The sequence below is a fragment of the Lepisma saccharinum genome, chromosome 4 (assembly GCF_977018435.1).
Source record: "Lepisma saccharinum chromosome 4, izLepSacc3.1, whole genome shotgun sequence".
Taxonomy (NCBI): Eukaryota; Metazoa; Arthropoda; class Insecta; order Zygentoma; family Lepismatidae; genus Lepisma; species Lepisma saccharinum.
This window is the reverse complement of record NC_139232.1, coordinates 103,075,991-103,191,541: the sequence shown is the minus strand read 5'-3', so window position 1 is coordinate 103,191,541 and position 115,551 is coordinate 103,075,991. Positions and strand designations below refer to the sequence as shown.

Genomic DNA, 115,551 nt, shown 5'->3' with positions numbered 1-115,551 from the left:
GGTAACATCGCTCTCCCCGTTACAACTTTTTTTTTATTGGCTTGTTTGTGTATTATTGTACAACTTCTATCCAGTAACGGCGCTGATCAACCCCCCCCCCCCCACACACGTTTTACAGTACGATTGGCATCATGCTGTGTATCACACGTTCATTTGTTTCGTCACGCCAGGATCTTTCGGTGTCTTGTGACTCCGAAATACCCGATGTCAGTCGAAGAGAATTTAACTGATCACTGATTCGTTGTTTCCCAGCCGCCGGTTGGGTTGGGTCATAAACGCTCCACACCAGTCCGTGCGCTCCGTGCGCGAGCACCTGCCAGGATGGTTCGTTCTTCGCTGCATACCTGACGTGAGAGCAGCGGAATACGTGTTCCGTGAGATTCCGGGAACGGAGCAAGTGAGTAATAGGACAAGAACTGTGTTAGTGGTTTTGTTTAATGAAAAGTAAAAGTAGAGATGTGATTCTAGGAAATACCAAACTGATAAGCTTTGCGTCTGGCTCGCAAAGCCCAGTGCAATAACCTTAACGTCTACTAAATCTCGGCAATACAGATTCCGACAAATGGAAGATATGTTTATTTGAAGCTAGTTCGACTGCGAACGATGACGAAATTGCTTGAACAATACCCCGATGATATAAACTTCAACTACGATAATTGGATGTTAGTGAAAGTAACATTTAGCGACGGAGGAAGGTTATAAAATTCATTCACGTATTCCATTTACTAGTGGAAGTGGATAATATGTAAGTGAGTAAAAACACTGCGAGTACGACACTGTAGATGTTACCGATGGAACGTAGAGCACAAAATTCTGATACCTAGTGCACAGTGGTGTATGCTTGGCAAAAATGTCCCTGAAGAAGCCTATTCCATCCATGTGACTGTCTGTATTATAAGGCTTACGTGTTCTATTCTGGTCAGACCTCTACGTGTGAGGTTTGTGGTTCGAATGGACATTTAAGATCTACCTGCCAACGGCGAAAACCGACTGTACTGCATGTACCAACACGGGTAAATAGAACTTACAGTGTTGCCGTTTTGAACAAATTGATGAATGACGGGAATGCAGAGGAAACAGCAGACAACCGAACAACCAGAAGACGCATCTACCAGAGATACAACGACAAGGAACATGAACAACAAGAAAACACACCAGAGATAGAAAAAAATACATGAGAACCACAATTCAGTATGATAACCAACAACAACAACCACAGTTAGTAAAGGGAAGCAGGGAAGCAGGGAAACAACATCACCACCTTCACGCCCTCCCGCAGCAAGCCGACCCACCTACCAATTCCCAAAATGAGAAAAGGGAATCTGAAGAAGACAGAGACTTGTTCTCAAACTACGAGAGCGACACCAACAACAACTTAAAAGAAAACCGAAACACAAATTAGAGGAAAAGCAAATTCAGTATCTAAACGACGTTCCACCAGAAAATGGGAAACTACTACCAGAACAGTGCTTCCAAATTCAGTCTAACTCCTCAGGAAGTCGTCACAGTGTTAACCAACACCGGTACTGGAAGTCAGGAAAGTGGTACATGTAAACGACAACCAGTGTAACAAATAATTATTGCGAATATAAACAACATAAAGTGTATACTAATTCTAATTTGGTTAGTTGTAGTGTTAAATAGAATAATAGAAACGCAAATAATACGAGTGGCAAACATAAGTATAAATAAAATGCAAAGTGAAACAAGGTATCTCCGTAGATTTCTTCAAAACTCAAGTAATGATGTAGCACTATTGCAGGAAGTCGGTAGAAAGTGCTTTGATTGCCATCACATACACAACCTGTGTTCAATAAATTCGGTGAAAGATTGAATGAATGATTTCATGATTTATTTGCAGGAAAGGTGGTACATGTATGCAGGAATACAGCTTATTGTCCTTCAAAATAATCACCTCCAATGGTAATGCACTTCTGATAACGCGTGTAGAGGTCTCGCATACGTTGGGTGAAGGCAGCCTGAGGGATGTGGTTGAGTTAAGCGTTCACATTGCGTTGGATGTCGGCAATGTCCAAAAACCGTTATTCTTTTAAGGGTTTCTTTAAGCGAGGGAAAAGAAAATAATCGGCAGGGGCCAGATCTGGTGAATAAGAGGGGTGATGGAGTACAACAACCTCCTTACGTGCCAGGAACTGCTGCACGATTATGGCGGTATGGAGACGTGCGTTATTTTGCAGCAAATACCAGGATCAATTTTCGGTATACTGGTAGCGCACACGTCTGATTATCTTCAGGAGGCGATCCAAAATGTTCACGTATGTGGCCGCATTAAATGTCGTGCCTTCTGGCAGGTATTCTTTATGAATAATCTCTCCAGCATCAAAAAGGTAATCAGCATTGTCTTGATGCGCGACTTTTCGCACCTAACCATTTTGAAATTCGGTGACCCTGACGGAAGCGCTAGTCTCTCGTACACTCGTAATTCATTCACCGTATTTATTGAACAAAGGTTGAATATCGAGTATAATAATTACACTCCCATTAGCACAGGAAACACAGCAATTTTAGTACGTAAAGGATTAGCCTTCATCCTAGTTTAAAATGACCCTAATGGAAGAATAGGGTCCTTGTCAATAGTTAACATCTATGATTCTTCAGAGTCACGATACCGAAGAGAGAGGCGTAATTTTTATGTGCAAGACGTACCGCTCCTATGAAAGGGGCGAGCCTCAGCAAGCGGGATGGCTGATGGCGAACGGCCATCAGATATAGTGGTTAGCTGCGAATAAGGCAATACCAAATAAGCAGTCCCGGACCAAGGCGGCAGTGCTAACACGGTCTAGGTGGGGAGGTTGGTTTGTGGCAGGACCATGCTCATTCAAACCCAGAAAAGCCCATTGACAGCACTGTCACATGGTGAGGAAGTGCCGCCATTAAATAAGCACTGCCCCTGCTGCCTTGCAGGGAGGGGAGGGATCCCCAAAGGCTAAGGGAAGGATACCCTGACAAAAAAAAGGGTGGGGCAGACTCAAAAGGCATGGTAAAGCCAACTGTCCTAGGCGAGTATACCCTAAATAAATCCACATTGCGTTTCGCCAATCCCCCACGAAAGGGTATTAACAAATTCAGAGAGAAAACAGGAGCCTCGGAATGGACAGATCAACACAACAACGACCGGACTGGAAAAGGAAAACGAGAATGGGAAGATGGAACATTAAAACTATATTAGGAGAAGAATTTGATTTAGTACAGGAAATAAAGATACTTAAGATAGACGTAATGGGAATTAGTGAAGTAAGGAAGGAAGGATGGCACACAAGACTTGAGGAGGGATATACCTTGAGACTGTCAGGTGTTGGACAGGGCAGAAGAGCAAAAGAAGGGGTAGGAATTGTAACAAATCAGCAATATGACACAAAGGTCAGTGGCTGGGAACCAGTAAACTCAAGAATAATTGTAGTTTAATTTGATATAGAATATAAAATATCATATATCCAAGTATACGCACCAACAGAAGATGCCTCTGTGCTTGATAAGGAAGAATTTGATGTACAACTCCAGAGGACAGTAGATATAGAAGTAATGGAGTAATGTAATGATAGTGGGAGACTTAAATGCAAGAACAGGTAAAGATAAGAAGGTAGCCCATGATAATATGGGAAACTACGGGGGAGAAAAGACATTGAATGAGAATGGCAAGAGATTAGTGGAGTTTTGTGTAGAAATCAGTTGCTTCCTAGAAACTCCTTCTTCTCACATAAAGAGGCACATAAAATAACCTTCCAGGTTAAAGAAAGAAATGCTAAAAGCACAATAGACTACATAATATATGCCAGTAGTATTAGGATTAACATAATGGATGTTATAGTTATAAGAGGTGCTGAACTGGGTACAGACCATAGATTACTAATAGTGGACACACGCTTCACGACACCAGAACCCAGAATGAAAAAATGCCAAAGAATTAAGATAAATGAACTACAGAAAAAAGAGAAGAAGGAAGAGTATAAAGAATAGGTAACAGCCAGACTGACAGAAGGATCAGATGTAGATCAACTTGAAATAGAATAAATATGGAAGAGAATTAAAAAGGCAGTTATAAAAGCTGCCGAAGAAGAAGAAAAATAGTAGATACGAGAAAAAATAAAACATCTTGGTGGAATGAAGAAGCAGCTTTCCGTCCTAAAATCCAAACACAAGATCATTCATATATATACTATAAGAACGATTATGGAAAAAAGAATTGCCAAGTACAAGGACACATATCTAGCATTTGTAGATTTAAAAGCTGCTTTTGATTCAGTCCCTAGAAAATATGTATGGGAAGCATTGGAGGCAAAGAAAGTACCAGTAAAATTATTGAATGTAATAAAAACTGCAAATAATAATCCTGTAGGAACAACCAGAGTAGGTGGCGAACACCCAGGTGAATTTGACATTGAAAAAGGCATAACACAAGGAGACAGCCTCAGTCGAATCCTATTTAACGTCTTTTTAGACGAACTTGCTAAAATATGCAAACGACAAACTTATAGAACGAATACAGGTATGTGGAGATTAAGGCCAGTATATATCCAAGCATTATTATAAGTGATGATATCGTACTGATATCTGATACACCTGAGAGGATTCAGCAAGCAGTGGAAGAATGGTATGAAGAACTTAAAGGGAAATGCATGAAAATGAATATAGAAAAGTGTAAGATCATGCGGGTGACTAAAGAGGACAAGGAAAGTGAAGCCCTGAATATAATATGCCAAGTGAAAAAACTAGAGAAAGTAGAAAGATATGAACACTTAGGAACTATCATAAGTAGCAGTGGGAAAATTAACCAAGAGATAATGAATAAGACAAAGAAGGCAGCATCAGCATATTATGAAATGAGTACTACTTTAGTGGGAAAAAGAGAGATGAGTACAAAAAAAATGCAATTCTACAACTCAATTGTAATTCCTATCATGGGCTATGGCACAGAGAGATTAGCACTCCAATATAAACATCTAACAAAGAAGTGTCCCCTCAGATTTCCATGAAACTTGGCAGGTGTATAGAGGGGCCCAAAAGACGAAATACGTGTTGTTTTTTTGTTTCTGCTAAAAAACTGTTTTAGGGGCAAAACCTCCCCTTTAATGTCAAGATAAGAACAAATTGAAGTGGGGTTCTGACCCCTGTGTCCCCCACAGATTTCCATGAAACTTGGCAGGTGTATAGAGGGGCCCAAAGGAAGAAATATGTGTTCTTCTGTTTCGGCTAAAACTGTTTTAGGGGGCAAAAGCCCCCTCAAATGTCAAGATGCGGACAAATTGAAGTACGCATCTGACCCCTGTGTCCCCCTCCGATATCCATGAAACTTGACAGGTGTATAGAGGAGCCCAAAGGAAGAAATGCGTGTTTTTTTGTTTCGTTTAAAAAACTGTTTTAGGGGGCAAAACCTCTCCTCAAATGTCAAGATGAGAACAAATTGAAGTGGGGATCTGACCCCTGTGTCCCCCACAGATTTGCATGAAACTTGGCAGGTGTATAGATGGGCCCAAAGGAAGAAATACGTGTTCTTTTGTTTCGGCTAAAAACTGTTTTAGGGGGCAACGCCTACCCCCAAATGTCAAGATGCGGACAAATTGAAGTGGCGATCTGACCCCGAAACCACGTAAATCTGGCATAGGAAGAACACGCTCATATAATTGGAACACACACAGCACAGAACTGTAGGATTACCTGTACCAAACGCAGTATAATTGTAGAGATTATAGACACAGTTGTTCCCAGATAGGGATGGAGCAGGGTAACGGAGCATCAACATAGCCGCACACGGGAACCATAACCCTATCAAGCATGACCTAGATATCATATAGGTGATATCCATAGCCAAGGACACAAGATGATAGTTCCACAGATGAATACACAGCATGTATAAAACATTTATTACCATCAGAAAGTAACACGAAACAACGTTATGGTAACCGATCTGCCAACACAAAGTAAAGACAAGCACCCATGCATCACATTGAAAACCGCCCCCATTGTTGCTTCCACGGTGTCGATGTACATACTCGTGACAGTAATGGTACTCCTTAAAAAATGATTTAAACATAATGTTCGGTTACACCATGCACATCTGAATACTGCACTGCACCACAAACATCACAAATCGGATTACTGTCACCCCCAAAACAGAATGCCACCGGATTCTCAAATGGAGGTGGCCTTTTGGGAAGATACCTACTCTTATACCGTGCGTATTGGAAGACGTGTCGAAACCGGGTGACCTTTCGGGAAACGATGTGATGTGCTTCCTTGAATTTCCAAAGCCAAAACCGAGGAACGTCCAATTCAGCTTTAGCTTGCAGAGCCCATCTCCGAATATCTATATCATGAATTGGAACCTGTGCTTGCACGGCATCACTAAAATTTTCTAAAACATATTTCGAAACCTGACACAGCTTTTCTTTCCGTGTTCCTCCTGCACCTACCTGCTCTTCCCATCTTCGTAGTTGCCGTGTTGAGGTAACCTTCTTACACTGATTTTGCACGCTGGTCAGAGACAAACGTCGTTTCTGTCCAATCCTCCAAAAGTCAACTGCTCTTCGTTTATATCCAATGGATACAGTATGTGGTGGACAATGGTCGGTATAGTCTTCTTCCGTGTCATCATATGTATCTTCCAAAGCGTGTCCATACGTATCGTCTTGCTGGTCAAAGTCCAAGGAAGTAGCAAATTCAACGATGTACGCAAGATCTTCGGTACATCTTTCAATGACGTCCTTCACAATGTCTGCGACATATTTCTCCTCTGCTGTTAAAGGAGATGGGCTACTGGCATTAAATGCCTGTATTAAAAGTGTGACCACATTCACTACATTCAACATGGTACCTCCATACAGAACGATTGTCCTTATTTTCTTCTGTGAGCTTTTATATACGGGGTCACACATACGGAATTTGGATTAATGATGTCTCATCATACATAACATCCCACTACAGCACACCTGATAATTGTGTTTAACTGTGGCCTTCTGGCACCATTTCACGTTTCTTTACTCTTATCTCCTCTGCTTGTGAGGTATGTCCTGACAGACTGCCCATAGGTCGTCGTGGTGGGTGCGTTGCATATTATTTGTGTCAAGCATGTATCGTGTGTCATGTCACACTGTATGCTCTCGCGTGGCTTATTTGCCTTTCTTCGTCTCGTCAGTGATAGCTGTGTTTCCCTGTGACATGCACTTCATATCTCAAATGTTCCACTTGTGTATCTGCCAGATTTTTAGCCGAAACAAAAAAAAACACGTATTTCTTCCTTTGGGCCCCTCTATACACCTGCAATGTTTCATGAAAATCGGTGGGGGACACAGGGATCAGATCCCCACTTCAATTTGTCCTCATCTTGACATTAAAGGGGAGGTTTTGCCCCCTAAAACCGCTTTTTAGCCGAAACAAAATAACACGTATTTCTTTCTTTGGGACCCTCTATACACCTGCCAAGTTTCATGGAAATCGGAGGGGGACACTTAGATAACCTCCCTTGTAAGTAAATTTCAAGCAATACAGATGAAATATCTCATAAGAACAGTGGGGAAAACTCGAAGAGACAGAATATGAAATGAATGAATAAGAGAATAGGTAAAACAAAATAAGACAATGACTGAAGTAGTAGAAGAACGCCAACTGAAGTGGTATTGACATGTAAATAGAATGAAGTGATGCAAGTGATGGAGATGAGGATTGGGGGTAGAGTAGGAAGAGGCTGGCCAAGAAATACAATGGAAGATAGAATAGAAAAGATAGGACTAAAATATGGAAAAATTAAGAACGAAATGACAGAATGAGTCGAGACCGGACGGAGTGGATGAGATGGACAGAACGAGGTACCCGACGCATAACAGCATAAGGGAAAGGAAGAGAAGAAGACGTGCCGCAATGCATTGCAGGGAGTGGCGGCTCCTTGTACGTACATTGCAGAGGACTTCAGTTGTGTTCTCTTTCACTCAGATAAAACACCTGTACAACTTTTAACTAACTCTTAAGAACTTAGTCCGCGAATTAAAGGTCAAGGATGTGTGGAAAGAAAAACAAGGAAATGCACCAGTGTATACATACGTTACCGCAAGTAGTGTTTCATGACTAGACAGGGGGTATATTTCCAACGCGTTGAATCAACAATTACGTCAGTTAGGCTATTACCTGAAGCCTTCAGTGATCTTAAGGCTTTTATTACCACTATGAGATCCCCAATACCGATAATAAGATTTGGAAGGGGCTATTGAAAGATGAACACATCGCAGTTAACAGATGAAGCAGTTTAAATAAGTTTCGAACAGCACTGGGCAAAATGGATCAAACGTCCGTTATACGAGGAAACATCCACCGGTGTGGGGACGAAATTTTCAAGCCGAATGTTAAACAGTTTTGTCAACAATATTCTTGGGACAAACTAGGAGATCGGTATAACAAGTGCAATTTCTACTGCGCAGTATTACACGAAATGTATGACTAACAGCAATTAGATCGTGAAACGCAAGAAATTAAAAGTAAAAGCACAACTACTTTTGTTATAGGCAACAAAAGTGGACGAAATACGAATTCGCAGTACGCTCCCAAACCTAGGTACAGATGAAAAAATAACTTCATTCACAAACGAAGTTATATCACTGATATGTATGATCCACAAGGTGCTTTACACAATAAAGGGAAGAATATTCAACAGATAGCATACAACTATTTAGAAACTAAATACTTTCGCGAGTATGTATCAAGACACATAATGCATACACTTAGTCGACCACACCGGCCTTACATCCAGACGAAATACCCGACTTCGAAAAACCACATACCAAAGAGGAACTGCATAAAGCGGTAATGCAGGGAGCACACGTATCAGCCCCCGGAGAAGATGGCATCGCAACAAGTGCATACAAAATATTATGGGGCGACACACTAACTACATGGGTTAACACAGAATGAAGAAGAATAGGAAAGAATCTTACAGAACAAAAGACACAGTTATTTTAATACCAAAGAGTTGCTATTACGGACTCATGAAAGATTACCGACCGATAACGTTATTAATACAGATCATAGCATACTAACCAAATAGATTATAACTACTACTGAACAAGTTAGGAACGCCTTACCAATATGTGGTAGTAGGAACTAAAAATATAGATAATTTACTGAATTTATTGCGAGACACAATATAACAATGCATGACAAGCATCTCGGCAAATACCTCGTTTCAGGCATTCGACAGAGTGGGATACGACTATTTACTAGAACTGTTAAAACATATGGGGTCCCAAGGAAACATGTATGAAAACATCATAACTTTAGTAACAAGTATAGATTTAAAAGTTAAAATCAATGGTTTCATGTCACCCAAATGTGCGGTTAATAGAGAACTTCCTCAAGGCAGCCCCTTAAGCCTTCACTTTTCATAATGGCATTGACCTCATTTCTACAGCATTGTCACAAGGCCGTTAACTCTGATAACCCAGGGGCACATTTTACGATCGGTGCATACATCGACGATGTTACAGTACACCCTGCGCAGATATAACAGTAGGAGTTGTTTTTTTCCCAGCAGAAAATAAGTTGACAATGCTGCGCACACCGAGGCATTTGTGATAAGACGCTTGAGAAGATTTCTAAGCCGCGCGTCAGGCTAAGTTTGCAGCAGGTTTTATGTATCAATCCGCGGTAGAACTGAGCTCAGAATCTTCCGTGCCAGTCTTTCCTCAACCGCCGAGCTGCTTACATCGCAGACACTGATAAAATCCACAGTATTGCCAACCGCACAACACATCAAAACCCGCATGCATGTCAAGTGGAATGTATTCTTGCTTCTCTTTGTCTCCTGAAACATACAATTTTAAAAGTACTTTCTGCGCATATATTATTTAATAAATGTGTCATTAATATAAGAGCGAAATAACTTCTAAATATGAGAGCATGTGTGTATATTTCGAGCACACAAAACGAAAAATAAAAGGAGATAAAAGTAAACAACAATAGGCCCCTCTTGAATTTAATGACAAATTATTGTTTTTGGTTTAGAAAGAAATACATTTATGAAAAACGTGGTTGCTTCGTCCGCAATACATCCGTTCCTGTACGACACACGCAATTCAATTTATACCACCAAAAAAGCATGATTTGTTATTGGTGATATATACAATCAGGTGAATTGTCTGTCGCTATTACTCTGGTTTCAATTTATGAATCAATCACTTCACTAAACCAGGATTCAAATCTTGGTCTGTCCATTTCTTGCTGATAATCACCCTTCCCTTTCTTTGCGCGGAACAGTAAATATCCACCTTCAACAAAGCTTTCATTGCCGCCAGTGGGTGAAACAATAAGCCTCCCCCTTCCCCTCATCGTCGGTTTCTTCAGCCCTGGCGGTGGTTTTGCATGGTGGTATCCTTCCATGTTTTATTCCCCCTTCCCCCACCCACCGAATTGAAGGACGTCTCGTCCAAATAATAAACATGTTTCTTCTCACTGCGATATCTTTTAATACCGCGGAGATTCTTTTGTCGTCAAAACAACAAACAATCGTTTCCTCTTGCTAAACTCAAACCGTAAATCATTCAACACCCGTGATACAATTCGTGCGCACATTCACCTCACGCCCTGTTTTACTTTGATCTTGTTGCCGCAAGGAGGATTATGCATTTAAAACAACTTGCTTGACTTTGAAGAGCATTTCCCTTCGGATGAAGCCCAAAATAACATTCGGGTAAAACCGCGCGCTGAACAGGAGATTCAGCCATTCTCGCCGCTCTACAATAAACATAGGGTTAAAATAGTGGGATGTGCAACACTGGTATCACCGATACCACGCGTTCTGCAACGCATTCAGTCTCGCTCGACTCGCTCTAAAGTTTCAGTGTCTCTTCAACGCAATACACATTGCAGTTGGCGAATCTGCGGTTCTAAGTTCGTCTGCACAGTGATTGCAACCAATTAAGTCCATACCTGCTAATGGATGTATTATTTTGTCTGTATATTACAAATTAAATAACTGTTTTCTTGCGAGTATGCAGTTATGTCTGAATAGAACCCGTCTCAGTGGAACTATATTCTTGCGCGCACGTTTGGATCTACATGTGCGAAAACCTGCTGCAAGGTTGACTTGACGCTTGGCTTAGCAAACTTTTCTCAACGCACAACTTCAGTACTGAAGTTCATGCTACCCGTTGATTGGCAACTTTCGGGAGCATGTTGTCTGTCTACACAGATCTCCCCAAATGCGTGTTTGAAAATGATCTTGTGTTCACGTTTTTTTCTTTCAACGTAGTTCTGACTTGCAGTAATCTTAACAATATTTTTTTGTTCTAATTTTGCCTTGCTTTTACCATGACACGTTTATAATTTATCGCAACTGTGAGGATGGATGATAATTAGATTACAATTATAAAGAAACACTCAACAGATAGAACTCCATGCCGAAGGACTCCAACTCTGAAGCAAAAGCAGGGAAGTTTAGTCACATCGTCCTATCTCTCGGCCACAAGTTAGCTTATAATTACTTGTAATTGCTAAGGAGTATTTTATCTTATATTTGCGTATTTGGTATTAGATCCAAAATTTGTTCTGCGGGGACATTGCCCTTTTTGTTTGACGGGAGTTAGGGAGAAGGACATCTCATTCATATCCAAGACACAATCATAGCTTACAATTGAAGTGTGACGTGCTAAACACTACATACGGAGATCAGTTGGACATGGCAATTGTGATATGCAAGCTTCATTTTTCATTATATTTAAATTGCATCGTAATTGATAATCTTGAAACAACGCCAAATGGTTGATGATTTACGCAAATTCACAATGATTAAGCTATACTAGACCTACATTTTTTAAATGCTAATTCTGGGTGATGGAATTTGTGCCTCAACAGGAAATGAAAATATAGAATACTCATTCACTACCCAGTGACAGCTATCTCTAAATAAGTTAAACTTGAAATCAAGAGGTAACATTCGTATTCATTATAAGAGAGAGTGGTAGAAAGCGTAGTAGGTAACAAAATATGTAAGCAAGATGTGCAATTATCTACTTATATGAATCTATGTATGGGAAAATTGTCGACCTCCGTGGAGGTGTGGTTAGCACAGCGTGATACGACGACAGGGATTCCGGGTTCGGATACCGGGCATTGTTTTTATTTTATGTGAGTGTGCTTCTATCATATCATCACTCATCTTCATCGTCGTGATTACTCAAAAGTGGCAGAAAAGCGACACTAAATAACAAAAGTAAAAATCTATGTGAAAATTTAAAGCTCCTTTCAACACGTCTATTATCCGCAGATCCTACAACAATGCAACTTAGGATCAGCAATTTTGAAGAAGTAATTTTTTTCAAGTCCACTTTGTGCACAGATAGGCAAATCAGGACGAGATCTACAGTTTAAAGTGGAAACCAAACCAGTATGTGCTAGCACAATTTGATTTTAAACATATTTCGCATACTAAATGGAATTAATTATCACCACAGACGGAAAATTAGTTTAAGGGAAAATCGAAAAATACGAGGAATATCTATCGCTTATAGAATAAGAAGCATTTCATATCACTGTCCTGTCACAATCTATTGTTCGCTATTGACTGAATAAACAATAATGCTTCAAACTCAGAAGAAGACACCGAAGGTTCTATTTCTGTTATTTCACGTCATTCTTCTACCACTCTCGGTTAATCGCGATGATAAAGATTAAAGAAGTGATAGATGGAAGTGGGATGAAGACAATGACACATCCATATTTTCTGGCCCAGATTCTAACCCCAGATATTCGACTTCGGAGCGCGTGCACTAACCAATTAGCAAGGGGGTTGGCTTTTTCGTGTTTGCCAGTTCACCAAATTAATCTATTCGTCATTCAGCATCCAGAGGTAGAAAAGCAACGTAAAAGAACGAAAACAGAAAGAAAGAAGGAAAGAAAAAAAAACATTTACTTATCATCACTCAGCAATTTCATGGTGACCAAATTCACACACCCACCTCTTATGGCATTCGATTTGCAGAATATCCTTGAGGACCAAAGATCGCTTTGTTCCTGGTTCAACTCGAGGCAATTCCGGTGGCTTATCAACGCTGCCTTGGAGCTTACAGGGTTTCTAACCCACTTCGCCATAGAGCTTACTAATACATTTGATGTTCCTTACAATGCCAACAGGAGTAAAAACTTTAGCAAAGCGTGTACATCAATGTGAAATCGAATCTGGAACTTTAGAAATACCACTAAAACATGCTACTGACCTTTACGAAAACGCCTAGAACAAACCATACATATGCAAATTTACAATAGTAGATAAAATTAAAATACTAGGAGTATATTTTACAAACGAAACGAAGAAAGGTATACAACTTAGTTACGACACAGTATATCAAAATATAAACTATGCCATTCATAATTTATTCTACGACTCTTCAATCTGTGGACGAGAGTTTAAATCGCAAACGTATGTATGTTATCCAAATTATTTCATGTCGCTCAAATATAGCCATGCGATGCCCGCAACATACCACGAATGAAGAAAAGATTAAACCGTTTCTTATGGACAGGGGAAGTTTTCAGAATGAACCAAAAGACCCTCAGTCTACATCCCCTGCACAGGGTGATGGAACTAGTCGATACAGGATTAAAAACTAGAGCATTGTTTAACAACCGCATATATCTGATTCAAAAGAACAGAAAACGCAGCAAGTATGACATTTTAGGAACATGTCAGACACATTCGCTCGAGGCATCCGTGAAGCAAGTGAAATTACCACCCTCTTGAAAAGTGTGTACAGAAGCTCTACTATAATACATACATCGACTCGTACAACAGACTGATTTTACCCACCTAACAGTGCGCAAATTATGCAACAAATACAGCTAAAAAGAAGTTGCATGAGTCGCACATAGTACAGAAATATCCCCAATAAAACTGGCAAATAGCCACTACTGATCGTCAGCTGTCGTGACTAAGATAACATCAGCAACAGGAGAGAATGCCATTGAAACTTCCTGTTTGCTCCACGATACCTCCTTGGTCATTCTATACGGTGCATTGGAGCACATGAAAAAATAATATTTTCAACAGCGGCAGGCGATATGAATATGAAAGCCAAGTTCTAAGAACGAGATAGAAAGAAATTGATAACACTCTGTCTAGCAATTGACGACCTTTGTGTGCGTATTTCACAATGAGACAATGATGAGACTGGAAAGGGAAGTCTTAAGTATGGTAGGTATAGTTATAGATTGGTTTATAAAAACGCACTCTGCTACTTAGTAATCCTGCAGTCTGGTTGATCTGGTTCGGACTATCAACATTGATCACAAAGAGGGAGAGTCGAGGCAAGATACAGGTAAGTTGAACACGAGTCTTTCTTGATCAGATCTAAATCCTCAGTGCTGAAACTTAGGTCGCAGCTTCATATAAATTGCAATTTTGCAATAAGCACTTAACTTCTGTAGATCCTTTTGTGTACGATTAATCGGTATTATACTGGGTGTTCCATTTACAACGCAACCCGGAGTTGGTGATAGTACAACTGTTGAACCGGAAATGGTACACATATAATGCTTATACCAAATTGAAGCCTTGTTCATGTATATATTTTTAAACCGGGGAAAAATGATTGGATTACATTAGTGTCTACGCAGTGTTGCCAGATGTAACAGAAAGTGTACATGAATTTTTTTGCAAAGCATGAAGAATGGCACATAACCCACATGTACGGACATGCCGTCAGTAATTTTCAGTTTGGTTAGGTGGATTAGCTCGGCATCTATGGCAGTGAAAAAATAAATGTTAATTTCTACTGATAGCCAATCGGATGAGGCGTCTTTAAGGGTGACTAGGAAAATCATTGTTTTTAGAAATTAAGACTGTGCATTGGTAACACTGCTGGTGTTTCAGTGCCACAAAAGGTGTGTTTCAAAACTGTATACATCATGCAATTACTGAAAACAATAAGAAAGAAACTTGGAAATTTTCATGAAAATAGTGTTACTTACATGCACCTGGCAACCATGCGATGCATCAGGAATGGAACACGACTGGCCTTTCATCTGTTTCTTTCCAAGTGGGGGAAAAGTGGCGAAGCGTCCTATGAGGCCAGGAGGCCGGGCCTACCCACAAGATTCTCTTTTAAAGGTGTCTTTACTTATTTCGTCAAAACATACGTAATGCAATGCCAAAGTTTGGAATTTCCATTTATGATAATTACAAAGAAATTCTAACCCTGTCCAGAATACGAACATGAGGCGCATTTGCTGGGGCCTCTTCTCTTCACATTCTGTCATACGGTCGTATATGCGAGAAGCGTAATCTTACGAGTATTGTACGTATGCTTATAACGTGCTCTTGAGGCCGGCCTCACGGTGTTACTCACTAGGACGAATAGATAGAATATCAGCAACACTCCATTTCCGTCAGGGTTGGAAATTTGTTGTATACCAGCATTTTATATAAACATTAGCCTGTTTTGATGCAGAGAGATTTTTATTTAATTATATATTCTCCATACTTTGTACGAAACTTAGGTTTTCCTTCCTTTCATCGACAAGAGTAAGTGAAATTGAAAATTACGGAGTACTATAACAAGAGAAAAGGGCTCTGATAGTACAATGCAAGGGAAGACTTTTTTTGGGTTTAGGACAAAGAGTGCTATGTATGGGATTATTCCGGTTCAAGTCTGGCGGAACAGGCCAGTGTTGTCACATTGGATTTTGGCAGAAAAGATCTGAATCGCGCTTAAAAATTGAGATTCTATTTCTCGCAAGCAACTATATTTATTATAACCTGTTTATATGTTATATAGTAACCTGTCGTGTTGCCATCATAGTAGGGTCCCAAACAATGATCCTGTGTTTTATTATCACGTAAAGATGTCCACTTACGCGAGGGGCAGAACAAACTACAATGCGACGTTTTGCATTCACACTGAATGAGAGAGGCCACCTTTACCTTTGTTTTATCTTGAAAGCTTCCGCCCCGTAGTGGTCATCCTAGACAACAAGTAACAATGGTGTTTTCCTCGGTGCGAAGAAGTCTTGCTCCAAAAACTAAGTTGGGAACAGTAGTTCGTACCAAACTGACAGTCACTGGAAGTCCTGTCATCTGATCACGGAACATACCGACCCGAAAATTATGGGGTTCTTCTTCCCCTTTCACCTCAATTGCAAAATAAATAAATACATTTAGAAAAAAAAAGGTGATGAAGTATTGACAACAGAGTTCGACCACTATTCGTTCGATTTTCGCGATGTCTGATGATTGGTAGTTCTTTCTAGAGATGTGTGCATACATCACTCAGGGGTTTAAAAAAAACGGAAATGAACGAAAATCTAGATCGATGTAATCTGGTGAGCGGGAGTAATCGTACTGATGGCCGGTAACAACACTTTTGAAAAACGTCACGCGCAAAGTAGAGAAGCTGCTTGGACACACATTGAACCACTCTCCATGACATATTCCCCCCGCCCACCATCTTGTACAAATTCAAGCAACTAATGGATATTATCACATTTTTGTGCCTACCCTGCTAGCAACTCTACCCTTCCCCACTGGCGGAAAATGTAATCTCATCGCATGGTAGCCAGGTGCATGCAAGTTTCTTTTCTATTGTTTTCAGTAATTGCATGATGTATACAGTTTCGAAGCACACCCTTTGTGGCACTGAAACACCAGCAGTGTTGCCAATGCACAGTCTTAATTTCTAAAAACAACTGTTTTTATTAGTCACCCTTAAACACGCCTCATCCGATTGGCTATCAGTAGAAATTAACATTTATTTTTTCACTGCCATAGATGCCAAGCTAATCCACCTAACCAAACTGAAAATTTCCCACAGCATGTTCGTACATGTGTGTTATGTGCCATTTTACATGAGTTGTAAAATATTATATTTACACTTCCCATTACATCTGACAACACTGCGTGGACACTAATGTAACCCAATCATTGTTCCCCGGTTTGAAAATATACACATGAACAAGGCTTCAATTTGGTATAAGGATTATATGTGTACTACTTCCGGTTCAAAAGTTGTACTATCCCCAACTCCAGGTTGTCTTGTACATGGAACACCCTGTATAATTATGTAAAGACTATGTTCGACAAGCAGTCTGGCACCTGACGTGAGGGGCTAACACATACACATACAACTATTTATAACTATACTATTTACAAGAGCCAAGGAAATTTGATAAATCCTCAATGAACATTCTAACTTAAATAATAAATACAGGGTGTCCCACTACCTTTCGAACCCGAAAAAAAACGTTATAATTTCGGAACAAACATACATAGGAAAATGAAATTTACCATACATGTACCTGTTTCATGCTGAAAAGATGATCGTCACAGCAGTTGCTGCAAGTGCCTTCCCTGGACGTCCAGACATGTTTGTACACGGCGTTCCATATTGTGAAAAGTCCGATGTAGAGTCTCCGGTGTGATCTCGTGAATCGCATTCTAAATGTTGTATCCCAACTCTTGCAGTGATCGTGGTTTGTTTCTGTAGACACAACCTTTAAGGAAATCCCATAAAAAGAAATCCGGAGATGTTGGCGGCCACAATCCTTTGGAGATGATTCTGTCACCAAAAAAGAACTCAATTTCTGCCATGAACACGTTGGAAGTATGGCATGTCGCTCCGTCTTGTTGGAAATAACCGTGACGCAGTTCTTCATCGTCCAGCTGATTCACAAATGCACTGAAGATGTGTAATAAACTTGTGTGTTTACTGTATCTTCAAAGGAGATGAGTCCAATGATACGCTGTCGGTAAATTGCACACCAAAGTCCCACCTACAAGGGATGAAGTAGAGTCTCGTGGTACACATGCGGATTTTCGGCGGACCACACCTGGTTATTCAGCGAGTTCACATACCCGGAGATATAGAACCAAGCTTTATCGGTGAACCAAGTATAGACTAGGATTCCTGGATTGTCATGCAGCAAAGCTTGCAACCAACGACAATACGTCACGCGCTTTTCCCAATCTGTAGCCTTCAACTCCTGGACGACTGTAACGCGATAGGGATACAGCTTGGCTCTTTTGGCGGCTCTTTGCACAGTTAACTTTGACATCCCTGCCTCCTCTGATAATCGACGCAGGCTCTTCTTAGAATACTGCAAAATACGTTGCCGCACATTCTGTATTGTCTCCTCGGACATCCGTGGATGCGCACCTCCATGTCCTGTAAGCAACGTTCCTGTTGTTTCCAACTTGTGCACCAAATGATTTATTGAAGATTTCGATTGTCCTTTACGGCAAAATTTACGTTGAACGGTCCGGTACGATCCCGATATCCAATATTTTTTTACAATGAACACGCGTTCTGGTACGATGTACCGATCCATCCTCGCGATGCAGGGACTAGCGTCACACTTACTCACACGCACCACGCCAAGCATCATTTCCCCTGGCGTCACCTACCGTCTTTCTTTTGACGCGCGCGCTTATGTTCAACCATCCCTCGTGTTCAGTATGAAACAAGGTACATGTATTGTGAATTTAATTTTCCTATGTATGTTTGTTCGGAAATTATAACGATTTTTTCTGCTTCGAAAGCTAGTGGGACACCCGTTATATGGTAGCATTTATATCGTGGGAATCCCTGTCGCATTACAGGTATTTCAATATAATAGAAGAGCTTTATAATTTCATTATAGATAAGATATCGGTATTTCAGAAGCATCACTGCAATTTCTTGCACATTCTGGCAATATTCGTGCTTCGGAGTAATATACTTTTTTTTAACAAGCCACAAATTTGTTCCGATGCAAACACTGACATAATGTACATTTATTCACCTGCAACGGTTTGGTGATTGCATAATTTATGAGTATTTCTCACGGAAATTTAGTTCGAGTTGAAATGTTTTATGCCTTAAATTGGTAAACAAACCAACAACGTCATAAAGCACGTTTACAAACAGACGAACTAATCGCTAAAATTCATATTGTAATACGATCGTAATTTAGGTGTTTAAGTTCATAGCTTTTCTGATTCAATACTTGATTTGATTTTCACAATATTTAATATTTTATTTGTGAGTGTCCCTTCATCATTGTTATCATATAATTCCTCATCTTCATTTTCGCGAATAGAAAGGTGGCAGAATAGCAAATTGAAATTAACAAAAGCTATCAATCAATGAATCAAAGTGAAATTTGAAACAAACGTTATTCCTTCAAACAAATTCATTTTATGTCTAATCGTTATGGCCAATCGATATTTCCAAAGTGGCGCACATTTTTCAAAATGTATTTGTTCTCCAACTTCGATGTTTGGCGATATTTTTCAGGGAGGTTCTAGAGAATATATTAAAGCAAAAATTAGTTTTTCAAAAAATATATCCGTCTCAAGCCGTATGAAGGAGTAACTCTCGTATAATAAACGTGCTTTGTTAACTCAGTCAGATTTTCTACGTAAACCCATCTTAAAGGTCCTTCTCATATTTGTGCATACAATTAGTAACGACGTTCTATTGTTTTAACTATTTAGTGTATATTCACATTTCCTCATTTTTAACTCTAATTTTGCTATCATGACAAATAGCTTTCAACCACGAAATCAACGCTCAGGTTGTAGAAAGTGCAATCAGTTTACAGGAAATGCCGTCGCAACGATGAAGTCGCTTCCGCATGTAAAAGGAGAACTAATGTGTTATGTGACCGGAAATGATTCATGTTGCCAAGAACATCTTCCATATTGCTTTTCTGTACAATTCACAAATGCACATTGTCATTATACTTCCTATTTGCTTGACCGGAACTGTAGGCGATGATGACGCAATCATTATGAAAGAACGGAAGGTGACATGCATCACGGTGTGCATGTAAATATTCGATTTACTCGAAAATTGGATTCTTTTTTAAAAAAAATCTGAAGGACTCCCAAGTGAATCAAGCCAAAAAGTTTGTTTTTCGTCCACTATATGCTCAACTGGGATAAACGAAATTGGAGCAACAGTTTAAAGGAGCATCCGAAATTCTCTACGATGTGACTGACTGATCCCTGTGATTAAAAGGTGACAACGTTACACAATATAAGAGATAGATTTTTTTCATTTTTCATATTTAGCGTCGCATTCCGGTTCTTATTGGCTAATCCCGTCGATGGGGATGAATGGTGAATAGGTGGCATTAATGAAGCAACATTTACCCGTGCTAAAGCCGAGACTGAAACACAGGATCTTCTGTGACGATTACGTGAGTCAACCACTCAACCCTCCCGTCCACCTATGTGGCTTTCGGGACATGTGTGTGCATTTGCTTGGATACATAAATCTGTTATGAAACTATGAAGTGCATTTTGGTCCATTTCGATCGTTTGTAGATATTTATTGTGCTAATTTTTAGCTAAATAGGTGAACATTTATGCGATTACCCCATATCGCATGACTCGCCCCGTCTAAATACTGATCAAAATGTTCACGTAGTCAACGTTGGTAATTCAATGTATTATAGCCACCCCGATTGCGTAGTGATAACATCGTCGGCTTGTAATCAAGGAGTCCCTGGTTCGATACACGGTGGAGGCACAAAGTGGTTTGGATTGCACTTTAAACCGTAGGCACATTCCAGAATACCTTTCTGTGCATACATTGGGCTTCATCACAAACTAAAACAAAATTTATATTTTGGCCTAGAAAACCTAATGCATCCCTAAGTTCTCAATGTTAATATCTTTCATCTTGTGTACAGTCACGGACACTGCCGGGTTGTAACGATTCCATTGAAAGTCAATATATTGGGCTGGCTATACACGGCAACATTCGCGGAATGGGTGTGACTTGTTGTCTTTGATCTAATCAAGCCTGAATTGTTCGTGTTTTTGCAGATCATCAGCCAACGCTTCACACCGAAGTCTATCGCCGGTGTAAGAAGATGAAGACTGGACACATGGCGTGGACCAGCAAGACTTTGTTGACGTTATTGTTTCTTGCTATTGGATATTTTCAACAATCCCAGGAAACCATTGTTGAGGAGGCAGAACATCTGCACAGAATGAGAAGAGTCAACAACTACAAAAACGTGGAAACTGATTGAGAAAAGTCTCTTCTGGATGGATCCACATTTGACCAATGGATAGACGGCCTGACAACGGAGGCATGGTCGGATGATATCAAGCTCCACGAAAAATCGATTAGTGTGCGCTCTGTTGCAATGCCGGAAGTAAGCAGATGTGGTCAATTAATTTATTTGTTGCCATAATAGTAATGTGCAGTGGCGTGCAAGAATTTCGCAAGGAGTATTACGTATACTGTTTTAAATAGTCAGTACGCGTTTTTGCTTCTATTCCTGCTTTTAAAATTCGTTTCTTTTATAGTCCTGTCCCGTCTCGTCCCGTGGGCAACACTAATAGTTTTGGAACAAGGGCCGTTCCAAAATGGGGTGGGCTAACTTCACGGTTTTCATATTTTCCACAAAACCACCGAAATTCAGCCCATCGTTAGTCCTACGTTAGTGCTGTTTTCTGCCGTAAAGAGTTTCGTTAGTGCCGCTATAGTTTTGGAACAAGGGCCGTTCCAAAATAGGGCGGGTAACTTCACGGTTTTCGAATTTTCCACAAGACAACCGAAATTTTGCCCATTGTTAGTGCTACGTTAGTGCTGCCTTCTATCGTAAAGAGTTTCGTTAGTGCTGCTATATTTTTCGTACAAGGGCCGTTCCAAAATGAAGCAGGTTAACTGCACGGTTTTCGAATTTTCCCCAAGACAAGCGAAATTTTGCCAATCATTAGTGTTACGTTAGTGCTGTTTTCTGCCGTAAAGAGTTTCATTAGTGCTGCTATAGTTTTGGAGCAAGTGCCCTTCCAAAATTAAACGAGCTAAATTCACGGTTTTCAAATTTTCCACAAAACCACCGAAATTCTACCAACCGTTAGTGTTACGTTAGTGCTGTTTTCTGCCGTAAAGAGTTTCGTTAGTGCTGCTATATTTTTAAACAAGGACCGTTCCAAAATGGGACGAACTAACTTCACGGTTTTAAAATTTTGCTTAAAACCACCGAAATACTGCCAGTCGTTAATGCTATGTTAGTGCTGTTTTCTGCCGTAAAGAGTTTCGTTAGTACTGCTATATTTTTGGAACAAGGGCCGTTCCAAAATTGGACGAGCTAAATTCACGGTTTTCAAATTTTCCACAAAACCACCGAACTTCTACCAACCGTTAGTGTTACGTTATTGCTGTTTTCTGCCGTAAAGAGTTACGTTAGTGCTGCTATATTTTTTAAACAAGGACCGTTCCAAAATGAGACGAGCTAACTTCACGGTTTTAAAATTTTGCTTAAAACCACCGAAATACTGCCAATCGTTAGTTCTACGTTAGTGCTGTTAGTGCTAACGATTGGCAGAATTTCGGTGGTTTTAAGTAAAATTTGAAAACCGTGAAGTTAGCTCGTCCCATTTTGGAACGGCCCTTGTTCCAAAAATATAGCAGCACTAACGAAATTCTTTACAGCAGAAAACAGCACTAACGTAGCACTAACGATGGACAAAATTACGTTATTTTTCAAGACAAGTGGCGAGCTAAGTTCACGGACCTGAACAAATTGCTATGATTTATATTTCAATTCAATCTTAATTTTGGTGTTTCAGTCCATATTTTTCCTCGAAAATTACAAAATTATCTTCAAGTAAAAGCACTTACAAGATGTACCGATAAAAAGAACGTTGTGTAAGACCACCTACAAAAAAATAAGAAAACTATATTCCGTGTCGGAGGCCTTTCCAGGGCCAGTGCAACGAGTTCATTGCCCTTGTAGAAACTGAGATTTGTGGTTTCGAGCCTCGGTACTATTATTATTATTTTGACAGTGTACTCCGCGTTCATGTAGCTCCTAAATTGTCCTCATGATGATAACACTAAAATTTACATTTCCACATGGATTCAAAAACACGTAACCACTCGTTCCTAAGGACAGAGCTACGTGGGAATTGTTAAGAGAAAACGTTTGTTTGGAAAAACCAAACAATAGTTTCTAATGATCAAATATTTGTTTAAAAAGGCAACAATCACATTATTGTTCACCAAAATTAATTTATTTTAGTAACGGTGTATATTTGTTCACAGTTGAATAATAATGTGGTCAAATCTACTAGATTTAGCAAAAAGGCTGTTTTTTTGTTGTTGTTGTTTATACTCACTAAGAAGCCTAACCGAACAGGAATAGACAAATTAGGGCAGGAGACAGAAAAAAACTGTTTGAAAGCTTATCTTTCTTTTAACCTATATTCCTTGGAACTAGTAGCGGCTTCTGCCTTTTCGCACATTCGCACATGCACACCCAAATAAATCTGTAAGGCAAAACATTATTATTATCTTATTTATTGAACTCTATTTCCTTTGAAACATCAAGTTTTCTCACGCCGCTCCACCAAGAGAGATATTGAAGAAGTCTGCGATCAGTGATATCAACCCGCGTCGATCGAGTCGCGCTTGAACGCAATGTTAGTTTCGCAACCTATGACGCTGTTCAAGCAGTCGCGTAGAGGACACTGATTGGGTCTTTTGGCTTGAGTGCCGTGTGAGGGGAGGTTGCATCATTTAGGAAAGCCATGAACGTAGCGATCGGCGTGCGAGTAAATGTAGTGTTGCAAACCCATTCCATTAGAGATCGTGTGACAGAGTCAAGCCAACCCATACATCATTGCCTTTTGAGGTTTTTTTTTTTTTTAAAGGGAAATTTCAATGGTATATTGTCCCTCCGAATTGTGTCCCGTGCATGATAGGGGAAGACAAAGGGGAAGGTGAGGAGGACAACAGAAAGCGGGACGGGTGTTTTAAACATTCCTGATATTGCCTTTGCTTAGTGCATCTTAGCCAAGATAAACGGTCTCTGTGGCGCAGTAGCCGAATTATCAACCCAAGCGAAGGGAGCGTACATCAATCAGCCAGCTGTTTTGCATTGTGTGTTTCTGTTACTGAGTTGCAAAATTGTTTAGCGCTGTCAAAATCTCGTACCGGTTTCAGTGCAAACTGTTTGATTTCATGAAGAATAGGGAAACTGTAAATAGCGAAAGCGGAGACTTAATATTTAATGTTCTTGAATTTTAGGAGGGAAGTTAGCTACAAAGTCCGTAGCAGCTGCAGCAACATATGTATACGGCGGAAGGGAAGGAAACATTCTGAAGTACGAAGCAGGGCAGTGTGAACTGAGTGAGTACTGTAATGTTTTTAAAGATTTATTATTCTCTTGATTTCGCTTGATTTGCTTGGTTCGATCAGTCTGTCATTAAAAATAAACAACAGCGAGATAGATTACAATTGATTTCCTCCATGTGGTAGTTAGTTCGTTTCCTTTGGTGTAAGTCAATGTTATTATTCTCCTTGTTCATTAATATCAGCGGAGCGGAGGAAGAAGTTTTACGAAATATATTTTGCAAATCGACAATAGTATTGATATTGTAGATTGGTATTTCTATGTAGTGAGTGATTTTGTAAGATTTTCGAATGCTGAATTACATATTGCACAATAACATCGCTCTTCTCGTGATTGGCTGGATAATTTCCGAAATATTTGAAATTTGTAAAAAATCCCTTTTAAAAAATCATGAAATATAACTCTATCATATCCTCATTTTCAGTGAAAGTTGATCAAAACTTGGGTTACCAATATATTAAGCATCAATATGTGCTCAAGAACGGGTGCGAGTATTTGACAGGGGTGTTATAACACTTCTGGACGCGTGACTAAAGTGCACACCCATAGAGCCAGACCACGGGTCGCCACTGCCTGATACCAATTCAACGAAGTAGGTTGTAGGTGAGTCCACGTTGCACCGTGAAACCAACTACACGCACTAGTGCAGAGAGAGTCCAAAAGTGAAGCGAAATAGACGGAGCTACTGATCAACAGCTGTCGTGACTAAGATAAAATCAGCAACAGGGGAAAAATATACCATTCTAACTTCCTGTTTGCTTCACGATACATCCTTGGTCATTCCACAATGTAGTACGGTGAAGCACATAAATAAATAATAATAATAAAAAAATAATGCTCACTATCAACAGCAGCACAGGATATGAAAACTATAAAAGTTACGTGGTATGAACGTGATAGAAAAGAATGTTGGCACTCAACACTATTGACGACCTTTGTGTGGATATCTTACAATGTGATAATGATGGGATTGGAAAGGGGGAGGGGTGCTTAAGAACGATAGGAAAAGCTAAGGATAGGATTATAAAAGGCCTTCTGCTACTAGGCAATCCTGCAGTCTGGTTGATCTGGTTCAGACCATCAACATTGATCACAAAGAGGGAGAGTCGAGGGAGGATAGAGGTAAATTGAACACAAGTTTTTCTTGATCAGGTCTAAATCCTCAATGCTGAAACTTATGAATCCTGAATGCATGTTAAATATGCTGCAGTGCTTGCCAGTTTGCAATGAGCACTTAACCTCTGTAAGTCCTTTATGACTATGATTAATATTTATTTTATAATTTTGTTTAGCTTCTGTTCGACCAACGTTACGGGCTTAATGTTGAAGTAATCAAGCTCAAGAGGGGCTAACACACGCACACATATTATTATTATGGTAACAGTAGTATAAGCCGGAGACACATCAAACTCGTTTATTTTCAAATAAAAATTATTGCTACTTACCTCGTATGCATACCGGAACATTTTTCAAGCTGGGGATCACTTTTTTTTTCATGAAAAAAGCGTTATTTTTAACATTATAATCCTTTATTGGTCGTTGCTAAGTCGGCGGGCAAATCTTGACTCATGTTGTCTGTCGTCAGCTGATGTGCAGTGTTTCCAAACCTATGAACCAATAAATGCCGCACAAACTATTCACAAAAGGTTTTTAAGCGAAAATTGAGGCTAGACTCTACTTTACGTCCTTATCTGCATGGTGATTGCTTCTTTGCGTTCGCGGTGCGCGATCGTGGTGCGGCACCCGGAATCTCTTCGGGTAAGTACCTTTTTCTTTTTACAATTTCTGTTCACGATAGCCCCACTATCCATTCATGGGGTCGAGGTATGCCTACAAGGTTAGGTTAGGCCTGTTAGGTTAGGTTCCATTAGCACTCATTTCACCCCTAAATATGTGCTTCATCATCTAAAAAAGTCTAACCTTAAATTGGAAAAAATAATACCCGCTCAGACGTCATCTTGTAAAACTGGTGGCTACACTGACAGGGAGTTACATGATCAAACGCACGGAACATTTGATTCACGTAGTCGACGGTAATGGCGGCACGAGCTATCGTACAACAATGACGAAAAATACCTTACTTACAGGCCAAATAAGTTGTACGATTCGAAAGAACAATTTCCCTGGCTTCAGAAAGTCCTCAAGAATGCAATTCCGTAAGTACTTTCTCGTCTTTTCTCCTGTAAATTTTAAGAAATCCGTCTCCGGCTTATACTATCGTTACCATTATTATTTACAACTTAATTATTTACCCTCAATAAACAATTTAACTTAAATGATAAAACTATTTCTCTTGTAGTCTACGGTTGTTACAAGCATAAAAACATGTGCTTTTGTTGTGACGTTTAAATAACATCTTTATTCATCTTAAATAGTAATAAAACAGACTGCTTGCTTCACAGTTAATTTGCTACATTCCAACAATGTAACATTAACAATATTCATTGTGTAACTGATCCTTTCTTAAAGACTTCCTTATTATTTTATCAAATATGTAGTGCTTTAGTATCTGGCACGACGCAAGAGACATTCTGTTTTGATTGCTGGCTCTTAGGAACAGACGAACAAATTTCCATAATTTATATTGTAATACGATCGCAATTTAAGTATTTCTGTCCATAGTTTTTCTGATACATTACGAAAATTTAACTACAAGAAATAGCACTTAGAGGATGTACCTAGAAAACAAAACTGTGGCCTGAGACCACCTGCAAGGAGAGAAGAAAACTGTATTCAGTTTCACAAGCTTTTCTCCTGTTCTAACAACGTGGTTTGTTGTCTCGACTCTCGCGAAGTATCTTTTTCGGATGTTGTCTTCATCAATGTCATCTCATCGTCGCGATTAGCAAATTCAAACAGAATAGCAACGCTAAATAACGAAAAATACACCAAAAATATCAATTTTTGCTCTTTTTCTGACATTTTCACAGTGTACTCCGTGCCACCATTGCATTCAAGTAGCTTCTCAATTGTCCTCATGTCGCCAACTCTGACATTTACATCTCCACTTGGAATCAAAGACGTAAACACTCGTTCCAAAGGGCGGAGCTATATACATAGGAATTCTTCTTAACGTATCACTGTTAAGCCTTGTTTCCATGTTAAAAAAAACAACTTAATATGCTGACCGAAGCAAACTTTTATAGTATAAAAAATATACATAAAAACGTAACGTAAATTCGTATTGTGTTGATTCGTCTGAAGAAGACCCTGTTAGAGGGTGGAAACGTTACGTTTCTATGTGTATTTTTTATACTATAAAAGTTTGCTTTGGTCAGCATTTTTAGGTTTTATTTACAAAACATATAGTTTCTAATGTACGTACAAACAATTGTTTAAATAGGCAATAAACATATTATTGTTCACCAGGACTAATTTGAATTGGTAATCGTGATATTTGTTCATAGGTACCAAAATAAGCTGGTCATATTTAATATATTTAGCAAAAGGCTACCAAATTCTTATTTAGGCTTACCAAGAAAATTAACCAAACGTGTTTTGTAAACTCCGTCAGGTTATCTGCGTAAGCCTATCTGGAAGGTCCTCCTCAATCGGTTTCTTTGTCCATACAATAATTAACGACTCTCTATTGTTCATTAATTATTTATATTTACATTCCCTCCTTTTTAACTTTAATTTTGCTATCCTCACTAATGTAATGTCTTTTTGATCACAATATCAACGCTCAGATTGAAGAAAGTGCAATCCGTTTTCATTCAGGAAGTGCCATTCAAAAAAAGGTATGTAAAAGGACAACTAATGTGTTATATGACCGGAAATAATATATGTTGCCAAGGACATCTTCCATATTTCTTTTCTGAACCGTTCGCAAATGCACATTGTCATTATACTTCCTTTGCTTGACCGGAACTGTAGGCGATGATGACGCAATCATTATGAAAGAACGGAAGGTGACATGCATCACGGTGTGCATGTAAGTATTCGATTTACTTGAAAATTGGATTCTTTGTTCAAAAAATCTGAAGGACGTAAGGGTAACATAAGCGAAAAAGTTTGTTTTTCGTCCACTATATGCTCAGCTGGGATAAACAAAATTGTACCAATAGTTTAAAGGGGCACCCGAAATTCTGTACGATGTGCCTGCCTGATCCCTGTGATTAAAATGTGACAACGTTACACAATAAAAGATATATTTTTTTATTTGAATTTTTCATATTTAGCGTCGCATTCCGGTTCCTATTGGCTAACCCCGTCGATGAGGATGAAAGGTGAATAGGTCGCACTGATGAAGCAACATTTACCGTGCCAAAGCAGAGACTGGAACACAGGATGTTCTGTGACGATTACGTAGGTCGACCACTCAACCCTCTCGTCCACCTGTGTGGCTTTCGTGACGTGTGTGCGCACATCTGTTGTGAAACCATGAAGTGCATTTTGGTCCATTTCGATCGTTGGTTGAGAGTTATTGTGCTAATTTCTAGCTAAGAAGGTGAAAATTTATGCGATTGAGTCATATTGCATGACCCTGCCCATCTTAAAACTGATCGAAGTGTTCACATAGTCAACGTTGGTAATTGTATGATTTATAGCCACCCCGATTACGTAGTGCTAACATCATCGACTTGTTATCAAGGAGTTCCTGGTTCAGTCACATAGTGGTTTGGATACCACTTTAAACCGTAGATCCAGTCCCGATTAGCCCTTCTGTGCATAAAGAGGACTTAGAAACAAACTATAACAAACATATAATTTAGACTTTGGGCTAGAAAACACAATGCATCCCTAAATTCTGAATGCTAAAAATCTTCCATCTTGTATACAATGTGTGTGCGTTCTTGGGGAAAGGGGGGTTATACAAGGTAACTTTCTCGGAATGTGTGTGACCTGTGATCCTTAAAGTAACCAAGCTTGTATTGTTCTTGTTCTTGTAGATCATCAGCCAACGCTAGTGAACATTGCCTCCAAGAGCGTTTACAGCAAAGCCTTTCGCCGGTGAAAGAACATGAAGACTGGACACATGACGTGGACCAGCAAGGCTTTGTTGCCGTTATTGTTTCTTGCAATTTGCAATTTCAAACAATCCCAGGAAAGCTTTGTTGAGGAGGCGGAACCTCTGCACAGAATGAGAAGAGTCAGCAACTATAAAATCGTGGACACTGATTGGGAAAAGTCTCTTCTGGATGGATCCACAGCTGACCAATGGATAGACGGCCTGACCACGGAGGAATGGTCGGATGATATCAAGCTCCACAAAAAATCAATTAGTGTGCGCTCTGCTGGAATGCCGGGGGTGAGCAGATGTGGTCAATAAATTTATTTATTTTCATGGTAGTAATGTGCAGTAGTGTGCGTAAGGTTTTCGAAGGGAGTATTACGTATACTATTTGAAGTAGCCAAAACTCGGTTATGCCTCTTTTCCTGCTTTTCAAGTTCATTTTTTCACACTCTTGCCGTTGTATCTACCGGTGTCCAATTACAGCGCGGAATGGTTACTTTGACAAAATCCCGTTTCTCTGCTGGCTGCTTTGGGGAGGAGATTTTTAAAGTTTCCGCTTCTTGCCCAAGTAAGAATAGTTATTTTTATCAATTCGGTAAATAATCACAGAGATCATCAATACACATCAAAAATTTTTGCAAGCTATTGCACAACTATCTTTTATCCATATTCTTTTTACATCGTGCAAAAATTATTAAAACTTAGTCAATTTTCCCCTTACTGAACGTTCATGCACAGCATGATAATCAAATTTAATATTTTAAAAAATATCTACACAGCACAGCAGAGTTAATTGGCAACGTAAGATTCATGTATCTCTCTATTTTTGTACAAAATTACGTAAGTTAAAATCTCGTTTGCATAACTTTCTGTATACTTTGTAGTTGCTAATTTGTTTTTACCATATGTGAGTTTCTGTTTGTGCCTTCCCAATTGCATTGTTGTCTTGTATTAAAGGGTACCAGATTTGATCCTCAGCGCAGACATATTACTTAAAGATTCAATTTCATCTTAAAACTGTTGGCTCAATCCCGATTAGACTATCTGAGCATAAAATGATCTTAAAATGAACGTTCACATGTGATGTATAAAATGAATTAGATGTTAATATTAAACTAATATAATTTTCGTGAGAATTTAAAACTTTACTATTAATAATATGTGTGTGAAACTACTTGTGCATATACCCCATTTAATACTTGAGATCGATATGCTACTACAAGGGAGATTCAGATCCCAAAGTAACTTATAATTGGGAGTGGATAATAGCAGGATTTTGATTTAATAATATAAAAGAATGAGGGGCCTCCCTGATGGCATAAAATAATGTCACCTTGTAATCAAGGAGGTCCCTAATGGAGGCACAGTGGTTCAGGCCCCATTTTAAGTTATAGGTCAAATCCCAATAAGTGGAGGCACATAGTGGTTCGGATCCCACATTATATTGTAGGCCCAGTCTCGATTGGCGTTACTGTGCTTAAAGTAAACTTAAAACACCAAAACAATCAATCAATTTAACCAATCCCAATTACCATATCGGAGCATACAGTCAACTTGAAGAAACACAATTTTTACTGCGAGAAAATCATTTTTTTTAAATACGCTTTGCTATTTGCGGCCAATCAATTTAGTTTCTGAGTCAGTTTTAGGGCCACCGTGCTCTAGGATAGTGTTTCCAAACTACCGGGCTAGGTCCAGTATCGGGCCACAAAAGTTCATTAGATCCAGTGGTTGTTATCTATTTTAAACTCTATTTTATATTTGTCAACAATACTAGACATATACCATGTGTCATTTTATTTATTAATATTTAATTTCAAGGATGCACATTAATGTATAAAGTTTAAAAAATAGAAAGGGGTAAAATTTTTGACAAGGGATTGACTATTATGAAATAAATTTACCTCGCTGTGGTCTTTCAACGATTGACAACCACATTAGATGGCCAAAATGTGTCAAGACTTGCACAGCTTTAATTTATTTCTGTACTGTAAAAAGACACTCATATCTAAATTAAAATACAACTTTCAACATGGAATTCATAACCCGACACAAGCATTAGTTTCAAAAATGCCGAATAATTCGAATAGAAATGTTAATTTCCTATTTCAGTAGATTTATTAAATACATCTTTGTAGTACGTACATAAACACTCGCATAACTAGAGTAGTTTTGTATGTATTTAGTAAATATAATATAATTGCATGATATAATTTTCATTGTTTGATTTGACTAATGAATATGAAGGAAAAAAGAAGAAGAAAAATAGTGCTACATCTTTTAACACGATTATCAAATGCATCCTCTATGATACTCTTTATTCTCTAACTATATCTAAAATAGAAAATCTGCTTGACAATTGTATTTAGCATAAAATATTTGTATTCTGGCTTTCAAGTGCTTCATGTATAATTTGACGTAATAGCTGGTAAACCTGTTCACGGAGGAACATGAAGAGTGCAGCCAAGTAATGTATTTTCATTAACTTGAAACACTTTATGGAAAGATGCTCAACCAACAAAACAAACTCTGCTTTCTCTTCAAAAGAGCGGGTTTTTCGACCATTTCGAAATCTATTTCTATACATGTTAACAATAAGAATCTTAGGGATTGTAGTGCACGTTTACCCAATAGGGTCTATGTGTGATTTTATTGTTTTGCAGTATTCTTGCATGTTGTTTGTGCGCAGTGTTTTTGTTTTTTTTGTGGTATTGTATAATTTTGCGTTGAATCATAGTATATTGGAAAATTGTATACATATACTAACTCGATATTCTTTCAAACAGGATGATCCCATATTCAAATTAAAATTGAGATTTGTGCTTTTTTTGCTTTTTGCTAACGGACGTGAGGACGAATATTCCTATATAAGGTCATATCATGGTACAGTATTTTTACATTAATTATTCTTTCTTTTTATTTATTTATTTATATATATATATATATATATATATATATATATATATATATATATATATATATATATATATATATATATACGAGATTGATGTGTAACTTGGGACCTAACTTTGGAGGTCAGATTCGAACATTGAGTTTAACTTTTGGGGCAGAATCAAAGAGTTTTGAACCCCATAAAAATATCATCTAGGACTATTTAAATATACTGTTACATTTGCGAAATCGTAAATATTACTGGTTTCTTTGATACTAAGGTTCCAGAATGTTAACAAAAGTACCAATAACTTATACATTTTTATAAACCTGAAAATTTGGGGGCAAGTTCCCTCTTGCCCCAACCAAGTTACGCCTATATGTAAACTTTCGAGATTTATGTTTGGATGTTCCTATTTCAGCACATCACGATCAATTTTCAACTTGTATATCAAACTAGTAAAAACTGCCAAACTTGCGAACCAGCACTGGTTGGAATATTCATTTATTTATTTATTTATTTGGGTTTAAATAAAAAAACACAAGTATTATTCTAATGTAATTTGTAAATATTTTGCTTAAATGTTGTGGATAAAATATCTACACGTCTTTAGGTTTGGAATCCTTAGATTATCATAATTATTTCAAATGAGTAAAAAAGTTTGGTACTATTATAGTATAAGAGAAACACCTATAAATCATATATTTCGCACTTTTTTACATTGCTAACGTACTATTTTGGAATGTGGGACATTTCCTAAGGTGAAATAATGCATTTCTAACTAAGATAATGTATATTTCTTACATTTACGAGTACTTACTGTTACTTGTTATTTCGATTCTGCGTACGCTATGCACAGGGGAAGACTTTACCTTTTTTACCTTTTACCTATAAATCATATATTTCGCACTTTTTTACATTACTAACGTACTATTCTGCATTGCGGAACGTTTCCTAAGTGAAATAATGAATTTCTAACGAAAATAATGTATATTTCTTACATTAACGAGTACTCACTGTTTTTCCTTATTTCCCACAAACCATCCACTGGTAGCCCCCAAAACCATTGATGTTAGCTAAAAAATACACGATAGCCTCACGAACCATCACGGGGACGAGGTATGCCTACTAGGTTAGGTTAGGCCTGTTAGGTTAGGTTCCATTAGCACTCCTTTCGTTCAATTTAGTATATACGGACAAAATCGGCTTGTAGCAGCAGCAATATCGCGTATTGTGCTCTCGTGCAGAAAGCAATAGCGCTAGATTCACGAACTTCCATAAAGATACAGAAAATGATTTCCGTAAGTACTTTCTCCTGTAAATTTGAAGAAATCCGGTTCCCTTATAGTATAATGTTACCAAAAGTTTAATACAAGAAAGTTAACAGTGAAATCTGCAAAAGTATTGCGATTGATTTAAACGCCTTGATGGAGAATTCACGACTTAGAGGGAATCTAATAGAGGCGGCTCAAGGGCCGGGTAACTCGGGTGACAGCCCGGGGCGCCACCCTCGGGGGCACCGAAAGGAACGTCCCGCTTGAGTAGCGCCAAAACTTCATGTCTGATTACGTAAGCGTAGCTATGTATTTTTTTAAGAAGTTTAGACACGAATTAATTGAAGTTACTGCTGCATAATACAATAATTATACTGCCAAATCATGTAGCAATTTAAGAATCACAGACAAAAAAGGAATATCGAATGTGCGGGGCAAGTACGTTGAAGAGCTCTACCAGAAAGAGAATCGCCCAGACAGTCTGAATGTAGAAAATGAAGACGAGATGATGATGAGAAAGGATACTATATCCTGAATGAAGAATTTGAGCAAGCACTCAAAGAAATGAGGAATGGGAAAGCAACGGGCAATGATGAAATTCCTGTTGAACTTATCAAATGCCTGGGAGATGGAAAAAGAGAAATACTGCACTTATGCAATGAAATCTATGAGGAAGGGGATCGGCCACAAGATTTCGCGGAGACTGTTTTGGTACCTCTGCAGAAGAAAAGCAATGCCAGGAAATGTTCTGAGTACAGGACAATCAGCTTGATATCTCATTCGGCAAAAATTCTTCTAAGAATTCTGAACAGACGCCTATACTCGAAGGTCAGTGGCGAGTTAGAGGAAGAACAGTTTGGTTTCAGGAAAGGAAGAGGTACAAGGGATGCAATTGGTTTACTGAGGACCATTGGGGAAAGATATTTAGAGAAAGGAAAGGAGGTGTTTGTAGTATTTGTAGACCTGGAGAAAGCCTTTGATAGAGTGAATTGGGTTAAACTTTTAGAAATTCTGAAGAAAATTGGTGTAGATTGGAAAGGGAGAAGACTTCTAAGGAACTTATACATGAATCAACGAGTTAAAGTGAGAACAGGAGACGAAATGACAGAAGGCTGTGAAATTGGAAGAGGAGTACGACAAGGATGCTGCCTATCGCCTACTTTGTTTAATATCTATTTAGAAGATATAGTGAAAACTTGTTTCCAGGGCACAGGAGGTGTCAAATTGGGAGGAAGAAGAATAAACTGCATAAGATTTGCTGATGACATGGCATTATTCGCTGAGGATGAAATAACCGTAAATAGTATGTTAGAAGAGTTAAACAGCAGCTGTGAGCAGTATGGGATGAAGATTAATGTAAAGAAGACAAAGGCAATGGTTATAGGACGGAAACCAAGGAATATTAATGTGAGAGCAAACAGTGAAAGAATCCAGCAAGTGGATAGCTTCAAGTACCTCGGATGCACTATAAGCAGTGACATGAGCTGCAACCAAGAAGTGAAAATGAGAATCGCAATAGCAAAAGAAGCTTTCAATAGAAGAAAAAATGTTTTTTGTGGACCCATGGACATAGGTCTAAGGAAGAGATTAGTGAAATGTTTTGTATGGAGTGTAGCACTATATGGTGCAGAAACCTGGACGTTGAGAAGAAATGAAGAGAAACGACTCGAAGCTTTTGAAATGTGGACATGGCGAAAAATGGAGCGTGTAAAATAGACGGACAAGGTAAGAAACGAAGCTGGAGACCAATACTGGAGACCATCAAGAAGAGGAAAGAAACTGGTTAGGACACTGTCTAAGAAGAAACTGCCTGCTAAGAGATGCCTTGGAGGGAATGGTTGAAGGAAGAAAAGTCCGTGGAAGAAAGAGATATCAGCTTATGGATGATATTAAATTAACTGGGTCGTATGCTATTACGAAGCGTAAGGCAGAGAACAGGGAAAGCTGGAGATTGCAGTGAAAAACCTGCCAATTAGGCAGAAAACAATGAATGAATGAATGTACGAATTAATCACATACCTAAAATGAACCTCTTTTGAATGGTAACACGTGAGATATTATAAAAATAACGGTATTTTTAATCATTAAAACCATAAATTTATAAAATATTTATAAATAGGGAGCCAGGGTTGAAAGTTCGGGATGGAACAGTGGAAAGGAAGGGGCGCGAAGAAAACCATCTCACACGGGTGAAAATTCAGTCTAGATGTAAAGTTCATACCAAGGTGACCATTTAATTTCTTTGTGCTTAAATAATTAAGAATCGTATCTTTTTTTACAGATGATTGGATTAGATCAATGTTCAATGAAACAGTTTCTCCGGCTAACTACCAGAAGACGTTGAGTAAATTGGCGAGTGAGAGGTAAGTATTCAGACAGTTTCTTATGTGTTTGTGTGTGTTTATCTATTGACGCACGAGAAAAGCACATTATTACTGGTTGACTGGGTGGTGTGTTCGTCCCTAATACCCCCCCTTGGTGCCGTTTCTCTCTCTCTCTCGTCATCTTCGTGTGTGTGTTTCGAAATGTTTGTCAAAGTTTAAGAACATTTTATGCACAAATAAGGTAATCCGGACTGAACGTACAGTTTCAAGTGTCTCTACCGAGGTCGAATGTGGGACCCCTTGATTTGTTGGTGTTCCAATACCTTTCATTCTGCTTGTGCATTTCTCACCCTCTCTGTGTCCTTAAGCTCACTAGATTCTCACTCACTTTCTCCTTATTCTCTTCTTTCTGTTTGTTTCCTTGTTGCTTTCTGCTTTTCTCCCTTCTTTTCTTTCACTCTTTCTCTCTCTCTCTCTATTTTTCTTTGTGGGTGTTTTATCTTTCCTGTCCATGTCTCTGTTCTTCTGTTTATCAATTCATTTTCTTTTATTCCATCTTTCCACACCTCTTTCTTCATCTTCTTATCTCTCTCTCCTTCTATTCCTACTTTATCCTTCATTTTGTGTGTCTCTGTGCTTCTTCTCCAGCAAAATAATGTATTAACGTGCTTTCCTTGTTGGATAACTTTCTGCAGCTGTCATCCACTAGTCTCTCTGAAGTAGTATTGTTAGTTTCAGATGTCGCTACACGGTGTGACCATTGTTTACTTCATTATTGTTATATTTTTGAGGAGTCTTGAGTGATTTCTTAGCTTCAAACTTCAAGAGAGGGAAGATCCTCTCTTGCAATGGTGCTTGACAATCGACTACACCCTCCTCCTGAATTAACATGTTCAATCTCTCGATCTTTCTTTCTCTGCTTCCCTTTCTCACTTTCCTTCTTTTTCTCTTCCTCGCTCTCTTTCTATGTGTTAATTTTTCTGTTTTCCCCTCTTTCCTTCTACCTATTTTTCTTCCTCTCTTTGTTTCTCTCCCTGTCTTTGTATTTATTTCTCTCCCTCTTTCTTTCATCTTCTCTCTATCTTTTTCTCTTTTTCCTTTCTCTGCCTTTATTTTTCTCCCTCTTCCTTCTATTTGTCTCACTCTCTCGCCGTCTATCTCTCTTTTTCTTATTTTATCTTTATCTACCTCTTTTCCCCTTCTCTCGTTTTCTCTCTCTCTCTCTCTCTCTCTCTCTCTCTCTCTCTCTCTCTCTCTCTCTCTCTCTCGTCTTTCTATTTGCGAATATGTCTAAGCTGCTATTCCTCTGCTTATATATCTTCCTCTCATCCACTCTTTCTCTCTCATCATCTCTGTTTCCATCTCGTTCCTCAGTTTGTCTGTGTTACATTTTTCTCTCTGCATGCCTCTGTCTCTTGAGGGTTAGAATCAGGAGACCATTTGGGAAAGCGCTCTTGCAATCAAACTCTCCTTTGAAGGATGTGTGTTCTGTGTGTTGGTATGTGTACGGGATAATACATTTCATCCAATCATTGTCTACCGTCCCTCATATGTTTGCTATACCGACCTAAAACAAAGCAAATGCGTATTCGCTCTCTGACACACTCAAAAGCACCCCAATCCCCCCCACACACACACTATCACCAGTGGGTGCTAACTCGGGAGAATTTCTGTCCCCAGGCAGGCGGAGCTTACGCTGGCATGGATCCGCTGCGTCTGACGCTTATGTTTGCCGCGGTTGGAAGAGAAGCAAGAAAATCTACTCCCGTGGTTGCTCCAACAATGCCTTACGGAAGGTGTAACAAAACAGGTTTCATATCAAATGTGTTAAATAACTATTGAGTTCACAAACAATGTGGTTTAATGTTGGATATTACTTCAATTAGAAGCAGCGAAGTTAAAGATAAAAGAGGAATGTCTGGCAACCCTAGATCCGACAGCACCCACAAAGCTGGGTGCGTGCATCCCAGTTTCCTGTAATGTTAAAACATACGCGTAATACTTTGCGTTGTGATTTACAGATTTTTTTTACCTTTTTCTTTCATTGAGTTGCCTGATATGTTTCTCAAAATGTGCGCATATATCGTGATCATGATAATGAGTAATATTCTGGAATGTAATTATTTGCATTTGGAAATTCTGCCCTACTTATTACCTTCAAATGATTTTTTTAGTGAAATAATAATAATAATAATAATAATGAAAATATGATATTCGGCGGAATAAAAGGTAATTATGCTATATAGCCCGAACACCTCTCACTCGTTTATTTCGTTCGTTTTAGCATTGATACTTACATATTCTGCATTGCGGAAGATTCTGTGAGGTGAAGTTATGCCTTTTCCTTAAAATAGTGTCAACTTTTCATATTACAAGTCATTATTTGTCCTTGTTCCGCTTGGGTAACAGACAATATGGCGTGCACTCGTCATGGATCATCGGGCAACGTGCTTGTGTTTTGTCGATTTGGAGTGGGTATGCAGTGTTTCAACCTTCTTAACCGAAAATTACCTACTTTCGTGTTCATTATGTCATCACAAAACATTGACGGATAGCCCCAATAAACCATTCACGATAGCCCCACAAAGCATTGACGGATAGCCCCAAAAACCATTCACGATAGCCCCAAAAACCATTCACGATAGCCCCACGGACCATTTCCGGCAAGTTTAGGTTAGATTGGGTTAGGTTAGGTAAGCATAGTTAAAAAAAGAAAAAAATCCTCGTAAGAAAAAGGCACGTTTGGAAACACTGACGAGACTGTGTGACTTTCGACGCTCGCGCCATCTGCAGGCACATAATGGAAACAACGGTAAAATGTCGCTTTACAGAAAATGCAAGTTCCTTACATAAAAAGTTATTATTTCTTGTTCTGCAGCATTCTATGGTGAAGTGTTCAGTTTCCGCGAAAGAAAATACCTCGAATAACTTCGACAATGCAACAGAAACTGATTTCAGTAAGTAGTTTCTCCTGTAAACTTGAAGAAATCCGTTCGGGCTATATCGCATATTTACCGAATAAAATCTACACCTTATTGCAAAGTATGATTGAATGAGTGGCGCAACCACAGTGGGGTCAGTGCGCATTTTCCCTTTACCCTTGGATTCAAATAAATTATCTGGAGAACAGGTAATGTGTAACTATGAAGTAAGAAGTAGGACTAACAAAAAATCTAAGAGTAGCCTCACGAAAGACGATATTCAAGATGGAATAACTTTTATGGAAATCTGATGCCGAATATTGACTGTCGTCTTGAAATCATACGACTGTCTCGTTCATAGGACTAAGCGCAACTTGATTTGCACCAGTCACTGAACGAAGGAAATCTCATACAGGAAAAAGCTTCGTATTTCATACAAGCATTTTGATCTTTCTCTTCATCGTATTAATTATATATGACATCTTCTATTTCTTATATAATTTCTACGTGTGTGGTAGTTTCATATGTGCGTATTTCATTTTCTGGTAGGCAATTCCTGATTCTGCTTTTAAATATAATTGTTTATGAACGCTTACTGATTTTTATCCGCTATTACGGATACTGGCACTCGTCCTCCCAAAGGCATCCACAGGGAGGGCAAAAAAGGGTGAATTCACCCGTCAAATTCAAAATTTACGCTAAGAAGTCGGTCTAAATTATCAATTCTTATCTAAAATTTGGTAATTTGTTTTTGCTCGCTATGCTCGTGCCTTTTATGTTTGTAAGAACCACTAGTATTTGCACAATGTTAAAAGTGAATAATATTTTGGAAGTGTTCAAGACCTGTTAAATTGATATTGTTTTCGATTTAAAAAAATCAAAAATATATATACTAACAATTTTGTAGCTCATTATGACTACAACAGAATTTCTACATGTTACAATGAAAATATTGTTCCTTATTAAAATAATCTTTACCAATTTTCAAAAATAGATTTTAAAATTTCCTTACTTGTTTCTCTCGCAATGCGGATGTTTTTGTGAACTAGTTCCACTAATAATGATAATAAAACACTAACAACAATGTTAATAATAATAATAATAATAGTTCTTTAAGATTTCGTGTTGAATTACAAATTCCATGGCATCTTCCACACCCGGCAACAACTTCAGGACGCATCCTCGACACGTCATCTTGTAGCAGCAGCAATAGCGCGTATTGTGCTCTCGTGCAGAAAGCAAATGGCGGCAGCAGCAATAGCGCGTCGGAAAATGATTTTCGTAGAAAACCACATGCATTCGCATTAAAATGGATCAAAACTACATTCCCGAACATCAACAACGCTACAGAAAATGATTTGAGTAAGTTCTTTCGCCTGTAAATTTGAAGAAATCCGTCTCCGGTATAGTAAAGTTTTACCAATAATAGTAATTGCAATGCAAATAATAATGTATGTGCATATGCACCAAGCCGCGAAAGCACAATTAGGGAACGTGAGTACAGAGTCCCACACATTCTCAATCTCGGCCATTTTGGAGGTGGGGGTATGCTATGGGGAATCATCGCATTAAAATTTTTGGTTACATAAACCAAGAGTTTCCTGGTGCCGTGTCGCAGATCCTCTGGTTTTATTTGGTCGATCCCAGCTGCCCGACATATCTTCATCTTAGAGAAGACGGCTGCAACTTGCCGTGGTGTAATTAGCGTAAGGAAATCTTCGGTGGATGCTCCGAGAAGAAATCCTCAGCCCAGTTTTCCACTTGTTCTATGATATCATTATCATAAGGCCGTGCGTTTGGAGACATCTGTTGTTCGTATAGAAATGCAAATTCTTCAACCTGCTGGTCCGTTTGGAATGAAAGTCCATTTGCCGTATGGAGAACAGGTGTTCGTTGTCTCCTTTTCTTCCCTTCCAAGGATTGAGCTATACCCCAAAATTTAGTAGATTTGTCCGCTATGTCTTGGAGGATGTTGTCCCATTTGTGCACTGTCTCTCGTAACAGATGACGTCGAACCTGTCGTTGGGATTTGTTCCAGAGACGTTTGTAAAGCGGATTCCTTGTGAGTTGTAATTTGTGTCCGGCCCATCTTTTGACACGGATAATAAGCCGTCGGTGTAGATCTTCCCTTGCAAGCGGTGTATCAATCATGCGCATAGTGGTGGCAGCTCTTTGTCTCTGTGATGTGGACGATGATGACGTGGACCGCCTTCTCTATGTCTGCTACAGTATTGAGGTGATCATGCAGATCTATTCTAGCATTTAGTTCTTGTCTATATATATCCCAGTTTACAGTAGATTCCCTTCAAAGTGGAGGGATTCGTTGCAACAGGTTGTGTTGTACCCCAAAGCAAACTGGGTCGTGGTCCGAGTTCATGGCACTGACAACATTGGGCGCTACTGAGAGTTGTAAACCTTTGGTGAGAATAACATCTAGTACATCAGGTAAACCGCTATTCTTAGGGAAATGCGTCGGTTCCGTTGGTGCTTGAATTTGGAAGTTTGAGGTTCCCAAAAGTCGTAACAACTGTGTTCCTGCATTGTTGGGATGCTGGGAGTTCCAATGTCTATGCTTAGCGTTTAGATCTCCGGCTAAGAGCACTTTATTTCCAAGTTGGAAAATTTGTCTGAAATCAGCATCCACTTTCCTTGAGGGCGGTTTGATATAACCGATGGCCGTAATGAAAGAAGAGCCGGGAGCATAAATTTAACAGAGGTTGCTTCCAATGCTTGAAGATTGTTAATAGCTATCTGTGTGGATGGTACGTCGGATTTGACTAGTATTAGTAATCCTCCTCTCACACCTGTTGGTCTGTCCTGTCTGTATTGTGTGTAGTTTGGGAATTGTATCTGCAGTTTGTGGTTTAGGTGTGTCTCGCAAATTAGCATTATATCTATTTGCCGTTCTTGTAGGAAAAGTCTGAGAAGCATTCTTTGCTCCCAGAGTCCGTCGGCGTTCCATGTTGCCATGGTTATTTGTCTTCTGAGCAGCGTGGAATAATTTATCGCCATGAAGAAGCATTTCCATCAATACCTCTACAGCGGCAGTGAGCTTACCTGGCCCGTCAGGTGCTGCAGCCACCTTCCTAAGGCCTTTTCTGATGATGGGAACGAATTTCTGGATGAAGTCACTCTTCACGAAATTAATAATAGAGGAGATGTCGTCCGACATGGCTGACTTTTGCACTGGTCGTGCAGGAGTGCCTTCCTTCCGCCTGTGCACCATCTCTTCCTTTTGTTGAGAGTTTCTTCCTGGATAGCCTGGAGGCTGTCTTGAGGATTGAGTTATGTTTCCTCTGTGTTCCTGTACTACTGAAGAGAATTTCTGGTTGTTCTTGACTGATGATGGACCAGAAGAAGTCTGTCCTGCAGGTGTGGTGTCCGCGTTCCCCTGCTCCTTCCTTACACATCCCTGAATTGTCTTGTGTTCCCTCTGTGGAAGTGGTGGCATCTGGGAAGGGTAGAACTGTGTCCGGGCTCTCTGGGTGAGGGGACGGTCTGAGGCTGGGGTGGGTTTGTGCCCACTGCCTGACTGCGATCTTGTTGAATTTGCTGCGTTTCTTGCAGCCTTCATGGCTTTTATCACGGGGCATCCCTGATACTGCTGGATGGTCCGTGCCTTTCTTATGACATTGCATAGACAGATGTTGCTCCGCGCACTTAACACACCGCGGTGTAGCTCTACATGTTTCGGAAGAGTGCCCCAGCCTCTGACATCTGTAGCAATGGAGGAGCACTCTTGTCCTGTATGGTTCTACAGAAATGCTGTAGTATCCAATGAATTCCAAGGTGGAGAACTCCTTCCACCTTCCTTCTCTGGCGAGTACCACAAGAAACATTGGGATAGGTATTCGTTTCCCTTTGTTTTGGCCTCGTCCTCGTCTGGTGAGGATGTTTATTCGCTTCACAACGAATCCCATGTTGGTTAACTCGGCTTGTAGTTCGGGGATGGGCGTGCATGTTGATAGTCCTCGGATGACTCCCTTGATGGGGCGTTCTTGTCTAGTCAAAACGACGGCCATATCGATGTGTTGTTCCTCGCAGAAGGTTTTCACTCTTTCCAGGTCTTCTTGACTTTTGCACTGGATCTTGATGCAAGCCGCAGTGTGCTTGACCATCGGCTTATCCTTCAGATGCTGCACCAGGTTTGCTATAGTGGTGTATTTGTTCTGTACGTCGTACAGGAAGGCCACAGCTGCCTTAGTAATTCCTGGCTGTACTTGGTACTTGCACTACCCGAAGCATGTGGGAGGGAAGGTGGGTTAATTGCACTACTCGAAACGTGTGGTGGAGGAGGTGGATTAGGTACATTAGTAATCTGGCCAATATACATATCTATTACTTCATTGTCAGTGTCAATAAGACGGAAGTCATTATCGTCTGCCCAGTTGGTGGGGGAGGTAGTTTCTTACGTCTGGTATAGTTCTTGGGAAGTTGGAACCCGTCAGTTGTGGGGGATTGTGTCATCGTCGATGTCTGATGAGAAATCGCTACTTACAGTTGTTATTGCTCGCTTCAGAGACACTGGCGGTGCTTCCTTCATCTCAACTTCCGTTGATGAAGCGTTGGATACTTCGTAGAACGGAGGAGGAGTTGCTTTCGGACCTTCTGAAGCCGATTGATTACCATGCTTTGTAGCACTATTTAATATCTTATCGCTCTTCTCTTCACTTTTCTCGGTTTTCTTTGGCTTCATGGTTTTCCGATGAGCTGGTTTTGCAAACCGTCAACGAATACACTTGGCCGTGAGAAGTTCGGGGAAAGTCTCGATAAGTTAGGGTGACGTTATATGTATCTGATGTGGGAGGGGTCCGGTGTAGCTGGCGGGCAAATCAACGCCAAGAGTTTTCACCATTCAGCGCAGCAGTCAACAGTACTCTCGACATTGTGTCACCGAGCCATCACCATCAGCGACGCAGAGCACCTTCAAGAGGAAATAAGACACCTACGCACAGCCTTCAGACAGAATGGATACAGTGAAGGCATTATCAACAATACGCTAAAGAAAGTAACACACAAGAACAACCAACGAACAAACCCGGATCCACCTGATGACCAAGAAGACAAGAAGATAGCCATCGTCCCATACACCGGTAACCTCTATGCAGTAATCAGCCGCATTCTTTCAAAACACAACATCAAGACGATCCACAATCCGCCATCGAAAGTCAGAAGCAGACTTCGAAACCCCAAAGACGACCTAGACAGAAGACACCGAGGGTTTACCGTATCGCCTGTGCCTGCGGTAACGCCTACATTGGACAAACGGAGAGGACAATCGAACAGCGCTGCAAAGAACACGCCAGCTACATAAGGAATTTCCATCTCGAAAAATCAGAGTTAGCAGAACATTCAATCCAGGAGGGCCATAGAATTGATTTCACAACCACCGAGTTCATCAATAAATCATCAAATTACTGGGACCGTCTCATCAAAGAAGCAATAGCCATACACGGGGATAAGGACAACCTCAACAGGGACACAGACTCGAACTGAACCCAGCCTGGTTAGCGATAGTAGACTTGGAGCGTGGACGTCGAGAAACGCCACCTGATTGGCCCGCCACCTACACTGGACCCCTCCTACACCAAATACATATAAAGTCACCCTGACTTATCTCTGCAAAGAACTTCTCACGGCTGAGTGCATTCGCTGACGGTTTATGAAACCTGTTCATCGGAACATCATGAAGCCAAAGAAAAGTGAAAAGAAGAGCGACAAATTATCAGATAGTGCTACAAAGCATGGAAACCAAACGGCACCAGAAGGTCCGGAAGAAACTCCTCCTCCGTTCGACGAGGCATCTAAAGCTGCATCGACGGAAGTTGAGATGAGGGAAGCACCGGCAGCGTCCTTGAAGCGAGCTATGTCAATTGTAAGTAGCGATTTCACTTCAGACACTGACGATGACAATATCCATCCAACTGACGGGTTTCAACTTCCCAAAAAGTTCACGAGATGCAAGAAACTACCTCCCCCTACCAACTGGGCAGAAGACATTGACTACTGACACATTGACACTGACGCTATTGATATGTCTAGTAGCCAGAGTACAAATGTAGGTAGTGTAGCTATCCCACCTCTCTCACCACACGTTTCGGGTAGTGCAATCAACCCTCCTTCCCTCCCACATGCTTCGGGTAGTGCAAGAAACCCTCCTTCCCTACCCCATGCTTCGGGTAGTGGAAGTAACCCGCCTCGCCCACCAGGAATCAGTAAGGCAGCTGTGGCCTTCTTGTATGATGTGCAAAACAAATATGCCACAATAGCAAACCTGGTGCAACATCTCAAGGACAAGCCAATTGTCAAGCACACAGCGGCTTTCATCAAGATACTGTGCAAAAGCCAAGATGATTTGGAACGAGTGAAAACCTTCTGCGAGGAGCAACAAATCGACATGGCCTTTGGCATGACACGACAAAAACGCCCCATCAAGGCAGTCATCAGAGGTTTGTCAATATGTACGGCCATCCCCGAGCTACAAGCCGAGATTACCAACATGAGATTCGTCGTCAAACGAATAAACATCCTCACCAAACGAGGACGAGGGAAAAACAAGGAAAAGAATACCTATCCCACTCTTTTTAGTAGTTCTTGCCAGAAAAGGAAGGTGGAAGGAGTTCTCCACCTTGAAATTTATAGGGTACTACAGTATCTCTGTAGAACCTTACAGAACAAGAGTGCTTCTCCAGTGTTACAGATGCCAGAGGCTGGGACACTCTTCTGAAACATGTAGAGCCACACCGCGATGTGTTAAATGCGCGGAGAAACATCTGTCTACACAATGCCAGAAGAAAGGCACGGACCATCCAGCAGTTTGTGCACTTAGTGCAGGGGAGCACCCAGCCAGTTATCGGGGATGCCCCGTGATCAAAGCCATAACGGCTGCAAGAAACACTGCAAATTCACAGTCAGGAAATGTGCGCAAACCCACTCCAAACGCAGTCCGTCTCCTCACCCAGAGAGCCCGGACTCAGTTCAACCCTGCACAGAGGCCAGCACTTCCACAGAGGGAACACGAGATGATACATGGATGTACAAGGAAAGAACAGGGGAACGCGGACGCTACGCCTGCAGGACAAACTCCTTCTGGTTCATCTTTAGCCAAGAACAAACAGAAGTTCTCCGCAATAGTTCAGGAACGTAGACAGCCTCCAGGCTATTCAGGAGGAAGAAACTCTGAACAAAGGGAAGAGATGGTGCACAGGCGCAAGGAGGGCACTCCTGCACGACCAGTGCAGAAGTCAGCCATGTCGGACGACATCTCATCCATTATCAAATTCGTGAAGAGTGATTTCATTCAAAAATATGTTCCTATCATCAGGGAAAGCCTTAGGAAGGTGGCTCCAGCACCTGATGGGCCGGGTAAGCTCACTGGCGCTGTTGAGGTATTGTTGGAAATGCTTCTTCATGGCGATAAATGACTCCACGACGCTACTCAGAAGACAAATAACCATGGCAACATGGAACGCCGACGGACTCTGGGAGCAAAGACTGCTTCTCAGGTTCTTTCTTCAAAAACAACAAATAGATGTTATGCTAATTTGCGAAACGCACTTGAAAAACAAAATGCAGATCAATTTTCCAAACTACACCCAGTACAGGCAGGACAGATTAACAGGTGTGAAAGATGGATTACTGATCATAGTTAAATCCGACATACCATCTACACAAATAGCTATCAATAACCTTCAGGCACTAGAAGCAATCTCTGTCGAAATTAATGCTCCCGGCTCCACATTCATTGCGGCAATCGGATACATCAAACCGCCCGCAAGAATAGTGGATGCTGATTTCAGAGAAATTTACCTACTTGGGAACAAAGTGCTCCTTGCCGCAGATCTAAATGCCAAGCATGGACACTGGCACTCACGGCATCCTAACGTCGAAGGAACGCAGTTGTTAAGACTTTTGGTACTGCTTTACTATACCTGAGACACCTACCAATGATTTATTTCGCAATTTTTTACATTGCTAACGTACTATTCTGCATTGCGGAACATTTCTTTAGGTGAAATAATGAATTTCTAACGAAAATAATGTATATTTTATACATTAACGAGTACTTACTGTTGCCCCAAAAACCATTGACGTTAGCCCAAAAATTCACGATAGCCTCACGAACCATCACGGGGACGAGGTATGCCTACTAGGTTAGGTTAGGCCTGTTAGGTTAGGTTTCATTAGCACTCCTTTCGTTCAATTTAGCATATACGGACAACATCGGCTTGTAGCAGCAGCAATATCGCGTATTGTGCTCTCCTGCAGAAAGCAAATGGCGGCAGCAGCAATAGCGCGTCGGAAATCGATTTTCGTAGAAAACCACATGCATTCGCATTAAAATGGATCAAAACTACATTCCCGAACATCAACAACGCTACAGAAAATGATTTGCGTAAGTACTTTCTCCTGTAAATTTGAAGAAATCCGTCTCTGGTATAGTAAAGTGTTACCAGACTTTTGTGAACCTTAAATTTCCAAATTGAAGTTCCAATAGAAGCGACACACTTCCCCAGGAATGGCGGTCTACCCGATGTCTTAGATGTTATCCTCACCAAGGGCTTGCAGCTCTCAGTAGCTTTCTTTGTTGTTAGCGCAATGAACTCAGACCACGAGCCAGTTTGTTTTAAAGTACAGCACAATCTCTTGCAACGTATCCCTCAATCTTGAAGGGAATCTGATGTTAAGTGGGACATATACAGAGAGCAATTAAATGCTCGAATAGATCTGCACGATCACATCAACACTGTGGCAGAAATTGAGAAGGCGGTTCACACCATCACCGTCCACGTCACAGAGGTAAAGAGAGCTGCCACCACCATGCGCACCATAGATACACCGGCTGCAAGGGAAGATTTACACCTACGGCTTCTCATCCGTGTGAAAAGATGGGCCCGACACAAGTTCAAATTATCGAGAAATCCGCTGTATAAACGCCTCTGGAACAGATCCCAGCGACAGGTTCGTAGGCATCTGTTAAGAGGAACAGTGCACAAATGGGACAACATCCTTCAAAATCTAGAGGACAAACCCACCAGATTCTGGGGTCTAGCTCAATCTTTGCAAGGAAAGAGGAAGAGACAACGAACACCAGTCCTACATACAGCAGCTGGACTTTCATTCCAACCGGACCAGCAGGTTGGAGAATTTGCCATATTATATGAACAACAGATGTCCCCTAACGCATGGCCATATAATGATGACATGATTGAACAAGAGCAAAACTGGGCTGAGGATTTCTTCTCGGAGCATCCACCGCCGATTGCTCCCATGCTAATTACACCACGGCACGTTGCAGAGGTTTTCTCCAAGATAAAGGTACGTCGGGTAGCTGGAATCGATAAAATAAAACCAGAGGATCTGCGACACGACACCAGGAAACTCTTGGTTTATGCAACCAGAATTTTCAACGCCATGATACGACACAGCTACTTCCCACAACAATGGAAAGTGACTGAAGTAGTTCCCATCCTCAAGGCAGGGAAAAGTCCGATCTTCCCAGTAAACCACAGGCCAATCAGCCTTCTCAATCACCTGGGGAAAGCTTTTGAGCATCTCTTCTTGCAGAGATTGCAAAGTTTCACGCAAGAAGACCGATTACTGCCTGATTTTCAACATGGCTTTCGACCTGGCCACAGTACAGAAACTTGGCTTTTGAGAGTTGTGGACTTAGTGACAGTAAATTTCAACCGGAAGGCATCCACACTAGGAGTCTTCCTAGACATTGAAAAGGCTTTTGATCGTGTTTGGCATGAGGGGTTGTTATACAAGCTACACCGCCTCGGGTTTCCGAATTCCGACATACAGCTGCTGCACTCATTTTTCCACAATCGGCAATTGATTGTAAGATTCAACGGAGAAAAATCCACGGCGAGGTCAATTAAGGCAGGTGTGCCCCAGGGATCTCTCTTATCACCACTATTATACGCTCTGTATACATATGATATGCCAGCTCCGCCATCAGTCATGGTAGTAGCTGTTTATGCTGATGACACTGCAATCCTTGCGTCGAGCATACAAGCTCAGTATGCCGAGACATATATGCAGCGCTACCTCCAGCTATACGAAGATTGGACCACCAAGTGGAGGATTAAAGTTAACTCGGAGAAGAGTTCGGCAGTCCTTTTCATTAAGAAATTTGAGAGGTTCCACCCACAATTACGTCCCCACCGGTGGAATATTCCATTGCAAACTTTTGCCAAATACCTAGGAGTTCTACATCCTGGACACAGCCAATAAAGGGTCGCAACGAATAGGCAATTTATAGAGTCCATTCAAAAACCAGATGCTACCTTTAAGTACCAGAGTTTCTATCTTCAAAATTGTGATCCGCTCCATGCTTCCGTACGCGTGCCCAGTCTAAGGTCACGCAGCTCCTATACAGACTATACAGCGTTCAAAACAGAGCCCTAAGAGTCATCGCTGGAGTTGATAGATTCACAACGAATGTTAAACTACATGATGATTTGGAGATAGAAAGATTGTTTGAAGTCATGCAACGTACGAGGACTAAAGTTTGGGCTTCTCTTCCTCAACACTTCAACCCCACCATACACCTCATAGGACAAGTTCAACCAGCACGACGTGTCCACAAAATGCCTAGGATACAATAAATTATGACCCGCCGACCCTCCGAAAATTCGATAATGACCCGCACTACCCTCCGGAATTTCAATCATAAACTTTGATTCCAACCTTAACTAGCCAATCACCACCGACTCACCATATTTCTTCGCCTCATCGGCAACACACTATACACGATCTCTTTACCACTGTACCACACCTAAAAGCTCTACGACAGTTGTAGAGCATGACATTATGACATTAGACATTTACAATTTAAACAGACATGCAAAAGAAGAGACAAAAGACAAAATGACATATACTGAGGCATAGTCCTACAAGACTGAAGCTCTAAAATATACAAAACCGCCATGATAAGACTGGACTGGACTCTCTGCACTTCAATCAGTTCGTATGAACTTTTCAGCCTGATCATTACCAGTGCGTAGTTAGAGATCGGCTAGTTCATTGAACTCTCCAGCCTAATTATTGCCTATTTTTGTGGGAGCAGGAAAAGGATTATTATCCATTTTGCCTTGACTCATCTCACTCAACAGGTCGCTAGGTGCCGTGGCTAGCCGCGAGGTGATAGCTTCCTGGAAATGAGGCCTTGCTCGAAAAGGTTTATTATCTCTGCACTCCATTCCTGCATGATTAGGCCAATATTCATGTACGGTTCAACGGCATGGTTTATTGGGAACAAGGGAAATATCAAACTGATACAAAAATATCAAAACCGGATATTAAGATACATTCTCAATCTCCCATGGCGAACGAGAATGACTCCCATCCACGAGAAACACAAGTTGTCAAAGATAAATGAATTCAACCTCAAAATAACAATGAAATTCTATGAGAAAAGATGTAAGATTGATAACTCTTTAGTCAGAAACCTCGGCTCGTATCCTCGTGCGAGATACAAACACAGGAGACCTCTGAACGTTCTTTGGGACAACGACATACAAAGCTAATAATAAAGAAAATAAAACCGACGTGTGGGACGGACAGGAGGCGACCGTCTGGAGTGTTCCTGAACTGTTCCTGGATGGTGCACTTCCGCACATGATGGGGGGTAAAGCCCCCCAATTCCCAGGTTCTAGTGAGATCAGGGTTCCGGCAGTCCACTTCCCTAGGTTCCGCAATTAATTACTTTAATTTAATTCAAATTAATTCAAATTCGACTCATTAAATTAAACCAGAAACACAGACTTATGAATCATAAAGGTGAGGAGGCTTCGGGTGCGAAACATAGCCCGGTATATGACACGGGCCTTGGATTGTGTACTCTCGCACATGATGGGGGGAAGTTGAGCCCCACACATCCCCAGGTGACCTGGAGCACTAGGCGGCCCGACAGCTGAAAGCCAACTGATTAATAAAAAGAACGACACATTTCCCAACAGGGGCACAGGCCCAACGCATACTTCGTTTCCCAGTGTCTCACCATTTTTGTGGTCCTTAGATGGACCTTCTTACCTTCTTTTCACATCCACAAGAAGGAACTAGGTATGCATGAGTAGATCCTACTAACAATAGAATTGATGGGCCGCAAGGGCAAAATACCCAAAAACCTTCCTTTCCTTATCCCTCCCGCCGCTTGCGTTTTTTCCCCTCCCTTTCAACGTGAGGGTTTTTCACACATCAGAATCTAAATGAAGCTAATGCAATTCACACGCAGCAGAGGTTTTTGCTGGCTCGCCAGTTTTTATCCTCTGAGCTTCGCTTCTCTTTCTCTTCTAGTTTTTTCAACATCTTTTCTAATTTCGACACTTGGTAAAAGTCTCTTTAACAAGACTATAAACCAGGAAGCATGAAATCCGATATCCTGTAGGAAGTTAGCTACTAGTGCATGTCTGCATGAATGGAGGTCTACTCAAAGGGGCCACCACATCCAGCGCTAGACCTGGATTTGACTCTCCGAGAAGGGCTATCCCTCCGGCTGCAACCAAACCCGGGCGCTTTAATTAGCCTTACGAGGCAAAGTTAAGACACCAGACGATCCTTTTCATTTACTTAAGTGTTGAAAATTGTCACTAAATTTAACAATACGGCTGAAATGTGATTTGTTTGAAAGTATCTACAAGATGTGACGTTATGTTTGTATAATTCAGTCCATGCATTTTGGGGATCCCTAACAAAAGTATAGTTGATGTAGTCGTCGGCCTCTGCTGGTGTACATATTGCAGAATGCAGAATGACTGATGCATTTTTAACGTAGTGCTTGCGGAAGGCAATAAAAAATAGTGCAGGAAAATACGATTGGGTGTTTGAATTATTGTTTGAGATTTCGAACAAGATCTTTTATTGTTGTTATACTGATCCTTAACACATATTTTTATAATGTATTTAACAATTTAAAAGGCGGTATTGTTAATCGAGTGTTAAAATTGTGCGGTGGAAAAAAGGACACCTCGTGTCATGGATGACAGAGACATGGCTTGTTTTTATCGTTGTGAAGGAATTACTTCAGGATTTTGTGTGACCCAGCCATGGTCTTACTTTGTTCATATAACAGCCCAACCTAGGTGATGTGCTGATCGTGCGGGAAGAAAAATTTGGACTAAGGAGAACGGCGTATGTACGTTTTACGCAAGAAACTTCCGGCTGCAGATTTGTTGTTTCTGCAAATGCATTGCCCAAGTTAAGGTATGACGTGTTATGGTCTTAAGACATAGGGAAGCATTACGTTCGCACGACGTCGAGAAAATACATATCCAATGTGACTAAGTTTGGATAATCGATAAGCTGATATCCTTCCAATACAGCATATCTTATATTAATAATAATAGAAGTATTCGCTTCGCGCCAATTGAAAAGGAGTCGACGCCATATTGCATTCTGGTGTCAGCTGATATAGAAGATAGAAAAGGCACCATATATTGTACAAGCTAGCATCGCAGCGTTGAGAAGTTGTGAGGAGAAAGTTCAATTGCTGCTTACATTTTCCTAATACGTATTACTTTATCGCAAGATTACCTTTGAATATACACGACAATATAAGACGGTAGTGTATCAATACTAATTTATGGAACGGTTTGTTGAAATTTTGATCAGCATTTAAAATTGACTCATTTGTAATACAACGAGCATATCTAAAGGGCTTTTGAAAGTTTTAATCTGGTACATGTGTATATTGAGTTGAAAGTAATGTTCACCTTACTGTGAAAGGGGTGATTCATTAACAAAGCACATTCTTGTTGTTGTGTTTCTAAAACATCAGGTTCGTAGGACAAAATACCTTCCTTCGTAAGGATTAGGCCTATACCTTTCGAGTAACTTCGAAGAAATTAATGTGTCTAGAACTTACAGATTCAACCTGTCATACTAAGGTGGTGATGTTCGAATTCATTAATATAATAAACGTCATGTTTTAAATTGGAATTTGTTCAAATTTATCCACTTACTTACGAAGGTCACTGCAAGTTTTATTTCATGTGTCTTAATAACAATCCTTCTCTTTCAGGTCATGGAATTTCCCTGTGCATAACAAACATGCGTGTTTAATTTAGATTAAAGTAATCACAATCAAACGTCCTTTGGCTGCAAATAAGTGAAGTGCCTTATATCCGAGGGTTGACCATGAAGTAACAGGAAGGGTAACAAAAATGAAATAAATATGGGTAGGATACATTTATCCTCATCTTAAATATGGGAAGCGGAAAAATTTGTTCATTATCTTTCTTTTGTTTGTTGAGTCTGAAGACCTGTGAACCTGCAAACTGTGCATCGTGCGTTACTGGACGGGAGTTACATTACCATTACAATTTGGGGTGGATAACTTTGCAATTTTTTTAGTTATTATTTTTATTTATTTTGGAAGTCACGAGTATGGATTTTTGTAACTTGGTTGGTTTGGGGACCACTGCGCCTGGGGCGTACCGTCATAACACACACTTTGTTACTCTGTACTAGATATTGTTCGTGTCTGCTTACTGGCTTACGTTACTCTCTCTCTCTTTCTCTCTCTCTCTCTCTCTCTCTCTCTCTCTCTCTCTCTCTCTCTCTCTCTCTCTCTCTCTCTCTCTCTCTCTCTCTCTCTCTCTCTACTATTTGCCTTTCTGCCACAAACGCACGCACACAAAAAGTGAGAGAAGAGAGCGTGAGTTGAACTTTCAGAGATCGCAAATGGATTCATGTCAGAAGTAATAATTATAAATTATTCATCCCAGGAAATACCGCAGGAAATACTTCTGGAAAACTTTTGATGAGCTTTGCCATGACGACGGATCACTGCCTGCTAGCATATCGCTCCCTGATGTAGCAGCCACATGGAAAAAATTCACCAGAGTTCCTCTTGTCACCATTAACAGGAACTACGAGAACAACACAGCAACTCTCAGTCAGGTACTAATATTTATAAAAAGAAAAATATACTTACATATATTAAGGCTGATTATCTGATGCCGATGTATTAAAGGTATCGGTTGGATTTAATTCACCGATACTTTGGCGGTGTTTTGATGGATGGTTCAAAACTGCGCGCGATACTTTTGCAGAGTCTAATTATCCTGAAAGTTAAGTAAAATTCGAAGTTTCAATTGATTTTGTATCACTCATACCAGGGTGAAACTCATTCGTTGACACACAGAAAATACTAGAGCAATTCGGGAAAAAAACTCCGTTTACGCACGGGCGAGAAATAGCCGGGGATAACGACGTCAGTTCTGTGGCGCTGTGCGCAGTAGTTCAGTAGGCAGTGAGCAGTGGAAGGAGAAGGTTGTTTTGTAGTTGATTCGTCCGCTATAACGATTGAAAATGAAAACTCTAGTAGAAAATCCCGCCAAGTGTGATGTGCGTGCAGTTATACGATTTCTCTGTGCAAAAGAACTTTCGGCAGCTGCGATTCATCGCGAACTGTGTAGTGTTTACGGACCAAACGTGATAAGTGATGGTGTCGTACGTGAATGGTGTCGCATGTTTAAAGATGGACCAACTGACGTACACGATGCGGTAAGAAGTGGGTGCCCATCTGTAGTCAGCAATGAACTCGTGCAGGAAATTGACAAAATTGTCCGTGAAGTCCGTCGGTCCACGATATCTGAACTTTCTGTTCGCTTTCCCAAAATTTTATCGGACTGTTTTGTATGAGGTGGTGACAGAAAAGTTGGGATACCACAAGTTCTGTGCTCGTTGGGTTCGAAAACTCCTTTGTGCGGAGCACAAAAAACACCGAATGGGTTCTGCTTTGGACTTTCTCTCGCCTTATGCCGATTAAGGAGATCAATTTCTTTACAGAACTGTGACCGGCGATGAGACCACCGTTGGACGCACTCTGGAACTGTTGGAGCAGTTCCGTTTGGGTGTTTTTGATCATCCACCCTTTAGCCCAGATTTGGCACCGAGCGACTACCACCTCTTCAGACACATGAAACAATGGCTTGCATCGCACTGCTTCGACAATGACAATGAGCTTCACCATGCTGTTAGAGGGTGGCTTCGCTCCAAGGGGGAAGATTTTTTGCAGTAGGAATTTCAAACTTTGTAAAACATTATGACAAGTGCCTCAATTTGAATAGTGATTATGTCGAAAAGTAATGTAATGTTGTACTTTTCTAATGTGTATAATAAAAGTTCTGTATCTACGAGTGTCTGTCATTGATAACCAAACGGCGTTTTTTTTTCGAATTGCCCTCGTAATTGTAAAAAATCCTGCCTAAAAACACTTCTCACGAACTTCATGTCTTTTGCTCATTGCTATGGTTACCTACTGATACTGATATTATTACAAAGCTAGGTATGTGCTTACTTGATAGATATATTAGGGTAAATCACAAGTTTCACTTCAAGCAACTATGGCACAAGACTAATCAATAACACTGGATTGGATATCTCTGACGAGTACAAAATTTCCAAGCATCGATATCGTTGGGAATTGTAAGAGTATCGGTCTGGGTTCATGGTGGTATCGGCTTAGCCCTAACATACATAATGTATATAAACAAACACATTGCCCTCTAAATGTAAACCGATGTCTTTTTTAGTACTTTCCTCTTCTCTCCGAAAGATGTTCGGGTGTTTCCGTAGAGCATGACAGAAATTAATTTGGTAGGAATTAATTACCTTGCTAATTCGGAGCACCAGATATATTTCAGGTGATCATTAAAAAGCGGATGGGGGAGAGAAAATTACTTAATTACCTTATTAGTAATCGATTTGAAACACTGATGCTTTTCGAAAAAGGTTACCAGATGATTATGGGAATATTGACATATTCATTCATTTATTGTTTTCTGCCTAGGGGCAAGTCTTTCCTTGCAACCTCCATCCTGTTCGAGCTTTAGCCTTTCGCTGTGTAGCATCGTAAGTATTCATTTATTTTGACGTCGTCAGTCATTTTGTATCTTCTTCATCCTCGCATTTTCTTCCCATTGACCATTTCTTCAATAGCATCCCTTGGGATAAGTTTCCTTTCATCCAATGGCCCAATCATTTTTTTCTCTTCGTGATTATCTCCAGCATTAAACTCTTTTCTAAAACTTTTTGAAGCACTGTTTCATTTCTCACTTTTTCTGTACATTTCAGCCATTTCATTTGTCTCCATAGCCGCGTATTCTCACTTGTTCTCAGTCGTACCATATAGAGCTACACTCTATACAAAGCATTTCATTAGTAATTTCCTCAGATCTTTGTTCATATATCCAAATAAAATATTTTTCTTTCTATTGAATGGCTTCCTTCGCCATTGCTACTCTCACTTTTATTTCTTGACTGCATTTCATATCAATGCTTATGATGCATCCAAGATATTTAAAACTGTCTACTTGTTCGATTCTCTCGCCTCTGACGCTCACTTTTGCCTTTCTCGGTTTTCTTCCGATCACTATTGCTTACGTCTTCTTCATATTATTATTATCCCGAACTGTTCACAGAGGGTATTCATTTTTGCTTGCATGGCATTTATGGTCCATTCATTTTCTGCTAAAAATAATAGGGATTTAAACATAGCATAAGTTAATAAATTTTAAAAAAATGGTATGTAATCTGCAAATCTTATACAATATATTGTCCTTCCTCCTACTGCTACCCCTCCCTTGCTATGGAAACAGTTTTTAACTATTTCTTCTAAATAGATGTTGAATAATGTAGGGGAAAGACAGCAGCCTTGTCGTGCCCCTCTTCCAATTTCACTTCCTTGTTTCATTTCTTCCATTCTCACTTTTACACGTTGTCTCATATATAGGTTGCAGATTTGATTTGATTTGATTTAGTTTATTTTACTTCGCGTTTTGTGCCTCTTGGCTAATTTGCGAAGATGGGGATGAGTGATGAAATGATGAAATTGATGAATGGACATTCACAAACAACCAAGCCCGACCGGGATTCGAACCCGGGACCCTTGGCGTCGCAGCGCGATGTGCTAACCACTCGGCCACAGGGTCGGGCATAGGTTGCAGATAAGCCTCCTTTTCTTCCAATCTACCCCAGTATTCTTCAGGATCCCTGAGAGCTTGGTCCAATTCACTCTATTAAAGGCTTTCTCCAAGCCGACAAAGGCTACAAACATTTCCATACCTTTTTCCAGGTATCTTTCTCCAAATTTTCTAAGAGGTCCTACGGCGTCTCTTGTACCTCTTCCCTTTCTAAAACCAAACTGTTCTTCCTCTAACTCTCTGTGTATTTTAGAGGGTAGTCTCCTACTTAAAATTCTCAAAAGAACTTTTCCTCATTGTGATATTAAACTGATTGTCATATATTCAGAACATTTCTTGGGGTTACTTCTCTTCTTCAAAGGTACTAACATTGTTTTCATGAAATCTTCTGGCCATATACCTTTACCATAAATTTCATTGCATAAATGTAGCATTTCTTTCTTTCCTTCACCCACATTTTTTATGAGTTCCACAGGAATTTGGTCACTTCCTGCTGCTTTTCTGTTCCTCAGTTCTTTGAGTTGTAATGATAGAATAAGTACATGGTCCTTTTTTAATACTTTTTATCCATTTTTAGTATTTAATACCAATGTAACTCCTTTTTTCATGCAGTTTTAAAACAGTGTACTAGAGGCTTGGTCTATGTGACTGAAAGCAGGGTTGTGGAAGGTGGTTAATTTTATATTTTTCCCTTTAGGTCATTAAGGGGTGGAAATTTCCAGTTTACCGGTCATTCTTCTGAGGGCCTATATAAAGGATCCTGCGGAATAGCGGGGAATGGCATTCTTAAGTTTTTGGGCTAGAGTAGAGACCTTGAAAGGTTCTCTCAGTGGCGGCATATGGTGCTTGTGGCTAGCTAGCTTCATGCCTGGCGGCCGATAATGTATTGACGGTCCACGTATTTATTCTGAATAGTTTGGCGACAGGCCAACGTTCAGATACTGGAAGATATTATTATTGTTTTTAAAGAATCTTATTTTGGAGCCACTGAAAGACTCCACTCCTTTATTACCTCATATAGAATATTTAATTAATTGGATCATGTAATTTTTATGTGGCTGTTATTCCTTTTGTATTTTTTTTAAATATATTTAATCCACAAAATAAACAGTCCCCTACATTATTGTAAATGAACGTTTGGGTATCATTGAGAAAAAGGAACTGAGGATTTCCCTAATATCCATGGCCAAGAAAATGTATCTATAACAATATTTGTATGATAGTTATTCTTTGTATGTAAGCCCGATTGAACCGTTTTTTTTTTTTTAGTTTTTGATTATGAATTCAATCTATTAGCCTGGGGAAGTAACGAAAGCACGTAAAAGGTCCAGCCAAGGCAGGAAGGAAATAAACCATTACAGACTGCCAGTTCAAATTCTTCCATCATGGTGGGTAGCCCTTTTTTGTCCTCCTTCATTTTCTAGGCATAAAGTATCTGGTCAGCTCCCTTTCCCGTAAAAATCTTTTACATACTCTTTCCATGTTCTCAGTATTTCTTGTTTGTAGATAATTTCGTTTCCACTCTCAGCTGCTATCATTCAAATAGCTTCCCACTTATTTTTGTAAAGTCCAGGCATTGAATTTCCCGGTACACCAAGTCATGTATCCCTCTTTTTCTAGTTCTTCCATTTCTTCGCAATGTTTGTTTCATCCATTTCTCTTTCCCCTTTTCTGTTTCCCTTCTTACCTGATTATTCAGTTCTCTGTATTTTCTTCTTCCTTGCTGTGCATGAATGTTTTTCCAACTTTTCCTATCTTACATTTTCTCGAGCATACTTTCTGTGATCCATAGTCTCTTGTATTTCGTTCTTTCCGTGTACCCTATGGTGTCTTTGACAGTTATGTTAAGGCAAACTTTTATTCCTTCCCAGATCGTGTCACTGTTTTAAAAAATACTTCTCACTTCAACTACATTTCCCTTAAATTCTGTTTCAAATCTTTTCCTTTCTGTTTCATCCTTTAGTTTCTCGAAATTAGGTTTCTTTATTTTCTGTCCTCTTTTTATCTTCTTCAAACAAAACTTTATTTCTCTCACTACTAGTATATGGTCTGAATTTATGTCAGATTTTGAATTTTTGAGGCAGTCTCCAAATCTCTCTTGTACCAGGATGTAGTCTGTTGGATATCTTCAGCTGTCCTTTGGGATGCCCATGTGAATCTTCTTCTCCTATGCTGTTGGAAGAGAGAGTTGTCGACAATGAGTGAGTTACTCTTGCTGAAGTTGACCAGCAATTCACCTCTCTCGTTTCTGTCCCTTAATCCATATCTTCCTATTCTGTTTCCCTCCTTCGCCTTCTCTTACTACTGCATTCCAATCCCCCATTACGATAATGTATGCTCTCTTCCTTTATTTTTCCATTATGCCTTTTATCTTGTCGTAGGTTTCTTCTACTTTCTCGTCCGGCAAATCGGTATGTGGCATGTCGACTTGCATAAGCACTAGGTCTTTCTTCTTTCCCTTCAGATGTACCATAATTATCCCGTCGTCGACATAACGTACTGACATTACTTTATCTCTTACACGTGGTCCAAGTGCAATGCCAATGCCATGAATTCCTTGGGAGTCTCTTCCCGAGTGAAACATTGACATATTGTGAAATGTAAATATTAACGAACCCTCTGGTATCTCCAAACCCCGGAAGTTGATTAACGCAGCAACATATATCTCTTTCTAGCGCCGACTTCCTGGCGGAGTGGTTAACACAGCGCGATACAACGCAGGGTTCGAATACCGTCTTGAACATGGGTGTTCTTTGTGAGTGTATCATTTTAAATTAATTTCATCATGCCATCAATCATCCTCATCTTTGCGATTAGCGAGAAGTGGTAGCAAGGCGAAGTAAAACAGACCAAATCAAGCAATATCTCCCTCTTTCCTCAGTTTACAACGTTTTATGTTCTATGTGCGACTGTTATATTGTCTAGAGTGTAGACTTAAGAATAGAAATGAAATCATATGGAATATTCTCATACGTTAATTACAGAAAGTCTACATTAAAATGAAAGGTGAAGAAACAAATGAGGACGTGCTGTGGACTATTCCCATCCCCTACACAACGCAAGACGAGCTTCAGTTCGTTGATATGAGAGCTAAGATCTTCCTACAAGAGAAGGAAGGAGTGCTGACTGGGCTTCCAGATAGAAACAAATTTATCCTTGCCAATCCCGAGTATGTAGGTGAGTTTTGTACCACGTATCAATTCCCACCTCCCCCTCGGTGTCAGCTTTTGTCTAAGCCAGCATCTTGTTTATTACATTAACTGGCATCACAAATATTATTGTTTAATACAACATAAATATTTTCTTTACATCCTCTTTTTACAAATGTCTTCCGTAACTGTCGCGGAAGACTATCGACAATGTTCCCTAATTAACAATACAAACATAAATACAAGGAATGCAATACAACACAAGCATTACAATACAAAACACTACAAGATGGTCAATTAGACCATTGGTTCTGAGTAGCCAGGTAATCTCTATGGCGGACGTGGAGGGTGTACTCTCTGAATTCGAGGAAGAGTTTGTTCTATTTGTCTAACTAATGGGTTGGGATGCGTGCCCAGCTTGGTCCATAATGTTTCTCGAACATGCCTCAGAATAGTTATAATCATGGGTTGTTCTAGATCCTCGTACATTTGTAGAGTTCTCGTAGCTCTAGGGTAGTGACAAATTACACGAAGAGCTCTATTTTGTACATGTTGAATTTTCTTAAGATGACTTTGGGCAGCTTGAATCCAGGATGGGCCAGCATATATCAGTATCGGTCTCACCATTATATTATATAGGTGTAGTCTAGTTTCTAATGTTAATGCCGGTTATCTAAGCATTGGAGTGATGTATACCACTCTCTGCTTGGCTCGTTTGCAGATATTCACAATGTGAGATCCAAAGGTTAATCTCGAGTCGATGCTTACTCCCAGGTATGTGACTTTATTTACAGCAGGGATATGTTTTCCAAGAATATGGAGGTTAGCCTTCCCTTTGGCACCATCTACCTCTATTGTTATGGCCTTACTTTTCTCTGCATTTAATTTTATGTTCCATTTGGTAGTCCATTTTCCAAATATTGGAAGATACCTTTTCATTCTAACTTCACAAGTTGATAATTTCTTATCATACACAAAAAATGCAGTGTCATCAGAATACGTGGCCATGATGCCTTCAGATATTTGCGGAAGATCTGCCGTGTAGAGAGCGTACAACATGGGAGAAAAAGCTGATCCTTGTGGTACACCTGCAGCTATTGCATGTGCCTGAGATTTTCTACCTTGAACACTGGCCATGAAGGATCTGTTGGTAAGGTAATCTAGTATTAATTTCGTGTAGCACTGTGGAAACGGTAGTTGTTGTAATTTATGGATTAATCCAATGTGCCAAACACGATCAAAGGCTTTTGCACGTCTAGAAATATTCCCAGAACATGATGTTTGCGGTTGTTATGCACTGCTGCATAATCAATTACTCTTAAGAGCTGTTCAGTAGTGCTGTGGTTCGCTCTGAATCCAAATTGATGATCAGGAATTAGATGGTGGTCGTCAATGATGGTGTTGAATCTTTAACAGATGATTCTCTCTAAGATTTTGATGATGTGCCACAGGAGACTTATTGGTCTGTAGTTATTTGTGTCGTTCGGATTTTTTCCCTGTTCGGGAATAGCGATGAGAGAGAGAAAAAGTCTTTTCTGGTAATGTTCTTCAAAGCTTCAACTGGCACTCCATCCGATCCTGTTGCCGACGAGGATTTTAATTTTTAAATTGTGAGTCCAATATTGTGCATCTAATATTGGGGTCATTTGCTGTAGTTGGCGGTAGCTATTGAAGACTTCCTGTTCAATCTCTAGATCGTGGAGATCTTCATTTATTTGAAAATGGCTCTTAAAATGAGTTGCCAAAAGTTCCGTTTGCTCCTCCGGGGCTAAGACAGGTCCATCTGCTGTAAGAACGGCGTAGTATTTGTTTTCTCCCGGCCATTCAGAGGTCTTGCCAATTTCCAGAATGTTTTGTACTTTATCTGCAATGATCGAAGTTTGCATTCCAACAGGATTGGTTGATTTGGTGTTTTAAGGCCACTTTATGCACAGTAAGGCTAATCGGGACTGAACCTACAGTTTTAAAGTGAGATCCGAACCACTATGTGCCTCCAACATCTCAACAGGAGATTATGTCTCTAACGAGATATTAATAGCTTTGATATTTCTTTCCATTCGTATAAATGGATTGGTGCACAGGTACGTTGCCACCGTCGTCTGACCCATCTAGTTATACAGAGAAGTATTGGGAGTACTGGTGATGATGGTCTTTGTATCTCTGGAGTGTTGGGTGTTATAGTGGCATGCCGATATGTTGCTGCAATTATCTCCGAAATATGCTGGACTGCGAGATCGATAGCTGCAGGGTAGTCCATTTGTTGGTGAAGGTTTAACTTGTTATGTGTCTCTTGCCTGTAAATATTCCAGTCTGTCAGGGTTGATTGTAAGGAGTGGAATCTGTGACAATATATGCCCTGAGCCACAGCAGTAAAAACTGAAAGTTGGTCTGAGACTAGGTCAGTTTCCACATATGGAGTACTGGATAGACCTACTCCCTTGATTAACAGGATATCCAATACGTCTGGGAGGCCTCTTCCTCGTGGGTACAAGGGAGTTCCAATTCGGATGATTAGCATTTAGGTCTCCTCCCACTATCACATGAGTTCCTAAAGCATTCAACAGTAAGATGTCTATCGTGGTAGCTTGCGAGTGATATGCTGCAACCAATATTATGTTTCGTTCCGCTGTATGTACACTAATCCCTATGGCTTCTTTAGAAGAGAAGGTAGGTAGTGCCACTTGCGCCACGTTCAGTCCTTGTCTTGTTAGAATGAGTAAACCTCCCCTTTGGCTACCAATTCTATCTTCCCGAAATATTCGATATTGAGGGATTTTCCATTTAATATGTGGTTTCAGGTGTGTTTCGTTAATCAAAATTATGTTTACTTGGCTATTTTGCAGAAGGTGAAAGAATTCTGGAGTTTGTTTATCCAAACCATCTGCATTATAAATCATAAGATTTATCTGTCTTAGGATCTTTCTTCGACTAAAAACATCCATCAGACTGCATCTCCATCAGTAATTGGATGATGACACTAATGACAGACATTCCCGTCGTTGCTTGAGAGTTAAGTTGTAGTCCTCTGGACAGGTGTTGCCAGATTTTGGAAGCATTTGAAGTATGCACCAGTGAAACAGAAAGTAAAATTCGTGTGGGTATTAATATGTCTGAAAAATTTACAATTCATGATGGGTTAAAACAAGGAGATGCATTATCTCCATTGCTCTTTAATTTTGCCTTAGAATATGCTGTTAGGAAGGTAAAACAAACTAAAGAAGGACTAAAATTAAATGGTGTGACTCAGTTGTTAGCATATGCAGATGATGTAGACTTACTGGGGGATGATGTGAATACAATTAAGAATAATGCTAAAATATTTTTCAAAACTGCTAAAGAGCTAGGTTTGGAAGTTAACAAAGAGAAAACTAAATATATGCTTACAGGCCGAAACCAAGTGTTAGGTAATAATCAAAATCTAATTATTGATAACAACTCGTTTGAACCAGTTTCCAAATTCAAATACTTAGGAGTAATATTAACAAATGAAAATTATATTAAAGAGGAAATAAAAAGTAGGCTTAATTCAGGAAATGCATGTTACTTCTCTCTTCATAAACTTTTGTCTTCTCGTTTAATATCTAAGAAACTAAAAGTTAAAATATACAAAACAGTAATTTTGCCTGTAGTATTATATGGATGTGAAACTTGGTCCCTTACATTGAAAGAGGAACATAAATTGAGAGTATTTGAAAATAAGATCCTTAGGAAAATCTTTGGACCTAAAAGGGATGAGGAGACAGGTGAGTGGAGAAGGTTACATAATTTAGAACTACATAATTTGTATTCATGTCCAGATATTATTAGAATAATTAAATCAAGAAGACTTAGGTGGGCAGTCCATGTGGCACGAATGGGAGAGGAACGAGGAGTTTACAGGATTCTTGTTGGGAAACCTGATGGTAAGAGACCTGTAGGAAGGCCAAGACGAAGATGGAGGGACAACGTTGAGATGGACCTAAGGGAAATCGGTAGGGATGGAAAAGAGTATATAGAACTTGCTCGAAATAGGGAAACATGGAAGGCCTGTGTTGCTGCAGCCATGAACCTTCGGGTTTAAGAAGGCTAGAGAGTTAGTTAGTTAGTTATTTGAAGGTGGAACATGTGAATGCCTTCTACCTCTAGGGTGTGGATCTGCTTGAGCGGCATACGACTGAGGCTGCGATGTTGTTGCAGATGCCGTAGGTCCATGTTGATTGTAGGTTGGAGTCGTAGTTGCTTGTATAGATGTAATCGCTGGGCGTGGCGTTGGATTAACTGCAGGCATCGTGACTTGGCGCTTTTGTTGAAGTATCTCAGCAAATATTCTACTTCCACGATAGTTAGCGTGGTGATCTCCTCCGCAGTAGACACACGTTGGAGGTTCTTCATCTTACAGCCCACATTCCGAAGCTTTGTGTGCCCTTGAACGTTTGACACACCTGCGGGTGGTAAAACATAGCTTTTGTGTGTGGGCCAGTCGTTGACAATTATGGCTCTGTATTACAAGGGGAGGTCTGTATGAAACCACGTCTATCCTGTATATACCAAGTTATTCCAGCTGGTATATTTCCGCTACGTCGGCCGATCTTTTTAGTGATACCAAGTATAATGGGATCTTTTTCCTTCTGGTGCTGTTAGGTTCTCGCTGTGTCATTTGCTTAACTGTAATTGCTTCAGATCCCTCCATCATCAGTTGACTCATGATGTTTTTCGGCTCTAAGTCTATTGGCAGTAGTTTGAAGAAAACTTTTAATGGTCGTTCTTGTCTATCCGTAGCAATAGCATATTTGACCTGCTGAAATTCTAGAGCCGCTCGAAAGCGTGCGAATTCACTATTGCTTGTGTATTGAAATCGTATACTGTCCGCCGTGACACGTATTCTTGGATTCAGTTTAAGTGCATTTATGAAGTTACTCGCGAAATTGTGCGAAGCAAGTTGCTGGTAAACATATGAGTGGAGGCCGTTCAACTGTCCTCCTTTTAGTCGGAGTTCGTGGCTGCTATGGTATTTGTGAGGCACCCTCACCATCTTCATTTATGAGTCTTCTTTATTACTTTCCGCGTTAGGAAGGGTTTCAAATATATTGGAAATCGAGACCGGTCGTACTGCACCATCTTCCGAGGAAGAGCTAAAAAACTATTCTGCGGGAATCCACAAGCTAGAATACATCGCTATCTACTAATGGAGTTTTCGTCGATGCAGGGTTGTTCTCGCTTTGACCGATCAAAAAGATAGGCGCTGTCTTCTTTCTGGACATCTTTCTGACGTAATGTACGTATTTTAGAGTCCGATTCCTTTCGGATGGTTCCGGTTGAACTCGATCTACTTCCTGCTGCAGTCGAAGTTAGATCTACTGTTTTCCATCGTTTTCCGGGGTAGCCCGAGTATCGACAATATCAGTATCGGAGTCTCCGAGACGAAATCGTGCCGGGCGAGAGGTGTCCAAACTCTAATCGGTGGTGTGCATAGCATTTGAGCTCGCTGCGTTCTGATTTGTTGTTAGACCGGGCCTATCAGCAAGTTGGGCTAGTGGTCTTCTTCCATTTTTACGTCCCGAGGTCACCTGTTGGGTGACTTGGCTCGTCCCTGTTTGCACTGGAGCTTCGTTAACAGCGTTGCATCGAAGCGATTCTTCTGTACAAGGGACAACCCTTGTAGTTAGAAGTGTGTGGACTAGAACAATTGGCGCAATACGCTGGTACTTGCAGGGAACGTCGAGGACATCTGTCGATTCGATGTTCGCCGGCACATTTCACGCAGCGAGGTTTGGCTTCGCAGAAAATCTGCCCAAGGCCAAACCGCTAACATTTATGGCATTGTAATATATCTTGTGGTCGGAATTCTCAACCCTAATCGTGAAATCGAGTAGGGAGTCCAATTGGAATATTTCTGGGGCAGGACGATCTCTGAACCCAGGTCGAGGATCAGTACGATGTAGGTTTACAAAGAGGAGCGGGTAGAAGTGACGTTGTTTCTCCCAATATGCAGTTTCTGTCGAAATCTTCTTAGGCAAAGTGAATTGTCTTGAACGAAGACGTCTATCTTCTGTTACAAAAAAGCGAAGTTACTGAAGAGCTTTGTAAATATCCCCAGTGGAGTAGTCCGTAAGAATGTATCGAATTATCAGCTTTAGTGATTGGTGGGCAGTGGATCCTAAGGCGAACTGCACATTCTGTTCAATGCGGCAATCTAGTAGCGCTTGCCAAATTATACTTCTTACGTCCTTAGTCAAACAAGAAACTTTCCAGCAATTTCCTTTGTAAGAAAAGATAAAATCTCGTCGAACCAGAAAACGTATTTTCTCTGCAATAGTCCCTCAATTGGCGGTGTAGATCAAGATTGGTGCTGGTTTCTCCCAGCGTCGAACATAAACCGAAGGCGAGTCATCAAGTCAAGAAACTTTTGTCGAGCGTGTCGAGCCTCGTGGCGACGACGTGGTGGTTTCGAACGATTCCCGGCGTCTCTTCTCCTTAGACATGGAGTCCGCCGAAGAACGACCGTTCCTTCCGGAACGTGGCGCAGGGAGTGAATTCGCTTCCATGTGTAATAAGTATCTTGTATGTGAGGAGGTGTTTCTTCCGTACATTCTCAGCGTGCCAATTAAACTTATGCTTTAAAGTGGGATTTTGATAAGAAACCAATTATCTTTTCAGAGCAGTAAATGAACCAAGTTATCATTTTTAGTACTACGTAGCAATTCCAAAAATGGCTCTAGAGAAAAACATTAAAAATAATCACTAACTACAAAGTAAACCATTCATCTTCTCACCTATTTTCATAGTAATCAGTGGTCCAATGCATCATCTGAATTTTAATATTTCGTTCATTGAAGAAATTAATAGTTAAATATCGCGTTGCACAAGCGACTTGAGCCGACCTCTGTGAAGGATTGGTTATCACAGCGGTCATGGGTGGTCCTTCTGAGTGTCGAATTTCATCATATCGTTACTCATCCTCGTCAACATTACAACAACGTTCTTGCAACTTCGACTTGACCTTCACGTATATTATTTACTATTAGGTTTCAAAACAAGGATGCTGAACAGGTGAGTTTCATGTGACGTCAGGGTCCGCACAACCGGCATGTTTGCGTAAGCAAGAAAATGTGAAATAACGTGAGCTTCTGTTTGAAACACCGAAAACTTCATAATGTACTTACCATGGTAAAAATGTTTCAAATCTCCCGCTTGAATTCCGTATATTTAAAAGAACTGGCCTCCATCAAGGATGCTCGAAGTCCCAATTCAGCAGAATGTGACGTAGGTGAATCACACCTATATACTTTTTATGAACTACACGCATATTAACATGCCCTAACTATAGCTACAATGGAGTTTTTCCTTTTAAGTATGTACTGAATCTTTTCTTGTTTTTACACCATTGTCTGAAAACTTCCAGGCTTTTACTACGTTAACTACGACACCGACAACTGGGACCTGATCACCCGGTACTTGAACAGCGACAACTTCAAGAACATCCCCGCCTTAACTCGTGCGCAGCTGATCCACCATACTGCCTACCTGTACAAGTCAGGCGAACTGTCCTACGCCCACCACCTTCGCCTGCAGCTCTTTCTTAGGAGGGACCTGGACACCGCAGAGCCATGGTTAATGAAATTCAAGACCATCTATGAGCCATCCCTTATTGGTACAGATGCATGGGAGAAATACAAGGTATTATTTTGATTATCATTATAGAACTGGTGAACGTAAAGGTAAAATACAAAGTCATTGTTGTTTGTTTTATTGTTTTACTACGGATAAAGAATGGAGCTGACAATAGTAATTCAGATGCGAATTGAATGCTAAATTCTCTCAAGGTTTTTTGTACACACCTCACAAATGCTCTGTGTGTCCACCTTTGCTGATGTGCCAGCTAACCGAAACTGGTTCTCGTCGCACATGCTTCGTTATCCTGCAAATTTTCCGTAATTTCTATATTTATATCAAAATCCGCTAATTCGGAGGAAACAAGTGCCTGAAATAACAATAACCATAAGTTAGACGTGCAATTTTTATTTTGTAGTTTGTCAGTACAACAATGTTCAATATGCGTAAATGACCCTTTGGAAATGTAAGACCGCATGATCAATAATTAAGCAGAAAGATGTTCTAGCTCCAGCTTTCAGCGCTATATTTGCACCTGGGGATGAAAATTTTAACAATTTATTTTTCTTGAGAATTGCGAGGTGACTCCACTATCACTAACTCAGAGGTTTCAGCAAGGAACAATGGAAATTTCCGAAATGAAATGAACTGCAATGATATTAGTTTAATTCAAGAATGTTATACAGTAACTCATGTTACTAATGGAAGCCCTGCGAGAACATTAAACAATGAAAGCGGGGAAATGCGTTTCAATTCGCCCTGTCAAAGTATGCTTGTAATTATGATCCTTACCTATTTCGTGTTAAATCTTGTCTCGGTGATTTTAATGAAGTTAAATATTTAGACGTTGGTAAAGATGAAGTTTTACCTGTCGCATTCTTGATGGAGTGGTTTGACTCAGAGCCTGAGTGGACTGTTACATATAATGGAACTCCTGCACCTTTACTTGAAGCACCAGAAATACAGGGAAGAATTTGTGACAATATAAATGATGTCGTCTAGATCCCTGTTGCTTAGACCAATTGTATGATAAATAAAAGTCATTGGGTACAACTCCGAACAGTGACAACATCAGTTCTTACACTTTTCTGGTCACAATAATCATAACATATTCATGCATCTTTTAGTCGATGTTCCTACAATCCATGTAACCAAATCCTGTCGTCATGATAACCATGCAGAATAAGTTTCTCTTACCATTACATTATATACTGAATATATCAGTGACTTGTTTCTTAAATGTTTAATTGACACAGGTAGTCAATGTAATTTGTTGGATAATAAGGTTTGGATCACTTTAAGTTCTTTACTACCAAATATAAAGCTGGAACCAATGGAAGGAATTCAGTTGGTTTGTATGGCGGGTGAACAGCGTGTAAAAGTGGTAGGATTTAAATATGCTATTATGCAATTAGGTAATGAATTTGTCCACGTAGGTTTATTTGTGGTTACACAATTACACGCCTATTTGATCTTGAGAGCACAAGTTCAAGTGCAATAATTAATTATCGTATGTCTACTGTTGAACTCATTAATTGAAGTGGTAAGGAAGTACCATGTCCTTTTGTTTCGAGCTCCACAAATAATTATAATTCTTGTATTTCTTGGATCTTGTACAATTTTGGCGTTTGAATCTTCTCAGTGGATGATTCTGTTTATGTAGCTTCATATGAAGGGTTACGGCAACGAATATTGTGATGCTCGAGTAGCTGATAACTTATATATTTTATTGCTCAAACATCAAAATGTGTCTTTAATTGCATATATTATTTTGCTTCGAGGACTGTATAATATTGGACACTTAAACTGAATGTTAACAAACATGTGCAAGTGTAAAAATGTAGTTCAAAATTGAAGACCCCGGTACAAGAACCAGACAGCTCCAAATTATAAAAGTTTTCAGGAGACACGAAAAACTGAATAAAAGAATGAAATTTCGAGGAAGTAAGGGGTATTCCCGTGCAATAGCTAGAAGCAACAGTAACATACATATTGAAGTGTGCGATCTCGATAGCAACTGCTGCACGCCGCCGAGTGACCGAACACTGAACTATAGCCGCTGCAAAAACCAGACTGCTCCAGGACCTGTCTGCGATGATGCGCCGGCAGAAGCACGCCAGACAACTCCTTTTCCATTCCTACTACGCAACAAATCTGTGGAGCTGTCTGATTCTTGCACCAGCAGATAGAGCATTTGTTTCATAATAGATTACAGAAAGAAAAAAAACATTTTGACCAAAAAGTGGGGCTGTCTGGTTATTGCACCGGGGTCTTCAATTGATCTTTATTCTTTGAAAGATTTGTTATAGTATTAAATGTTGTTTTGATTTGATTTTTTTAAATTTGATTTAGTTTATTTTACTTCGCGTTTTGTGCATCTTGGCTGATTTGCGAATATGGGGATGAGTGATGAAATGATGAAATTGATGAATAGACATTCACAAACAACCAAGCCCGACCGGGATTCGAACCCGGGACCCTTAGGGTCGCAGCGCGATGTGCTAAGCACTTTTTTTTATTACATTTTGCAATTTATTACATTACATTTGCAATTTACATTTCAACTCATTGGGCAAGTAAACATTACAGTAAGAAAATTAGCATACAATCTATTTCTTTTACAGTCAGGTATCTTGTGGTATTCTTGATGGAGGTAATTTACAAATTGTATATTAAAATCTGGTTGCCGATATGTTGATAGGAAATAGGCATAGTGTCCCAGGAGCCATTGTACACATTTACGTTTTGTTTATGGGTAATATTCAAAAGCTGGATATAAAAGAATATCTACAGAGATGTTATACACTGATGTTCGACAAATAGTACTCACAAGTTTCCTTATATAAAGCCATGATGTTTCTATTATTTGGCATTCACTCAGTCTATGGACTAAACTATCAGATACATTACATTTGGCACACATTGGCGTATTTATTAATTTAAGATCATAGAGTCTCTCTTCAGTGATTAATTTTTGGTGGACAATTATGTACCATGCTGATCGGATTCGTGATGTAAGATGGTGAGCCTGAATATTATTCCATATTTCTCTCCACTTCATTCTGGGATTTTGCTCAATAATTTTACATGTTGGTTGTTCTAATTTACATAGTCTGCGATATATTTCCGATGTCACTGGTATTGTTAATATCGGAGATTGTAATAGGGCATAACTAATATCCACTATTGTTGACTTAAAATACCATAAAGTGTCTACCAGTCTAGTAATATCAATAGGAGCCTCTAGTGAAATATAGTCCAAAGCGCTTCTCAAAACTTTACTTGTGAGGCTGAGTGGATGCTGAATCAATGTCTGCGTGTCAGCTTGAATACGTAAGGCCTGGCATTTGAGTTCTATATTCACAAGATTCATTCCTCCCTCGGCAAAAAGCAAACAAAGTAATACATGTTTCACCCTCAATATCTGACCATTCCAAATAAACCAATTTACTGCACTCTTAAGTTTATTTATATCTAACTTTCGTAGTGGGAGGATTTTTGCCATGTACCATACCTTTGACAGTGCATAGACATGTACAAAGGTCACCCTTGACTGTAAACTAAGGCTGCGAAATTTATTTGTTTGTAATATCGCTTTAACCCCAGTTAATACTCTATCATAATTTAATTGGATCATACTTTGGATACAGTGCGTATATATTATACCTAGTATACGTATCATTTGTACAACCTTAAAATTACCTCGCTGCGAGTGAGAATGAACCAAATTTAAATTCAAAATTGACGATTTTTCTTGGTTTATTTTTAATCCCGATCATTTTCCAAATTTCTGTAATACTTGACATGTTTCATCAATATCAGACTGTTCATTTATTAATACAGTAACATCGTCAGCATACGCTAACACCTTAATGGTAATAGAGTGTATGTTAATTCCTTGAACTTTTCGGCCTATTTCAGACAGAATGGGTCTCAGTGCAATACAAAACGCTAACATCGACAAAGGATCTCCTTGCCTTACACCTTTATAAATATAGAGTTCTTTTGTCAGAAAACCATTTATTTGAATTTTTGCTGTTGCATGACTATAAAGACTTTTAAATACTGAAAGAAAATGTCCACGTATACCGTAGCCCTGCAAAACGTTAAATAGATATTCATGATTTATCGAGTCAAAAGCACGTTCAAAGTCTAATGCTAATATAGCATTTTCAGAGTTTTTGTTCTGTAGTCTATAACATGTAATTATTTCACGCATCGTTTGTAAAACATTTGTGATTTTCTTATTTAAACCAAAAACATATTGATCCTCTCCTACTAATTTGTACATAAGGCATAAGTCTACCAAGCATACATCGCGCCAATATTTTATAATCCGTACAAAGGAGGGTGATGGGTCTATAATGACCAGCTTCGCTTGGTTTTGGACATTTTGGGATTAGAATTATAATACCCGTATTGGAAGATTTACCCATTTGATACTTGCTAAACGCTGCATTTATCCAATCCGTTATTGTTTGACCCATCAATTTCCAAAAGGTTTGATAAAACTTATTGGGTATCCCATCCCAACCAGGAGCTGAAAATGATTGCCCTACCTTAACCGCTCGAAACATTTCCTCACTTGTATATTCTTTGTTTAAGTTTTCACTTTCTTCATCTGTAAAAACCTCTGACTCGGATGCCAATTCATCCATTAAAGCTCCATTATGTGACGCTGGTTGGGAATATTGTTGCTCAAAATAATTATAAATGCAATTACGTATTTCAGGGGCTGAATTGATCTTTGTTCCCCCATTATCAAATATTTCACTAATACATTGTCTTTTAGCATTTTTTCTTTCATGAATTACATGGCTGATAGAGGCGACCTCATCGTTGTCAAAATGAGGAAGTCTACTACGAATTTTGACCCCTTGACGCCTTTCTGCAGTCATTTTTAACAATACAGCTTGTATACGTTTGACTTCAGTTTGCACTTTTTTTCCCGTCTGTTGCTTGCTGAATTTGTTCACGCAATACCCTGTAGTAAAAATTATATTTATTTGTCCACTCTCTCGACCGTTCCTTACAGTAACTGATACAAAATCTTTTTATACCCGGTTTGAGAATCTCCTCCCACCAGCGGATTATATCTATCCTCCTCAGACGGTGTGTTATCCATCTCGACCAATGGTCATTAAATGCTTGTTGGAAATTTTTCTCATTAAGAATTGAAGCATTTAATTTCCAACAACCGTACCCTCTCGGGACTATTGGAATGTCCACATTTATCATCATAATGACAGCACTGTGATCTGAAAAACATGTAGGTGTTATACTGATGGACTTTACGTTCTGACGTAATGTGGGTGTGACATAAAATCTATCCAAACGGGATGCACAATTGTCACGTATATACGTGAAACCACTCTGCCCAAAACATTTGTCACTCCAGACATCTGTGAAGTTAAAGCCAGTTACTAATTTTTGCAATGAATTCGACGTGTTAAATCCAGGTCTTTGATCCTGCGGATACAATACACAATTGAAATCTCCCCCACATATTATGTGTTCTCTCCTACCCTGCATTTCAACAGCAACTTCCTGCGCAAAAAACTCATCCCTTTGTTTTCTACACTGTGACCCGGATGGAGCATATATGTTATATATCCATACATTTGCAACTTTTGCTGATATGATTCTATTATTAGGATGACATACCACATTTGTGAGGGGAACCGTATTACGTGTTAACAAAGCTGTTCCTGTCGATTGGAAATTTGCATTATTATGAACTCTTATCGTTGGGGAAAAATTGAAATTCAGTTGTCCACATTCTTGGAGAAAGACAATATCTAATGATGCTTGTATAATAAAGTCCTCTAACGCCGCCTGTTTTGTAAGGGATTTTATTTTGTTTATATTTATTGTAGCAAAACGAAGGGTCGTCATCATAAATACTATGAACAAAATTTTTGGGATTGGGTATTCCCAATACTTATACTTCCACCTTTGCCCCATCTAAGAGTAATAGTTCTTACACTATTTTTATATGCCCCTAATGTTATACACCAAAAATTAACAAACACACTAACAATATTTTTTTAGTAGGGGGGAGGAAATACCCCTTCCCTTTGTATAGCTTAATCCATAAATATCTACCACCACACAATACAATATCATTAGCTTTCTGACAGTCCATATAAAAATATTCATTCCAAATAATACTATTTTCTAATCTTAAAGTGATTACCTGTATCCAGTATTCACAAACTTTCATGGCCTATCGGACTTGGATCAATAACCATGTCTTGGACATTTGTTTTTACATGTCGCAATGATCGTCTTTTCGTCCGATTGCTGCCTGACGCTTTCCTTATACTCTTTGGTCGTTTTTGTGAGCCGGAAACCGAACGACCCGTACTACTTTGGACACTTCCACTTTCACTATCCTGTTCAGCTTCTTGTCTGAAATCCTTTTGCTTGGTCTGATTCTGCTTCCTCTCCTTGTTGCTCCGTAGCACTTCATCACTCGATTCCTCTTGCACTTTAGTTATGTCTTCTTGTCGTCTTAGTGGTCCACCCTTCTTCTGCTCCATAGGATCCAGGGACATTTCTTCACTTTGTCGCGTAAGTTGAACATTTAACACAGGTTCTTTTGGTTGATCTTGCATATTTTCTTCAGTTCCTTCCTTGGTCAAAGTTTGTTGATCATTCTTGTGAATATTTTTCTCTTCCTGTATATGTTTTTCCTGTTGAAGCCCTTCTATCACAGTCAGTTGTGCTGATTCTTGACTCACATTTATATCTTCGTGTGTAGATGTAGACGGTGCAATTGCTTCTCTATAGGACCGAACTGCACGACCCATGACTTTGAACACTGTTGGTTTCCGTAAGGTACAATTAAACCGCATGTGATTACTACTACCACACCATTCACAAGTCGGGATTTGACCATTATATACTACATGTGCCGTATATTGGCCTATTTTCACAAAGGAGGGAATTGGCTTCTTAATTGCCATCAAAACCTGACGCACCCCATTATACACTTTGTATCTAAATTTGTCACTCCAAGTTTCTGCTTTCAATTCATCGATTGTCCCATATTCACTCAGTTTTTCACGAATTTGTCGTTCTGGCACATCCAAAGGAAGATTAAACACTCGAACCGGCTTCAAAATTCGATTCTTTTCTCATTTTTCCCGGACGCACTAATTTCAAAAATACACATTTAATCGTCGTGGGAATTTGTATGGCTGCAATTTCATCCACACTCAGTTTGAATTTATCATGAATAAATTCATGTACTTCCAAAGAACTAGGTTTCAAAGTTCCCGTTTCAAAACTGATTTGTATCGTATTTTCGCGATCCATTCTATATTTTACTTTTGTCCAATTCTTCACTAGCACAGTTCAACAGCACACCCTCTCCCACACGTACGTACCGATATCGCGCTGAACTTTCACTTTTCCTCAAAGCACAGAGCTCGTACAGCACGACCTACCTGTTCCGCGCTAGGCGCGAGACTTGACCACTCGGCCACAGGGTCGGTCAAATGTTGTTTTGAATGTTAACAAATTGATTATTATGTCATTGTTTGATGTGTATAATTAAGAACTTGTATCATTGAGGTTAACCACAGTACGATGCCTATATTTTATTGAGCTCAGCAGTGGAGGTTATTATGACATTTTTTTATAACATTCACAATATAAATGTATTAACGATAAAAATCTTTGGTAAGAAGAAGGATATTTCACCATCACTGTTAGTTCGGAAATGTATTATGGGATATGGTGTAGTATACAAAACTCGTAATTTGATATCTGTGTTTCATTTATAACAAGAATTTATATATTTTGTGCTTATTGCTAATTTAAAACCTAGCATCAAAATGCTGCATTGTCTAAAATAATGTTTGGGTGTCCCTTACAGAACTACCACATTTACCTCACAAACCCAGCCTATCAGGAACTGGGAGAAGAGGACCAGGAAGGGGATTCCCCATCAAGGAAGGAGGCGAGGAGATATGTACGAACAATAAGGGTATTATGCGGGGCCAGCGAGCAGGTTGCAAAGTACAGGCAGGAAGTCCAGAAGTGGATGGAGTCGGAGAACCCGGACAAAGAGGTGCCGGTGAGGTGAGTACTTTTGCTCTATCCCCCGATACGGACTGTAGGAATAGAAAGTATGACTAATTTCTTTTATGAAGTGAGGCTAGATATGAACAATTAGGTTAATATTCTTTGACCTTGTACTAGATTTTACGTCTTCGGCTCTGTTTGTGAACATTATGTTTTAACTTAAAGTAGAGGAAACGATCGGGAAAAAATGGCCTAACCTGGAAATAATTGCAACACAAATGTTTTTTTTTGTGCCAGATTGTGCGGAATGGTGTAGTGAATAATACATGAAAAATTCACCATCCAAATGTTTGTAGAAATCCACCACCTTGGAAAATAGCTGCAAAAATTCACCTTGAAAAATGTAATACCTAGAGAGCGATGCATTGTACACAAAAAGTGAAGTAATCCAAAAAGAAAGAGCAGAAAAGTTAATAAATTATGTTTTTTGCTAGCTAAAGCTACCATAAATCTTAATTAAATTAGAAAGATTCATATATTTTCTTTTATTTTTAGAATTAGCGTAAAAGTTGGTCTCTAACACATAAAACAACAAATATGTAAGAAACTAAGTATTTTACGTCCAAAAATCACTCTACAAAATTTATATCTTATGAACTGCTCTAGAGATTGCTTTTTGTTTTGTGCTTTTAATGTCAAGGGTTGAGGAGATATGTAGTTTAAAGCAGAGTCATGTGTTTCTATATATTTTACTTGTTCCATTTCATATGATATTGCTGAGAACATAATACAGTACATTGTTTTCTGGAGTGTCTCGTTCACTTGCGTTTGTTACGTGTTGCTTTTGTTGCTTAAAAATATATGCACACAGTAGCAGCGATTAGGTGTCTGAACTGAGCGAGGGAGTTAGGAGAAAGGCATGGACTGTTTACTTTCTATATAGCCTACTGCAATTAGAAAGAATCGTATTGTAAATGGAATTCGGGCAGATGATTTTGGGTCAAATCCACTGGCAGGCTACCTTAGCATTAAGAGACCAGCGCGGGGACAAAAAGTGTCTTTCGCTCGCAGAATTTTTCCTTTGTTGCTAAAAAAAAAACCTGTATTTTTCGTAAGTATATTGGTCTCCTAAATTATATTATATATATTTTTTATACATTGTGTGTAAAAAGATTGAAAAATCGGATGTTGTCAAATGACGTCACTGTGAGTGAAGGGAGCTCATCGTTTTGTACTCCTTCTACATATGAATACCATTCATGCACATAATGTTTGCTTAGTGCCCGTGGTACACTGCATTATATAATAATATATAGGTAACAAATTATTAGAAATTGTATGAAGTAGGTTTCTTGCGGATATTAGTAATGCATGATAAACTATATCATCTTTACAGGATTACTGTTCTACTGGTTTGGATGAATATAACATTCTTTCCTCATTATTTCGCATGGCAATCTATAAAACAATTATTTTTCTTGTTAAAACATAGTCCATCACATTGTGAACACTGAATCCTGCATTACCATAAACAATCCTCCATTGTACAGTGTGCCTCTCAACCATGTGAAGGTTCTGCCATATGTTGGAACTTATCGTAACACACATATTTCTTTCGCGTCACTATTCTTGGGACTCGTACATTATTCTTAGTTGTTGCCCTCTGGAACTAAATCCTCATCTTCTATATTATGTGACTTGGGCGTCCCATTTTCACAAGACTACCCTGTTTCGTATTTGGATGAATGATTTGGTGTTTTAAGTCCACTTTATGCACAGGACTGGGCCTACAGTTTAAAGTGGGATCCGAACCACTTGTGCCTCCACCAGGTATCTAGCCCGGAACCACTTGATTGCAAGGCGGCGACGCTACCACTGCGCCATCGGGGAGGCCTATGTGTTTCCTATTATCGTTCCTCATAATTAGAGCTTCTGAAATGTCTCGTCTGAAGTTCAACGGATCATTTATTTCTTTTGAAGATTCTCTCCCATGTAGCAAATCTCTCTCTCATATTCCAGCTACTTATATATAATTTAGGTTCCCTTATTCCAACTGCAAATCACTAAGTCAACCAAATGAAATATTACTTCCAAGCTCCACATTCGTGACTTGAAAAATATTCTTTACCAAGTATAAAGGGAAGTCCATTTTGTCAATACCTCCCATTAAGGCGCTCTACTCCCTTGTCATCCATGCTGTGTGAATAAATCACTGGCTGTTACTCAGTTCTCATGGCAATCACATCACGTCAAAATTTGACATCCTTAGAGCCTGGTAATTCCTTACCTTCATAAATGGTAAAATATAACAGCTAATGAAAATTAGAAACAGATATGAATAGCATTCACAAACGCCACGTCCCTCCCCTCACGCACACACGCCTGCGCGCGCAAGCACGCACACAAACACATGCAAACAGTGACTTGCCCAAGAGTTTCATAGTTCTTCATACGTTTTAGTTCCTTTTAATTATTTCTTTTTAAAGAAATTTTGAATCAAAAGGGGAGGTTTCAACCCCTAGCACCAATCTCTGGGTACGACACTACATACATTGGGGTAAAAAATAACTTAAAATACACAAAAAGAACCACTGACCTTGAGTTGTGTACATTTACGTGTCCCAAATATTTTGTAACAATATTAGCTCACGAACTCATTGCTTTATAATTTTAACACACAACTCACAATGTTGGCAAATTACGACAAGAGATTTTTAAAAAATCTAGCTGCCCCAAAAGACATGAATTTCACAAAATCATATGTGGTCACATTAAACTGAACATTAACAAATATTAGTCACATGCTCTATCTGTAAAAAAATATTTCTTACTCATAATAACAAATAAAAGTTTACTCACGAGCGTGGAACAATGATCTGATCGTGCCACACACCTCAGGAATGACATCTTGAAGTCTCCAATTATGTTCGTCTTACAACGCCACAAACGGAAATATCGAAAAACCACAAGTTGTCAATTGCCCGATTCGTGATAGAAAGGAGTCGAATCAACGGAAAGACTTCTGAGCACGTTCTAACATTGACTTGGCAAATGACGACGCGGTCTGCGAAAGGAGTATGGAGAGAGGAGGAACTACTCCCTATGCCCCCACGCCAAATCACCGCCACTGTCAATACATTTAACTAATATGATACGGTAAAATACAGTTTTAAACCCATCACTTTGCTTTCGAGTCCATTGCAGATACCTGGTGCTAACATGCTACACCCTCACCACCTGACTGCCCGGCATTGCAGTGCAGTCGGGATTGGCAGACCACATCGAATGCAACAACATCAGTTTTCCCAAAAGTGTGTTTAATATTTTGGATTTGTGCAATGTAAGTAGATCGGATATTAAGTTGACCAAAGAACATGATATATAACATTTTTATACTCTTTACTCTTTCACTTCCTTTAACGTCGCATCCTATCACCAGTGTCATTCTCACTGTTCATAGATTGGATAGCACATGAAATTAAAATGGACCAGGATTCAATCCCATGTATAGGAGTGCAAAGTATACCAGTCCTTATGTATGCAGACGACATAGTCATCTTGTCCGAGACAATAGAGGGTTTACAAAGGGCCATAGATAGCATATATGAGGGGTGAAACAAATATAAAATGAATGTAAACATTTAAAAAAATCGTTGCTTTCAAAAATGACTACATATGTAGCAGACAGGAGACATGAACATGCGATGGAGAGGAGACGGACGAGCATATTCTACTGAACTGTCTTCTACACGTGACCTAAGGGACAAATAGATGAAAAACTTAACATGGAGGGAGGTGATAGATGTGGTAGACGACAGAATAAAGATAAAAGAAGTGGGACAGTAAGAGAAGTGAAAGATTGAAACAGAGTACAGACATAAAGAGACTGAAATTCAAATGAACCGGACACATAACTTTATTTGCATGTGCAATATTTGGATTGTTAAACTATACTTATTATGTTTAATTTTTTGTATCTGATCAACTACTAGGAGTTATTTGTATACTAACGTAACGAGGGGAATATTAATACACGATTTTGAGGGAAGAGAAAGTGTGTGTAAAGTAAAATTTATGTAGTGCTTACACCTCGCACAAGGAAAATGTAAATATATACTAAAGTACAAAGTCGCGTTTCTACCGTTCGGTTAGTCGCGACGATGAGTGAAGATATAATGGATAAAATGGGACGTGCATGTCATTTTATATATTCCCACTTGGCCCCCCTCTCATCATGATGCTTCACACTGGCCACTCCTGCATGGAGGCTTGCCTGCGTGTTAACGCTGTCCTCGATTATTCTCGGTAATTTACAACGTTGATTTGTCACATTAAGTAAGACGATTCTTACATCTGCACCACTCAAAATGGCTTCTGTGTGGTTACCTTTCTTCAACATCATTGTTCTTCACAAACTTTCGGAAGCCTTAATACACCGTCTCTTACATTAGCGACTACTTCTGAATTGAGTCGGCCAGCGATTATTGAACGTATCTCAGAAATATGTTAATTTGCAATGCACTTTGCTTCTTCAAGTAGCGTGAAGAGTGCCGTATAAACTATGAGATGACTCCTTGTGTCTCTGGCTTTGGCCTTTCCGGTTTGATTTGATATGTTTTAGTTCATATTACGTCGTTTCTATGTCAATTTTGGCTATCCGCGAACACGAGGACTGATGATGATATGGTGAGATGGATGAAGGGACAATATGGTCGACATCACGAGTCCCACAGAGGATTATACTGACTGTGAGTCCAGATGTCAGAGCCTCGGTAGTCTTCAAAATGCAGTGCAAGGTGCACTACTTGGAAGTGAGGGCTTCTTCCGGTGATCATTGATTATCATAGGTGTAACAGTATTAACTTAGTAAATGATCTCAAGGATTTGTTGAAGGCCTGAACCTGTCATTAGATAAGCAACACATCACAGGAAACTGATCTTGATATGAAGACCACCCAGAGTAGTAGGAAAGTATATAGGATGAGCACCACTTACAAGTGTAGAAAAGGAGACGCTATTTGATTGAACAATCCGATTTGCCCATACTTAAAACAATGGCAAGAGGGGCTTATACCCCAATTCTTCAGGTGTGATATGCTCTGAATTTTTAAGAATTTTGAATTCTAGTGTAGAAAAGGAGAAGCCTCTCAGACAGATTTGCCTATACTTAAAACAAAGGCAAAAAAGGCTTATACCCCAATTCTTCAGGTGTGATATGCTCTGAAGAAGTGTAGAAAAGATGAAGCCCCTTAGACAGATTTGCCTATACTTAAAACAATAGCAAGTTCCCATATCATCTTATTGTTCACAGTGTATTTTTCTGTCAAAATCCCAAGAATCTTGAATCCCCCCCCCCTCAGACAGATTCGGCCATGTGTGTAAAAGCTATATCTGTGTGATTGTTGTTTATAAACTTGTCAAAAATATGGCTTTTTTGTATGAAAACATGCAATCCTGAATACAATTCTGGTTTTGTCTTGTTCTGTTAATATAAACACAAGTGAGACTTACAGAATATTTATTGCACAGTTCAAAATCCAATTTTGAATTGTATTTAGTTGATATAGAGATGAGGTTTTAAACCTGGTGAAGTGTGTTGTACATCAGCATAATAGAGCAAAACTATCACCAAAACCTAGTTACTGCTGTTGTTTGGGTATAAAAGCACCAGCTCAGCCACTAACTGCTGAACCCAACTGATATTTTGTATAGAATTTTGATTTGAACCCCAAGAAATTTTATATAATAAACAACAACAAAAATGCCAAAACAAAAATATTGCAATCAGTGTAATAAAAATATATCTAGTTCTCATTGGTCTAGGCACCGGCATATTTGTGACTCTAAGAAATGCAGAATAGCTACTAAATTGTGCCCAAGATGCCATAAAATATTAAGCAAGGCATATTACAAATGGCATAAGTGTAATTCTTATGTACAGTCATCAACATTGCCCTCACAACCATCTACATCTGGTCTGAAAAGGAAGCATGAAGCACCTGTTAATGCTGGACCGGCAAAAACAGCCACGCTATGAACCACCTATCCATAGCAGTTTTAATGGCCAATTAAGGGATTATCGGTTTGTATCAGAGCCAAGATGTGGTATTAAGAATTTTTTGAACATTATAAATCCTGATGTGCAGGCAATTCTAAATGCACAAAATTGCTCTTATAAGCTGTCCCTCAAATTGTTTACACAATATAAGAAACCAAATGGCACAAAATTTACACAGCCCCACATAACAGAAACTGTACCTGTATATTCAAATGCAAATTCAGACAAAATAATAAGCAGTTTGATAGAACAATTGAATATTAAACACTCTGAATTTGCGGCAAAAGAGTCTGGATGGAGCCTATGCGGATCTCCACACAAGTTATATGTTAATATTTCTGAATTCAGCCCATTACAAGGATCTACATATTTGCCATTACCTGCCAATATTAAAAACAAAAGAGCCGTGGTTAATATTGAAAATAATGATAATAAATGCTTTTTGTGGTGTATTTTAGCTGCTTTGTTTCCAGTTTCAAGAAATCCTCAGAGAATAAATTATTACAAACAACATGAGCACGATTTTGATGAGGCAATGGAGGGTTTAGAATATCCAATGTCTGTTCAGAATATTGATAAATTTGAAAAAAAGGCCCGGGATATTAATGGCAAACAATTATCTATTAATGTATTTACTTGTTCCACTGGCCGTGGAAATTGCTTGATAGCACCTCTCAGAATCAGTACATTTGATGATGATTCTGCTGTTCCGATTGATCTGCTCTTAATTGAAGGGGATGGCACATATCATTACACTCTGATACATAATCTTGAAGCTTTATTAAGAAAGCAAATAGACAAATCCAATACAATATTCAAGTTGTGCAGAAGATGTTTAACTGTATTTGATGGTAAAAAATAATAAAAGGGGTTTGTAAAGTGAATGCAGAAATTGCTAAAAACAAGTTAATTGAGCATCTGAAATACTGTGGCAACTATAAACCTGTTCATATGGTGATGCCAATGCCAAGTGAAAATGCCAAATTCAAAAAGTTTGAAGCCTTGTCGGAACACCCAGCATATATAGTCTGTGATTTTGAATCAAATCTCAAACCTCTTGCATTCTGCAATCCAGATCCTGAAGAATCTTCAATTACACCATACCAGCTACATGAACCTTCCAGCTTTTGTTATGTAATTGTACAGGATGGTGTAGCTAGTGAACCATACTTATACTTGGGACCAGATGCCATCAAAAAATTTGCACATAGAATAGAAAATGAGTGCTATGACATAGCATCTAATATCTTATTAAAATCAAAACCCATGTTGCCTTTAACAGAGAAACAGATTGAAGATTTGAACAAAGCAAAAAATGCCCATTATGTGATTCTGAATTTTCAGATACAAAAATCAAGGTAAAACACCATTCTCATACAGATGGTAAATTCAAAATGGCCCTGTGTAATAGCTGTAATATTAAGATCCAGAGACCAAAATTTGTCCCTATATTTTGCCATGGAGCATCCAATTATGATTTCCATCATCTGATCAGATATGAGGCGTTTGACAAGCAGAATTTAAATATTTTAGCTGAAAATGATGAGAAATATATTGCTATTAGCAAAATAATTAAAGTTAATGGTGTTCCTATTCACTTAAGATTTCTTGATTCTTACAGAATTTTATCTGCTAGCCTGGCTACACTGGCCACTCAATTATCTGATGATCAATTGAAAATCACATGTACCATGTTTCCAAATCAGGACCTGAAATTAATTAGGCGGAAGGGTGTATATCCATATGATTATGTTATAGATTTTTCTAAATTTGATGAGTGTTTTTTGCCACCACAAGAAGAGTTTTACAGCAAAATCAGAGGATCTGGAATCACTGATGATGATTATCACCATGCCCAATTGATGTGGAACAATTTAAAATGCCAGACATTTGGTGATTATCACATGGCATATTTAAAACTTGATGTGACCCTCTTAGCTGATATATTGCAGGCATTCAGAAAATCTTCTATGCAAAATTATAGACTGGATCCAATATATTTTTACAGTGCCCCGGGCCTAGCATGGTCTGCAATGTTTTTAAATACTAAAATGCATTTGGATCTGATCCAAGATCAAGATATGTGTCTGTTTATGGAGCAATGTATAAGAGGGGGCATGGTGCAATGCTCTCAGAGATATGCCGGAGCAAATAACAAATATATTCCTGATTATGATCCTGCACGGCCATCAAATTATATACTGTATGTAGATGCAAACAGCCTGTATGGTTATGCCATGATGAAAAAATTGCCACATGCAGGGCTTGAATGGGTTGAAGATTTCAATATTGAAGATCTTCAGGACTTTGATGACAGTAACTATGGCCTCTTCTTAGAGGTTGATCTGACAATTCCTGATGATTTACACAACAAATTTTCTGATCTGCCCCCAATTCCCGAGGTTCAGTGCTCACCTGGCTCTAAACAGAAGAAATTGATGATGACACTGGAGCCAAAACAGGGTTATGTCATATATTACAAAAACCTCCAGTTCCTGATGCATCATGGTGTCCAAGTGACCAAACTTGGCAAAGTTTTGAGGTTCAGGCACTTAAAATGGTTGAAGCCTTATATTAATACAAACACAGAGCTTCGAACATCTGCAAAAAGCCAATTTGATAAGGCCTTGTTTAAATTGATGGTCAATTCTGTGTATGGCAAAACTATTGAAAATGTCAGAAAACATACCGATGTTAAAATAATTACTGACCCCAGCCTGAGCAAAAAATTGGTTGCAAAGCCTAATTTCAATTATAGAAGAATTTATGATGAAAATATGGCACTTTTCAACATGAAAAAACAAAGATTAAGTTTGATAAACCTATTTATGTAGGGGCTGTGATATTGGAATTGGCCAAATTACACATGTTAAAATTGTATTATAATGTGTTGAAGCCTTTTTATGGTGATAGTGTAAAACTGATGTACATGGACACTGATAGTTTTGTTCTTGATATTAAAACAGAAGATGTTTATAAAGATATGTCACAGCCTGCATTGCTTGAATATTTTGATACCAGTGAACATACAAAGATTCAACCCCACAACAAAAAGGTGCCAGGCAAGTTAAAAGATGAGACACTTGGTTATGTTATTGTGGCATTTGCTGGGTTAAGGGCCAAGATGTACAGTTTTGAAACATGTAGTGGTGTTGTTGCCAAAAAGGCCAAGGGCATTGGCAAAGTAACTGTGGAAAAAGAGCTTGAATTTGAAGATTATAAAAATTGCCTCAAATCATGTAGCACCATCAGAACATCAGAATCCAGAATTCAGAGTGAAGATCACTTATTGACTACAAATATTGTAAGAAAAGTGGCTCTGGACCCACATGATGATAAGAGATGTATTTTATCATGTGGCATACATACTCTACCATGGGGTCATTGTGATTTGAAAAGTGGGAATCAATGCCCAAACACAGAGCATGATTTGAAATAAATAAACATGCCTATGAACTTATTTGGGTTCAAAAAACGGGCTATTATGGAGCTGCCAACACCACAACCCTCTCCTGATATAATATCTAAACTGAGTGGTTTATTAATTATTCATCTGAACAGCATACTTACAGATGTTGATGATGAAACAGGCAAAATATTGTACATATTTAACAATAATTTAAATCATTACCAATTACCTGTAGGTGGGCAATTGCAATTTATTACAACTCCTGAGGGTGATGTTAAAATTTCAGTAGGGAGAAATATTTACAGAATTAAGCACTCAAACATGATTTCTGGCACTGTTTATACTGTTTCTGCTGGTGACTGCTTATATATTGAAGTCCCGGGATCCTATGATAAGCTTATACCCTTTTTTATAGAATTAAGAATCAGATATTCAATAATAAATAACCACTAAAACAAAAATGCCTAATGATATATTTGGCCATACAAGGCATGAAGATCACAGTGATGAGATTTTGATGCTTGATGTCAGAGTCAAGAAATTAAGAAGTGATTTACAAGCTTTACAAACTACACTCAATGCCAGTCTTCAATTAGAAATTACAAATTTGCAATCACAATGCATGGACCCTCTTCTTAAAATTGATTCTGAACTCAAATTGTTGCTTCAGAAATATACTGATTTGGCCACATTAGATAATTTTCAAAGTTTAGAAGAAGCTGTAGCAGCTCTTCAAGCCAAATTTAAGACCCAGGCCACCAACTCTGAGCAATTGAAACAACAATTGGAAGAGCAGATAAATAATGTCCAGGCACAGCTCCAAACAAATGTCAAAAGCATAAAATCACAAGAAGATTTTGATCTAGTGATTTCCAATCTAAAGGAACAGATTCAGTCACTCCAAATACCTAATCTGGACCCTCTGAACAATGCCATAGCCGAGGTTAAAGAAAAAATTGAGACACTTGAAAATTTTATGAACAACTTGCCATCTTCTGATGCTTTGAATGCAATAACTCGGAGTGTAGCAAATATTAAGCTGCAACTTGAAACATATGAAGATTTTGGAAAAATTCAAAGTACTTTAACCCATCTTGAAGGTACAATAGCAGCAGTGCAAAGAGATTTGGCAAATGTACTAGAATCCCGATTGCCTGGGATTGTAGATACCCTTGTTAGTGTCCAGCAACAAATCACAAAACTTGAAAACCTCAACACTGAATCTGAACTATCTCATTTTCATCACTTGATTGATGATATCCAAACAAAGCTTGAAATTTTACAACAATCAACACCCACTCAGGCAGATATAGCCCTGCTCCAAGATGCTATGCAAAATGTGGCTGATGCTTCTGAATTAAACAATGTAAAATTGGCACTTGAATTTTTGCAAAATACAGTATCAAATCTGCCTACATCACAGGAACTTAAAAATATTAAGAGAGCAGTGAATCGCATATTGAAATCAGAAGATATCAAGAATATCCAGGCTAAGATCAAACAACTCACTCAGACAGTTGCCACTCTTCCAACTAATCAACATATTAATGAACTGCATGCCCTGTTTGAGGATATCAGAAGACAGGTCCATGATCTTACTGCTCAAAATTCAAAATTGGCAGTTGTTGAAAATTTACAGCAAATTGTAGCCAATATCAAGCAACAGCTAGGGACCATGGAATCCAATCAAGCAAATGCTCTGTCTGTTTTTGCCACCCAGCTACAAGAGATTGTGCAACAATACAAGAAACTTGTTGTGGACATAAAAATCAAGCCAGGCCATGATGATGTTGTTAGGACCATCAATGAGCACCTTGAATCTGTAACAAGCAGATTGCTCACAGCAGAAAAGGAAATAACAGGCATAATCGAGAATCCAAAACATTCAGTAATTCTTGAATTGTACAGCATCCCCAACAAAGAATATGATTCTCCATTTACACCAGGTGGCAAAATATATATGCTGTCCCCTGCACAATTTTATTACCAATTTTTTGTTGGGGGCACATTGAGACCAATCAAGATCAAATATTGGCTGCAACCACAGGCACACCACTACCTCCACCTTATCAATAACAAATTCTGACAACAAAGTGAAAATCACCAGTGTAGAATTGGAGGATTTTACAGACCCCAATACATTAGAAACAGCATATGTTGAAGATGATGGCTCTCTGGAATTTAAAATACAAATAGGGGACAAATTATATTTAGAAAATCCTGCAGTATCAGCTGCTCAACACCCCATAGTTGCAATATTCTTGTTTACATATTATGTCTAGACAAATTATTGTTGATGAATTACACAGACAAGCCAGACATAATTTTAAGAGACTCCCAGTAGTCACAAAGGGCATAGATGATTTATGGCAGAGCGACTTGATTGAAATGGCAAGTGGACAGCTGAAAAACTTAGACAAAATCAACAAGGGCTACAAGTATCTACTCACTGTAATAGACACATTTTCAAAATTTGCCTGGGCTGTGCCACTCAAATCCAAGACTGGAAAATGTGTTACAGAAGCCATCAGAACAATCATCAATCAGAGTGGAAGATCACCGCGCTATTTGCAAACAGATAATGGCAAGAATTTTATAATTCAATGTTTCAACAATTTATTAAAAGCCAGGCAATACAACATTATTCGAGTTACAGTGACCTCAAGGCCTCAATTGTAGAGAGATTCAACAGAACCCTAAAAAATCTTATGTATAAACAATTTACACTTCAAGGTAATTATAAATGGATTAATATTCTTCCAGAACTTCTACATAAATATAACAACTCGGTCCATTCCACAATCAACATGAAACCCTCTGAACTAACTTCATCTGATGAGCAAAAATTGATCAGCACTGTTTATTATCCTAAATATCAGCCAACAACAAGAAAGGCCAAATACAAGGTGGGTGATCAAGTAAGAATCAGCAAATATACGCACTTATTCAAAAGAGGCTTTACAAGAAACTGGAGCACTGAATTATTTACAGTGGTTCAAGTTAAACCTGGGACCCTTAACACATATATAATAAAGGATCACCGAGGAGAAATTCTCAAAGGCAGGTTTTATGAAGAAGAGCTCAGCAAAACTAAACAGCCTGACACATATCTCATAGAAAAAATCATCCGCAGAAAAGGCAACAAGTTATTTGTCAAATGGCTAGGACTCCCAGAACACAGCTGGATCGATTCAAACAAAATAATAATATGAACACCTGGGATGTTATAAAGAGGCTGCCAGAACCTGAACAGCAGAATAAGAGAAATGGAAAATTGCTGCCTGATAATATTAGGTGTCTTATTGTTGGGCCATCTGCTTGTGGTAAAACTACAATAATGGTTGATAATTTTTTATTGGCACCCAACTGGTTAGACTGGAAAAACAGGCACTTGTATATCTTCTCTAAGAGCTTGGAACAATTAAAATATCAACAGCTGATGAAGCTATATGATGGATTGGATATAGCCACTTTTGAACCAGATGTTAAGCCACTCCATGAATGTCTCGATAATTCTGTTGTTGTGTTTGATTACATTATACTGGATAATCAAAACATGGTTAGAAATTTCTTTACACAGGGCCGGCACAAAAACATTGATTGCTTCTACCTGGCACAGACTTTTTCAAAAATACCCAAGCAGCTGATCCGAGACAACAGCAATTTTATATGTGTGTTTCATCAAGACCATACCAACCTCAAACACATACATGGTGAATATGTAGGTGGGGACTTGAGCTACAATGATTTTTCTAAGTTTTGCAGTAGGTGCTGGAACCAGGACAGTTATGGGTTTGTCACAATTGATATGACAAGAACACCTAATACTGGTAAATATAGAAATAAAATTAACAATTTTCTAGATATTGAAACATAAATAAATAACCATGAAAAGGCCAATCACTGATGATCTTAAATTAAGAGATTATCTTGTAAAAAGATTTAAGGGATGGAAATCAGAGAACCGAGGAATTTATGAAAAACACAAACAAACAGAACAGACTATAATTGATGCTATTGGTGAATTAGGTAAGAATATCAAAGCTGTAACAGAGCAAAATCAAAATTTGATCACAGAGCTTGTACCTGTAGCTGCAAGAAACATATTAGATTATCCATTCACCCCACTTTCCAGTATTCATACACCTAGTCCTATTGCTCCTAGAAGAATTGAAGCTACTCAGGATCCTATTGAATTGGGTCTTCTTGCTCAAAAATATTTAACCACACCTAAAGACAACAAAGATGAGGTGTTTGGCTTTTATGCTGACACAGAGCTTGATGGTAGCATCATACATAGAATTGGCAATTTCAGAGTAACATTTATGGGAGATGATCTGATTGTATATTCAGAATCTCGTCTTGGAGAAAAAGGTGCTTTTGTTAAGTACCCCGGCACACCTGGGTTGTGGGAACTGATGACTAGAAAGAGACCTGGCAGCTATACAGATCAAGATTATGAATATTACAAAGAAATATTAATAAAATCAGATGCTCTATACCAGAACAATGATCCCACACAAAAAAGAGTCAAGTCGAGCAGTGGAACAAAATACAACAATTTAATCAAGCCCATATGGTCACAGATCAAGACTGGCAGTGGAATCAAACAATACAACACCCTGCCTAAAGAATTTGTGTGGGTTGATGATGTCAGGAAACTTGTAGATAGGTTATTGGTGATAGCTGGGGAGGAAAATGCTGGGAACCACAATTTTTACAATGAAAAGGTTGGAATTATGGACATGATAAGCACAAAATTGTCTAATTTTATAGTGAATGACACTAAGGGGATTGGATATCTTATAAAAATTATTAATACTCTACCACCTAAATTTTGGAATATTTCTGAGGGCCGGGGCTTGGTTAATGATATTATAAACAAGCTGCCATTTGAATTACATATTCCAGGCTATCTGTATTGTGGTCCCGGTACAAAATTGGACCATAGATTAAACAGAGGTGATCCTGGTGTTAATCCCCTAGATGCTGCTTGTAGAGACCATGACATAGCATACAACACACATTCTGATCTTGACAAGAGACATGTTGCAGACAAGAAATTAGAAGAGGCTGCATTTGGTAGATTTGTAAGCAAAGATGCTTCTTTAAGTGAAAAAATAGCAGCATTGGGGACCACCATAGCTATGAACACCAAACAAAAATTGGGGTGGGGGCTGTGAATATGTATATAATAAACCTACAATGAAGGCCAAGGGTGTTATGTATCAAATACCTTATGCAGGTCTCAAATCTCTTAAAACTATTGACAGCCTTTTGACTAAAAAGCAGCGCAAGAAAAAAAATTCTTGTCTTGCAAAGGGACATGGTATGAAATTGTTGCTTAGCACCCCCCAATTAAAAAAATTACAGCAATCGAGAAAAAAATCACATGTGGGGGGATTTATATTTACCATCCCGGCCATCTTAGCTGCTCTCGGGGCTGTGGGGAGCTTGGCTGGGGGATCAGCTGCCATAGCAAAAACAGTAATAGATGCCAAGAAAAATAGGGCAGAATTAGATGAGCAGAGGCGCCATAACCTGGCCATTGAGAAACAAGGCAAAGGTGTTAAGAGAGCCATGAATAATTTTAAAAAAAACAAGAGCCGCTTACAAACCAAGATATTGAAGCTTTAATCAAGCCACTGGGCATCAAACATTTTAGAGGTGTGTACATGTCTGATTCTTTACCAGAACAACCACTCAACAAAGAGTGTGGCATTGTTAATTTGGATAAGTGCAAAAATCAGGGAACTCACTGGATCTGCTATCTTAAATATTTAAAAAATGAGGCATTTGTGTTTGATTCATTTGGAGGTGTTCCACCTGAAAATTTAGTAAAATATCTAAAATCAGCTAATCTTTATTACAATAATGCCCGTGTTCAAAATTTCAAAGATGTTAATTGTGGACATTTGTGTTTATCTGTTCTTAGATATATGTCTCAAATAAATAAACCATCAACTGAAAATTTTCAAAAGGCCTTGTGGTATTTAAAACATCATGGGGGTATTCCATCTCACCAGCCAAAATTCAATATTAAAACTCAAATTACATGATGACATAGTATATCCCAAAACAATAGCTCTCAGAGCATTTTATGCCATGTACTTGATCCACAATATTACACACCACAACAACAAAATTGCAGTTGGGGATGAAAAAATTGTCATCACTCCAGGGCAGTATAATCTGTCCACTCTAAATGCTCAATTACCCAGAGGTGTAGTATTAAGTCAAAATTCTGTCACTCACAGAGTAGAGATTGTATCTGCTACAGAAACAGTGGATCTGGGTACTATAGGAGAGCTGTTAGGCTTTGAGAACAACACAAAACTTGAACCAGGCATCAAACACACTGCTATGAATATACCTAAATTCTTAGCCATAGAGACTCTGAATATTCACTGGAATGTGGCTGAGGGTATGATCACCAAATCAAATGGCATAGGCACTCACAAACAAACTGGGATCATTGCAACATTCAAACCTAACTCTGAATTTATGGAGCCCATCATCTACAATCCATCCCCAACATTATATTTTCCTGTGTGTCATAATAGAATAGATTATATTGAATTGATGGTCACTAATGAAAAAGAAGAATTAGTTGATTTTGCTGGAGCCACAACAACTGCAATCATATAAATTAATATTTAAATAAAAATACATACAAGAAAAAAATGGAAAATATTGAGAGTTATGAGCTACAATCATTCCCCCCAAACAGGAGGACATTTGCAAATTTAAATCAACCCAACACAGAGATTGAGGTTGATCTTGATGTAGGGGATGGCTTTATACACCCCCACAGAGCAGATCTATACATCAAATTTGATGTTGTAAAGCTCGATGGTACAGATTATCCGGCAAATTCAAATATAAGATTGGTAGATAATTTTGTGCCACATCTGTTCTCTGAAATTGAGATCAGAAAGCATGGCGTTGTTATAAACAGAGTGGATTATCCCGGTATTACCTCCACAGCTTTGGCCACACTAAAATTATCCAAAACCGAGGCTTCTTACTACAAAATAGGTGGATTTGAGGCTGGTGATAAGATATTATCTAAAAACCACACAGTGCTGTTCCCCATGCGCCTATTGCCAGGATTCTTCTCAGATTACAAAGATATTATGTGGAAGGGTGGTTTAAGAATCACATTTAGAAGAGCTGCAAATGATAATAATGCTTTGATGAGGTACAGCACATTAAACTCTACAGGGGAAGCTCTGCCTAATACCCTACCTGATGAGGGCAAATGCATTATTCAGACTATGGAGCTAAGAATCCCTGTTGTTGAATATGAGGCCAGTTATGCTCTTAAATACAAAGCTGATATAATAAAAAATCCACAGGTTCCTTTACAATTTTATACATATCAATGTGTACAGAAGCCTGCAACTGGTACATATTATGAGTTTGATGCTACAAATTCATTCTCCAGCATACAATATGACATGCCGGATTTTGTAGTGGTACTGTTTCAGACTGGAAGACACAATAATCAGGAAAAAAATTCAAGTAAATTTGATAACTGCAACATCAAGAACATATATCTTAAAAATGGCAGAAATGAGGTCTTTCCTAGAGAAAATTACAATTTAGACATGTCCAAGGATGATTTCCTCAAATTATATGAGGCATTTTCGGCATTCAAACGGGTCACTACTGGCAATACTGACATGTATTACACACCAGATGAATTCAAAGCACAGAGACCCATGTTTGTAATCAACACTTCAAAAAGGAAACAAGTTGTGGTTAATGACAGGACAAACATTAAAATTATCTGTGAATTCCATGAGGCATTACCTGATGACACCATATGTAGTGTTATTCTCATAGGTGAAAAATCATATGTTTATGATGTAAGAAATGAGAGGGTCACAGAGCAATTCTAGAAGATATTTGCTCTATTATCCTGTTGTACAACACACAAACCTCAACTGTATATCAGCTAGCAGTGAATATCTTATGTGTGGGCATATTATTTTGTTGTATGTATTTCAATCTTACACATTTTATTAGGACTCAAACCCGAGCCCCTGATTACAATGCAGCAATATTAACACTTCTCCATATGGAATATATCCACATTTTACTGGGTTCTGAGACCCTAATACAGACAAAATTGGATTTTGAACTGTCATAATATTCTCTAAGTCTTGCCTAGGCTCGTATTATCAGAATGAGAATTGGTTTCAGCATGAAAGGCAGTTCATTGCTACTGTGTCAGAAAAAATGTATTTTTATCTCAATAATCTTTGTTACACTTTCCCCTGTCGCACAGAAAAATTAATGGCCTCTTCTAGCTGTGTAGATTATATCTCTTGCGTGCCGGCAAGGCATGCAAACAAAACATTAGTCTTTTGATAGATTATTGTCAATTCATGCAAGCAATTAATTATGCTTGCCCGCTCTTCTCATATTGTATTGAGCGGGGGGTTATAAAACATGAGAAAATAAGGAAACTGAGAAATTCAGTTTTTGTACAATATAAAATAATTTTGCTCTTTTTATGCTGTTGTATAACACTTTTTACCAGGTTTCAGATCTCAGAACCCAATAGCTATGAGCTTTATATCAATTCAAGATTCCTGGGATTTTGACAGAAAAACACACTATAAACAATAAGATGATATGGGAACTTTGCATAGTCTTAAGTATAGGCAAATCTGTCTGAGAGGCTTCTCTTTTTCTACACTAGAATTCAAAATTCTTAAAAATTCAGAGCATATCACACCTGAAGAATTGGGGTATAAGCCCCTCTTGCCATTGTTTTAAGTATGGGCAAATCGGATTGTTCAATCAAATAGCCTCTCCTTTTCTACACTTGTAAGTGGTGCTCATCCTATATACTTTCCTACTACTACCCAGCCTTAATATGGGCTGCTTCAGATGACTATCTGAGTTCTCTTTGGCTACCATATACTGTGCGTTCAGATATATTGGTTGATCAAATGTGATGATATTTGTGTGATTTACCTCTTTGAGTGCTCACAAATATAGTGCAATGTGTATTGAATGCATATATGGAAGTGAAGAAATCGGTGGTTTCCCTGGATGATCACATTTTTCGATTATTTGCCGCAGGACCTGCTACAGATAGACTTGTGTTGTGTGGTCCATATATGTTTGTGATTGTCCATTCATCCATCTTTACCTTCGTGATGAATCAAAAGTTGCAGAAAAACGACGTAATATAAACTAAAACAGATCAAATAAATTCGAAAAAGCCTTAGCCAGAGGCACAAGGGATCATTTCATTGTATATGAAGCACTCTTCAAGCTACTTGAAGCAGCAAAGTGCATGTTGCAAAAGAACATACATATTTCTGAGATACGTTCAATAATAATCGTTGGCCTGTTAAATTCAGAAGTAGACGCTATAGCAATACATTAGCATGCTCGATATTCTTCCGAATTTCATCAAAGCCGAGCGTATTGGGATGTGGAGTTTACATCTTCAACCAGTTATGCATATGTTCTCCTTTTTCTGCATCAGGGGCAACACCTGTGCTACAAGTGGACGTCTGTATGTACAGGAAATGATTAAATTTAACATGTTAGCACCAGGTATCTACGAAAAATTCTGCAATGGATTCTATGGCAAACTGACTAATTAAAAACTCTAACATAATAGTTCAATGATGCTGCGATTAGACGTGGGGGCATGGGGAGCAGTCCCCCCCCCCATACACACTTTTCGTCCACTTACTATGGTATCTTAATGCTAAACCTTGCCTTCCAGTGCATTTCACCCAAAATCATCTGCCTGAATTCCTTTTTCAATACGATTCCTTCTAATTGTAGTAGACTATAAAGAAAGTAAACTGTCCATGCTCTTTTCTCCTCTATTTTCAGTTCAGACACCTAATCGCTGCTACTGTGTGTAGACATTTTTAAGCAGCAAAAGCAAGACGTAACAAACGCAAGTGAACGAAACACTGCAGAAAACAATGTATTATGTTCTCAGCAATATCATAAGAATGGAAAATATCGGGAAACACATGACTGTATTTTAAACTACATATCTCCTCAACCCTTGACACTGAAAGCACAAAACAAAAAGCAACCTATAGAGGAAATCATAAGCTATGAATTTTGTTCAGTGATTTTTGGACGTGCATTACATAGTTTCTTACATATTTGCTGTTTTTTTTGTGTCAGAAACCAACTTTTACGCTAATTTTAAAAATGAAAGAAAATATTTGAATCTTTGTGGTAGCTCTATCAAACAAAAAACACAATTTAGCACATTTTCTGCTTTTTCATTTTGGTTATATTTACATTTTGTGTACAATGCACCGTTTTCGATATATTACATTTTTTTAGTTTCCAAGGTAAATCTTTGCCGCCATTTTCTAAGATGGTGAATTTTCCCCAAACATTTGGATGATGGATACTTCATGTATTATTCACTACACCATTCCGCACAATCTGGCACAAAAAAATAAATTGTGTTGCAATTATGTCCGGGTGAAATCGTTTATTTCCTCTACTATTAATAATGTATGTAGAGGTAGTAAATGTGTAATTACCATTTTTATGCTTCGTTTTAAAAGTTGTTCAAAGACAAAGATGGTATTCGGCGGTCATTTTGTGGGAGATTGTATTTACCACGTTTGTTTCTCTCGATCTCCTTTGCTTTCTTCATTATTTCAGGGAGAGGCCTTAGTCCCATCGCCCCCTTGCGTCTAGAAATTATCATTAATGAAATAATTAGCATCAATTGCCATCACCCTTGTTTCTTAATTGAACTTAATTTTGCATATGCTTTGTTCACAGTGATAGTGAAAATGAGTGATATACTAAAGTGGTATGTGGTTTACAAACAATAGCATGATATTATTCAATACATTTAAATATTAATCGCACCGTCTATAGCATAGTAGTTTCACTTTTCTTCCAATGTCGATTACGGTTTCTGTTTTCTTCCCCTAGCATCTCTATCAGTGCTCTTTGCGGCATTTCAAATTTTGCATCAAGGGAAGAGTGGGACTTCCTGTTCGAGAGGTATCTCAACCTGCCTAGCTCTTACGACTCTGACAACAGAGACCACTTCCTTCGGGCGCTGGCTACCTGTGTTAATGAAGATTATAAGGTTCAAAGGTGAGTAATGGATTTAACTCTGCATAACTCGCTGAAGATTTTAACTTAAGCCCGATTTAGACAGAAGCCTTTCCTTTAGCATATATGCTTTCAAAAATCTTATAACATTTTTTATGACAGACAATGCTTTACACAATAGCCTTTCATGTAACATTTCCGCTTGCAAATGCGATGCGAAGCGTGCAGAAAACATTGGATACTCTTCAGTACGAAAGGCATACGAGTTACGCGGTATTCACTTAATAACTAATAAATGTAAAGACGAAGAGATGTAATTTATAAGAGGAATGATTATTTAATTTACGAGATACCGTGTAAACAAAGTTAAACCCTTCATATTTTCTTTTGACGTTGAGTAACCATAAATTTCACCTATATATTGAGATATTTCTGCCAGTGCCCGGTGATTACAATTGAAAAGAAATATGTATTCTTCTGTACGTGTACTGCTAAAATGTACATATTTAAGCAACCCCATTGATTTGTACTTAAAATGATTACGTATTAAATGTTTCTCCACTCGGTTGTATAGTTATTGGCTTTCAAAAATGTGAAGTGATCCATTGTCTTCGGCATATCTTTCGGCCGCCATTACATCTAAACTCGTGACCTAGAACTCGCATTCTGATTGGTTATGCTACACCAAATGCTAAGAAAATTAGAACCGATTCTATCTATGAAAATGTCATGGAATATGCTATGGCAACAAAATTATATAAGATTTCACATTACACGGTAGAATTAAGAAAATGTTAAGAAAAATGCCAAGGAAAATGCCTTCGTCTAGAGCGGGACTAGGGTTATTACAAATCAAGAAGTTACGAGGTAATTCATGATCTCCATTGGTGCATTTAGCAAGAGAAGCACGAGTAAATGTTATTGAAAGTAATTATATAGTTATATCCCAACAAACAAAATAAAATATTTGAACATCATAAGATAGAATCCTCTTTACTGTCGGATTAAAAATGATTGATACTCGAGTTTGGACTCAAATTAGAAATTAACCAGTAGACCTACATAAAAACGAGTTAGAGTAAAATTTAGCTTATTCAATTATGCGTTAATCTATGCTTACCAAATTTATTTCAAGGATGCCTTGCTTCTATTTGTAATCGTCGTGAGAACAATAAATGTTTTTTTAAGTGTTGCAAATGATCGCTCTCTTTGAAATTCTATAAATAAAAAACGGGTGGTCCAATCGGTGTGCAATTCTAGTACGGTGCAGGCAGAAACGTTTTTGACATAATTCTTAATCTTCAGACTTTCAAAATTTGTCTTGTTCTTATCAGTCTTTCAAACACCTATTTTTCAGTATTGTATAGTCCTACAAGTAAAATATTGGTCTTGTCTTAAAGCTCTTTGCATCTGTTTTAAAAATCCATTATCATTGTCAATTCATACTTGCGAAACCGATTTTATACAAACACCGCACAAAGCTATGACTTTTTTAACCGTGGAAACTGTGGGCTCTCACTGCGAGTCTGTGCGTACGGTGTTACCGTTAATGTCATTCAAGTCCAAACACGAATCTTAGCATTTTATTCTCAAAAGCTTTGTTCCTCTTTTAATACAAGGCATTCTGTGTGTTAAAACACTCGAACAATATTGTAGTAATATATGAATTTGCTTATTTTTGTGAATTTTTATCTGAAATATTTCATATTAGACGAGAGGAGAACATTATGAATAGGAAATTAGCTTGCATTACCTGAATAAAGTGAACTTCAGAAAATAAAAGTAATTGAAACAAGACATTATCAATAAATAAGTCTGAGGGAAAAGTTAAACTGTTGGTTTAAAACACTTAGTTACTTTTACAACCTTCGAAGCCAAGAGACCTCAATCCCTAGGAGGAAATCCATAACTTCATGACATATTGATGGTTGTTTTTCCATATAATTGGGTCGTTTGCTGTAATTCAATGCTAGTAAATCCAATGAAAGGAGCTAATATGACTTCATAAATAAGCAATCTAAACTTTGTTTTAATTTTTGCAGAGTACTGGACCACATATTGGCCAAAAAAGAAGGAATTTCCATCGATCAAGCTAGAAGGGTGTTTTTTAAATATAATGTGAATTCTTTCTGTATAAACAAGATGCTGAATCATCTCATTTGCAATCTTAACGGATGGAAATCACTGTAAGTAATAGTTAAATATTTACAGATTTTCTTGATGCATTAAAGTGCTTGTAGATTAATATTTTTCTCAGGTGAAGCAACTGCTGAAACATGATTACTACTTTTGAATCACCCTGTATCTTTCCTATTTCTAAATATTTCCTTTATGCAAATATTTGTTTTGATAATCTGTTTTCAAATCCGTTTTCGAAACAGAAGTCCCTTTCCTTTCCCTGCACTTTTTGGCTCTCTCTGCTTTCACGCATCTAGTTGATTACACGTTACAAGGTGCGACACCAACTGGTCTAATTCGTGGATTTGGTATCAAGTAGTGCATCTTGAGTCTGCGCCGTTTGCACTACGTTCTAAAGCGGTGTAGTGTGTGGTGTATGGTCACGTGGTGCGTGATAACTAATCAAATGAACATTTAAGGCAGCAGGCAGGGATTTGTTGAATCTTGTGAACTTGAACACAGCTATTCGCTTACTTTGTTGAATGTCATTTCCTTGCACCAGCCTGACACCTGGATACACCAGCACTACACTTAGTGTCAAAAAATGCAGCGAACTACACACGGACAGATGAAGCTCTGGCTTTCATTCAATTGTTTTTCACTCATTTTAAACAGTTTTTACTTCCTTATCAAGTTTTCGAGAAAGAGTGCAAATTAAGTAAAGTAACTATCGTACAATTTTTTTAAGGTAGATTTTGGGAACCGTTATCGACGGCTATGACAGCCGCAAGCGACTCGCTTTCATCGCAAGAGGGACGCAAAGGTGATGAGGTGACACCCCAGATAAATGATGGAACACTAACACAAGCAAAGGGGCTCGCCTTTGTGAAAAAAGAACAACACTTAAACATTTGATATTAACACTTCAGGGACGACTGCTCTGGCAGGGTTGTAAGAAGAATAGAAAGGGGAATAAAAGAATGTTCGTTTACCTGTAGATCTAGATGTGACGAAACGGTCCCTGAAATGACACTTCAATAGCGTACCACTCCCCTTTATACTATTTACGTATCAATTAATAATCAGCCCATAACGTGGAGGCAAGAAATGTTAACGCGATAAATTTCTGAGTACAACTGGGGCTGAGAAATGATTCTTCGAGCTATTTATGGTGGATTCGAATTTCGATCGTTAACACCGTTGGCGAGTCCTCGTCTGTCGCAAACGGCGCTTTTAGTATAAATCTGCGTTTATTTACTTTTGTTTCAGACGTTTTTGTGTCAGCGGATTTTTCATCCGCTGAAGATTGCCGGTGTGTGGTTGTAAGCAGCTTTTTCCAGCTTCTTGGAACGGGCCCCTTTATCAAGTGATTATACTATCGACTTATGATGCCAGCGGTCCCAGATTCGAGTCATGTCTTTGGCATGATACGCTATTACCAGAATGGAGTAGTTACAATAGATTCACAATGGTTTGAATTGTTTTGGATAGGGAAATAACGTAGATAAGATAACCTTTTTGTGTGTCTAGCTACCAAAAAAGAAATTCTCTGAACGAGAGTATCTTCTGCTCATCAAAATTTTTGGAAGGGTTGCAATGGGTACAATTCGGGTTGAAAGATAGATATAGGGGGATACAGTAAGTAAGTAAGTTATTTTTCAGAGAAAAATTACTATCATGGGGGTGTTCAAAATAGATCAGAAGTAATACAAGATAAAAGTTACCTTATGTTGGACAGCGGCGGCAATTGGGTTCAAAAACTGGGGTTGCAAAGACAGTATATTTCCCTTTGTAGCTAAGGTTTAGCATAGTGCGGCGACAAAAGTGACGAAAAGTGGGGAGGGGGCAAATGCCTTTCTCGCCCAACTAATCGCCGCCACTGATGTTTCAGTGTGTGACCAAAAACATTTTTTTAAAGAAATCATTGATATCCAATTGAGCGTTAGGCACAGAAATACACAGGTGCAAAACAAACAAACATTCAAATCGTACAAACAGTCCGTGTCGAGTTCACTGCACTTTTTGACACTAGGTGTAGTGCAGGTGTATCAAGGTGTCACACCCAGCCATTGTTTAAGATATTGTTTATATAATTGATTTCAATCTGTGTTACTAGTTAAATAAGACAATCTAATATCTTCTCTGAGTAGGTTTTCAATGCGGAGCTCCATTTTGGGATATATATTCTTGAATTCCACGGTCTGTTCGTTCCACTATTCATATAAATGCTCATAATTGTAATATATGGAGAGGAAAAACAACTAGAGCTATAAAACAAAACACCGAATGTCTTCTGGACATTAATTTTCGAGTACTCACAGGACGAACCACTACAAAGTTCTGCCTTGTGCTTATACTTTTTGTTTTTGTTATTGTGTATGTCATATAATTGTTGAAATCATCGAGACGATAAGGAAATGAAGATAGGATAAACACAATGATATATAGATCCCAGATCAGGTTTCGAACCTGGAACCTCTATCTTCGATTTACTATTTTCGCATGGTATTTTAAAATAAGAGAGCATACACGGATAATGGTAACATTTGACCAAAGTACGAGAGGAACGGATTATATTCTCTCCCCGAACAAAGAAATCTATAACTACGTAGCTTGGTACATTCGTACAGCGTGTTGCGAAAGTCATGTGACTCTAATTTTGATCGCTTATTACATAAAAACTGTTAAATATATTTGCACCTTCTTTCTGTTGCTAAGTTTCGTTTTTGAGATACTTTTAAAAAACTATTGGTTTCCAGTTCAATCAATACAATAAATTTTAGAAATGAATTATTGGTTCAGGTTAGTGATTTTTCTCCAAATGATTCTATTGTGGTATTTTTTCTGTAACTTTATATTTGTTTTGCACATTACATACATACACACATACACACACACACACACACACACACACACACACACACACACACTCACATATAGTGCGTTCATTTTAGCCCTGTAGCCAAAATAACTCGTGGCTGCAGACAGCGCGGCATTTTCGACCCGTGACGTCCCGCATATTTTTACGCTCATATCTTTAGCATGCATATTTATCTTGCTTAACAAGTACTAACCTGTGTTATAAGAGCTGTTCAAAGTGGTGGCCAACAACATTCACTCATTCTCGGCATCTTTTGATGAAATTTTGATTGACGTATTTCTTCTCTTTGAAAGTTGTATTCTTGCCATTGTTAACCCGGCAGGGCGCTCGCTGGGTAAAAAATACCCAGAAGAAATTTTCTTCTCAAGTCCGAATTTTAATTATTTTAAAGCACGTCAATTTCCTAATTTCATTAAATTTGAACATTATTTTTTCATTACGCGAAGATAAAGTTGAGAAAAAATGAGAAAGAAAAGACAGTCAGAAGAGCGTCTTCTGCCATTACATAAGGACGCGCCCTTGGTAAAAAGAGAACAGATGAAAAATTACTTCTTAAGTCCGAATTTTAATTATCTTAAGGCATGTAATTAGTAGTACCTTCATTGATTAATATAACTTTATTAATTTTTAACATTTGAATTGAATCACACATTTGATAAGCCGAGGAAAAATTAACACGTTGGAATATCAAACTGAAACATATAACCGCGGTTTGTGTGAAATTTACCCAAGCAGTGTTTCAACAGCACTGAGAGCGGAACTAAGGAACAAACTATTATTTTTTGTGGGGAACCCTAAAAAATAGCGTCTATAGAAAGAATCCCCACAGTATAGATAAGCTGAAAGATAATATACGAATGGGCCTCCCCGATGGCGCAGTGGTAGGGTCGTCGCCTTGCAACCATGGGGTCCCGCGATCGATACCCGGTGGAGGCACATAGTGGTTCGGATTCCACTTTAAACTGTAGGTCCAGTCCGAATTAGCCTTACCGTGCACAATGTGGACTTAAAATACCAAATCAATCAATCAACAATATACGAACAGAACTTGCAAGAATTACTGAAGAGAAATTTTTGCATGTCAATCAAAAGATGTTAAGAAGACTGTGTGAATGTCGTTGGCCACCACTTTGAACAGCTCTTATAACACAGGTTAATACTCTTTATGCAATATATATGTGCATGCTAAAGATTTGTGCGTAAAAAATAAGTGGGACGTCACTGGTAAAAGATGCCGTCATCCGCTACATGCCGCGCAATCTCCAGTCACGCTCTGCCCAGAGCTAAAGTGAACTCACTGATGCGTGTTATTCTTTGCCAGGGATGCTGACCACCCTACATTGTGGATAGAATTCTTTACATCTTCCCTTGCACGTATCAATACAGAGGAATATCTGCAGAAGGTATGATTTTTTTGTTTCTTTTTCTTTTAGATTAATGATACATTCTCTCCATTTGTTTGTCATTGAACCCTTCCCTACCCAGATACCAGAGTAAGCTTGCTTCAAGCTTCAAGCAAGCTTTTCATGTAAGACGAACAAGCTTGCTCTACGCTTACAACAGACTTGAATCAAGCCAACTAGTTACCACGTGTCAATCAAGCTTGTCACAGAAAGCTGCACACGAAACAAGTTTCATCATGTTTACATCAAGCTTACCGTATTCAACTGGCTTTGACTATCTACAATTAAGCTAACCCAAGCTTGCCACAAGCTTTCGTGCTATCTGGGTATATTCGTCGTTTTGCTTTCGAAGCATTAGGTGTACGGTAAGTGCAGTGCCGTGGCGTGACTTTTAAAAAGTGTTACCGGCTATCAATCAGTACGACAATTATGCCTGCTAGACGTTATTACACCCCCCCCCCCCCCTTTTCGGTAAAGAAAACATGTCGTCGAGCTAGATATTTGTTTATTTCGTTCTTGTTTTGCAATCAGCACAGTGATTTAGCCACAAACACTCCTAGAAAGAACTACCACTCACGAGACAGTTAACACAAAAATCCAATGAATAGTGGTAGACCTTTGTCTCCGTTTCTTTGAAATGAGCTGCGAAGGGGAAGAAGAAGAACCACACTTTTCTCGGGTCAGTTTGACGTTTGTGTGGTGAGCACTGAGCAGACGACAGAACTTCACTCCTTTGTGGAAAGGAAGCCCAGCTAACTGTTGCCAACTTAGTATTTTGGAGCAAGGTTTGTCCAAATTACGAATCACACCAAGGAATTATATTTTCGTCTATTACCTAACTCGTCTCAGTTGTAGTTCAATCCAGCCTTGGCTTTGCAGTCTACCTCTAGTTGCTTCACAGAAATTGTATTCCTATTTTAGGATGGATTTAGCTCTTTTCTGCCAATCCGATGTGACAACACTGGCTGCCCCGGTAGGTCTGACCGGCAACAGGGCCCCTTAACTGGCATATGAATAACCCCATAAAGTCCTTCCCCGCTCTTTCCTTGCATTGGCGGCCTCTTCTCCCTTGTTGCCTCTTCAGGGTAGCGGAACGGCCTCCCTCTTCGCTTATGTCGGCTGCAGAAAAAATGTCCTAGGCAATATCTACTCGATGCGAACGGTGTTCATTAACGTATTTAACAATGTTGTCATTTTATTGAAACAAATTTTTAATTCTTTACATTTTTCTGTTACCTGCGGTAACACCGGCTACATACACGCCACGCCTCTGGGTAAGTGCCATAAGTGATTCTAGTTTACCTAATAGTTAAGAAAAGCATGTTGTAAGAATGGTGGCATAACATTTCAGGATTATATACTTCACCTGGAGAATGATCAGCCAAGTTGATAGTAAGGTTTTAGTATGAGTTTATTTTTAAGTCCACTTTTTGCAGAGAAAGGCTAATCGAGGCTGGACCTACAGTTTAAAGTGGAATGCAAATCACTATGTGCCTTCACAAACCCTTGATTACAAGGCGTTGCCACTACGTAATTCGGAGATGCCCTATTGGTTTCAAGAAAGTCTCGAAGTAATATGGACTGGTTAAAGTTACAGTGGTGTAAGTCACTTTGTTAAAAAGAAGAAACAGTCTGACTCACAGAATTTTGCTGATCAACACAACAGCTGTTTCCTTTATTACAAGACCTTAAACTGTCATCCGTTGCCAGTTGAATGAATCTCTGATTTAGTTCACGTTCTCTGTTAACAGATTAACTTATCTCGATTTGGTTTCTATGTCTAAGTGCTTTTTTTTAAAAAAAAAAAAAAAAAAAAAAGTGACTTGCACCACTGTAACTTTAACCAGTCCATATGTTGATGTCATATATTTTCTTCCCATCCACCATTTAAAATTAACTGCACAGCAAAATATACCATGGAGTATTTTATTTTCAGTAATTCAGTCTGTGGAGCCATGTTTGATTGCGATGTGCTACATTATGGTTACAGTCCTCATTCGAACACCAGTCCGGTATCTTTGACATAGCTCGAAAGGAAACCGTATGGACGACAGCACCTGTTTTTCTGAGAAGCGCTGTTGTAACTTTTACTTCTAGTGTTAGACATCCACTCATTCACTGCGACGTTATACTCTCAAGGCCTCCGCATTGTATAAAAAAAATAGCACAACACAATAAACCTAGCAAAGATCACGCATCCGCAACTTCACTCTAAGAAATCTCTAAGGAAACTGTATTGGCAACATCTCGTTCACTCCACGTGGACAGTTCCTAAAACGAACGCTATTGGTGGGAAAGCTTTGAGGGGAGGGTATTCTGGGCTCCACGTGTATTTAACATATGGTTGTCAGAGGGATGCTGATCTATCTGAACTTACTTTGAAGTAAAGTGGCGTTCCAATGAGTACTGGGACTTTATTAGCGAGAGAAGTGAACATGCTCTCCTTATCCTAGAATAGATGTAAATGCAATTTGCATGCATCAACAATTTTAGCAACAATCTTGCGAAATTGTAAGAATGAGGAAATTTCTAATTTGTGTTTTTAGAATTATTATTTTTATGTTGTTATTTTCACTCAGAAGTAAAATTGCATTTATAATTTCTTTGCGATCGAAACGCTGTCTCCTTGTAATGTACGTGTACAGTTTTCGATCCCCTTGGAGGCACCTTTCGCAGTGGCTCGGATCCCACTTCAGTCCTGATCAGCCTATCTGAGCATAAAATGGACTTAGAACAAACTTTGAAATGGAACAGGAAGAAATAAATTGTTAATTGTTCCTGTATCAGTGATGAATTCACGAGGTGGACCCGGCGGAGGGATAAAAAAAAGTCCCCACTTCCCGAAAATTTTCAATAACGTGGCAGAGCATTCGGACAGTAGATAAGAAATTTGGTAACCATGTCTTCTTTATCTTTCTTTCGTCCACTTTAACGTAGAACCAACTTTTCCTGGCTTTTTCGTCACATACGATTTATAGTTAAAAGTCAAAAGAAATAATAAATTTAAGTATAGTTCGCTTTGCTAACTAGTTGCACGTGCAGGGATGGTGTAATGTGAAATTCAATTACTGTAGCGAATCTCAACTTCTTGCAGATTTTCAACGGTTAGCCAATCAACAATTTGCTGTGAAATGGTTTGACGTTCTTGTGCAGTCTTATGAAATTTAAACTTAATTTAATTTCATGTGAGAAGTAAGGCGAATTTTGAAATATTAGTGTTGTTTTTATTGGTGTTACAATTCGATGTCCCTGACATTCCCTCCCCTCGAAGTTTGGTATCCTTCCCCTGGAGGAAGTTTCTGGATTCAAGACTGTCTGGAATCATGGTAATGATAGGGAATTGAATCACGGCGAGGCTAGTGGCTCACAGTAGGAATGTTTTCATTCCCACCAAAATCGGAGCAAATCATATTATCATAAGAAGTATCTTTGGTATTCCTATTTTTGGGGGCGCCCAGCCTAAGACGGGGTTATCTTGTGTATAATAGATAAGTTCCAGTTCCTAATTAGACCTTACTTTATCTGCAGGCGAAGAAATTTTACGACGATCACAAAGGAGAATTTGGTTCTAAGAAAGAAGAGATTGTCAAACAGCTGTCAAGAGCCGAGGTGAGAGTTCAATGGACAGAAGAGAACGCCGGTGTAATAAAGGACGTTTTGGAAGAAATTAACAAGCAATTTGAGGACGAAAGCCTATGAGTTCTTTCCTACGAATTCTTCCACAGTATTTTGGTTCATGTGACAACAATCAAAGCTTGACATTAAGTCAACAACATTCAAGACATTTATCTATTGTTGACTTTTTATATTGTAGTATAATCTTGCACAGAGCACCGACTACTGTCATTAATTGTATCATTATATCAACTGGTACATAATACAGTCACAGTTTGTACGCAACAGTGTTATTATTGTACTTGTGTGTACTTAACCATTTGGACTTCGTTGTATATTTTTGTATTAGTTTTTCACCCTCTGAACCGCAGTGGTCTAGTCGGTACAGCGTCTGGTTGCCACTCGGGAGACCTAGGTTCGATTCGCAGGATCTAAAGTCGGAACTTCTCCGATCTTGTTCCAACGTCAAGTGGCTCAGGGGCTCACACAGCCTGAAATCAATCGGTATCTGTGGGCAACCTTTGCAGGTAAAGGCGGTTGGACCGTGGTGCTGATCATATCACCTCCAAAATGGCCGAGGTTAAGAATGTGTGGCGCCTTATCCCCACATCCTCTAAATTAGCCTTAATGGCACGGGTATTTTTTTCTCTTACTCCCTCCACTACTTTTTGCACCCGCAGAATGGTCTTAATAGCCCCGTCTAGTTCGCTGCACTTTTGGCAATAGTGCAGGTGTATCCTGTTGTCAAGAGGGTGCAAAAATGACGTTGAGCTAAGAAGACGAATAGAGGTGTTCAAGTTCAGAGCAATCTACAAATGTCTGTCTGCTGCTTTAAACGTTTATTTGAGTAGTTACCATGCACCACGTAACCATACACTACACCGCTGCAGAACGTAGTGCAAACGGCGCAGACACCAAATGCACTGCCTGACACCAATTCAACGAAGTACGTTGTAGTTGAGTCCACGTTGCACCGTGAAACCAACTGCACGCACGAGTGCAGAGAGAGTCAAAAAGTGCAGCGAAATAGACGGAGCTACTGATCATCAGCTGTCGTGACTAAGAAAACATCAGCAACAGGGGAAAAAATGCCATTCTAACTTCCTGTTTGCTTTTTTTTTTTTCATTTCCCAGAAATCAGAGTAAATCACTTTACCATAATAATGATATCTGATATTACTATTATTGATGGGTGCAGCCTAATGCTAATAGATATGTTCCAGTTTCAAAATAGACCTTACTTTGTCTGCAGGCGGAGACATTTTACGACGATCACAAAGGAGAATTTGGTAATTTTGAAAAACAAGTTGCCAAACTGGTTTCCAAATTCAAGGTGAGGGCTCAATGGACAGAAAAGGAGACCCCTGTAATAAACAATGTTTTGGAAGAAATCAATAAATAATTCGAGGGCGAAAACATATGATTTTTTTCATATGAATTCTTCCATAGTATTCTGATTCGTGTAAAATAAGAATCAGAGTTTGACAATGCGTGAACAGCATTCAAGATATTTACCTATTGTTAACGTTTTTATATCGTAGTACCAACTACTGTCATAATTGTATCGTTATATCAACTGGTACATAATATAATCACAGTTTGCGTGTTTTTATTGTACTCGTGTGTAATTAACCATTTGGATCTTGTTATGTATTTTTGTATTACTATCTCTCCCTCTGTCTCTTGCTTCTGTTACGAAAACGTGACGTCAACATATCACACATAAAGACCAAACTTTTCAAACTTAACCCCCATGGAAAATTTTGTACTATGGGATTCATGAGTATTAATTACCTTGCAAATTGTCTACCACAATGTTCGTGTACTTTATTTGACCTAATGAGACCTTAAAGAATTAAAAGAAAACTCAAACCAAGCTGTTGACAACTTCTGCACCAGTATCCAAAAAAAATCCATCGCTTAAAAACACATAATATGTAAGAGACAAATTAATGAAAATAGTCGTGGACAATTTGTACGGTAATACTCGTGGATTCCACTGAGAGTCAGGTGAAATTAACGTTGTTTTGAAATCATTAGAGCAAATTCCAATATATGTGCTTCTTACACTGAAAGACAACATAAATATTAGCAGAAATCAAGGAACAATATGCAATACCGAGCTAAAAGGTAAAAATTGCCAAACTTTTCCGATGGCGGCGCCACCCCTGTTGAGTCCCTAAATAATTTCGTTCGTCATTGGGTTTCCCTAAGCTTTTCATTGGAGCGCGACTTGATGGCGTTATTGTCTACGAAGGTAAGACTTTCTTGTGTAAATCGTTAATTAAAATGGGTTTAGTATAATTTTAAGATTATGTAGCAAGTCATAAGTTTCCGAAAATTACATTCTCCTTAAATTAAGAATTAATACATGATAGCGCAACAGCAGGGAAGCTCAAACGGGCAAAATATATCATTTTGGTCGTCCGTAGCTGCCACGAGTCATTAATACAAAAATTAAGATTTTTACACTTCGCAATATGTCTTTTTTCTGGTTGCGCGTATGTGTAATTCAACGGCGGGAGTTGGAATCGGAGAAAGCACGAGAAACTCCCAAAATTATAAAATTATATATAGGATATTAAGTGCGTAAGCACATGATACTTATTATTATAATAATTATTATTTTCGATAAATGTGTATATATAAAACAGAGGACCATATTTACTAGTCATGCGGGAAAGTATGATATCAAGTAAAAAGAAGAGTCTGTGATTTTTTAAAAAAAAGCTATAAAAATAAATGTACAGTCGCGCGGAATTATTATGTATTGTTCCTTACCGGATTCACAATAAAGAAGGACTTAAATTGTGAATATTGCAAGTGACGTAAACAAGAGCTGTGCAAATTTTAAGGCTTTTTTGAGTTCCGATATCTTTTCTGTTGTTGACGATCGTCTTTTCAAAAATCTTATTTTTACGGCACTGATTATTCAACTATCGTGTTCAGACACAATTTCTGAGGTTAAGATGAAATTAAACTTGAAATTTAATGTTATAACAGCACCTTCAGCATCAAATTCCCCATGTATTTAAATGTGAGAACAATTGCCCATCAAAAGCTTGGGGACACAACAGGGGTGCTGCCACCTACAATACTTTGCTTTGACCAGTCCCATTGCACAGTGGCGTGCGGTGACATTTAGACTAGGGTACGCAAGAGAAATACGTAAGTTAAATCCTTAGTGGATAATTTACCAAACTTTGAAATAGTGGCTGTATCAAATGCATTCATATGCACACAAAAAGAAAAAAAAGATTTCTACCGCATTTTTTGGTATGTTAAAGGAAGTAGAATTTAAGCTTCCTTTATGCACACTAAAGATGATTGAAGTTAGTTGAATTGAAATGGGATCTAATTCAGATTTTTTTTATATAAAAATATAACCTTGAAACGCTACCGGAGAGATTCAGATGTAATACGAGAAAACATTTGTATGATATTTTATATACTTGCTTCGCAAATATATTCTCAAAAAACGTGCAGCCCAACAATTCAACCTTGATTAGTTTCTTCATGCAGCGCGATGCACATTGAACGGGAACGAAAGGACAGACAAATGTTTAAATAAGTAATATCTTAATTAAGGGTTGAGGAAGAAATACACACATAAGGAAGTTTTTTCCTGAAAATGCCTAACATACTGCTTACCATCCTTCGTAACTCCTGCCTGAGACAAGTCCTCCAATTCAGGAACAGGCCTCCCATTTCGGATTATTTCCACTTTATTTTCATAACTATATGACGAAAAACCCCTCTCCAGAATGTCATCAACAACTCCCGATTCCATATTATTTCTATTTCACCTCTTCACCGCACTGACAAAACAATAATAAGAACGAAACACTGCAAATTTCACACGCAAGACGGAAGAAACAAAAAACGTCAACCTCTCGCGGTAACAAGTGTCTCCTTCCTCGAAATAGCCAGTCACATTTGTAGATGAATGGATCAGGGTTGTCAGTCGACGAGATATTTTGTAGAATGAAGAAATTAAGGAGACTCGTAGAAAATGCATCAGAATAGAATGGTATTAATCCCAACACACTTCAAAAGCTCAAATAAACGTTGGGCAGGGTTAGAAGTCCTGAGGGGGAAGGGAGGGATTTCCCCCCACCAATAATCTTGGCCTCAAAAATCCCCACACCAAAATTTCCCGGGCGGGAGAGTTTTTGTTATAACAATGAAAGATGAAGGATAATATTGAAAACATACACTACCTCTTCAAGAGATCTTTAACAGATCTACACCAATAGCAAAATATGCACAATAGAAGTAAAACAGGAATGCAAGACAAATATAAATATTATGTTAATTGAAAAACTATTGCATAATAAAACGATTCCAACTATTTTTGTAATTTATTGACATCTTTAACCCGTTAGTAAATGAATTAGTTTGCTACTTTATAAATATCTCATGTATATAAAAGTAACAAATTGATTTCTTTGTATGTATTTATTAATAATGCACTTTTAAATATTTAGAAATTCATTATTTTTTTATATTGAATGACATTATAAATATGTATATCATAATTATATTATGTGTATATGTAATATATGCGCGCGTGTGTGTAGATTGAGATATCCCCCCCCCCCCACCACCAATATGATTTTGCACCCTTATGTTGGGCAGAATGTAACGTCCATTTACATAACTTTGTAACGTAAGGGAGCGGGGGTACATTCGAATCCCATAGTAAGCAATGTGTTTGTTTTTTTCTTTCGTTCATTTATATCGTCAGGTCAACAGTCAACACCCATCCTTATCATAAGCTGAAATGCAAAGTGACACGAATACAATTTTGATCTCTAGAATGAGAAAGACAGATACTGAGAATGGTGTGAAACATGCAAATTGTCCATATAATTTCCCTCTGACACATTGACATGACAACGCCGAAAAAGGTTTCAGGTAAAACGCAATGCTCAGTCGATCACTCCAATTCCCTCACCTCCCGATAAACATTTTCTTGCCTTCCGCTCCGATTTCTATGTCAGTAATCAATTTTTATAACGCATTTTTATTGCAACCAAAGCACAGGGATTAATTTATCTAAGCGTGTCTGTCTGTTAGTAAACTAAACATTAGAGAAAAAATATATGTTGACTACTACCAACACTGCAGACGCTGCCAAAATCTTAGGTACCCTGGCTTCTTAGAACCATGTGCTTTGAACAGGAAAATGCACCGTGGGATGAGCGCGGGAAGACCCAAACATATGGTGGGGGTTGATCGGAGCCAATGGGGATTGCCCTCCGAATTTCTAGGGTACCCAACAGAGGCAGCAGCTTTTGCTCGTGGAAATCGGCAGAAGCCACAGTGGATGGGGTGGGTGCGGGCAACACCGAAGGCACAATCGGGATCATTCGGGCAGACGTTCGGGACTGCCTGGAGGGCCAGGCTACTCGCGCAAGGCAGCAGCGTTCTCGGACGGAAGATAGAATTTTCTGGCAGTGGAAGGGGTTTCGGAGAGACGATAGTTGAATTTTCATGCTCCGAGAAGGTGTGGAAAATTATTATTTTTTCTTACGTTGTTGTGGGTACGCAGTGCGTACCTTGAGTACCCAGAATGCACGCCGCTGCCATTGCATTACAAGCTGATCAAATTATATGAAACTTGAAGTTGAATCACTTCGTTTCCGCATGAGTTGGTAGCACTGATTACGATTCAGTTGGTAGTGATAGATTCGGATTCGCTGTTGTCGTCTGTAGACTCAGAGGGGGCCACTCCGCGACTTGCACGTTATTGGCTAGAGCTTGTGACGTCACCAAGCGGACACGAGCGGAAGAAAGCTATGCGTAGAATGTAGCAGATGGCCCATGAAACGCTGTGTTTTCATGCATCTTTTGATATTATACACCAAAGCTGTTAATTTAATTTGACAACAAGAGATCAAATACGCGATAGAAGAATACACCTATTCGAAACAATGCATAGTTTATTTTTCAGACATTATTATGCGTGATATCTTGTCCCTGTAGGCTGTAGTCCACTGCCGGCTTTTCTTTCCAGCTAACCTATTGCATTTACTTTAAATATCTAATTCTAAGGAAAGTTCTTGGCTGGGCATATTCTGATATGAATTTTTACTGAATGTCCTGGAATTTCCCTTTAATATTTTTACGATACTTTTCAGATTCTCCAGTTGATCGCCAGGATGAGGATAAATTTGTTTTTGTTATTTAGCGTCTTCTTTCACTTTTGGCTAATCGCGACGAACAGGATGAGTGATGATTAGCAGGCACGTATCCAGAGGGGGCTTAGGGGGCTCGAGCCCCCCCGAAAGTTTTAGGTTTACACTAGATAAAATGAGGTTTTTGGTTTCTTGTGGTGTGAAAAAAAATAATGTGACAATAATTTAAGGAGAGAAATAATTATCGAGGCAAGACGGAGAATATTTTATACCCCTGTTATTGTTAGTAGCACGTATCGAAGGTGGGCATGAGGTGGCTCGAGCCCCCCTCAGGAAATTTTTCAATTTACACAAGATAAAATTAGATTTTTGGCGTCTTGAATAATGTGATTTATAAATCTGAGAGGAATAATTATCGAGACAAGACGGAGACTGTTCTATAACCCTATTATTGTTAATAGCACGCATCCAAGGTGGGAATCAGGAGGCTCGAGCCCCCTTCAGGAAATTTTTCTGTTTGCACTAGATAAAATTAGGATTTTGGTTTCTTGAATAATGTGATGATAATTTGGGAGAAATAATTATCAAGACAAGACGGAGAATGTTATATAACCCTGTTATTGTTAATAGCACGTATCTAAGGTGGGGTTGAGGTGGCTCGAGCCACCCCCAGAATTTTTTTTATTTTTTAGTAGATAAAATTAGGTTTTTGGCTTTTTGAATAATGTGACGATGATTTAAGGAGATAGACAATTATCGAGGCAAGACGGAGAATGTTCTATAACCATGTTGTTCATAATATTGCACGTAAACTTTTCTTGCGCTTTCGGTGTTGTCGCAGCGCACTTGAGCACTATGTAGAGACTTGTCAGCTTTTGGAAGCTGCACAAGAAAGGTAGCGCCCACACGTAGGGCGATTCGTTGTAATTTCTAATCTCTGGAAGGCGGGAGAGGGTACGTTCTTGAATGAGAGAAGGAGTCCACTACTGGCAATATTAACGAATCGTTTTATCTGAGGAACGTTCTAGAATATAATGAGGATATAAATACGCGAATTCAATTTTTCGATTAGTGATCAGTCAGCGTCCTCTGGTTGCTTTATAAGATATAGTGATTCGGAAAATGAAGACATTGACGACTGCAGAACTTCCGGGACCTCAGTGTAATGCTAGTTCGGGTCGAGGGCTGAAGAGATCAAGCCCCCCCTCTCTAAAGTGAATATTTCAGCAGTACCGGATATTGGAGTGGTTTATTAAAACAGAAATAAGCTGCATAGATCAACTGAAAATCAAAGTTTTGAGTGATGATTTAGTTTTGCCAGAACTAAATTTCGTATATACAGTCTGAGAATTTCATGGTATAAAAAAATACTTTTGTTTAAGCCTACTGGGTTCGAAACACATTCAAACACTTAACTACCATAAAGAGACAGCCGAAAATGTTATGAATGTCAAGAAGAGAAAGCAAGAAGATGTTGCATATGTAGACATTTTAGGCGGAAATTGCAGGCTCTACCAGGACCCGAATCAGGGCTCTACCAACTGAGCCACCTAGCCATCCTTGACTTCAACCAATTTTTCGTTAAAATGTCTACATAGTACATGTCCTGTGTATATCAAATCGTAAGGTGTTGCCTGTATAGTGAACAAGCACAGAAAATATAGGAGAGAGAATAAAATTTAGGAACATTCCCACCGGGTTGAGGAGATTTTTTTTTCTTCTGTGGTCAACAAGAGCTACTATTTCGAGGTGACAATGACAGTCGCTTAATACGGGAGATTTCACACCGTGTCGCCTGAGGATTTCACAATTCGAAATTAGGTTTGTGCGACCTTTGTGTCGCTACGGTGTGAAACGTTGCTGTTGATTGGCCCATTCCAATGGATATGTATCGCCTTTTCCTTCGGTCTGAAACCTTCCTAAGTCTTGAAAATCCAAGTCACAAGGATGGAAAATTAGGGCCTTGTTAAGGTTAGGTGTGAAGGCAGGCAGACAGCACCGCAAATGATCATATCCAAAACTGCAGGAAGAACGCATCGTACTTCAATCTCCAATACGGAATGATAAAAACTTCTGGTGAGTTGATTTTTAAAAATGTGTCCGAGATAAAGAGTGGCGTGCCCAGGATTTTCGGAAGGGAGAGGGGTTACGCATACTAATTTTGGTGGTCAGTCCTGATTTTGCCAATTTTTTCCTGTCTTTGACGTTCTTCTTTTTTTAAAGAAAAGGAATACTGGATCAAATGGGGTTATGACCTCACCAACCCTCCTTTGGGCACGTCACTGGAGATAAATGAATAAGCATTTGATCATACTGGGAGACGAAACATTAGATGTGTTGGGAACGAAAGGTTTCATTGTGCATTGATTGTTTCGTGATCCAGCTGTATTCGAGAAGACTTCCTTTGTTTCGTGCCGATATATGACAAGACTGCGGAAGCTGTAACAGACAATTGTGAACACTTGCGAGTGCTTACGCCTCAATATGAATAATTTGGTGGGTTTCGGCTTTTATAAGAACTGTAAACATGGGAGGACAAGACACAGTAGTGGTGTTCAGGCTCGAATCAGAGAGAAATATTCGACAACTTTCTGCGTCCAGTTCGCATCCCACAGTTTGAGTCTCGCGTTGTCGAGTGGCGAAGATTTTGGGGATAGTTGCTCCCCATTTTTTTGCCTTCACACTATGGCCTCTTTATGCTAACCCCAAAAATACTATTTGTTTATACCCCTGGTGAACCTCAAAGCAGTTTTCATGCAAGGACGTTGCTGAGAAAATCCCCCTCGAGATCAACCACCCTGGGAACAGAATCCTCGTCTTCAGGGTGACAGTCAGATTACACTGATAAACAATGAAATACTCCTTTAAATAAAACTAAGTGATCTTTATGTATTCAGATGTGCTGATAACGAATATCGCATCCGTTTTCCTGTATCACCTAAGTTTTTTGCAGAACACCCAAAGTTTATAGTTTTATGGTTTCAGGTCTCCGCACCCTGCTCCGCTTCCGGCTTAACGTTTGGTTCCTAGCAAATGGATAAGAACTTTTCAGCGACCTTGTGTTTATGACTGGCACTTAATATATAGTGGAGGAAACATCTGGCAGTAGAGAAATTTCCTGTTTCTCTGTTAAAATTTGTTCTTTTGTGGGTTAGTCGAGTCTTAACTTCCTTTCCGGTAACTTCGCGAGTAGCCTTCGCAAGTAGCCGTATTTCATGTTTGTGTATGTTCGTGAAATTGTGAAAAAAGCATACGAGTTGTATTTTGGAAGCAAAGTAGACGAGGGAAAAAGCTGGGCACCAGGTAAAATTTGTTGTAATTGTTCGAGAACTTTACGTGGTTGGCTTAATGGCACTCACAAATCAATGCCCTTCGGAAACCCTGTAATATGGACAGAACAGAAAGATCATACTACGGATTGTTACTTCTGTTTAACAAACATAGTGGATATAGTTCTAAATCAAAACATTCTATATTTTATCCTGATGTTCCTTCAACCAAGAAACCTACGAGTCATGATTGTATACCAATTCCTAAGCCTCCTAAAGAATGGACAGTGGATGAAACAGAACCAAGCAGTGCTTCTCCAGATGATGAACCCGGGCCCTCAAATTCAAACACCGATCCAAATTTTCCTGATCCAAATATACCTCACT

General features: G+C 39.0%; 1 protein-coding gene across 1 annotated transcript; it reads left to right on the top strand.

Moving 5' to 3' along the window:
- Nucleotides 1-14,245: 14,245 nt before the first annotated feature.
- Nucleotides 14,246-106,034, top strand: LOC145986688 (aminopeptidase N-like). Its single transcript, XM_083121001.1, has 12 exons — nt 14,246-14,315; nt 29,019-29,377; nt 31,870-31,966; nt 35,532-35,613; nt 53,228-53,402; nt 59,413-59,605; nt 66,959-67,233; nt 75,050-75,255; nt 95,613-95,780; nt 97,781-97,924; nt 102,059-102,140; nt 105,669-106,034. The coding sequence occupies exons 2-12, from the start codon at nt 29,090-29,092 to the stop codon at nt 105,837-105,839; spliced, it is 1,881 nt and encodes a 626-aa protein (XP_082977127.1). The 5' UTR covers nt 14,246-14,315; nt 29,019-29,089; the 3' UTR covers nt 105,840-106,034.
- The last annotated feature ends 9,517 nt before the right edge of the window (nt 106,035-115,551 follow it).

Bases quoted from the DNA above. Each gene is read 5' to 3' on its own strand.
- LOC145986688 (XM_083121001.1), top strand. From the start codon at position 29,090: ATGAAGACTGGACACATGACGTGGACCAGCAAGGCTTTGTTGCCGTTA. The intron at 35,614-53,227 runs GTAAGTATTCAG...TATTCATCCCAG, and splicing joins AGTAAATTGGCGAGTGAGAG to GAAATACCGCAGGAAATACT. The intron at 97,925-102,058 runs GTAAGTAATAGT...ATTCTTTGCCAG, and splicing joins CTTAACGGATGGAAATCACT to GGATGCTGACCACCCTACAT.